This window comes from Chiloscyllium punctatum, chromosome 36, assembly GCF_047496795.1.
Source record: "Chiloscyllium punctatum isolate Juve2018m chromosome 36, sChiPun1.3, whole genome shotgun sequence".
Lineage (NCBI taxonomy): Eukaryota > Metazoa > Chordata > Chondrichthyes > Orectolobiformes > Hemiscylliidae > Chiloscyllium > Chiloscyllium punctatum.
The window spans coordinates 31,860,696-31,976,427 of record NC_092774.1 but is presented as its reverse complement, the minus strand read 5'-3'; the positions used below and the strand labels follow the sequence as shown (position 1 = coordinate 31,976,427).

Here is a 115,732-nt window from a genome sequence, read left to right as displayed (position 1 = left end):
GGGATGCAATGTCCCCAAGTGTAATATTCGGTGCTCTTCGTTCTTCTGGTGCTGAGCTTCGCTGGAACACAACAGCAAACCTGAGACAGAGATGTTGGACAGGGAACAGGGTGGGGTGTGGAATTGGCAGGCAACTGGAAGCTCAGGGTCTTTTTTGCAGGCAGAACGTAGATGTTCTGTGCAGCAGTCACCCAGTTTACGGTTCGTTTTCCCCAATGTAGATGAGCCCATATTGTGAGCAGCAAATGCAGTAGACTGGGTTGTGGGTAGTGCAGATAAAGTGCCACTTCACCTGGAAGGTAAGTTTGGCCCCTTGGATAGCGAGGAGGGAATAGGTAAATGGGCTGGTGTCACACATTCGGCACTTGCAGGGGAAAGTGCAATTCAACCTGCAAGTTTACTTTGAGAAAATCCTGGACTTGAACTCCCAAGTCTCTTTGCATTTCGGATTTCTGCATTTTCTCCCCATAATCTTCTGTTCAAACATTGACTATCTATGTCAGGGCAGCACCAGTGATTTCCTGACATATGGATTGTATTTGGGGATATCAAGGAACGTCAGGAACTGTGAGTATCTCAGGAGCAATCGTTATTCCTGGGGGAGGCAGAGAGGAATGTGGTGTGGTCCTGTAAACTCCAGAACTTTGATAACTTCATGAGTCAGCAATAACTCCTTCTGGACCAAGAAACGAAAGGGCCAATGAGAAACTGCTACAAGGGAGTTCACAAATAACATACATTAATTATCACTGGGCAGGAGGAGGCAAAACAATGAGCTGTTCCTTTGGACAGATGAGATAATGGTGTTTAATAACTGTGTGACAGGAGGACAATTAATTCTGCCTGTAGAAGGAATGCCTTGGCGTAAAGGGGTTAATTGCAGGACAGGCTGTTTCAAACAGGTGGAAAACCCTCAAGGATAAGAAGGCAAGCTACAGACCTGAGGTCTCCAGAAGTGTGGGGAGGTGGTGTCAAAATCTAAAGCCTAGCACACTCACGCAGCATTACTCTGCTTCTGGGCTCTCAGCAGCTGGATTCTGCATCAGTTTAATGTAGGTCCTATATCTCTGACAACATCGGTACACAAGGCAGTGAAGAGAGGTTTCAGCACACTGACATTCATTGGTTAGGGAATTGAGTATAGATGTTGGCAAGTTATGTTGTAGTTATACAGGACGTTGATGAGGCCGTACCTGGAATATTGTGATCAGTTTTGGTCCCCTTGGTGTTCTGACTTCTGACTTCTTCAACTCTGGGTTTGTGTTGAACTTGATGGGATACTTTGTCCAACTCAGCATGTTTAAACAGTATCTCTCAGAGGGATTCATCTGAAACTTTTCAGGAGGTGAGCTCAACAAGATTGAACTATTCAAAGTTACTTGGACTCTATTTTAAACTTACATCAGTACTAGTAGTCAGAGACACACACAGCATGGAAACAGACCCTTCGGTCCAACTTATCCATGCTGACCTGATATCCTAAATTAATCTACTCCCATTTGACAACACCTGACCCATATCCTGTGGCAGCTCATTTCATTTATATACCACCCTCTGCATGAAGAAGTTGTCCCTTTTTATATATTTTGCCTCTTACCCTAAACCTATGCCCTCGAGTTCTGGACTCCCCCATCCCAGGGAAAAGACCTTGTCTATTACCCTGTCCATGCCCCTCATGATTTTGTAACCTCAATTAGATCACTCCGCTGCCTCGATGCTCCAGTGAAAACAGCCCCAGCCTATTCAGCCTCTCCCTGTAGCTCAAATCCTCCCACCCCCAGCAACATTTCCGTAAATCGTTTCTCACAGAGAAGTCAACGTTTCAGTCCTGAAGAAGGGTTAATACCCAAAACGCTGACTACTCCACACCCTGGTGCTGCCTGGCTTGCTGGCTCCCAACCTCCTGCTTGCCTACCTCGGGTTGCAATATGTAGTGGCTTAGTGGTTACACCTGCAGCCTCACAGCGCCAGGGAACCAGGTTTGATTCCAGCCTTGGGTGGTTGTCTGTGAGGAGTTTGCACATTATCCCAGTGTCTGCGAGGGTTTTCTCTGGATGATCCTGTTTTCTTCCATAAACCAAAGATGTGCAGGTCATGTGGATGGGCCATGCTTAATTGCCCATAGAGTTAGGTACATTAGTCAGAGGGAAATGGGTCTGGATGGGTTACTCTTCGGAGGGTTTGATGTGGACTTGTTGGGATGAATGGCCTGTTTCCACACTGTAGCTAATCTCATCTGCACTACTTTTGTCTCTAACTAATGGCAGAGTAGACTCGTCTGGCCCATTGGTCTAACATCTGCTCTGATGGTCTTGCGGTCTTAGGTTTCTCTGGATCATTTCATTGGCAATGTGCAGTCCCTGGCTCAATGAGCAGCAGTGTCCACTGAAAGCAAAGCTCATAGGATCGTAGAACTCCTACAATGTGGAAAAACAGGTCCTTCAGCCGAACACATTTGCACTGATCTTCCGAAGACTAACCAACTCAGATCCATTTTCCTACCCTTCATAAATTGCACACAGACCCCCAAGGGTGGAATTATTCCTGAGTTCCTGGTGCCATGAGGCAGCAGTGCTAACCCTGAGCTACCATGGGGTTGGGTTTGTGGGGTGTGGGGGGGGCAATTGCATTCCAGCAGAAACAATAACAGCCCAACTACTCTCCCACTGCACCCACTGTCAGAACTGGCAGCAGATTCAGTCCTGGGGGGTGACCGAAGGCAGCGTCACCGGTGGGATCTGATTGCTTGGAGCGCTGGTGCCCCCGCTGGTGCTTCCGCAAGTTGCAGGAAAACATTAACCTCTTCCCACACTCGGGCCAGCTGAAGGGTCCCTCCCCAGTGTGGACACACTGGTGCTTCAGCAGGGCGGAGGAATTGCTGAAGGCCTTCCCGCACTCAGGGCAGCAGAATGGCCTTCCATCCCCCACCCGTGTGGACCAGCTGTTGCTTCAGCAGTGTGGAGGAGCGGGTAAAGCACTTCCCACACTCGGACAGGAGAACGTCTTCTCCCCGGTGTGAACGGACTGGTACCTCAGCAGGGCTGAGGAATTGCTGAAGGCCTTCCAGCACTTCGGGCAACTGAACGACATCTCCCCCATGTGGACCCACCAATGGTAGATTCACTTAGATATAACTGCGTCACTTTACATATTAAGATATCCCTTTGAATGTGCCCACATCCCTTTGAAGTGTAATCTCGTCCATTTAAACCTCTTTATTTGCAGAAATACCCATTAAAATGTCCATGTCCATTTAAAATGCAGATTGCCCCCTTTAGATATGACGCTGTTCCGTTAGATGTCGGAATATCTGTTTAAATTGAGCCGTGAGCTTTCCCAATGTAGACAGGGCTCCTCGAAATGTGGCAGTGTCCCCCCCTGCAGCTGCAGAGTGAGACAGGAGAGTTTGTTTTTGTGAATGAGCAGTTGTAGCGCGAGGTGGCTGTTACTTGGTGACGGTGAGGCTCCCCCGGCCCCGCCCATCCCCCTAAGCTGACGTCACGCGGGGGTGAAGGCGGTTGGGAGGAGAAGTCGCTCGAGCGGGGAAGGGGCGGCCGTTAGGAAAATGGCGCCGTGCGGCCCGGGGCAGACACCCGTCACTGGGCACCGCCGCCTTCCTGGCGCAGCTGCTGTGTCACGGCCACACCGCCCGGCTGTACAGCAGGCAGGAGCCGGTGACCATTCTGGAGGCGGATGGGGTTAAGGGCCTGTTTGGGAACCCGTCGGCCGCCTGGGTGGTGGAGTTCTACTGGTCGTGGGGCGGCCCCTGTGTCAACTCTGGGGCCACCTGGAAGGTACTGGGCCCGGGAGGTGAAAGGTGAGGCAGGTTGGGGGGGGGACGGAGGGGAAGGAATGTGGGGCCTGTCCTGTCATAGTCACATTTTACACTCACTTTCCATCTGATTTTACTGGGGCTTGTGCTTCTTGTGCTTTTTACCTTCACTTTTTTATTAATCCTTATGCTTTTTGCCCTCTCTGTTACTCGTGCAATTCCTTAGACTAGTGTGTAAATACTAGTGAAGGAGATTATGCACCAGCATATGTTCCTCAGTCATTGAAGGGATAGGACCTGTGGAGAATGGTTAGTAAAGCATGTGGTGAGCTAAGCCTTGTTAACATGGATATAGTTTGTTGTTTGTCAAATTATACTTTTTATTATTTAGAGTCATCAGAGATGTACAGCACAGAAACAGACACCTTTGGTCCAACCCGTCCATGCTGACCAGATATTCTAAATTAATCTCATCCCATTTGCCAGCACTTGGCTCATATTCCTCAACCCTTCCCATTCATCTACCCATCCAGATGCCTTTTTAAGTGCTGTAATTGTACCAGCCTCCACCACTTCCTCTGGCAGCCTGTTCCATACACACACCACCCCACCCTCTGCATGGAATTGTTGCCCCTTAAGTACCTTTTATATCTTTCCGCTCTCACCCGAAACCTATGCCCTCTAGTTCTGAACTTCACCCCTACACTGGGGAAAAGTCAAAAATGTTGAGCAGCCAGACAAGATGGAAAAGCAATAAAATATTATGCCGTATGGGGAAAACAATTGTGGCTCTACCCTTTTATTTTCTCCTATTGGCATTTGGACACTTAATCTGTTAATAATACCAGCAGCGCCACTGAGCATATTGTGTGCGTTCCTGTGTCAAGAAGCACGGCACATGTTCACCAGTGTCACCAAAACATTGCACATGTTCCTCACTGTCGGCAGAAAAAGTGTGAGACCTTCTTTTGATTGACCAAGAGTACGACACTCTCATTTCTCATCCCCTTTTCCATTTATTTTTCATTGTGAGGTTCGATTGTTGACTTGCTGCAACTGAAAGGAAAGGGAGTGAATCCAGGGAGGGGACAGACTTGGGAAAAGTTGGGCCAGGTCTGTGACTCAATTGGCAAAATAGACATGCAGGAGGCTGAAAGAACGCAGCAAGCCAGGCAGCATCAGGAGGTCAAGTCAATGTTTTGGGTGTCACCCTTGTTGAGGACTGGGGATGGGTGTAGGGAGAGCTGCAGAACAAGGATGAACTGGGGGCAGGGTGGTGAATTGGGGATAGGTGGGGACAGGTAGAGGGTACAAACTGGTTGGTCACTGGTAGGAAGGAATCTGGTTGGTGGTGGCGGGGAGGGGCTAGGAAGGAATTGAAGGGGTGGCAAGGGAGGTTATTTGAAATTGGTGAACTCCAAATTGAGTCCACCAGGCTGTAGGCTGCCCAGGTGGAAGATGTGGTGTTCCTCCAATTTGCGGTTTGGATCATTGTGGTAATAGAGGAGGCCAAAGATGGTCATGTCAGAAATGGAGTGGGAAGGGGAATTAAAATGGGTGGCGACTGGGAGGTATGGTCAGCCTCTGCGGCCCCGGCTGCGGACTGTTCCCCAAGTTTATGCTCAGTTTCCCCAGTGTAGCAAAGACCACAATTGGCAAACACGTGGCCAAACTGAAGTTGGAGCTTTTGCTGTGTAAAAAAAAAAGCAGAAAGGAGGTGCATTGTTTAAATGTTGATGCACTGTTTTGGGATATGGAGAATGTGAGGACAGCAGTTGCTGGAGATCAGAGTTGAAAAGTGTGGTGCTGGAAAAGCACAGCAGGTCAGACTGCATTCCAGGAGCAGGAGAGTTGACATTTCAGGCATGAACCCTTCATCAGGAATGACGTGTGGATGTACAAAGTGGCCTCAGCATCCTTCCTCACCAGTCAATGCCAGTTGTCAGGTGCAGTGAGCAATGAGTAGTGCAAGTGGTATATTAGCAAGAGGAATGGAGTTCAGAAGTGGGGATTTCTTCCTGTAGTTAAGGGGTCATTGAATATATTCAAGGCTAAGTTCATGTGATTTTTCAACAACAAAGAATGTTGTTTCTGGAGGGAAGGTGAGAAAATGTCTGGACATTCATTCCACACACAAACCACTCTGTTTTTAAAAAAAAAATGCTGCTCCTCAAGTCTTTTTAAAATCTTTCTCCTCTCACCTTCAAAATTTGCTGCCTAATCTTAAAAACGCCACCCAAGGGCAATGACACCTGTGATTCACCTCCTCTGTCCCCCTCATGATTTTATACAACCTCTGTAGGGTTATGTCTCAACCTTCTGTGCTCCAGTGAGATAAGTCACAGTCTAACTACCAAGATGTAGGTAGATTAATACCCAGTTATGTGTTCAATGCTGGTGCAGGCTTGAGAGACCAAATGGTCTACTTCTGCTCCCAATTCTGACACTCTGTGCCCAGGACAGCAAAAGACCATCAGAAATAGGTGCCGAAATTAGGCTGTTCAGCCCAGCAGGTCTGTTCATCCCACACAATTGTGGCTGATAAGTTTCTCAATCCCATTCTTTCACTTTCTCACTGTAACCCTCAATCCCCTTGATACTCAAGAACCTCAGTCTTAAATACCCTCAGTGACCTGGCCTCCATAGCTGTTGATGGTAATGAATTCCATAGATTCACCACTGTCTGGCTGAAGACGTTTCTCCGTCTCTGCATTCTAAAAGGTCTTTCCTTTACTCTAAGGCTGTGCCCTCAGCTCCTTGTCTCTCCTACCAATGGAAACATCTTCCCAATGTACACTTGTCCTGGCTGGTCAGTATTTTAACCCTTCAGAATGAGGTACAGCAGGGGTTCGGTTCAGCAAAGTGAAAACAGAGGGGGAGTGTGTGGTATGGAGATTTTCAGCTTCTAGGGAATGAGAGAGCAAAGAGAGTTTGCTATAAATTAGAATTTTTGGGATGGGCAACAAGCTGAGGAGTGTCAGATAGAATTTACTTTAGAGAAATGAGGTATTGCATTTTGGTTGAGCAATCCAGGCAGGACTGACAGTTAAGGGGAGTGTTGCTGAACAAAGAGACCTTGGAGTCGCAGGTAGATAGACTAGTGAAGAAGGTGTTTGGTATGATTTCCTTTATTGGTCAGAGCATTGAATAAAGGAGTTGTGAGGTCATATTGTGGCTGAATGTTGGTTAGGGCATTTTTGGAATACTACGTTAAGTTTTGCTCCCCCTGATATAGGATAGAACTTATGAAACTTTGAAAGGGGTCGTGAGAATGTTTGTAAGGAAAACTTGTCCTTAAGCATTTAGACTAAAATGTAATGTTGAATTATAGAACACGTTTTCTCCACACTAGAAAATAGACAGGCAGGGAGGGTAAGGCAATTAAGAACATTTGCCTTAACATCATTGAATTTGTATAAACACGATATTGAGTGATCACATTCACAGCTGTTCCTTTGTGAAATGAATGTGTTTGATTCTGACCTCAAAATGAAACTCTGTATCAATTACTTCTCTCCCGAATTATTGCCTTTCATTGTTATCTGTCTAGTTCAGAACATGCAGTGCTTTTGTAAAAAAAATTCATCTTAAGAAAGCTTGTTTGCGACAGCACTGCCTTTGTAAAAAAAACTTGTGTATAAAGATAGTATACAGAGTAGCCCGCCATGCTCTTGGAAGAAGAGCGATTGCTACTCTTCTGGGTTAATAGAATCCAGTTAGCTTGTCTTATAGGTATCAGTGTTATGTTGTAACGGTGATGGTATTAATGAAGGGGATAATTTAAAATTAAACTAAAGTGTCTGTAAGAGTTTTATTTTTATTCCAGACTTCCAAAGAGTACGATCTCCGGGAATGAACCAAGATAGGCTGACAGGTCTGAGTCCACAAGGGACTCCTTGGACTGTCTCAATTTGGCGCTGCAAGCAGGGTTCCAACAAGGGCTACATTTGAGTGAAATTGGAAAAGAGGAGTTCCATCGAAGGGTTGGACTCAAGACCAATGGGCCCATAAGGTAAAGTTGTATCTTGATTACTCTCTGTCTACATCTGTGTGGTGTTTCCCCCGTTTCACTCTCTCGGTGCCCTGACGGAACCCTAAATGAAATCGTTTAAATAGGACTTAAAAATAGAAACTGTCAGGATTTTACAATGTTGAGAATGTTTTGCAGAAATCTTTAGTCTTGTTGTTCATTGTCGGGTTGTTGATTCGTGAAAGTTTTAAGGCGAGATTATCTTCTCTGTTATATCTGTTCAACTTGGCTTGTCTTGGTTTGCTGTTTTGGCTTGTTTGTTAGTTATGGTTTTGTTCTGTTGGGTGTTCTTCGTTTATGTAATATAGAGGGTGGATGCTGCTTTTGTCATGTATATATAAAAAAAAGCTGACCAGTGATACAATTCTTGCATACTTGGTTAAGCAACTATGTGCCACATCCAGGATTTATGAGACATCTGGAATGTGAGTGCCTCATTTCTCTTAAAATGATCATGTGTATGTACAAGAAAGCACCCATGTGAGACAGACAGAGACTCAGCACTGATTCCCTGCAGCTTGCAGAAAGTTTAATCCTGTGAGATTTGGTTTGGATGCACATTTGCTTGTTGACGAATGAATGCTTGTGTTTGTATTTTGTGGGGTTGGAGCCCTTGTTGATCAGTAGTTTTGTGAAGATTTAAAGTAGGTAGGATAACTGAGTGTGCTCCTAGATAAGATTGAAGACAAATGTCCCCTAACAGAAATAATAAGTCTGTATTATTAATTATGAGAAACAATTGAGGAGAATATCAGCTGCAGATGCTCAACAGAATAAGTATTGGTCTCTAGGACGCGCACATGATTTAACTCTATTCACTAAAAGTGAACAAGGGATTTGGGAAAAAAGAGAGGGAAGTAAGCAGAAAGAAGTCTGATCAGAGTGGAAAAGGGTAGCTCGGGAAAAAATGGGAAAAATCATCATGGAGATAAAACTGTATTAAAAGGGGAGTTAGTCCATTAACTGAGGAAGGATGTGAACTAAATTGGACAGAACTAAAACATAAATGTGAAGCACATGATTTAGAAGCAGAATTGGAATAGGCAAGGGAGAAAATTTTTTAAAACGCCAAGATTCAGAATCTACGTTGAAACGTCAAGGGCACCAAAGGAAAAGGAAACTGGTGAATAAACAACAGACTGCAATTGCAGCTGCACAGGACGAAGCTGACAAGGACTGTTCCTTATACCCCACCCTCCCCTCTTCCAAAGACCCATTACTAAAGAATCCTGATCTGTTCATAGATGGTGGGTGGGATACTGATTCGGAGGAGGAAATATTTTATGCCTCTAATCCTGTCAGCTGACCACCTCCGGTTCCCTGCCTGAACCCCCCACCCCCCTTACTCTGATGACGAACGTGCCAAGGCTCTTGCCCTTCCCCCAGTTGTTCTGCCGAATAAGAATTCTGCTTACCACAAACCCGGTGCCTACTATACTAGGAGTCAATTAAAATTAAAATCTGGAAGAAACACTGATGAGACTCCTTTTGATTTCCACTGCCCTAAAACTAATAAGTCTCAAAGACACCGATGATTTGCAATCAAAGTCTCGGGACCTTAATATCAGACCTTGCAGTCACCATGATGTGGGAGGGCAAAAAAGAAATTTCCCGAATAGAAGAGGTTCCTAACCCACAGGCTCTGAATCTGGAACAAGCCCAATTTATGGATCTTTATCAACCATGGAAACCTCATGACTCTCAAGCATTATCAATAAGGCTGCAGATTATGGAAGGAATCCTGAGGGATCTGTTAATTACATTAATAGGACCAAGACCATTTCTAACGCTGCCTCCCAAGACCTAATTCACCTCAGAATGCAGCTTTTCGCCTGAAAAATGGGGCGAGTTCTGAGAAATTTTACACGGTAATAATCATACCCAGCCTGTAGTCCGGCACCCGGCTGAAACTATCAGATTGGATTATTACCTGTCTCCACCAAGCAGTGCATCGTGTAGTTGATGTGGGTAAAGTCTTAACATGTAAACCCAGCTCGGGCGAAGAGGCTGAGGAGTTCCTTACCCGTTTTAAGGAATGCTATGGCGCTTCCTCTGATGACACTAACTACCTACAAGGGTGATCATCCCAATTTAATGCCATATGTATGACTCTTACCTGATCAGGTACAGAAAGCTATTAAAACCCACAATATCCACTGGCAACATGCTGAGGTTGCACAATTTAGCCGAGAGGTTTGTTACTTCTGAGAACTAAAGGATCCCAAGAGTAAGGCTACCATCGGCATGATCAAGACAGAACTTGTCCAAACTACGGTGGCTAATGTTCAACCCAGGATTCAAAGTAGACCTTTCCGTCTGCAAGGTCAGTCAAGCTAGCAAGTGAAACCCTCATACTATCGTCCAGTATGGCAGGACAGTAGAAATGGTACTGTGTATTCACAACATCCCAATGGACCTTGTGGTCCTCCTATGTATCCTTCCCCAACAATCCATAATACCCCTATACATCCTCTCATTACTCTTCACTGCCTCCCCCACCCCCGAGAGTCCCCCAACAACTACACCTTTGTTTCAATTGCAGTGAACTAGGACATTGGTCCAAGAACTGCCCTTTCCATAGCAGTCCCTGGTTCATCACCGCAGTAAAAACAACAGACAATCTCCTGGTCTCCCTCCCCAGTAACCTCAGCAGGTTGCCCCTTTTACGACACAAAACCCTTGTCAAAACTGACTCCCGGATATAAGGCAGCTTCCTGTTTTGAATTTTCCCATACTTACCGCTAGCCCAGAGGATGGACCTATGCTAATTCTTAACCGTAATGGCCACGATATTGAATTTATGTTTGACGCAGGAGCCACTGTTTCATCACTTCCCGTCCATCTTGCTAATGCTTTTGATTTTCAAATCTTGGACGATGATGAAATCCTGCAATGTTTTGATGGTTCCTCTAATACACGTGCATACGTTGTCCCTCTGACAGTGGTGTGGAAAAATTGTGTCACGCTCCCTTTTTGCTTTGTTGTTACTAATGGATTACGTATCCCTCTACTTGCTAGAGATCTCCTCTGTCCTCTAAATATTACTATTAAATGTCATGATAATGGTATCCTGATTCAGGATCCACCTCATTTTGTTCAATGCATCAACACCAAAGCAAAGCCGCCTCGATGGTGGTCATTTGATTTGGATCCTTATGCTTTCGATTGTATTTTACATAATGTCCCTCACCCCCACATTACTTTAGCTTGTGACTCATCCAGGAATGATCTCAGGCTTGAACACATACTATAATCCCTGACTGGGCACTACTCCGCACGCTTGGGTGATTGGTGAGATCAGATCACCAGCTGGTGGCGTTCTTTTCGTGTCAGTTCCTCTTCATAGCTGGAAAACTGGCCCTCTCGTTTTCCCCTGTGCCACCACTCACTTGAACCCAGAACATAAAGACTAAGAAGTAGGTTTTGACGCTAAGACTCTTTTTTTGACCATGCTGATCAAACTTGCCATGAAATTCAGCTGCTCACTGAGATATCAATCCTATTTTGTGCACAGCCTTAGTCGATTCATGGCAGCCTTCATCATTATCATGCCCACCCTCACCTGCAGGACATAGTATATCCTGGAGTCTGGGTGGACTCTAAAACACAAGTCGGCCTTGCTAAGGTCCCACCCATCTCCATTCTGATCAAACCTAATTCTGTCCTCCTGTCTATACTTCAATACCCCCTGAAACCAGAAGGTGAAGCTGGCATTCAACCTGTCATTGATTCATTTCTACAGCAAGGCCTTCTAGTCCCATGCCATTCTTCTGTCAATACACCTACCTTTCCAATCCCTAAACCGGGATATCCTGAATGTTGTTCATGACCTTCGTGAAGTAAATTAAAATCATTTGAGGCTCAATCCTCCAGTTGTCAGTCCTGCTACTGTCCTTAGCCAAGTTCCAGTTGATGCCAAACTCTTCACTATCGTTGACCTCCAACATGCATTCTTTTGTCTTCCTTTGCATCCAGATAGTCCATTACACTTTTGCCTTCTTTTAAGGGCCACCAATATATGTGGACTTGCCTACCTCAAGGGTTTATCCAGTCGCCGACACCTTTTCAGAGACTCTTCACACCCAGCTTGAATTATTTGAATTTCCTGGAGACACTACCCTAGATCAATACATCGATGACCTCCTCGCTAGCCCTGACAAAAGTGTCCAATCACACTGACTCCACTACCTTTCTCAACCATCCACATCAATGTGGCTATATTGTACCCCCCCCAGCAAAGTTAACTTCTTTCTGATTAGTCTTAAGTTCCTAGGTACTCTCATTTCTGAATTCGATCGATGCTTGACACCTGACCGTATTGATCCTATTCTTTGTATTGCCCCTCCAAGCACTCCTAAACAGATACGGTAGTTTCTTGACCTCATCAATTATTGCCGACAATGGATTCCTAATTGTGCCCTTCTGACCCAAACATGATCTCCCCTGTCCTCATCTAATGAGCCTCAACGGTATGAACTCACCCCATAACAACTACATGTCTTTACGAAGCTTAAAACTACCCTCTCTTCAGCACCCACGCTAGGCCGACGTTTGTATGACTGCCACTTTCATCTTTATGTTGCCATCCTTGATACCTGTGCTTCAGCTGTTCTCAACCAGCAACATGGCTCCTCTTGGCTCCCTATTGCCTATTTTTCTACTAAGCTTGACCCCGTTGCTCGAGGTATGCCTTCCTGCACCCAGATTCTCTCTGCCATCCATACTATGGTAGTGGCTGCCTCTAATATAACTTTACATCAAAATGTAGAAGTCTGTACCTCGCATTCTGCAGTATTCTTGCTGATTTCTAAATATACTGAACACCTTGTTATGGTTCGTCTCAGTCGCTGTGAGATTTCATTACTTCTGAATCCATTTCTCTCCTGAAAGTACTGCTCGAACATTAACCCCCTACATTCCTGCAGGAAGAACCGCTTGAACTGCCTGATCCTCACCATGATTGTGTTCTCAGAAATGAACTTGTTTCTAAACCATGTCCTGATCTTACGGACGACACAGATGTGATCAACAAAACGGGTCAAGATGCAGGGAAGATACCTGCCCAACTGTCGTCTGATTCATATGGATGGAAGTTTACTTGTTGGCTATGATCGCTGTGTGGATGGATCGTGTGGATTGTACTGATAGTCCTTGGTCTCATCCTAGGAATATACACTGTCGTCCGCTTATGCGTGAAATGGACTGTACATTGTTTTTCACCTAAGCCAAAGAAGAGTCTGCTTAAATGACCCTTGTCTACCCCTCTACCTCCATGCCTGAACTTCCATGCTGAAATCCAGTATCTTTCAGACTCTGCCCCTCTGGATGATGACCTGGCAGAGGAGGCACTTGACTTATTTGAAAATACAAATTGACTGAATGGACTAATGATAGTTATAAGCCAAGTAGTTGTCATGAAATAACAAAAGGAGGGAATAAGAAAGTCTATAGCCATAAAACTTGTCTTTAAACATTTAAACTAAAATATAATGTTGAATTATAGAGCACATTTGCTGCACACTAGAAAATAGACAGGCAGGGAGGCTTGGTAAAAGGGGAGAACTCAAGGTATGCAGAAGATAACCAAGTGATAACAGGATACCCTAAGGCAATTAAGTACATTTGCCTTAACAGTGAATCTGTGAAAACAGGACACAGTGACAACATTCATGGCTGTTCCCTTGTGAAATTAATGACAGCGTTTGATTTTGACCCCAAAATGAAACTTGGTACTGTCAAAAGCCTTGTATTTGACAGTCAGGTCCTGTTAATTATAATAGATTCTTATCACCCTTTGCAAGCTAGACAAACAGAGGGAAAAACATCTTTGCTGTTACAAGTCCCTGACTTGAGAGTTCAAATGGACGAGAGAGAGAGAAACCATTATAGTGCTGGGGCTCCCGAAGCTATTAAAAAATTACCTGCTTTGGATTGAACATAATTGCATTTTTGACACTTTATGATGGTATTGAGTAGCCATTACCGGTTATTAAATATGAACTCTGTAAAAGGTAATGTTGACGAAGCTTTAATTTACTTGCTGTTCTTGCAGACCACTCTACAGACCTTTCAGACTACCCCACTGTCAATTCCAACTAATCAGATCTTATGTCTTATTTGAATCACAACCCTGAAAAGAGAGCATGTTTAATTCAAAGACTAATGAATCAGTTTAAATGCAACCTTTTGGTAACATCTCAGCCTCAGGTACAGTATGATTCAGTGCCGAAAAAGCAGGAGTCTGCTCCTAGCTTAGAAATTATTCTCGGCCTAACATTGAAGAGATTCAGGCACAATGTGTCAGGAAGCCATTTTATGGTCAAAAGTTTGCCCTCCTGCTAAGAAGCCGTTTTGGAAAACAGTTGTATCTGACTTGTGACCTGTGCAAGGTTAGGAACTCTCCAATTAGCTCAGACTGGTACCTCTTTATGTTAGGAGTTTATCTCGCTAGCAGGCACCTAACCCGGCTGGATATGTTTTTCCCACCTGATGAATGGCTTAGGGCCTGTAGGAGTGATTAGTCAAGCGTTCGGAGACCTGTCAATTAACTTTTCTTCCTTACGAATTAAGAACATGCAATGTTTTTGTAAACCTTTGTGAAAAGGAAACCGCTTTGTAGCAATACATCAGAGTAACCTGCCAGGGTACTTGAAGAGTTAGGTCCCCTACTCTCCTAGGTTACTAGAACCTAGCTAGTTTAGCTTATCGGTATCAGTGGAGCTATTGGTAAATAAAGGGGTTCACGAAAATTAAACTAAACTGCCTGTAAGAGGATTTTCTTTTATTCCAGACTCTCAGAGTACGAACTCCGGGGCGAATCGTGAGAGACTGCAGGTCTGACTCCACAAAGGATTCCCTGGCCGTCTCAAATCCCTACTTTAACACTCCAACTCATCCATGTTGACCAGTTAGCCTAAACAGTCTAGTCCCATTTGCTAGCACTCGGCCCATACCCCTCTAAACCCTTCCATCCAGATTCCATTCAAATGTTGTAATTATACCAGCTTTCCTCAAGCAGCTAATTCCATACCCACACCACCCTTTGCGTGAAAAAGTTGTCCCTTAAGTCCCTTTTATTTCTTTGCCCTCTCACCCTAAATATATGCCATCAAGTTCTAGACTCCCCCCAACTCAGGGAAAAGACCTTGTCTGTTTATCCTATCAATGTCCCTCATGATTTTATAAACCTCTATAAGGTCACCTCTCAGCCTCCAACCCTCCAGGGAAGACAGCACCAACCTATTCAGCTTCTCCCAATAGCTCAAATCCTCCAACCCTGGCAACGTCCTTCTAAATCTTTTCTGAACCCGTTCAGGTTTAGCAACAAACTTCTGACAGGAAGGAGACCAGACCTGCACATAATATTCCAAAAGTGGTCTTACCAAAGCCCTGTACAGCTGCAACATCACCTCCCAACTTCAATACTTGATACTCTGACCAATAAAGGAAAGCATTCCAAACGCCGCCTTCGTTATCCTATCTATCTGTGACTCCACTTTCAAGGAGCTCTGAACCTGCACTCCAAGGTCTCTTTGTTCAGCAACACTCCCTTGGATCTTACCATTAAGTGTATAAGTCCTCCTCTGATATGCTTTTCCAAAATGCAGTGCCTCATATGTATCTAAATTAAACTCCACCCTGTTATCCTCTGAGCTAAGCATCTTCACTGTCCACTACACTTCTAATTTTGGTGTCATCTGCAAACTTAGTAACTATACCTCATTTATTGACATCCACAGCATTTATATCAATGATGAAAAGTAGCGGACCCAGCACCCATACTTGTGGTATACTACTGATCACAGGCCTCCAGTCTGAAAAGCAACTCTCCACCACCACCAACCTGTGAGCTGGTTCCGCATCCAAATGGCTAGTTCTCCCTGTATTCCGTGGTACTAACCTTGCGAACCTGTCTCTCTTGGGGAATCTTGTCAAACACCATACTAAAGTCTATATAGTACCCTGGCACGTAGGCCGTCAGGCCCAGGGGACTTGTCTGCCCTCAATCCTAATAGTTTGCTGTGTACCTTTTCCCTCTCAACGTTGATTGTTTAAGTTCTATCCTTTCTATCACCTCTGACTTACCCGTTCCAATAGGAATGGCACTATTGTCCTCCAGCTTGAAAACTGAGGAAAAGGATTGACTTAGCATCTCTGCCATTTCAGTGTTCCTCCTATTAACTCACCGATTTCATCTTCCATGGGGCCTTAGCGACTCTGTTCCCTTTTGCATACCAACAGAAGCTTTTGCTATTCTTTTTGATATTTTGCGCTCGGTTTCTTTCGTAATTTATCTTTATTCATTTTTTTTAGTATCCCTTCGTTTATGTTTGCAAGTTTTCCAATGTTTTAGCCTTCGAGGTCTGGAATAACATTTCGGAAAAGACTGAAATTTTTTTTTAAAACTACGTCGTTAAAACTTAAAAGAAAAACCTACCTTTCAGGTGGCTGGTGAGGGGAGCAGGGAACACATTCGCCCCGCCCCCATTGTCTCCGATTGGTTGGATGCCTCGTCGTACCGCGCCCACTACACGCGGGGTGACGTCACGGTCTGGTCACCCAGCCCCTTATGAGCTGGCGCATGTGCAGTGTAGGCCATGTAGTGGGACAATGACAGTGTTACTGAGTGTGGGAGAGGAATGGCGCCGGTGGCTTAAGGAACAAGAACAGGACCCGCTGGAAAAGCTGAGCAGCCCTGGCTGCATGTGTCAAGAGAATCCGAGGAAACGTTACGGGTCCAGTGATCCTCCTTCAGAACAGAAACCGGTTTCGGAAACATCCCAGAGAGGTCGCCAGGCCTGAGCGCCCGGGGAGAGGAGACAGTGAGTACCTACTTCGACACTGTCCTATTCCCCCTAGTCCAGGAACTCCCCACATACGTTCGAGACACCACCCACACCCTCCACCTCCTCCAAGACTTCTGCTTCCCCAGCCCCCAACGCCTCATCTTCACCATGGATACCCAATCCCTCTACACCTCCATCCGCCATGACCAGGACCTCCAAGCCCTCCATTTCTTCCTCTCCCGACGTCCCCAACAGTACCCTTCCACCGACACACGCATTCATCTGGCTGAACTTGTCCTCACCCTTAACAATTTCTCCTTCGAATCCTCCCACTTCCTCCAGACCAAAGGGACAACCATGGGCACCCATGTAGGCCCCAGCTATGCCTGTCTCTTTATTGGCTACGTAGAATAGTCCATCTTCAGTAATTAAACCGGCACCACTCCCCACCTCTTCCTCTGCTACATTCATGACTGCATTGGTGCTATCTTGTGCTCCTGTGAGGAGGTTGAGCAAACTTCACCGACACATTCCACCCTGACCTTAAATTTACCTGGACCATCTGACACCTCTCTCCCCTTCCTGGACCCCTCCATCTCCATTAATAACGACCGCCTTGACACTGGCATTTTATAAACCCACTGACTCCCACAGCTACCAGGATTACACCTCTTCCCACCCTACCTCCTGCAAAAATGCCATCCCGTATTCCCAATTCCTTCGCCTCTGCCGTATCTGCTCCCAGGAGGATCAGTTCCACCACAGAACACACCAGATGGCCTCCCTCTTCAGATACCACAATTTCCCTTCCCACGTGGTTAAAGATGCCCTCCAACCTATCTTGTCCACATCCCGCACCTCCGCCCTCAGACCCAACCCCTCCAACCGTAACAAGATCAGAACATCCCTGGTGCTCACCTTCCACCCTACCAACCTTCGCACGAACCAAATCATCCGCTGACATTTCCGCCACCTCCAAACAGACCCCACCACCAGGGATATATTTCCCTCCCCATCCCTTTCCACCTTCCGCAAAGACCGTTCCCTCTGTGACTACCTGGTCAGGTCCATGCCCCCCTACAACCCACCGTCCCACCCTGGCACCTTCTCCCGCCACTGCAGGAATTGCAAAACCTGCGCCCACACCTCCTCCCTCACCTTCATCCAAGGCCCTAAACGAGCCTTCCACACCCATCAAAGTTTTAGCTGCCCATCCGCCAATATCATTGTATTGTTTCCATTGCTCCAAATGCGGTCTCCTGTCCATTGGGGAGACTGGACGCCTCCTAGCAGAACGCTTTAGGGAACACCTCTGGGACACCTACACCAATCAACCACACCGCCCTGTGGCTCAACATTTCAACTCCCCCTCCCACTCTGCCGAGGCCATGGAGGTCCTGGGCCTCCTTCACCGCTGCTTCCTCACCACCAGACGCCTGGAGGAAGAACACCTCATCTTCCGCCTCAGAACACTTCAACCCCAGGGCATTAATGTGGACTTCAACAATTTCCTAATTTCCCCTTCCCCCACCTCACCTCAGTTCCAAACTTCCAGCTCAGCACTGTCCCCATGACTTGTCCTACCTGCCTATCTTCTTTTCCGCCTATCTTCTTTTCCACCTATCCACTCCACCACCTCTCCCCCCATACCTATCACCTTCTTCCCACCCCCACTCACCTATTGTACTCTCTGCTACTTTCTCCCCATCCCACCCTCCTCACATCTATCTCTCCACACTGTAGGTACCCTGTTTCTATTCCTGATGAAGGGCTTTTGCCCAAAATGTCGATTTTACTGCTCCTCGGATGCTGCCTGAACTGCTGTGCTTTTCCAGCACCAGTCTAATCTAGACTGGTTACCAGCATCTGCAGTCATTGTTTTTACAGAGAGGAGACAGTGAAACAGGGGAGGATTGGAAACCGTGGGAGTTGGGAGGAGGGAGACTGGGGAGTTTATAAACTCCAAGGGGAGGCCTGAGGCCGCGCATAAAAGCTCCACAGGCCCAGTGTTTACTTTGTTTGGGAAGGACCTCTGGGGGCAACCGGTCGCCATATTCGTGAGGGCAAGACGCATGTTGTCTTGGGGCGGGGAGCGCGCGCATCCATCTTGGTGAGGGCACCATCAACTGTCATTTCTGGGTGAGAATTCCAACTTTGTGGCAGCCTTTGTATCAACTAGAATTTTCTCATTCTGGATGTAAGTTTGCTCCCTGAGCTGGAAGGTCATTTTCAGATGTTTCATCACCATACTAGGTAACATTATCAGTGAGTCGAGTGAAGCGCTGGTATTATGTCCTGCTTTATATTTATGTCTTTTGGTTTCTTAGGGTGGGTGATATCATTTCCGTTCTTTTTCTCAGAGCATGGTAGATGGGGTCCAAATCAATAGATTTCCAGTTGGAATGACATGTTCCAAGGAATTCTTGTGTGTGTTTCTGGTTGGCTTATAGGACAGTGGCTTGTCATAGGATGGATGTATGGTCCCAGTCAACATGGTATCCTCCTTTGTCTGTGTGTAAAGATACTAGTGGTAGTGGATCATGTATTTTTGTGGCTAGTTGATGTTCATATATCCTGGTGGCTAGTTTTATACCTGTTTGTCAGATGTAGTGTTTGTTACAGTCATAGAATCCCTATGTGTGGAAATATGCCCTTCGGGCCAACAGCTCCATACTGACCCTTTAGAGAGTATGCCAGCCAAGCCCATTCCTCTACAATTACGCCTGACTTATGTACCACTATGGGCAATTTTAGCATGGCCAATTCACTCAATTCACTTAGCCTGTGTATCTTTGGATTGTGGGAGGAAACCGGAGCATCCGGAGGAAACCAACACAGACACTGGGAGATTGTGCACACTCCATACAGACAGTCGCCCCAGGATGGGATTGAACCCGGGTCCCTGGTGCTGTGAGGCAGCAGTGCTAACCACTGAGCCACCGTGCCGCCCCCTTATATTTCAACAGTCTTTCAACTTTAAACACATTCATCACAGTCTTCCCAGAAGATTAGACTGTTCTCTCTCATTAGAGATGGCTGGTGGTGGTTTATCTTGAGGGTCACCACACCTCAGCTGAGGGGAAAGGCCGAGAAGGAGATCCTCACATTTCTCCAACTTGGGTGATACATAATGTGAAGCACCTTGGTATACTCTTGTTGAAATGTTATCATCAGTATTAGCTGTTGTTGTTGCTGTCATTTATTGGCAAGACTCATGTCAAGTGAAACAATTTCAGCAAGAAATTGGCATCTGGCAGAGCTCCCCCACCCAATGCCAAAAAAGTGAATGTTTTTATTGGTGAAAAAAAATTGGCAAAGAAAAAAAAATTAAAGTGTCATGTACCTTTAGAAAGAGTGGAAGGGTTGATTTTTCAAAATAAATGAAGACAACATTTCTGAAGTGGAGCAACAAACTAAATTAACAACGCAGTTTCTTTTCACATAACTGCACGACTGCAAATGTCTGTATTATGGGAAAATGTTATGTACTAAAATATGTTCTTATTTTGTAAAGAGTCAGGTCAATAGGTTTAATTTTGTCAACAGTGATCAATAAGATCTTGGTTTTATACAGCATCTATGTGAGATACACTGGTAATTAATATTTGATCGAGTAAGTCTCCACTGACCACCACAAGAACAAAGTTTTTCCCTGTCTGAACTGTCAGAAAAGATGTGCTTTCTTCACAAATTTTGACTTCTTGATGTGTTTGTATGTCTTGCAATATTTGATTTTAAAATATGTAATTTACAGTGAAAATGAATTGTTTGTGCTTTTTAATGTTGATTTTAAGGTACGCTGATAAGAAACTATGTATGCATTTAGGCCGTCTAAAAATAGAATGCTTTTCATACTGTGCAAACAAAACACAATTTGGGAAGTGATGGTTGTTCCCTATCTCAAAGCCAATATCAATAATACCTGTGGGGTCAACACATGCAACCACTTCCTTTCACTTTTTTTGGAAATCATTGGGAATTTAACACATTACACTACTGCAGCAGAATCTGAGCACGTTACATCGGGCTTCCCATCAGGATGCTGTAACAAACCTCAACCTAATTTGGGGTGTTGGGGAAAGTGCAAAATAAATGAATCACTAGTATATACCCTGTGGTTAAAGAGCGCTACAACAGTATTGTGCAGACATGTCAGCTGTCATGGTGAGACCTAACTTGACTCTGCGACACCTTGATTGGCTTGAGTTGTCGCTGACTGCATGTAAAATGAAACATTATGGAGTAAAGACATTTTTGCGACTGAAAATGTTTTATTTGGCCTTCAGCAGTCACACCTACACTTTTACCATATATTTTGCTGCTTATTTTGATTTAACTTGATGATATGTAACCTCAGTTGCTAAACAACTCTCAGTGGAGCCTCAAGCGTTATTTGAGATCCAACACAAAAGCCAACTTCTTCCAAATACAAAATGTTGCTGAGTACAAAGAAAAATCACATAAAAGCTTTTATCAACTCCCAGATCGATTTACCGCAAGAAATAGCAGTATTGGCCATTCTGCTCCACCATTCAGTGAGATCATATCTGATCTGATAACCCTCAATTCTATTTTCCTGTCTTTTCCCCAAAACCCTTGATTTTCCTTTGACACCTTCAATTTTTCAGAAGTTTAACTTATCTAGAACTTTGAAGACTGAGACACTTGGACACACAATACCAACATCAATCCTTGTTAATTGTCCTTGCTTCTGTACCATAGAAAATTGTTTTCTGGATCCTTGTTTGAGTCTACAAACTGCTCAATAAGCTCAAACAACCCTCTTCTGCTCTTCTAATGAGCCAATATCTCTGACAACTCCATTTCAATAAAACTGAAAAAGCTTCTATCACTTTTGGTTGTAGACAATAGGGCCAGGATTAAAGATGATTCTCATTTTCCTAAATACTTGGAATAGGTTCAATTGATTTTAAACAAACAAGTTTTGACACATGTTCGGGTTCGTTTGAGAAGTTTGGCAGAATTGTTTTTCTCAGATGGGACAATGAAACTTTTTTAGATTCTTTCCACTATTGGAGGTCGACCTCCAGTTCTTTTTCTTAGCACATTATAATGATCTTCTGAACTAGTTTTATTTCATTATATCCATCCCTTCAAACAAACCAATTCTTCCCATAAATAAATTCATCCATCTCCAGCACATTCTAGGTGATATTTTTCCTTAAATTCCATTAAAATGTCCTATCTCTTTCCTTAAATCTATGTCCCCTAGTTGCTGAAGCCGTCCACCAAGGGGAAAAGTTTCTTCCTATCTAGATCCTAAGTGTCTTATTTGTACACTCCAAACAGGTCCTCACCCAGCTTTCTCTGCAAGGAAAATACCTTCAGCCGATCTAATCACTCTCATAGCTGAAACCCACCAACATGCACCACCCTGAGTTAGTATTCCCTTCTGCACCCTTTCTAGTGCCATCACATCCTGCTAATAATGTGACGACCAGATCCACTACTCCAGCTGTGGCCCAACTAATGTCTTGTACAGTTCCATCACGATCTCCTGGCTCTCGTGTTCAATGCATTAACTATTAAGGGCAAGTATTTCATATGCCGCCTTAATCATTTCATCCACATGTCCCGTTGCCTTCAAGAATCTATGAACACATATACCTTACTCTGATCTTCAGTACATTCTCAGTTCTTGTGATTTAACATGTTGATCCTCCTGAAATGTATCATCTCAATCTTTTCAGGATTGAACTCCATCTGTCATTGTTCTGCTCATCTGACCAACCCATCTTTATTATCCTGTAGTCTAAAACTTTCCTCCTTGCCATATATTAGTGTGGGTTCTGAATTTCTTTTGGGCCTGATTTATTTAGGTTGCATTGTGTTTATTTTGTGGGCATATTTTTAGAATATTGGGAGGATACTTTGATCCAGCATCTGTTTATACCCAAAGAAGAAACTCAAACCAGATTTTTTTTTTATCCAATGTTTTCCCTGGTAACATTTTCACAATGACTTCAATTTCTGCAACACCCTTAGCTTAACTTAAACTATCTTCAAATCAAGACATTACTGAATGGAGATCATAACTTCTTGTACTATTAAATCTGTCTCAAGCAATGCTGCAAATTAGGTAACCTTGCATTATTATTTTGTAACCTTGCTCAACCTTTTCTAAAAAGTGACTGGATGAAGATTGAAGTTGACTGAACTGCTTTCTTCATTTTATAAAAAAAAGTAAATGTTCCAGCATATGCAATCTTTTTCTTTCTCTAAAATAGGTCATGAGGTGAAAGGGAATAATGGACAAAGCAATGAAAACAATGCTGACTCTAATTCAGCAAGTATGTTCTTTTTCAATAAGTTTAATTCAATATTTACATTAAAGTTATGTGAGTGACACAAATAACAATACTTTAAGGCTGTTACTTAAGTTTAGAAATTCAATCACACTCTGTGTAGATGGCTTAAAATCATTATATCAAAAGCTTAAAGCGCTTGAATAAAACATGAAACCTCAGTTATGTTTATTTCCCCAAACTGGGTTATCAAGTAAAAGGGAAGTATAATTGGAGATTTGATGACAGCGGGCAAAATGGCAACGCTAATTTCGCAAGTATGCAAGGTTTAAGCTTAAAATGCATGGCAGGTTTATTTATCCAAGAAATAAACACCTTTACTCTCTCTAATATTAGCTCCAATTATCAATATTTGATATGAAATTAGAAGATCTAGCTTGAGAAATCTACAACATATTGCCACACGCTTGCCATAAATACGACAGGAACACAGTAAAAGTAGTGAAAATTAAGTCAGATCTTTGTGGTTACAGATCCATAAGATACAGAAGCAGAATCAGTCCATTCGACTTGTTGAGTCTGCTCCACGATTCGATCATGGCCAATGTTTCTCAATCCCATTCTCCTGCCTCCTCCCTGTAACCCTTGATTCCCTTACTAATCAAGAGGCTATCTTTATCTGTTTTAAAAGCACTCAGTTACTTGCCTCATTTCAGTGGCAATGAGTTCCACAGAGTCACCTCTTTCTGACTGAAAAAAATCTTTATCTCATCCCAGCATTTCTTGCTACAGAGAACTATGAGGGCAGAGTCCATGTCTATACTTCCTTGCATGGTAATTTGTAAATAACATTTGTTTTTTCAGGTTCATTAGCTGCTGCTTAAGTGTGTTGGTAGGTTTGTGGGCTACCATGATGCTGAGAGGTTTGAGTTGTCTGGACATCATTTCACAGATGTCTTTGATGTAAGGTAATGTGGCTCGGGTTTCTGCACGTGTGTCTGCTTGTTTGAGTTTGTTGTTGAGAAATCAACAGACAGGGTTTATTGGGTACCCGTTCTTCTTGAATATGTCGTATAAGTATTTATCTTCTGCTCTTTGTAGTTCCTGGGTGGTGCACTGTGTAGTGGCTCATTGCAATAGTGTCCTGATGCAGATTTGTTTGGGATGATTTGCTTCTGCATTAGGTACTTGGGTCTGTGTGTGTTGTTTTCCTGTAGATATTAGTCTGAAGTTCCCTATTGACTGTTTGCTCTACTGACATCTTGGAATTGCACTTTGTTGTTGTTCTCCTCTTTTGTGAATTTTATGCCAGTAAGGATATTGTTGATGGTGTTGTAGGTTTCCCCAAATGTGTTTCATTTTGTGATGACAAAGGTGTCATCACTGTTGCGGACCCAAAGTTTGGGTTGGAGCGTTGGGAGGGCTGTTTGTTCGAGTCTCTGCATTATTGTTTCTGCTAGGATCCTTGATATTGGTGGTTTCATGGGTGTTCTGTTGATTTGTTTGTAGGGCTTGTTATTGAATGTGAAGTGGGTGATAAGATACGGGTCCACAAGCTTGACAATGTTATCTTTGCTGATGAAGTTGGTGCTGTTTGGTGTTTGTGTCTTTGGTAGTTCTTGTAGTGTAGTCGGTGTGTCTTTGGCCACGTTGATGTTAATGGATGTGAACGGGGCTGTTATGTCAAAGGACAGCATTACTTCATCCTCTTCTATCTTGGTGTCTTTGGTGTTCAGGAATTCTTGGGTGGAGTGAATGGAGTGGCATGAATCTTCTACTCAGTGTTTTAGTCTTCAGTGGAGTTCTTTGACTACTCTGTATACTGGTGTTCCAGGTAGTGAGACTATGGGCCTGAGGGGTGCTCCTGGTTTGAAGAGGAAGGGCACAACAACAAAGTGCCATTCCTAGATGTCACAGTAGAGTGAACAGTCAATGGGGAACTTCAAACTAGTGTCTACAAGAAACAATACACACAAACCAAATACCTAACTACAGAAGCAATCATCACAACACCCACAAACGAAGCTGCATCAGGAGTTTATTTAGTGAGCCATCACCCTTTGCAGCCCAGAGGAACTGCGAAGAGCAGAAAAGAAATACGTATATGTACTCAAGAAGTACGGATCCCCAATAAACCCAGTCTGCCAATTTCTCATTGATGCTTCCAAGCTGACCCTCAAATTTGGTTTGTCCCTGCATTCTTTCCTGGTTGTCTTTTGTGGGTTTTGAAAACTTTTTCCCAATCCTCTGACTGAGGATAAGAGTTGGGAAGTTGCGTTGTGGCTGATAGGACATTGGGTAGACCACTTTTGGAATATTGTGTGCAGTTCTGGTCTCCCTCCTATCAGAATCTTGTTGTGAAACATGAAAGGGTTCAGAACACATTTAAAAGGATGTTGCCAGGGTTTGAGCTGAATGGGCTGGGCTGTTTTTCCTCGTGCACCAGAGGCTGAGGGGTGACTGAGAGTCATTAAGAAAATCATGAGAGGCATGGATAGGGTAAATAGACAAGGACATTTCCCTGGGGTGAGGGAGTCCAGAACTAGAGGGTAATAGGTTTAGGGTGGAGGAGGGCAAGATTTAAAAGAGTCTTAAGGAGTAACCTTTTCATGCAGAGGGTGGTGTGTGTAAGGAATGAGCTGCCAGAGGAAGTGGTGGTTGTTGATACAGCTATGACATTTAAAAGGCACCTGGATAGGTATATGAATAGGAAAGGTTTAGAGGGATATGGGCCAAGTGCTGGCAAATGGGACTAGATTAGGCTAGGATATCTGGTTGGCCCGAAGGGGCTGTTTCTGTGCTGTAGATCTAACTCTGGCTTGCCACTATCGTTTGCCATGTCTGTGTGTTCAGTTTCTCTCTGGTTGTCTGTGTCAATGCCTTGATGTCTCATTCCACCCACCACATATCACCACCACCCCCACCCACCATAGGGACGATAACCAATTCATGTCTGTTTATTTATCAAGAAGCTGTATTGCAGGTTCAACCTGAATTTACACTTCTTTTGCTCCCAAAATCAGACTTGCTCACTCTCAGCAATATCCCAATATCCTGAAAGATATTAACTTTCACATGGTGTTATCCAAAATTCGAAGATGTCAGTCCTGACGTTTTTGCTTTTTCTGTCCCTGTAAGATCCTGTATCAGCACCTTCAGGACAATTCGTTTGAGTGGAGTGAGAATAGAGAGAGAGAGAGAGAGAGTGGGATGCTTTCAATTTTGTGGAACAGCATAAGAAAAAAATGTTCTGCAGAAGCTGGAGTAGCTTGTTCTGAATTTCTACCCTGGACTGACCATGATGACTTTTGTAATCTCTTTTTCCAGAGTATTTGAAGATCTGAAGACTGAAGTTTAAAAATCAACAGATGAAGGGCCTATGCCTGAATCATCGATTCTCCTGCACTTTGGAAGCTGTCTGACCTGCCATGCTGTTCCAACACCTCACTTTTCAACTCCTCTCCAGTGTCTGCAGTCCCCACTTTCACATCAATGTCTGACAGTCACTCAATCCATCGGGACCTCAACGATTTTCAACTATGATTCTGTGAGAAGGAGCAAAACATTTTGGTTCCTGTTTCAGACCATTTTCAGCATTAGTGGGACTGAATGAGAGTCTCTTCTGTTACAGCGCACTGTGTGTAAAGCCTGAAACAGTTATACGGCCAGGAAAGAGGAATTTACTGTGGGCAGGGGCCGTACACGCGGCTGTAGCTGCGGCCATGGTGAAACCAGAGGAATCCCACACCGTGGAGAAACCGTGGAAGTGTTGTGACTGCGGGAGAGGCTTCCATGCACCATCTGTCCTGGAGATTCATCGGCGAAGTCACACTGGGGAAAGGCCATTCTCCTGCCCCGAGTGCGGGAAAGGCTTTACCTGCTCCTCCCACCTGCTGGACCACCGCCGAGTCCACACCAGAGAGAAGCCATTCTCCTGCCCTGAGTGTGGGAAGGGCTTCACCTACTCCTCCCACCTGCTGGCCCACCAGCGCGTCCACGCCGGGGAGAGGCCCTTCCCCTGCTCAGAGTGTGGGAAGGCCTTCAGCAAATCCTCGGACCTGCTGAAGCACCAACGGGTCCACAGAGGGGAGAGGCCATTCAGCTGCCCTGAGTGCAGGAAGGCCTTCAGTGATTCCTCTACCCTGCAGAGACACCAGTGGGTCCACACCGGGGAAAGGCCGTTCTCCTGCCCTGAGTGCAGGAAGGGCTTTACCCGCTCTTCTGCTCTGCTGACCCATCTGCGGGTCCACACGGGTGAGAAGCCCTTCAGCTGCCCCGAGTGTGGGATGGCCTTCAGCAGGTCTTCCCACCTGCTGAGGCACCAGCGGGTCCACACTGGGGAGAGGCCATTCTCCTGCCTCCAGTGTGGAAAGTGCTTTACCCAGCCCTCCAACCTGCTGACCCACCAGCGGATCCACACCTGTGAGAAACCGTTCTCCTGCCCCAAGTGCGGGAAGGGCTTTGCTGTTTCCTCTAACCTCGTGGCCCACCTGCGGGTCCACACAGGGGAGAGGCCATTCAGTTGTCCAGAGTGCAGGAAGGCCTTCAGCAATTCCTCTGCCCTGCTTAGGCACCAGCGCGTCCACACCGGAGAGAAGCCGTTCTCCTGCCCCGAGTGCGGGAAAGGCTTTACCCGCTCCTCCACACTGATGACCCACCGGCGGGTCCACACGGGGGAGAGGCCATTCAGCTGCCCCGAGTGCAGGAAGGACTTCAGTGATTCCTCTGCCCTGCTGAAGCACCAGCGAGTCCACACTGGGGAGAGGCCCTTCAGCTGCCCTGAGTGCGGGAAGGGGTTTACATTTTCCCGCAACTTGCGGAAGCACCAGCGGGGGCACCAGCGCTCACAACAATCAGATTCTGCCGCTGATGCTGCCATGATTCCTCCCCAGGACTGATTCTCCTGACAGTGGGTGCAGTGTGAGAGTTGGTGCACTCTTTGTTTTCCGTTGGACTGCAACCCCACGGTGGCTCAGGGGTGGCATGGTGACTCAGTGATTAGCACTGCTGCCTCATGACACCAGGAGCCAAGGATCAATTCCACCCTTGGGGTGACTGTCTGTGGAGTTTGTGGAGGGGAGGAGAATGGATGAGATAAGAAACCGCTGCCTTTCTTGAGACAAGTCTCCCGGAGAGAACTTGCTGACTGATTTGATTGTCTGATCTATTGATCCTCACAGTGCCCCATTGCCCTCTGTTATCTGGAGGAGGTCCACACAGATGTACCAAAGCCCCTCTTTGGACTGTGGAAGGAAACCTGTGCAGACAGGAAAAACATGCAAACTCCACACAGACACCGTTAACTGAGGCTGGAATTGAACCTGGGTCCCTTGCGCTGTGAGGTAGCAATGCTAAGCAGTGTGCCACCCCAATATGTTATAAAATTGGAATAAACACACTAAATTGGAAATGTGACCATACCAAGAACTTCCTGTAAATGTTTGGAAACAAAAGTCCAGCGGAATTGTCTTTGGGGCGGATCCAAAACTTACTTCGTTAATGTTGAAAATACTTTGACCTCTGGAACTGTCTGCCAGAGAGTGTGTTGGAGTCAGATTCGATTATGGCGTTCAAAATAGAGGTGGATCATTAAACTGAAAAGGAAAGCAATTGCAGTGTTCAGTGAAGATTAGTGCAAGGTACTGTAGTGGACGTCAGAATGAGTTTCCTGGTTGGGGCTGTTCCTGTTACCATTTCAGGTTGCTAACTTTTCATTAGTATCCTGCACATGTTGGGAATCTTTCTCCTCTCTAGTATCTACTTGAGTGACTAGTGATAAATCTAGTTTATTAATTGTTCCTATGATATCTCATGAGAGGGTTTATGATATTCACAGTGCTGTATAAATTGTTGTGGGTCACAATGTTTTTCCTCCACTTGGACACAAACTGTTCACCTTAAATATTTGTTTTTTAAATGATGGAAATAAAATTAATGTTTGGAAAACACAACTTGCTGTGTGGTAAGATCATCAGAAATAGGAATGGGAGTAAGTAATTGACCGTTGAGATGCTTTGTCTTTCATTTATCTAAATTCTCTTTCCTGTACTTGTTTTCTCATGACTTCATCTGCTGAAGTGACTACACTCCAAAAGCTTGTGATTTCAACATAAGAGCATAAGAACTCGGAGCAAGAGTCGGCCTTCCGGCCCTTAAAATCATGACTAATCTTTTCGTGGACTATGCTCCACTTACCTGCGTTTTCACCATATCCCTTACGTTTTTGAAAAATAAAAGAATTATCTTCTCGTGGTTACTGAAGTAGTGTCAAATACTTCCCTGGGCAAGGAATTCCACAGATTGACAACCCTCCCGTGAAGAAGTTTCTTCCCCGTTCAGTTTTAAACCTGCTACCTCTAATCTTTGAGGCCATGCGCCCTTATCCTAGTCTCACCTACCAGTAGAAAATCCTATTTCTATTTCTTTCATAATTTAATATATTTCTCTAAGATCCCATCCAAACACACCTGCTGGACTATAAACCTGGTGTCATGTGACTTATGACTACAAAATTTGTTATTACGCATCCTCATAGCTGTGGGATTTCAGGACTCGAAGGTAGGGACAGTACCACTGCGCCTTAAAAAAAACTTCTGCAGCAAATAGACCCTCTTCTATTGAATGAATGGGGAGAGGTTTCTTCTCAACATGGGATACAAATATTATAACCTCGGAGCCCATTACATTAAATTGAGCCCTCTTCGGTTGAATGAGTGGATGTGGAGATGCCACAGTTGAATTGGTTGATCACGTTAAAAATCGTGAATATGTGACACTACCACTTTAGCGCCGGAGCCCGTTGCAGTAAACTGGGTCATCTGCTGTTCAATGAATGAATGGGAATGAAAAGGGCGGATACACTGACGTAATTGTGAAATTCCCCACCAATCCCAAAGCTTGTGGTCGGTACCGACTAATCAGAGAGAGATATTGCAGAGGGTGGGGCCAACACGACCAGCAAAGCCGGCCGCCATTGGTCAGGTGGAGTAAGGTGCACTCTGATTGGAGGGAGCGTGGATGACGCGCTCCAGTGAAGGAGGAGACGGAATGAAGAAGAAAAACAAAGATGGCGGCGCGAGGCTGCGGTTTTCTCATCGACACAGCGGGCGGTTTCTGACGGACGGACGGACGGACGGACGGAGGGAGGGGGAGGTGACGGTTACCGGGTGAACGAGAAAACAAATTAAAAATGTCGGCGGTGGAGGAGAGAGAGCCGGCGCCCGCGGCTTCTTCGGCGGCGGCCGGAGCCCAGGAGCTCAACAACCCCCCGGAGCTGGAGGAAGGTCCGAGCTCCAAGAAGCGGGGGGTCCGGCTGGAGGCTGGATTTGCTCAAGGCTTGTATCTATTAACTTATTTAAATGGTACCTACTGTATGGGGCTATGGTTTACATTAAAACCGGAGGATCATGTCAGAGTGTTTGTTTATATTTAGCAGTTGTAGTTGGTAAAATACACTCCCTGGAGGAGCACCTTCTATGATGCTGCATTTCTTACCTTCTGCCCTTCCCCCATTTGTTATCTCACATCTCGATTTTACATTTTATTTGGTCAAATTTAATTTTATATTAATGAGACTTGGTATTGACTGTGTATTAATTTGTTTGTTGGATTATTGTAAGAAAAAAATAATGGTGTCATGTCATTTCTGATGTCAGAGTTTGACATCGAATGTGCAGATGTGAATATCAGTAAGTTGTGAAAATAAATCAAGAACTTGTGGTTCTAACAAAAAAGCAGTTCACTGATTGTGAGAAACAAAGCTCACACACCTCAATAATTGCAGTCCGAGACAAAATCTGAATCAGCAGTGTCCTTTAGTTTACACTTGCAAGTGGGTGAGATGTCCAGTGCCTATAAGGCAGAGGACATACACACACCAAGTTCAATTCATACATAATATTTATATGATTTGATGTCTTTTGCTTTACATCGCTCCTCCCCTGCTTACATCATCCACTTCCCTAAGACCGGCCCCCATTACCCCTGTTTATCTCTTGCCTTATCCGGCCTTGTCTGTGACAAAATGCTTATTCCTGGCCTCACAAGGCTGTTTGACCTCATCCTGCTGTAGGTCATTGTTGGGCATATTCTTTCTTCATCATTATCTCCCCCCTTCATCTGTGCCTTTCCCGAGGCTGTTCTGATCCCTATGACCCTTTTAATTGGGGTTTGTTTCTGTGTTTTTGTAAAAGTGGGAAGCAGATGTTTATACCTACTTTTTGTACAGGCATATCTAGCTTAACTTCATCCCCTCACAACATCTTATCTATTTGCCCGTAATGTCTACCTTCTGACATACAGGTTTAGCTAATACAAAAACAATTATATATTTCCTCCACATCGTTTCCATTCTTGTTGACTCAGCTCGTGGCTAAAACAATTACACACTGCTGTGAGTTCATTTTACTTTGTAAAATGAAATTGCAGAAATGCAGAAGTAACATTAATTTACCTATATCCCATAGTTTGTTTATATTTAACAGTTGTAGTTGGTAAAATACACTCCCTGGAGGAGCACCTTCTATGATGCTGCATTTCTTGCATTCTGCCCTTCCCCCATTTGTTATCTCACATCTTGATTTTACATTTTATTTGGTCAAATTTAATTTCAGATTAATGATACTTGGTATTCACTGTGTTATTAATTTGTTTGTTGGATTATTGTAAGAAAAAAATAATGGTGTCATGTCATTTCTGATGTCAGAGTTTGACATTAAATGTGCAGATGTGAATATCAGTAAGTTGTGAAAATAAATCAAGAACTTGTGGTTCTAACAAAAAAGCAGTTCACTGATATTAATGGCATTGTCTCATTTGAGGATGATGACTTGAGTCTGACGAACAAACCGTTTCATGTAGTCACCCAATTTAATTAAAATTTTCTTTAACTTAATTAAAGTTAAATTTGTTTAATTTAACAAATTTGTTTATACAATTTGTACAATTTGTTTATAAGATTTATTTATACGTCCATTGCTCTCGATGTGGTCTCTGCCACATTCGGGAGACTGGACGCCAATTTGCAGAACATTTCAGGGAACAGCTGTGGGACGCCAAAACTAAACGACCCCACCGCCTTGTGGCTGAACGCTTTAACTCCCCCTCCCAATCCATCAAGGACATGCAAGTATTCTGCTGCCTCCCCCTCCAAGCTCTAGCTACCTGACGCTTGTAGGAAGAACACCTCGTCTTCTGCCTTGGGACGCACTAACTGCATAGGATCAATGTAGATTTCACCAGTTTCCTTATTTCCCCTCCCCTCCACCCACCCCCACACCACACACCTTGTCCCAGATCCAGAGTTGAAAAATGTGGTGCTGGAAAAATGCCTAGAGGCCATACTTCTAGGAATTCCCTGGCTGTTCTCTGGCATGGCACTCATCCACAGATTCTATCAACAAACACATTGACCTGGACCCAATATGGCCACTGCAGCGGACAGTTAGAACTGACAACCGGAAGCGGCAGAGACAAACCACTATAAATGCCGGAGGAAACAATACAGAAGCACTTCACAGGAGGCTCCCAAGCACTGAGGATATCACCTAGACAGGGGATGAAACGTCTGCAACACAAATTCCCAGCTCGGCGAACAGAACCACAACAATGAGCACCCGAGCTACAAATCTTCTCACAAACTTTGAATTGAGCATAGGAGTTGGGACATCCTGTTGCAACTGTCACACATGTCACACAACACAAGGCATGGTCCTTCTCTGACTGACCATCCCTTTGAATATCAGGGGGAAGACACCCCTTTAATTGTAACATTCAGGAAAGATGCCTTACTTCAACAAAGATGTGCTGTGCTCACAAATGTTTGGACAGAGGAAGGGAATTGCAGTCTGGGGTGAAGCTCAATCTTCATTCAGAGAGAGAGGAGCAGCAGTAGCTTCAGAAGCTCATGGTCCAACTTGTGCATTCAGACAATAGGGGGGCTATTCTGGGCAAAATCTGGGAGTGAAGCAATGTCTCCCCCTTTCCATTCCTTATCCTGGGAGGGAGAGAGAAGGGGGGAAGCACTGTTCACTTGCAGCAACTGGAGGCAGAAATATGAATCCAAGCAGGGAGCAGACTCTGCAAAAGTCAGCTTCAGTCGGCTTCTTCTGGAATATTGTGTCCAATTCTGGTCTTCCCTCCTATCAGAAGGAGGTTGTGAAACTTGAAAGGATTCAGAAAAGATTCACAAGGCTATTGCCAGGGTAGGAGGGTTTGAACCACAAGGAGAGGCTGAATAAGATGGGGCTGTTTTCCCTAGAGCATCGCAGGTTGAGTGTGTGTTTTTTAAAGAGGTTTATAAAAACTTGGGTGTGGATGAGGTGCATAGACAAGGTCTTTTCCCTGGGATAGGGGGAGTGCAGAATTAGAGGGCATATGTTTAGGGCGAGAGGGGAAAAATTTAAAAGGGACCTTGCAGTCAACCTTTTTTTGCAGAGGGTGATGAGTGTATGGAATGAGCTGCCAGAGGAAGTGGTGAAGGCATCTGGATGGGTATATGAAAAGGAAGGGTTTAGAGGGATATGGACCAAGTGATGGCAAATGGAACTAGACTAATTTTGGATATCTGGTCGGCGTGGACAAGTTAGATTGAAGGATCTGTGTCTGTGCTTTATGTCTCTGACTCTATGACTGGTGAAAAGCGTTGGCATTCGTCGAAACATTTATGCAACAGAAAATTATAAGAGGGTAAAGATAAGCCTCACGATCCATGAATCCTGGTTGTATGGATGTCTTTCCAGTAATAGAGTCAGTATGGCATGGAAGAAGTCCAAAAGACAGCTTCTTTTACAAAAAGTCACACTTCAAACTTAAATCTGAGTCTTCTGGAAATGTAAGACAACAGTGCGTTAATATAAGACAGATAAGTCTGGGGTATATGTTACGTATTTGATGGAATGTTTATGGCTCTAAAATCCTGATTTGCAGTTGTTTCTGGGCTCATAATATTGTACTGCAGAATATTGTATATCTTCAGTAAGAACGTCAATACCACACGATAGATGTTCATTCAGCAACTTGAGTGAACTCTTCATGGAGTATGCAATCCACCACATTACCCTGCTGTATTCATTTACATATAGATCAGCACAAAGATCTTGGGTATTAAGAGAGGAAAGAATGTTCCACAGAAACTAGAATTGTGTGTTTTGACTTTCTATTGTGGACTGACAGAGATGACCTTTGCAATCTCTTTCCACAGGAATATTACAAGAGAAGAATTTGGAGGCAGAAATCTCAGACCAAACATCACATCGAAGTCTGACAGTCGATTGATTCACCAGGACTTGGATATTGATGGCCTTGAAAACAAAGGGGAGAAGGTCTGCCTGCTTTGTTAGGTTTTAAGCGTCAGTGTGACTGGAAACTCAGAGTCTCACACACCCACACACCAGAGCAGTGACTGGAACATGCTATACAGACTGAATGAGAGTCCTCCAATAATCAGAGGGTTCACCAGTAACACCACACACATGCTGTAAGCGTGAGCGAGTTTCAACTGATTGTTGAACCTGGAGAAGTGCGAGGACACCCGCACCATGGAGAAATCATGAAAATGCGGGGAATGTAGGAACGGTTTCCCTTCCTCGCCTGCCCGATATTCATCAGCATTTATACACCAGGCAGCGGCCATTCACCTGCATTCAGCACGGGAAAGGCTTCACTCAGTCTCATCACCTCTTGGTCCACACCGGGGAGAAACTGCTCATCTGCCCTGTATGCTGAAGCAGATGTAGGACATTTTTTATCCTGGATGGAGCATTCTGCAGGTATACCTGAAATAGATACATTTGTCTCTATCCCATTGAGTCTCCAGCACAGAACCAGGCCAAGCTGCTCAATTGGTCTCTGTGTTTATTCTCCACCTGAGCCTCCATCCACCCCTCTTCATTGCCCCCCATCTTCCCTCCATCAGCATAAAGGTATCCCCCACTTTTTCAAAGTTCGCTTTACACTACTTCACTTTTACAAAAGACCTACATTAATACCTGCTCCCACAAACCGAAAGAAATCTGAAGAGGATTGTCGCTTTTACAAAGAAAGGCATAATACAAATTAATTCATGGTAATTGCTTCTTCGATTTAGGCCATTTCGGCTTATGAAAGGAACACTTTACTTTCAAATAGTGGGGGAAAGCTGTATCAATACAATACAGCACAGTCTCAGGCCTGTCTCACTTGGTTTCGGCACACACACACCCTCAAGCCTGTGCTAATTCTTAATCCTTACTTAGACCTGCTATTTATTGCCCATGTGTGGTTTCTGTTCCTCTGTTCACCTCCCGTTCATGTGTTTATCAAGATACACCTTAAACATTGTTAAGGTGCCTGCTTCCACTACCTGCACTGGCAGTGCGTTCCAGGAACCCCCACCACCCCTCTGTGTGATTTCCCCACCCCCACCACCTCTCCCCCAAACAGTCCCCTGCTCACCTTGAACCTGTGCCCTCTTTTAGTTGACCTTTCCACTTTGGAGGGGAAAAAAACACCTCTGACTATCACAGAATCCCTCCAGCGTGGAAACAGTCCATTCAGCCCAACAAGTCAATACCGGCCCTCTAAAGATTAACACATAGAGACCCGTTCCCTTACCCCATTAGCTACATTTACTCCTGACTAATGCACCGAACTTACACATCCCTGAACAATGGGGCAATTTACACACAGACAATCCAACTTAACCTGCCTCTCCCTGGACACTATGGGTAACATAGCATCGCTAATCCACCCTAACCTATACATGTTTGGATTGTAGGAGGAAGCCAGAGCAGCCAGAGGAAGCCCACGCAGACACGGGAGGTGGGGTGCAGGGATAATCTGCCAACTCCACACAGCTAGTTGCCTGACACTAAAATCTAACGCAGGTCCCTGGCACTATGAGGTGTCAGTGCGAACCGCTGAGCTACCCTGCCACCCCTGTCCAGCCAATCTGTGTCTCTCATCATTTTGTCGAGGTCTCTTTTCAGCCTCTGTTTTTCCAAAGAAAACAATCCAGGTTTATGCCTCCTCTGCTCATAACGAGAGCCCTCCAGACTGGGCAATGTCCTGGTGAACCTTGTCTGTATCCTCAGCCAGAGCACCCACATCCTTCCAGTAGCACAGTGACCAGAACTGCACACAATATTCCGAATGTGGCCAGAATAAACAGCTGTAATGTAACTCTTACATTCAAGGAAGCGTGCTGTGTACCTTCTTGACCACCGTGCCCACCTGCATTACCACTTCCACGGATCTATATGCCCAGACCCCTCTATGCCAGTGCTCCTATGTGTTCTGCCATTTATCATACAATTCTTATATTTCCTTCATCTCTATCGAGCTTCACCTTAACTGTCTTTCTCTCTTCATCTCTTTTCCCCCCTCCCACATCAGCATACCATAAGACCATAGGAGCAGAAATTAGGCCATTCAGCCCATTGAGTCTACTTCACCATTCAATCATGGCTGATACGTTTCTCAACCCCATTCTCCCCGAACTCCTTGATCCCCTTGATACTCAAGAGCCTAGCTATCTCAGTCTTAAGTATACTCAGTAACTTGGCCTCCGCAGCTTTCTGTGGCAGTGAATTTCATAGATTCACCATACTCTGGCTGAAGAAGTTTCTCTCCCCTCTGTTCTAAAGGGTCTTCCCTTGACAGGAAAGCTGAGCCCTCAGGTTCTAGTTTGTCCTACCAATGGAAACATCTTCCCAACATCCACACCGTTCATTATTCTGTAGGTTTCAATTAGATCCCACCCCACCCCCAATCCTTCTGAACTCCATGAAGTTTAAACCTAGAGTCCTCTAATGTTCTTATGTTAAATTTTTCATTCCTGGACCATTCTTTTGAACCACCTCTGAACACGTTCCAGGGCCAGTACATCCTTCCTGAGATATGGGGCCCAAATCTACATACAGTACTCCAATTGTGGCCTGACCGGAGACTTACAGAGCCTCAGAAGTACATTCCTGCTTTTATATTCAAGTCTGATCAAAATAAATGCCTTCATTGCATTTGCCTTCCTAACCAATGACTCAACCTGCAAGTTTACCTTGAGAATCCTGGAGTAGAACTCCATAGTCTGTTTGCACATCAGATTTCTGAATTTTCTCCCCATAATCCTTCTGTTCCAGAGTAGCAGCAGAGATGTCCAGACACCTCGATTGTTTTCAGGGATACCAAGGGATCTTGGGAATTGCCACTATCGCAAGAGGAGGCAGAGGGGAATGTGGTGTGGTCCTTTAAACTGCAGAACTTTCCAAACTCCCTGAGTCAGCAGGAACTCTTTCTGGACCAAGAAACAAAAGGGCCACTGAGAAACTGCTACATCAGAAGACCTCAGAGGCACAAATTAGGCCATTCAGCTCATTGAATGGTGGAGCTGACTTAACCATTCTTAAGTATCAAGGGTTACGGGGAGAATTGGGTTGAGGAACGTATCAGCAATGATTGAATAGTGGAGCAGACTGAATGGCCTAATTTCTGCTAGTTAACCATCCCTGGGAAGAAGGACGCAAAACAACAAACTGTTTCCTGGGACAGATGAGCTAAGTGTTTAATAACCTCATGACAAAAGGACAATTAAGTTTGTCTGTGGAAGGAAGGCCCTGACGTAAAAGGGTTTTTTGCAGGAAAGGCTGTATCAAACAAAGCACTAAACCTCGAGGATAAGAAGGTAAGCTACAGACCAGAGATCTCCAGAAGTGTGGGGAGGTGGTGTTAGAATCGAAAGAAACATCACATCACAGATTTGAAAGTGAGGAATCTCCACCAGAATTCAACCTCAGAATGATGTAGCAGCAGTACTTGGAAGAAGAATGCTGCATTGAATCCCTGGACACTTCCAGAGACATAAACTGTTGGTGGAAACTCAGTTAAATTCAGCCATCAATTGGGAGATAGCCAAGTTGTGAGTGAGGTTGAACTTGGTTACTTGAGTTTTATTTGTGTTGTTACATACAATAAAGTGTAAATCATTGTTTCAGCAGTTAATTGTGTGCAGTTTCTGAGTTAAGAGCCAAATTAAGGTGATTCACCCACAACCACAGTGAGAGGCTGCGATTCATGTTGACTCCATTGCATTCAGCAGTACATCACGTCAATACTCTTATAAAGCGAAGGCTGACAGCACCGCCTTTCTCAAACAGAAACACCCAGAGGACCGTGTCACCTAATAATCTGTAAAATTAGCATGAAAAGTGGTGTAACCTGCTCTAGTGATAAGAATAAATCCCCAACACTTTAAAATCAACAATCAGCAATTTATTTATCCAACTATCACGGTGAACAAATGAACAAAACGATTAACAAACTGGATACAGGCCAGGAGCAGATGGGTGGCACTAGTTTAGTTGGGGATCATGGACTGGTTGGTCTGAAGGGTCTGTTTCCAGGCTGCATGACTCCATAGCACGGAATGAATGGGGATCCATCCCAAAGATGATAAAGGTTTCAAGCACCACCTTAGGCAAATGTGTGGACTCCCTCCAGATAACTGAGGGCAGTGGGGCACTGTGAGGGTCAGTAGATCAGTCAGCCAGCCAGTTCTCTCCAGGAGACTTGTCTCAAGAAAGGAAGTGGTTTCCTGTCCCATCAGCCAGATTATCCAGTTTGGATAATATTTGGTCCTCTTTCTCCAACAAAATATGTAGTCAGGGCAGTGTCTATAACAAATATGTTATTCAACTTGGAAGAGTGCTGAAGACATATACAAGGATGTTGCCAGGACTCAAGGGTCTGTGTAAAAGGGAGAGGTTGGACAAGCTAAGATATTTTTATTTAGAGCATTAGAGACTGAGAAAGGCCCTTAGAGAAATGAAGAGATCGTGAGAGGGTGAATGCACTCAGACTTTTACCCCAGGGTTGGGGATGTGAGGGCTAGAGGGCATCAGTTTAAGGTTAGAGGAAAAAGAATAAAAGGGAACGTGAGGGGCAACTTTATTTATGCAGATGGTGGTAGACATATGGAATAAGATGCCAGCGGAAGTGGTTGAGGTGGGTACATTAACAACATTTAAAAGGCATTGGACAAATACATGGATAGGAAAGGTATGGAAGGAAATGGGCCAAGTGCAGGGAAATGGGCTTAGTGTTGATGGACAGTTTGGTCAGTATGGACAATGTTGGACCGAAGGGCCTGTCTCCTGCTGTGGGACTCTATGATTCGTGTCTCTTTGTCAGTCCGACAGTTTTGAGTTTCCAAATGAACATCTCACTAAATCAGGCCGAATAAAATCCAATCTCATTCGTCAACTCTGATGCAGAGGTGCTGGTGTTGAATTGGGGAGGACAAGGTCAGAAGTCACATGGCACCAGATGAAGTGATGAAGGAGCAGCACTCATGAAAGAGCAATGCTCCTAAAGCTTGTGATTTCAAATAAACTTGTTGCACTGTGACATGGTGCCATGTGACTTCCAACTTCTTCAACCCTGGGTTTGTCTCAAACTTGATGGGATACTTTGTCCAACTCGGCATATTTTATCAGTATCGCTTGAAGGAAATCTTTTTTTTAAGATTAGATTCCCTACAGTATGGAAACAGTTCCTTTGGCCCAACAAGTTCACACTGGCCCTCGCAGAGTAACCCAGCCAGACCCATTCCCTTATCCCTATTCCTCTACATTTACCCCAACTAATGCACCATACCTACACATCCCTGAACACTATGGGACAATTTAGATGGGCCAATCCAAACTAACCTGCACACCTTTAGATCGGGGAAGGAAACCGGAGCACTCAGAGGTAACCCATACAGATGTGGGGGGGGCATCGTGAAAGCTACACACAGACTGTCATCCAGAGGGTGGATTTGAACCCAGGTCAGCATCGTGAGGCAATGGTACTAACCACTGAGTCACCATGCCACCCCTGAGCCACATAGGTGGGCTTGCGGGGGGTGGGGGGGGGGGGGGGGAAGGAGGGGGGGGATGGTGAGTCCAGCACAAAACAAAAAAACCCACTACACCCACTGTCAGAATAGGCAGGAGGTTCAGCCCTGTGGGTGACCCACTGCAGCGTCACTGGTGGAATCTGATTGTTGGATGCACTGGTGCCCCCGCTGGTGCCTCTGCAAGTTGCAGGACAATGTGAACCTCCGCCCACAGTCGGGGCAGGCAAACGGCTTCTCCCCGGTGTGGACCCATTGGTGGGCCAGCAGTTTGGAGGAGCGGGTGAACCCCTTCCCACACTCGGGGCAGCTGAATGGCCTTTCCCTGGTGTGGACCCGCTGGTGGGACAACAGGTCAGAGGAATTGCTGAAGGCCTTACCACACTCAGGGCAGGCGAATGGCCTCTCCCCTGTGTGGATTCGCCGGTGTCTCAGCAGGTCGGAGGAATTGCTGAAGGCCTTCCCGCACTCTGGGCAGCTGAAGGGCCTCTCCCCCGTGTGGACCCGCTGATGGGCCAGCAGGTTGGAGGATTTACTGAAGGCCTTCCCACACTCTGGGCAGCTGAAGGGCCTCTCCCCCGTGTGGACCTGCTGATGGGCCAGCAGGTTGGAGGAATTGCTGAAGGCCTTCCCACACTCTGGGCAGCTGAAGGGCCTCTCCCCCGTGTGGACCCGCCGGTGCCTCAGCAGGTTGGAGGAGTCGCTGAAGGCCTTCCCGCATTCGGGGCAGCTGAATGGCCTCTCCCCCGTGTGGACTCGCCGGTGCTTCAGCAGGTCGGAGGAATTGCTGAAGGCTTTCCCGCACTCGTGGCAACTGAAGAGCCTCTCCCCTGTGTGGAATTGCTGGTGGGTCTGGAGGTTGTCCACCCAAGTGAACCCTTTCCCGCAAACGGAGCAGTAAGACGTCCTCTCACCAGTGTGTATATGCTGGTGGGCCAGCAGGACACAAGAGCAGGTAAAGCCCTTTGCCCGCTCGGGGCTGGAGAACGGCCTCTTCCCAGTGTGATTGCACTGATGAGCCGCCAGGACAGATGGGACACGGAAGCCCTTCCCACAGTCGCCACACTTCCATGGTTTCTCAACAGGTTGTGTTTCCTCGGGTTTCTCCATGGCCGAAGCTTCACCTGCACACACACGTGTACAACCCCGCCATGAATTCTTCTTTCCAGGCAGCAGAGTTGTTTCAGGCTCCACACCCAGTGCGCTGCAACAGTAGGGTCTTTCAACCAGTGCCCCCGTACTCAAACAGGAACCAAAAAGAAAGCTTTGCTCCTTCTCACAGAATCATAGTTGAAAATTGTTGCGGTCCTGATGGATTGAGTAACTGTCAGACACTGACGTGAAAGTGAGGACTGGAGACGCTGGAGAGTCAGAGTCAAAAACTGCGTCGCTGGAAAAGTGCAGCACGGCAAGCAGCATCAGAGAAGCAGGAGAATCAACATTTTGGCCATGAGCCCTTTATCTGTTGACTTTGAAACTTCTGTCTTCAGATAGTCTGTAAGAAAAGATTACAAAAGTCATCACTGCCAGTCCGGTTAAGAATGAGATATCAAGGCATTGACACTGACACCAGAGAGAAACTGTACATCTAGATGTGGCAAATGTTAGTGGCAAGCCAGAGTGATAGAGATATTAGGCACAGAAACAGACCCTTCGGTCTAATTCATCCATGCCAACTAGATAACCTAACCTCATCTCGGCCGATTTGCCAGCATTTGGCCCACATCGTCTAAACCCTTCCTAATCGTATACCCATCCAGATGCCTTTTAATGTCATAATTGTACCAGCACCCACCACTTCCTCTGACAGCTCTTTCCTTAAACACGCCACTTTCTGCATGAAAAACTTATCCCTTAGGTTCCTTTGTTAAGTTCTTTTGCTTGAGCTTCTTACACTGCAATACGCCAACTTCTGTGAACAACCAAACTTTATTAAGTACAGTACAAGCTGTGGAGAAACTCTTAACACTCTTCGCAATGGTACACAACAGTACCAAAAAACAAACCCCTTAAACAAAGTAAAACTGAAACAGAGGCTTACAGTTGAAGTTAGAAGGCCAGAAGGAGACAGTGTTAGCAGCCTTTCTCCACACAGACCACTGCTTAACTCACCCAAACGAGACTTCAGCTTTCAGGACTGACCACTCCCCTTTCATTGTACAGGTCACTTCTAAAACAAAAACTTGGGCCTCAAGTCTCATCTGTTCACATATAACCAAAAATGCCTCCCAATACCGTTTTTCATCTCTGTACTAAACCAGTCGCTTCGGAGCCCGGATCGTTTTAATCACCCCTCTGATTATAAAAACTAAGGACACAGCATCCTTGAGAAGGACCAGCTTTTAGTAAAAGGACCAGCTTTGTGACAGAGGGATATAGGCCAAACACTGGCAGGTGGGATTAGATTAGTTTGAGAACACAGCATGGAGTAGTTGGACTGAAGGGACTGTTTCTGTGCTGTTTGACTCGGTAACTGTTCTGCAATGGTCTGAAAACCATTTTCTTGCCTTCCCCCATAAACAACCACTTCTTTGTTGATCCAAAATCAGATGAACTCCGCCTTGAATATATTCAATGATCCCATAACTGCAGGAAGACATCCCCACTTCTGGACTCAATTCCTCTTGCTAACATAACACCTGCTTTGCTCATTGCTTGCTGCTCCTACCTATCTGACAACTGGCATTGACTGGTATGGAAGGACACTGAGGCCCCTTTATACACATTTATGATGAAGGGCTCGTGCCTGTAACGCGGACTCTCCGGCTCCTCGGATGCTACCTCATCTGCTGTGCGTTTCGAGCACCACACTTTTTGACTCTGATCTCCAACATTTGCAGTCCTCATTTTCTCCACATCCCAATATATCACCATTTAAACAATGCATCTCCTTTCTTCTGTTTACCCCCCAACAGGGAATGCTATCACTTCACATCGTGGTACTGCATTTTCCATGAGTTTGCCAACTGAGACACAGACTTGGCCCAACTTTTCCAGAATCTGTCCCCTCCATAAATTGAGATTGAGAGAGAGAGAGAGAGACACACACAATAGGGGTGTCTCTGATTAGCAGGAGGACCACGCTCCTTCCGGTCCTCCAGGGCTTTCTATTGGCCCAACGCGCAGGTTTTGCTGACACCGGCGAACATGCGCAGTGTGTGTTGTCACCGAGGAGCATGCGCAAGATGCTGTGTGAAGTTGCTGGTGTTACTGACAGGATTTGTGCCCAAATGACAATCGGAGACAAGAAAGGCTGGAGTCACATTTTATATTTATCCTGCGGCTCGACATTTTATTCCTTTTGCATTTTATTTGACTACTCATCTTTTCCTCAGGATAGGGGACTCCCAAACTGGAGGGCATAGGTTGAAGGTGAGAGGGGAAAGATTTAAAAGGGACCTAAGGAGTAGAAAAAAAGTGTGAAAGTTAATTCCCCTCAAGAAGTGCCCTCTCCAAACCTGCACATCTTTGGATTGTGGGAAGAAACCGGAGCACCCAAAGGAATCCCACACAGAGAAGGTGCAAACTCCATTCACGCAGTTGCCAGAGACTGAGATCAAACCCAGGTCCCTAGCGCTATAAGGCAGCAGTGCCAGCCACTGAGCCTGTTCAGAAAAAGCAGCAATTGATTTATATTAGGGTGAGAGGGGAAAGGATTAAAAGGGACCTAAAGGGCAACTATTTCACGCAGCGGGTGGTGCGTGGATTGAATGAGCTCCCAGCAGAAGTGGTGGAGGCTGGTACAATTACAATATTCAAAAGGCATCTGGATGGGTATATTAGATTACTTACAGTGTGGAAACAGGCCCTTCGGCCCAACAAGTCCACACCGACCCATTCCCCTACACCTAACACTACGGGCAATTTAGCATGGCCAATTCACCTGACCTTCATATTTTTGGACTGTGGGAGGAAACCGGAGCACCCGGAGGAAACCCACGCAGACACAGGGAGAATGTGCAAACTCCACACAGTCAGTTGCCTTAGGCAGGAATTGAACCCGGGTCTCTGGCGCTGTGAGACAACAGTGCTAACGACTATGCCACTGTGCCATCCACGGCAGGAAGGTTTGGACAGGAAGGTTTGGAGGGATATTGGCCAAGAGCTGGCAAATGGGCCTAGATTAATTTAGGATATCCGATTGGCATGGAACAAACAGTTTGTTTCCATGCTCCACTACTCTATGACTCTATTTCTACATAGTCAGAAATGTTATGACATGGACTGCACCCCCCACTAATTTAAACCCATAAAAGATTTACCCCATGTGGTATTGTGAAAATTCAAGAGGTAAGGAACTGTTTCTAAAAGTCACTATTTAAAGTTTTATTTAATGATCTAGCACACTAACTTGCAAGTGTTTAAATCTGCTGGGATTTTTAATACCCCCAAATCTATTCAAATCTGTCTAAACCAGTTCAAATCTCTGACAAAAGCCCCCAAATTTTACAACACTGGGTGCAACCTTCCCCACCTAATTTAAACCAGTAACACAGAGAAGGTTTAATCCATGCAGTAATCTGTGAAAATTCAAGAACGAAGAAACTATTCCCAAAGGTCAGTATTTAAAGTAAAAATTAACAACTTTATTTATTAATGTCTAACGGAGAATAATTAATTAACAACTATTTACAACTCCTTTCTCTAACCTGTCTTCTAACTTCCCCTGTATGATACCAGTCCAATAAAAACCCCTGATTAAGATTTACCGAAAGATTCAAACTTCAAAACCAGCCAGCTGTTAAATCTTCTCTTTGTATCTTCTTCTGTAGATTTGCTCTCCAGGTCGGTGTCGATGTTTTTTCTCTGTGCAGACTCCTTGTCTGGACAGGTACCTCTCAGAGTTCTGACTAGCAGCCTACATTTGTTGGTCTTTTGCCAGTTCTCCTGTAACTGTTCAACTGTATTTTTTGATTTTGTACTCCAAAGCATCAAATCATTTCATTGGTGTTAATATTAGATTAGATTAAATTCCCTACAGTGTGGCACCAGGCCCTTCGGCCCAACCAGTCCACACCGACCCTCCGAAGAGTAACCCACCCAGACCCATTTCCCTCTGACGAATGCACCGAACATTACGTGTAATATAGCATAGCCACTTCACCTGACCTGCACATCTTTGAACTGTGGGAGGAAATTGGAGCACCCAGAGGAAACCCATGCAGACACGGGGAGAATGTGCAAACTCCACACAGTCACCCAAGGCTGGAATCGACCCTGGTGGTGTGAGGCAACAGTGCTAACCAATATTCTCAAAATACTAAATTCAAACTTGATTGAAATTCAGTATTTTAGGGCAAGATCTAAATCGATTGGCCAAAATTGAGTATGTTTTTGTCTCCAGGCAACCCAGCTACCTAGCTGTTCCACCAAATGTTAAATTATTACCTTGTTCAGAACGCTTGGTGCTATGTCAGGTGGTTCTGCTCACTTTTCAACTCTCTTGCACGTAGAATACACCAATACACCTTCTAACAGAACCAATTATTCAAGACTAGGAATCGGCCATTCACCCCTAACAGGCGAAAGTGAGTACTGCACATGCTGAAGATTAGAGTCAAGAATGTGGTGCTGGAAAAGCACAGCAGGTCAGGCAACATCCAAGGAGCAGGAAAATTGACATTGCGGGCAAATTGACATTTCGGGCAAAAGCTCATTTACCCCGAACAGCCTGTCCACAACTGCACATAGTTCAAAGCAAGTTTGAGAAAGATGGCTGCAGCTTTGTCTTAATATACAATTGAACATGCGTTCAAACTTTAATGCTGTTTCTGAATATATTATTTTAGCTATAATCAATTTGAAAGATCAACCATTTCTCATGCCCTCCTATCTCCCAGGCAGTGTAATCACCAACCATTCTCTCTCTCTCTTCTGAGATGAGCTTGATACAGCGATCAAAGAGAGCTCGAGGCATGAGAAAGTTTAGTGGGAGTTGGAAGAGATACAGAATGGACAGGGTGACAGAGTGTGGGGGCCATTGAGAGACTGGGGGGAACAGAGGGTGGTGGGGGCAGAAAAGAAAGACTCGGGGGTCAAAGGGTGGAGGAGGAGAATGAGGGGGAGAGAGAGAAAATGGGGGGCAGAGAGTTGCGGGGCGAGAGAGAATGGATGGGGACAGTGGGTGGGGAGAGAGACAGCAGAATTCCCACCTTCCCCAGGACTGGGGCAGTGTCCCATGAACTGGAACCTACTCCTCCCACAGCAGTCATTTCTCAATCCACATATGGCTAAAGCAGGAGAATTATATAATCCCTGCAGGCCATTTCACCTATCAAATTCACACCGACCTTCCACACAGCATCCCACCCAGACTTATCAACTTACCCTACAGCCCTGCAGTTCCCCATGGTTAACCCACTCTAACCTGCACATCCCTGGACACTTTAGCACAGCCGATCCATCCGAAACCGCAGATCCTTGGACTGAGAGAGGAAACCAAAGCACCCAGAGGTAACCCACGCTGACAGAAGGGGGAGAACATACCAAAGCTCACACAGACAGTCACGAGAAGGTGGAATCAAATCGCTTCTAACAATTCTCCCACACCTGCAAAACCCTGAGCACTATGGGTAGTTTAGCAGGGCCAATCCACCCTAACCTGGGCAAAGATAAAAATCACATGACGCCAATCCAACAGGTTTATTTGGAAGCACTAGCTTTCGGAGCACTGCTCCTTCATCAGGTGGTTGTGGAGTATAAGATCATAAGACACTGAGTTTACAGCAAAACATTACAGAGTCATGCCACTGAAATGATACATTGAAGAAACCTGGATTGTAAAGTCTTTCATCTTTTAGAATGAGTTGCTGGTGTCATTAATATGTAAACCCCAGAACTTCTTATAAGACACCTACTCGAGATAACTTAAGGTTTTATTAGAAAAGATGACAACTCAGCTCAGACAATGCATGAAAGGTGTGAGGCCAGAGTCTGTCTGTATCCCAGTTTTTGAGTCAGACTGGTTCTATATCCAAAGTGGAATTTATAAAATATTCTATGTATTGTCTGCCTGCAGATTGTGCATTTTTTGAGCAAAATGGAATGTATCTGCAAATACAAATTCACCCCATAGACCTTGGTGTGTGTGAACACACACACACACGAGAGAGAAAAAGTCTAGTTCCATACTGTATATCTCTAGGTCTATTGCATAACAGATGCTTTATTTCTGTTGATGTAAATATTGTTATAAATCATAGCTGGGTACTAATACTTAGATGTAAGGGAGAGACAATTCTTCAATTAGGGCACTATAAGATTCTTGGCAGACCCCTATTTCTAGTTTACTTGCCAATGAACAGACACAAGCACCTATTTAATTCTAACTTTTCATCTTTTTTGTTATATTTTCTGGTATGATACTCTGTGTCTGGATGGTTGACAGGCTGGGAGATTGTGGGTTGGACTTTGACTGAATGATTTATTGTTCCGGAAGGTGTCAAAGGAGGTTAAAGCTTCAGCAGAAATGAAGCAGAGCTGAGAACGGACAACAACTGTGTGGGAACAGGGAGATCAATAGAGGACAAAGAAACCAGGACCTGAAATCCGAGCTGACACCAGACGACCCTGTGATCAGTGCTTTGATTAGCAGTGTCAACCCTCTACCTTTACCTAGCTTCCCATTCGACTTGAATGCCACAAATCCCCTCAATATTTAGGATCCAATCCTTGTCATCCTGAAGTCATGTCTCTGTAAGGAGTCCCAGATCAAAATCATTCTCTTCAATGTGTGCAGTCAATTCATTCACTTTTGTTACGTTGCAGCACTGTTACGACACGGGGTAACCCCCTCTGCTAAATTAGACCATCAACACAGAAATTATTCACCCCATGCAGTAATATAAATATTTAAAGTAAAAATTAACAACTTTACTCTTTATGTCCAACACAGAGTGTTAAAACTCACAAAAATGCCTGGTTTTATACTCCAAAACATCGGATCATTTTATTGGTGTTAATATTATCAAAATACTTAATTCAAACTTGATTGGACTTTGGTATTTTGGTGCAAAATTTAAACTGATTGGCCAAATTTGAATTAGTTTGTGCCTCATGGCAACCCAGTTGCTCTATTTGTGTTGACCGAATAATACAATCTCATCTTGTTTAGAACACTTTGTTCTGCTCGCTTTTTTAACTCTCTTAAAGGTACAGTACCTCTACCCCTTCAAAACAAGCACACATTCAGATACTGACCTTTTAGTTTTATTGTTTGTAATCTTTTGAATCCAGTTTTAATTGCTGGTACGTTTATTCTCGTTGTTCCTTTCTATTGTTCTCTGACGTCCAATTTCCACATTACTACATTGATCACCTGCCTTGATTTGGATTGGCCATACTAAATTGCCCATAGTGGCCAGGGATGTACAGGTTAGGTGGGTTAGCCAATGGGAAATGCAGGGTTATAGTTTTGTAGTAATAGAAGCAGGAGTAGGCCATTTGATCTATCCATCATCTCAGCTCTTCTTACTTGCATTATCCTGAACCCCTGATTCCCTAAGGGGTGAGGGTGGGAGGGGTGTATGAGCAGGATGCTCTTCGGAGGGGTCAGAATGGATTTGATGGGCTGAATAGCCTGCTTCCACACTGTCGGGCTTCTATGATTTACCGCAGTTCACAGCTCAGATCACAGCTCCCGGAATCTCCCACCTTCTACAAATCGAAAGACAAATCCCACCCTGCCCTCTCATTTGTATGTTATCTAAATGCTTAATCGTTTCTAGTGAACACAGCCCACACCTCCCTCTGCTGCCAGTAACCTGTACAATGCTGATGAAACAATGCCGATGAAACAATGCCATTCCTGCAGTACTGAAAACCGTAAGGCTTCTAACAATACCAGTTACACACAGCTCCTTCTGATGGACGGCATTGGAAATACAATGTTGGAGGCTGGCCGAAATGAGCAGTTTAACTCAAAAATCCACCTAACCCTTCACTGGGCACCCCAATCAGCACACTGTCCTTCCTGCTGGGAAGCCTTAAAGCACTTCACCCCCACAGTGCAATGAATTCCCACTTTCCACCAAAATCCTAAACGTGCTCACGTACTCAGTTGCTGTCTCACCAATGAAATACTTCATTGTCACTTCTTCTGCTTCCAGTAAAGGCAAAACATCTTTGAAAGCTGCTCTGAAAGTCCAGTCTTCACAACACTTCTGCTTTCATGCAAGATGATTAAAGTCATACAGTACAGAAACACAGCCTTCGGTCCAACTCATCCATGCCGACCAGATATCCTAAACTCATCTAATCCCATTTGCCAGCATTTGGCCTGTATCCCTCTAAATCCTTCTTATTCATTTACCCATCCAGATGCCTTTTAAATGTTGTAATTGTAGCAGCCTCCACCACATCCTCTGGCAGCTCATTCCAAACATGCACAACCCTCTGTGTGAAAAAGTTGCCCCTCAGGTCCATTTTAAATCTTTCCCCTTTCACGGTGAAACCTATGCCCTCTAGGTTTGGAGTCGCCTACCATGGGGAAAAGATTTTGGCTATCCAACTTATCTATACCCCTTATAAACTTTTGTAAGGTCACCCATCAGCCTCCAATGCTCCAGGGAAATTATCCCTGGCGTATTCAGCATTTTCCTATCGCTCAAACCCTCCAACTCTGCCTACATCTTTGTAAATCTTTTCTGAACCCTTTTAAGTTTCACAACATTCTTCCAGAGGAGGGCAACTGGAATTGCACACAGTTTTCCAAAAGTGGCCTAACATGACCTCCCAACCCCTGTACTCAATGCTCTGACCAATAAAGGAAAGTGTACCAAATGCGTTTTTCACAATCCTGTCTCTCTGCAATTCCACTTTCAAGGAATTATGAACCTGCAAGGACACTTTGTTTCGCAACACTCCCCATTAACTATGTAAGTCGTGCCCTGATTTGCCTTACAAAACGTAACACCTCACATTTAGCTAAATTAACTAATTTTGCCATTCCTGGGCCCATCAGCCCATTCGATCAATTCTAATTTATATTGAACTTCGTTTCCTCTCTCATCCCCTAAAAGCTGATAATCTCCATCCCACACACACTTCCTCCATTCTGACTTTGCAGAACCTAATTCCTGCTGTAACTCATCCTGAAGGGTGTGGTTCATGCTGATTAACAGGCCCACACTCGGGGAGGGGTGAGATCTAATTCAAGCAGACAGAATTCTGAACGGCCTGGACAGAGTGCACATGGCGAAGATGTTCCTATTGGTAGAAGAGTCTAGGACCTGAGGGCACAGCATCAGAGTAAAAGGAATATCTTTTAGAACAAAGATAAGACGAAACATTTTCAGCCGGTGAGTGGTGAATATGTGGAATTCATTGCTACAGAAGGCTGTGGAGGCCAGGTCACTGAGTAGATTTAACATGGAGATAGATAGGTTCTTGAATATCAAGGGGATTGAGGGTTACAGGGAGAAAGTGGGAGAATGGGATTGAGAAACTTATCAGCCAGAACGTAATAGTGGAGCAACCCTGATGGGCTGAGAGGCCTAATTTCTGCTCCTGTGGTTTATGGTCTCTTGCTGTCCTGGACTAGGAGTGTTCAAACTGGGGGCAGGAATAGGCCATTGAGCCTGTCGAGCTTGCGCCAGCATAGAACAGATCATAAGTAGATAGGAGTATACCGACGTAAAAGGTAAAAACAAGGACTTCAGATGCTGGAACCAGAGTCTAGATTAGAGTGGTGCTGGAAAAGCACAGCAGGTCAGGCAGCTCCTCGGATGCTGCCTGACCTGCCATGAATATACCTACATTCAGGTTAATAAGCTGGAATTTTTTCCACTGGAGCAGAGGAGGATTATAAAATCGTGAGGGGTATAGATGAGGTGAACGGCCAAAATCCTTTCTCTAGGCTGAGGGTTCAAGACTATGGAGCAAATTTTGAAAGAGAGAGAGGAGAAAGATTTTAAAAGGACATGACGGTCGCCGTCGCCATTCCCAGCCCCCCCCCCCCCCCCGAGAGTGGTTTGCGTGTGGAATGAATTTCCAGACAAAGGGGTGGATGCAGATACAGTTAGAACATTTAAAAGACATTTGGATTAGTACATGAATGATGAAGTTTAATTTAAATTAAGTGTGAAGTGCTGGATTTTGGAAAAACAAATCAAAGCAGGACATATACACTTTATGGTAAGGTTCTGGAGAGTGTTGCTGAACAAAGAGACCTTGGAGTGCAGGTTCATAGTTCCTTGAAGGTAGAGTCCCAGGTAGATAGGATAGTGAAGGCAGCATTTGGTATGCTTTCCTTTATCGGTTACAGCACTGAGTAAAGGAGTTGGGAGGTAGGTGATGTTGCAGCTCTACAGGACATTGGTGAGGCCACATTTGGAATATTGCGTGCAACTCTGGTCTCCTGCCCATCAGAAGGACGGTGTGAAACTTGAAAGGGTTCAGAAAAGATTTACCAGCATGTTGCCAGATTTGAAAAAATTAGCTCTCGGGAAAGGCTGAATAGGCTGGGGCTGTTTTCCCTGGAGCGTCGGAGGCTGAGGCTGAGGTTTATAAAATCATGAGAGGCATGGATAGAGTAAATAGACAAAGTCTTCTCCTGGGGTGGGGGAGTGCAGAACTAAAGGTTTTGGGCGAACTGGGAGAGACATAAAAGAGATCTAAGGGAAGCCTTTTCACACAGTAGTGCATGTATGAAATGACCAGCCAGAGGAAGTGGTGGAGACTGGTATAATTACAGAATTTAAAAGGCATTTGGATTGGTCTATAATAGAAGGGGTTCGAGGGATATGGGCCCAGGGCTGGCAAATAGACTAGATTAGGATAACTGGTAGGCATGGACAAATTGGACCGAAGGGTCTGTTTCAGTGCTGTACATCTCTAGGACTCCAATATATAAGGTTCAAAGGGATATAGGTTAAACACAGGCAGGTGGGTCCAATTTAGTTTGAGAACATAGTCAGCATGGACTAGTTGGAGTGAAGGGTCTGTTTCTATAACTGATCTGGATTGGTCTTGCCTTCCCCCATAACCATCACATCTTTGTTGTTCAAAAATCAGATGAACTCAACTTTGGATATATTCAATTACGCCCAAACTGCAGGAAGGCGTCCCCACTTCTGAACTCAATTCCTCTTGCTAATATACCACTTGCCTTACTCACTACTTGCTTCACCTGTCTGACAACTTGCACTGACTGGATTAGAAGGACGCAGAGGCCCCTTTGTTCATCCACACATCATTACTGATGAAAGGCTCGAGCCTGAAATGTCAATTCTCCTGTATTTGCCATTGAAAAAATACCTGAACTAACTTTCCAAGAGTCTGTCCTCTCCCTGGATTCACTCCGTTTCCCTTCAGTTCCTGCAAGTCAACAGCTCAACCCCAGAATAGAAACGGGGTTGAGAAAAGAGTGTGTTGTACTCACAGATGTTGGACAGAGGAAGGAAGTTGCAGTCTGGCGTGAAGCTCAATCTTCATTCAGAGAGAGAGGAGCAGCAGCAGCAATTTCAGAAGTTCATGGTCCTACTTCCGCATCCAGACGATGGGTTTGCTGTGATTGGCAGGAGGACCAGTCTCCATCCGGTCCTCCAGAGCTTCTCATTGGTCCATCAAAACAAGGTCACGGAGTGTTTCCCCTTGTTGCGTGAGCATGCGTAGTGCTTTGCTGACACCGTAACACATGCGCAGTGCGTTACTGACACCCAGTAGCATGCGCAGTATGGAAATGTTGGCATTACTGACAGATTTTCAAAGTTAAAAATCACACAATGCCACGTTGTTGCCCAACAGGTTTATTTGGAATCACTAGTTTTCGAAGCGCTGCTTCTTCATCGGTTGGTTGTGGAGCAGAATCATAACACACAGACTTTATAGCAACAGGATTGCAGTGTCATGGAATCGAATATCAAACAACTTTAGCTGACCTCTACCATCTTTTAGAACGACCATGTTAGTTTTGATTCCTTCACATGTAAATTCTAGAACTTTTCAAAAGTTACGTTCTCAAAATAGCTTTTAACAATAGGTGTCATCTCAATCAGATAATGCATTGAAGGTGTTAAGTTAAAGTCTGTCTGTGTCCCAATGTTAGGTCAGACGGATTCTATTTCTATCGTGGTATTACAGAATCTTACGTGTCTGAGCTTTTGAGCAAAATACAATGCGATTCTGCAAGTACAAATTCAACCCACAAACTTTTATGTGTGTGAGTGTGTGCAGGAGAAACCAAGTGATCGTGTGTGTGAGAGAGAGTGTAATGGGGTACAAGTCTGTGAGAGGGTGTGTGTGTGAGAGAGAGCATTTGAGAGAGCGCATGTGTATGAGAGAGAGTCTGTGTGAGTGTGTTGGTTTGGAGGAGCACGTATTTGTCTAAATGCATGCTTGTGTGTGTGTGAGAGACAGAGAGAGACAGACAGAGAGAGAGAGAGAGAGAGAGAGAGAGAGAATGTATATTATAGTGGGGTCACCTGTAGTGTGACATGAACACAAGGTCCTGGTTGAGGCCACCTCCATGGGTATTGAACTTGGCTATCAGCCTCTGCCCAGCCACTTTCCGTTGTTGCCTATCCTGAAGTCTACCTTGAAGGATGGTCATTCGAAGGTCCAAGGCTGAATGTCCCGGACCGCTGTAGTGTTCCCCGACTGTGAGGGAACACTCCTCGCTGGTGATTGTTGTGCAGTGTCCATTCATCTGTTGCTGTAGCCTCTGCTCGGTCTCGCCAATATACCAAGAGTCAGGGCATCATTGCCTGCAGTGTATGAGATAAAACAATGTTGGTTGAGTCACATGAGTACCTGCTACACTCATGGTGGGTGCTGTCCCCACGTGTAATGGTGGTAATCGTGTCAACACTCTGATACGTCTTTCATCATCTGCCGTGACAGAGTTGTTTCGTCTTGTCCTGAAGGCCAGGCAGTTTTCTGAGAACAATCTGTTTAAAGTTTGGCGGTTGTTTGAAGGCGAGAAGTGGAGGCGTGGGGAAGGTCTTGGCGAGGTGCTCATCCTCATCAATAATGTGTTGCAGGCTGTGAAGAACATGGCGTTGTGTTTCGGCTCCTGAGAAGTACTGGGCAACAAATGGTACCATTTTGGTTGCAGCTCGTGTCTGTCTCCCAAAGGAAGTCATTACAGTTTCTTGCTGTGACACATTGGAACTGGCAGTTGATGAGTTGAACATTGTACCCCGTTCTTATGAGAGCATGCTTGTGTACTTCCAAGTGTCTGTCACGTTCTTCCTCACCTGAACAGATCCTATGTCTGTGAAGGGCTTGTCCAGAGGGGGTGGCTGTTTTAATATGTTTCACTAGAGAAGTGTAGCACTGTCAGGTTATCCGTGGGTTTGTGGTACAGAGAAGTGCTGAGATATCCATCCTTGATAGAGCTGCATGTGTTCAAAAATGAGACAGATACTAAAGAGTATTGTTGTTTCAGTGACTGCTCACCATGGGTCCAGAGGAAGAAATGTCATCAACATATCTGGTGTATAGTGTTGGTTGGAGGTCCTGTGCAGAAAAGAAGCCTTGTTCTAACCTCTGCGTGAAAATGTTGGCATACTGGGGTGTAAATTTGGTCCCCATGGCTGTTCTATGTGTCTGGATGAAGAACTGGTTGCCAAAGGTGAAAATGTTGTGGTTGAGAATGAAGCGGATGAGTTGTGGGACAGTGCTCAGAGATTGGCAGTTGTTGGTATTGAGTACTGAAGCTGTTACCGTGATGCCATCGTCATGAGGAATGCTGGTGTAAAGTACTGACACATCCACGGATTCAACTAGTCCGTGGATGCTGAGCTTCTGGAAGGATTGGATCAGAAGTCTTGATGAATGCTGTCAGTTCACGGTTGTGCTCTTTGGTCAGATCAGCTGGTAGTTGCCTATCGTGTTCCTGGTCAGTTGTTTGTACACTTCCTTGCAGAATTCCATTTATTCCGAATTACTCAAAAACTGCATAAATCCATGTAAGATTCTGTAGCTCCCACTTTAGAAATAGAATCAGTCTGACCTAACATTGGGACACAGACAGACTTTAATGTCTCACCTTCAATCCATTATCAGAGCTGAGATGACAACTATTGTTAAAAGCTATCCTGAGAATGTAAGTTTAAAAAAGTTCTGGGATTTACAAATGAAGGAACCAAAACTAACATGGTCATCCAAGATGCAAGCTCACCTGCACACTTTAGCACAGCTGATCCACCCTAAAGTGCAGATCTTTGGACTGTGGGAGGAAGCCAGAACACCCAGAGGTAACCAACACAGACACAAGGGGGAGAACATGCGAAACTTCACACAGACAGTCACCCAAGGGTGGAATCAAACACAGGCTCCCGGCGTTATTAAGCAGCATTGCTAACCACTGAGCCACCATCCCACCCAGTGCTTTGAGGTACTGCTTTGTCTTTGCAGATTTTAACTTCTCATGCAGCCTCAGCAGAGGCTGTGTCCTGCTGACGTTGTTGGACCACACCCATTGCACTTCCCTTTCCCACTTCTGCAGCCCAGAGCACAGCGGTTCTTGAATCCTGGCATTCTGTGCCATCTGTGCTTCTGCTGCCAACTGCAGAGAACGGAGTCAATCCCGGTCACTATTGTGTCCCTTATCTCCCCCTCCCTAACGTTGTTCTTGCTCCCATCACCCCACAGTTAGCTCCTCTCCCCTGCAGCCTTCTCTCAGATCCCCTTTACCTGCCTGACCCAGGCTCACACCCTCCTGACCCTGTCCACAGATCCCATCAGAAGGCTCTGTCCGGAGGGAAAGACCATCTCCCGGAATAAAAAGCATCTGATTAACTTTCCTCCTTGCCCTCCCAGCGTGTCAGCAACCTGGCTTCCAGCTCCACCTCTCTGAGCCGAAGGTCCTCCAAGTTGTGTTTGCCCTCGATCACATCATCCAGAGCCTTCCACCTTTTGCAAATCGAAAGACAAGTCTCACCCTGCCCTCTCCCGTGTCTATTGTGTAACTGCTTAATCATTTCTAGTGGCCGAGCAGAGACTGATAGCCAAGTTTGGAACCCATGAGGATGGCCTCCACCAGGACCTTGGGTTCATGTTACATTACAGGTGACCCCACTACACTGGACACATTCTGTCTCTCTGTCTCTCACACACAGTCATACATTCTCACATACTCACGCAGGCACTCTCTCAGATATATGCGCTCTCTCAGATGCATACACATGTACCCACCCACACTCTCACCCACACACACATCCTCTCACAGACTTATCCTGTGCACTCTCACTTTGAGCAAAAATAGAATGTATCTTCAAACATAATTCTGAAAATGCAAATTCACCCCATAGTCTTATCTATGTGTGCGTGCATGAGAGTGAGTGACTGTGTGCATACACTTGAGTCTGGCTGCGAGAGTGTGTGTTTGCATGTGTGCATGCTTGGTAAAGTCAGAGTCCGACGGTAGGTTCAGGTAACTTTTGTTGGGACCCAACTTTGTTGCAGCTTCAGATCGTCCCAGCAAAAAGGTGCACAAAAAGTAGCTTTTTTATAAACACACACACACACACACACACACACTCCCCTGCATCCCACTTTCTTCACTATTGGTCAGCTGAATTGTCCCTTTGTAATTCGATCCTTGGTGCAGCCTTAGCCTGGAGGAAGTATTGCTTCACTCAGCAATTGCAACCCATAGTCTGTATGCAAGTAAGATTCTCCCCGTGCATTTGCAGAGGGGCTGTCAAGAGTCAACCACACTGCTGTGGGTCTGGAGTCACATTTAGGCCAGACCAGGGAAAGGATGCAGCTGGGACGACTGAGTGAATCCTTTCCCACAACGGCAGTTTCCTTCCCTCAAGCATGAGTGAATCAGATTGGGGTGTTTGTTCCCCGAAGATCATAATGAGATTCTGAACTCCAGATTTCTGACTGAACTCCAAATCCGCCATCTGTTTTGGTGAGATTCAAACCCAGGAGTCCCCAGAACTGGGTTATTAATGCAGTCGATAATGGCACTCGGCCAAAGCTCCTTCAATCCCCCTGCGATGGTAGGTGAACTCACTGATGTCTCTGCAGGTGGGAGGAGTGGGTGAAGCCCTTCCCGCACAGAGAGCAAGTGAACAGTTTCTTAAATCCTCCAAGCTGAGTAAGTGGTGTGAAGTACTGTATTTTTCACAGTCACTGCACTGAATCTCCCTCATTCGGGTGTATCAGTATTCTTCCTGCCACACCAGTGTCCAAGCAGACAAAAGCAAACATTTCTTCTCGACTGGAATGGCTGCTGATATTCAAGTCCCAATGAATCAAGTGGCTCTGTCAGAAGCTGATGTATCTTTTGGTTTCAGATTTCTTTCCCCATGTCTTCCTGCAAAAGAAATCACGAAATAAGTCACGGTCAGTACAGTCAAATGAACATAACATCGGTGACAATTCCTTAGATTGCCAGATACCTGCTGATCATATATTATCCATGACACAGAAACCTGAAAGCCCTCATTCAGCAAGGTTGCATTAGGTATATAAAGAGGAAAACTTCATTCAGGTGACAATGACCTGGAACAACCTTCCTACAAAGGTGCTGGAAATGGAGCTGAATCAAGGATATGAAAATGAAATGTCAAGGCTGCTTCAGGAAAGAAAGCCAGTAAAGTTGCTGAAAGACTTCCTGCTGACCTGTTAAATAAAAATGAATACAAGAAATATAGGATGTAATTCCATTACTATATTAGAAGGTGAAAAATCATAGCCATGCAGCGTGTACAACAGTGAATATCAGATATACACCATATGAAGCAATCATAAAATCCCTGCAGTGCAGAAAGAGGCCATTTGGCCCATCGAACCTACTCCGCCATTCTTTAAGGTCATGGCTGATCTATCCATCATCTCAGCTCCTCTTACCTGCATTATCCTGACTACCCTAAATTCACCTACCATCCAAAATCCCATCGAACTGTGTCTTGAATATGCCTGCTTCTATTGCTTCATTGGGCAAAGAATTCTACAGATTCACCACTCTCCAGGAAACGTAGTCCCTCCTCCTCTGCCTTAAACCTACCCCTAATTCTTTTACCTAGTCTAACCCACCAGCAGAAACGACGAGATAGGGTGGGTCTGGGTGGCATGCTGTTCGTTGGTCATTGTGGACTTGATGGGTTGAATGGCCTCCTTCCACACTGTAGGGCTTCTATGATTTACTGCAGTTGTGTTTGCCCAGAACCACAGCTCCCACAACCTCCCAACTTCTGCAAATTGAAAGACAAGTCCCACTCTGCCCTCTCATATATGTGTTATCTAACTGCTTCATCGCTTCCAGTGAATAGAACCCACACCTCCCGCTGCTGCCAGTGACCTTTACAATGCTGATACAACAATGCAATACCTGCAGTACTGAAAATCGTAAGACTTCTGATGATACCAGTTACTGATTCACCGCTCCTTCGAACAGCATTGGAAGTACATTGTTGGGGGCTGAAAGAAATGAGCAGTTTAAAACAAAAACCCACCTAACCCTTCACTAGGCTTCCTGCTCAGAACACTTTACTTAAAACACTTCAACCCCACATTGCAACAAATTCCTGTTTGGTGTTCAGAATTTGAAATGACACAGCAATCCTGCAGAAAGTATTTTGTTACAAGGGCGTCTTTTTTTATTGCAGGAAATGGACAAAAACAGCAAGTCCTGTGTTTCTACTTCACCAGTTCATTACCATCTGAGGGAAGAGGTTTCACACTTGAGATCAGAACACAGCGACAGAAGAGGACAAGACAACTCAGAGCTCTACAAGGGTGACAGTGCAACTGTGTAAATCTGACCCTAACCACTCTGCACGAAAACGTTCTTCATAATGTCATTTTTATTTCCTTTCCTCAAGACTCTGCCTACTTGTTAGCGATCCTTTCAGGCGTGGTACCATTTTCACTATATTATTTTCTCTGTCTGGACCCCTCATGTCTTGGAAAACGTCAACTGGGCCAGATTTCAAACTTCTGTTCTCCAAGGAGAACTGTCCCAACTTTCCAATCTGCCTTCATTATTGACATTCCTCATACACGGCACAATTCACGACAACCTGTTCAGCGCTGTCTCCAATCACTTCAATTTCCCGCTTCCTGAAATTTCATTCTCATATTTAAGCAATAACGCAGCTGGAGAATTCATTCAGACTCGGATTGTGTGGGCGAACAATCTGCAAGACTTATTCTAACTTTGAACAAGTGTTGCGCTTCGCTGTGTTCGCTGCAATGGTAGCTCAGCCCCATCCCCTACTTCTGGCAATCCGATCTCGTTTAACGAAGATGCTTATGTGGAAAAGTGATCTAGCACTTTTGCACTTCTGCTGTCTCCCTCTCTCTGAATCCCTTGGGTGAGAGGTGTCATTTTCACTAAAAAGGCCCTGAACTTGCGGTTGCCTGATACTTTAACACACCACCCTGTTCCCTGGCCAACATCTCCGTCTCAGGCTTGAAGCAGTGTTCCAGCTCCAGATGAAACAATAACACCTCATTTTCCACTTGGAGACCTTACATCCCTCCGGTCCCAGAGCCAGGCAGTGGGACGGCATAAACACGTAGCATCATTCTCGTGCAGACAGAAGCCGTTCAGCCCATCGACTCCACGGCGATTGTCTGTCACTTGTCTCTCTCTCTCTCTGAGGTTATTCCCAATCGGTGTATCCGTCCTAATAGTGGGGGACGATGTCTGAGTCGTGATGCGGTTTCTGACATGCTTGTCTTTCACGTCTGAACCAGGGTGGCGAATTACTGCAGGGAATGGACGAAACCGCAAGGCACGGGTTTCAACTTTACCAGCTCATTAGCATCGGAGAGAACTGGTTTTGCGATTCAGTTCAGAGGAAACCGACCAAGAACAGAATATCACCGAGACTTCTAAAACCAAGCCGCTTGAATGGAGTGGATTTGGCGAGTGCATCGATGCGGACATGCCATTTGGACACTCAGCAAGAAGATGCAAAGGCAGTTTCCAGAAGAAAGCAGATCAAGGTGAGAGTGAACGATAGCAGAGGATGGTTTCGATCCATGACCTCTGGGTTACGGGCCCAGAACGCTCCCGCTGCGCCACTCTGCTGCCGCTTGAGGAGCTTGTTGCACAGAACACTTCAGGTTTTCGTCTGGCACGCAGCAGGCACCTTCGAGCCTGATGTCGAAGACCTCCACTGCTGTCGTGTGAAATGCTGTTTCGCAGACGTATGGAGGCTGTGTCAATATAAACACGATCTCCAGCGTTTTCATTTCTCTGTTTTCTTCCTCATTCGTACTCCAGGCAGCCCACGCTCGTTTCACGAAGGTGCTTTTTGAGAAAGTTTATCAGGCAATTTTGCACAAGTCAAGTTAAAAAACGCGGGGCTCGTCTGGGATTTGAACCCGGGACCTCTCGCAAGTCAGCGCAGTAACAGACCCAAAGCGAGAATCATACGCCTAGACCAACGAGCCAGAAAGCACGCACGCAGGTGATGCCCCAGACCTCTTGAGCGACCTGAGACATGCTCAGTATGAAATACATTTGAGATTGCTCTCAGAATTGCAAGCGGCAAAGACTTTCCCGAACAGCTGCTTCTCATCCAGTCTCCCTGCTGCTATTTCATTCCACCGCATTCGCTGCTCACAGTGTCGTTTCCTCAACGTAGCATGAAGCATAAACTGGGTGACTGCTTCGCAGAACATCCCGCTTCTGCCCGCAGAAACTAAAGGCCCTGACCTTGCGGTTGCCTGCCACTTTAACACATCACCCTGTTCCCTGGCCAACATCCCTGTCTCAGGCTTGCAGCAGTGTTCTAGCTCCAGATGAAAGAACAACATCTCATTTTCCACTTGGAGCCCTTCCAGCCCTCCGGTCTTCAATATCGAGTTCTATAACTATAGGGCCTGAACTCCCCCATGTCCTTGACCCCTACCACACAAAAGACTCCTGTTTATCACCTCGTCTGCTTTTAAACATGACGTATTGTTAGCCACTAACAGTCTCCATTAACAGTTATTCGCCCTCTCACGCGGATCGTTATTCACTCCTACGTCCTTCATATTGTTCTTTCTCTGAGCTGGCTGCAAACACAGCAATGAATATTGGCGACTCTAAGCCAGCTGAAACTTGCTCAGTGTGAAGTACATTCCACATTGCTGCAAGAATTGCAAGCAGCAAAGCCTTTCCAGAATATCTGCTTGTCATTCTGTCCCTGGGGGGGCTGATGTTTGTCTCATCCCCAGGAACTGGACTATCTCCACTGGCGGATAATTAAACCATTTTATTTCTACTTGCACGTTGTTCTGGGGGGAGGGTGGTGGGGGAATGTAGGGTTGGGGGAGGGTAAGAGTCCATTCGCTCTTCTGCTCTCTCTCCCCCTCTCTCTCTCTCTCTCTGAAACTCTTGGGGTGAGAGGTGTCAGTTACATTAATGCGGTGAACATGAACAACTTTGATTGTGAACTTTCTCCAAAGGTCTGTTATCGGAGAGACAGAAGGATGCTGTGCTGGCAGGACAGAGAGAAATGAATACCGAGGACTCTTCGCCCAGGTAAATTCACATTGTTGTGCAGCCTGCTTGGTGTTCAGAAATCGTCTTCACGCAGCAATCTTACGGAAAGTCTATTGCAAAGCGGGCATCGCTTTCTTTGCTGCGACCGCGCAGCAGTTAACATCTGAGCCCCAAGTGTCCCAGATGAAGAGAATCCGTGTGAAACCTTCACTCACTGAGAGTCATCCCCACCGCCCTGAGCTGAGGGACTGCAGGCAGTCCAACACGGAAGGGACGGTTAAAAATGAACCATTTTTGCTCCCTCAGCCTGTCTGTCCCAGAGACAGGCAGTGGGACGGCATAAACACGTCGCATCATTCTCGTGCAGACAGATGCCATTCAGCCCATGGATTCCTCGGCGACTGTCTGTCAATTGTCCCTCCCTCTCTCTGAGGTTATTCACAATCGGTGGTATCCGTCCGAATAGTGGGGGACGATATCTGAGTCGTGATGCGGTTTCTGACATGCTCGTCATTCACGTCTGAACCAGGGTGGCGAATGACTGCAGGGAATGGCCGAAACCGCAAGGCATGGGTTTCAACTTTACCAGCTCAATAGCATCGGAGAGAACTGGTTTTGCGATTCAGTTCAGAGGAAACCGACCAAGAACAGAATATCACTGAGACCTCTAAAACAACATCTCTTTAATGGAGAGGGCGTCGACACGAACACGCCATTTGGACACGCGGCAAGCAGATGCGAATGAAGCTGGCTGAAGAAAGCAGATCAAGGTGACAGTGAACGATAGCAGAGGATGGTTTCGATCCATCGACCTCTGGGTTATGGGCCCAGCACGCTCCCGCTGCGCCACTCTGCTGCCGCGTGAGGAAGCGCGTTGCACAGAACACTTCAGGTTTTTGTCTGGCACGCGGCAGGCACCTTCGAGCCTGATGTCAAAGACCTCCACTGCTGTCGTGTGATATGCTGTTTCGCAGACGTATGGAGGCTGTGTAAATATAAACCGGATTCTGGATTAGTGGTGCTGGAAGAGCACAGCAGTTCAGGCAGCATCCAAGTAGCTTGTTGAACACGATCTCCAGCGTTTTCATTTCTCTGTTTTCTTCCTCATTCGTACTCCAGGCAGCCCACGCTCGTTTCACGAAGGTGCTTTTTGAGAAAGTTAATCAGGCAATTTTGCACAAGTCAAGTTAAAAAATGCGGGCTCGTCTGGGATTTGAACCCGGGACCTCTCGCAAGTCAGCGCAGTAACAGACCCTAAGCGAGAATCATACGCCTAGACCAACGAGCCAGAAAGCACGCCCGCAGGTAATGCCCCAGACCTCTTGAGCGACCTGAGACATGCTCAGTATGAAATACATTTGAGATTGCTCTCAGAATTGCAAGCGGCAAAGACTTTCCCGAACAGCTGCTTCTCATCCAGTCTCCCTGCTGCTATTTCATTCCACTGCATTCTCTGCTCACAGTGCCGTTTCCCCAACGTAGCATGAAGCATAAACTAGGTGACTGCTTCGCAGAACATCCCGCTTCTGCCCGCAGAAACTCAAGGCCCTGACCTTGCGGTTGCCTGCCACTTTAACACATCACCCTGTTCCCTGGCCAACATCCCTGTCTCAGGCTTGCAGCAGTGTTCTAGCTCCAGATGAAAGAACAACATCTCATTTTCCACTTGGAGACCTTCCAGCCCTCCGGTCTTCAATATCGAGTTCTATAACTATAGGGCCTGAACTCTCCCATGTCCTTGACCCCTACCACACGAAAGACTCCTGTTTATCACCTCGTCTGCTTTTAAACATGACGTATTGTTAGCCACTAACAGTCTCCATTAACAGCTATTCGCCCTCTCACGCGGATCGTTATTCACTCCTACGTCCTTCATATTGTTCTTTCTCTGAGCTGGCGGCAAACACAGCAATGAACATTGGAGACTCTGAGCCAGCTGAAACTTGCTCAGTGTGAAGTACATTCCACATTGCTGCAAGAATTGCAAGCAGCAAAGCGTTTCTAGAACATCTGCTTGTCATTCTGTCGCCGGGGGGCTGATGTTTGTCTCATCCCCAGGAACTGGACTATCTCCACTGGCGGATAATTAAACTATTTTATTTCTACTTGCACGTTGTTCTGGGGGGAGGGTGGTGGGGGAATGTATTGTTGGGGGAGGGTAAGAGTCCATTCGCTCTTCTGCTCCCTCTCCCTCTTTCTCTCTCTCTCTCTCTCTGAAACTCTTGGGGTGAGAGGTGTCAGTTACATTAATGCGGGGAACATGAACAACTTTGATTGTGAACTTTCTCCAAAGGTCTGTTATCGGAGAGACAGAAAGATGCTGTGCTGGCAGGACAGAGAGAAATGAACACCGAGGACTCTTCGCCCAGGTAAATTCACATTGTTGTGCAGCCTGCTTGGTGTTCAGAAATCGTCTTCACGCAGCAATCTTACGGAAAGTCTATTGCAAAGTGGGCATCGCTTTCTTTGCTGCGACCGCGCAGCAGTTAACATCTGAGCCCCAAGTGTCCCAGATGAAGAGAATCCGAGTGAAACCTTCACTCACTGAGAGTCATCCCCACGGCCCTGAGCTGAGGGACTGCAGGCAGTCCAACACGGAAGGGACGGTTAAAAATCACACGTCGCATCATTCTCGCACAGACAGAAGCCATTCAGCCCATGGATTCCACGGCGACTGTCTGTCACTTGTCTCTCTCTGAGGTTATTCACAATCGGTGGTATCCGTCCTAATAGTGGGGGACGATGTCTGAGTTTCAACTTTACCAGCTCATTAGCATCGTGGAGAACCGGTTTTGCGATTCAGTTCAGAGGAAACCGGCCAAGAACAGAATACCACTGAGACCTCTAAAACCCATGCCGTTTGAATGGAGTGGATCGATATGAACATATTGGCAAGTAGATGCAAAGGCAGCTTGCTGAAGAAAACAGATCAAGGTGACAGTGAACGATAGCAGAGGATGGTTTCGATCCATCGACCTCTGGGTTATGGGCCCAGCACGCTCCCGCTGCGCCACTCTGCTGCCGCTTGCGGAGCTCGTTGCACAGAACAAGGAAGTGGATGGTTATAGGGGAGGCAAGAAAATGGGTTTAATACCAGTATAGAACAGTTAGACAGTCAGACAGTGCAGAAACAGACTGTTCTGTCCAATTAGTCCATGCTGACTATGTTCTCAAACTAAACTAGTTGCACCTGCCAGTGTTTGGCCCATATCCCTCTGAACCATTCCTATTCATGTGCTGATCCAAATGCTTTTTAACCCTTTTTAACTGGACATACATCAACCACTTGAACTGAATGGAATGTATTTATTTTCACATGTACTGAAGCACAGTGAAAAGCATTGTCTTGTGATCAAAAAGGCAGATCACAAAGTTGTGTAGCATAGATAATAAATAATTCTTAGACAGTGGCAAAAACAAAAACAAAGGTTCAGGCAAATGCTGAGAGTTTGAGAGTCCATTCAGTGTTCTAACAATAGTAGGGTACAAACTGTTACAAAACTGACTGGTGCGTGTGTTCAGGCTTCCGTACCTTCTCCCCGATGGTAGAGGTTGTCGACAAACATTGCCAGAGTGGGATGGATCTTTAAGAATGCTGGCGGCCTTCCGTTGACAGCAGGCCTGGTAGATGGATTCTATAGATGGCAGGTTGGCCTTTGTGATTGTCTGGGCTGAGTTCACCACTCTCTGTAACCGTCTCCAATCTTGAATGGTACAGTTGCCATACCAGGTAGTGATACATCCAAGACACTTGTTGTGGATGACCACTCCCAGGAGCTTGACACTCTCCTCTTATTCCACCTCTGTGCTGTTAATGTGTGTGGGTGCATGAGTAACATCCCGTCAAAAGTCAATAACGAGTTTCTTGGTTTTGCTAGCATTGAGCTCTAGTTTTTTTTCAGTGCATCATTTTCCCAGGTCTTCCATCTCCCGTCTGCAGTCTGTTTTGATGCCATCTGAGATTCGACCGACTATGGTGGTGCCAATGAACTTGGAAATGGCATTAGTCTGGTTTTTAGTGACACAGTCATGGTATATAGTGAGTACAGTAGGGGGCTGAGTACGCACCCCTGGAGGGCTCCAGTGTTAAGTGTTAGTGAGGATCAAATGTTGTCCCCAGTCTTCACTGATTGTGGCCTGTGGGCCAGGAAACTGAGGATCCAGTTGCAGAGAGTGGGGCTTAGTCCGAGATCACTAAGTTTAGTAATGAGTCTCGAGGGGTTAATAGTATTAAAGGCTGAACTGTAGTCAATAAGTAGGATTCTTACGTATCTGCTCTTGGTGTCAAGATGTTCTAGGGAGGAAGGAAGGGCAAATGAAATGGCTTCTGACGTGGATCCCAATTTGCCAATAGGCAAGTTGGAGTGGGGCAAGAGTACTGGGGAGGCTGGAGTTGATTAATGTCATGACCAGCCTTTCAAAGCAATTCATGATCACTAAAGTTAGGGCAACTGGGCGGTAGTCATTGAAACGTGCTGCATGAGTCTTCTGAGGCACAGGGATGATGTTGGCCTTCTTGAAACAGGCAGGGACAATGGCCTGCTAGCAGGGAGAGGTTGAAGATGTGCGAGAAGACCTCTGCCAGTTGATCTGCACATGCTCTGATGCACGGCCTGGTCCGACGTCTGGTTCCACCGCTTTCCTTGGATTCACACGAAGGAAAACTGATCTGACTCTGGGATTTCTCTGGACATTCATTCCACACACAAACTACTCTCTTAAAAAAGGGTGCTTCTGATGTCTTTTTAAAATCTTTCTCCTCTCACCTTGAAAATTTTGCTCCCTAATCTTGAAACACACATCTGAAGGAAAGGACTTCTCTATCGTGCGTAATTTTATAATCCTCTGTAAGGTCACATTACAGATAGCTAAAATCCTCCAAACCCGGCAACATCTAGTAAGGTGGGGGTGGGTGGGTGGGCTGGGGTTGCTGGGACCCAGAGAAACAGTGAGGAAAGAGATCAATCTGTGTCTGGTCCAGTTGGGAAACGGACTGAGTCAAACAATCAGAGCAGGAAGGAACAAAGCAGAGAACAAGGTAGGACTGGTAAATTAAACTGCATTTATTTCAATTGCAAGAGGCTAAACAGGAAAGGTAGATGATGGTTAGGAACTTGGGGCTAAGATATCATGGCAGCTACAGAAACATGGCTCAAGGATGGGCAGGACTGGCAGCTTAATGTTCCAAAACACACATGGTATTGGAAGGATAGAAAGGGGGGCAGGACAGAAGGGAGAGTGGCTTTTTTGATAAGGGATATATTACTGTGCTTAGTGAGGATATTCCTGGGAATACATGCAGGAAGCTTATTTGTGTGGAACTGAGAAATAAGAAAGGGATGATCACCTTATTGGAATTTTATTATAGACCCCCCAATAGTCAGAGGGAAATTGAGAAACAAATTTGTAAGGAGATTTCAGTTATCTGTAATAATAATAGGGTAGTTATGGTCAAGGATTTTAACTTTCCAAACATAGACTGGTACTGCCATAGTGTTAAGATTTTGATGGAGAAGAATTTAAATGTCGACAAGAAAATTTTCTGATTCAGTAAGTGGATGTTTGACTAGTGAAGGAACAAAACGTGACCTCCTGGGAATTAAGGCAGGCAGGTGACTGAGCTGTCAGTGGAGGAGCACTTTGGGGCCAGTGACCATAATTCTATGGGCTATAAAAGAGTGATGATAAATTGTAGACCAGATCTAAATGGGAGGATGGCTAACTTTGATGGTATTAGGCAAGATCTTTCAAAAGCTAACTGGGGGCAGATGTTCGCAGGTAAAGGGATGGCTAGAAAATGGGAAGCCTTCTAAAATAAGAAACTGAGAGACCAAAGACAGTATATTCCTGTTAGAGTGAAAGGGGAGGCTGGTAGGTGTTGTGAATGCTGAATGACGAGAGAAATTGAACTTTTATCTCAGAAAAAGAAGGAAGCATATGACAAGTATAGACAGGAAAGATCGAGTGAATACTGACAGTATATAGGCAGTTGGAGTATACCTAAGAGTAAACTCAAGAGGGCAAAAAGGGAACATGAGATAGCTTCGACAAGTAGAGTTAAGGAGAATCGAAAGGGTTTTTATAAATAGGAGAAAAGGATAACTAGGAAGAGAATAGGGCCCCTCAAAGATTAGCAAGACAGCCTATGTGTTGAGCCACAGAAGAATGGGGGAGATAATAAACAAGTATTTTGCATCAGTGTTTACTGTGGAGAGGGACATGGAAGATTTGGAATTTGGGGAAAAAGATTATGATATCTTGAAAAATGTAAAAATGTCCATACTACAAAGAAGGTGGTGCTGGATGTCTTGAAACGCATGCAAGTGGATAAATCCCCAGGATCTGATCAGGTGTACCCAAGAACTCTGTGAGAAGCTAGAGAAGTGATTGTTGGGTCCCTTGCTGAGGTATTTGTATCATCGATAGTCACACGTGAGGTTGCGAAAGACTTGTGGTACCAGTATTTAAGAAAGGTGGTAAGGAAAAGCCAGGGAACTATCAACCAATGAGCCTGACATTGCCGGTGGGCAAACTGTTGGAGGTAATCCTGACGGACAGGATTTACATGTAAGGACTGATTAGGAATAGTCAGCATGGCTTTGTGCGTGAGAAATCATGTCTCTCTAACTTTATTGAGGTTTTTGAAGAAGTAACAAGGGATTGACGAGGGCAGAGCAGTAGACATGATCTCCATGGACTTCAGAAAAGCGTTCAACAAGGTTCCTCATGAGAGACTGGTTAGCAAGGTTAGATCTCGAGAAATACAGGGAGAACTAGCCATTTGGATACAATCTGGCTTGACGGTAGAAGACAGAGGGTGGTGGTGGTGGAGGGTTGATTTTCAGACTGGAGGCCTGTGACCAGTGTTGTACCACAAAGATTGGTGCTGGTTCCACTACTTTTCATCTTGTATATGAATGATTTGGCTGTGAGCATCAGAGGAAGAGTTAGTAAGATTGCAGATGACAGCAAAATTGGAGGTGTTGTGAAGAGCAAATAAGGTTACCTCAGATCACAACGGGATCTTGATCCGATGGGCCAATGGGCTAAGGAGTGGCAGATGGAGTTTAATTTAGATTAATATGAGGTGCTGCATTTTTGGAAAAGCCACTCAGGTCAGGTCCGAGGGAATATTGCTGAACAAAGAAACCTTGGAGTGCATGTTCATAGCTCCTTAACAGTAGAGTCGCAGGTAGATAGAACAGAGAGGAAGGCATTTCGTATGCCTTCCTTTATCGGTCAGAGCATAGAGTACAGAAATTGAGAGGTCATGTTGCAGCTGTACAGAACACTGGTTAGGCCATTTTTGGAATATTGTGTGCAATTCTGGTCTCCTTCCTAACAGGAGGATGCTGTGAAACTTGAAAGGGTTAAGAAAAGATTGACAAGGATGTTTCCGGGTTTGGAGGATTTCAGCTATCTGGAGAGTCAGAATAGACTGGGGCTGTTTTCCAGAAGCATTAGAGGCTTGGGGGGAGGGGGTGTGGGGGGGTGGGGGGGGGGGGTGATCTTCCAGATGTTGATTCTATCCATAATCCTCATGATTTTATAAACATACAAGGTCTTCTCCCTGGTTTGTAGTGTCCAGACCTAGAGGGCATAGGTTTACAGTGAGAGGGGAAAGACTTTAAAAGGGACCTCCGGGGCAAATGTTTCATGCAGAGGGTGGTGCAGAAAGGAATGAATGTCAGAGTAAGTGATGAAGGATGGTACAATTACAGCATTTAAAAGGCATCTGGATGAGTATATGATTAGGAAGGTTTTCGTGGGATATTGGCCAAGTCCTGGCAAATGGGAGGAGATTAGGTTAGGATAACTGGTCGGCATGGATGGGTTGGACAAAAGCGTCTGTTTCTCTGCTGCATATCTCTACGATTTTACTTCAGGACTCTGAAATGGTTCGTGAAAACCACCTCCACGATCTGCCCAGTTTTAACACTACAATACACAGGAGCAGAATGAGGCCATTTGGCCCACTGAGTCTGCTCCACCAGTCAATCATGGCCGATATGTTTCTCAACCCCATTCTGTTGCCTTCCCTCGTAATCCTTGATCCCCTTACTAATCAAGGACCTGTCTATCCCTGTCTTAAATGCCCTCAATGACTTGGCCTCCACAGCGCTCTGCAGCGATGAGATCCACAGATTCACCATCCTCTGGCTGAAGAAATTCCTCCTCCTCTCAGTTCTGAAGAACATTCCTTCACCCTGAGCCTGTGTCCTCTGGTCCTCGTTTCACCTACTGGTGGAAACATCTTCCCCCACATCCACTGTATCCAGTCAGAGTCACACAGCACGGAAACAGATCCTTCGGTCCAACCAGTCTATGTTGACCATAATCCTAAACTAAACTATTCCCATCTACCTGTGCTTGTCCCAATATCCCGCGAAACATTTCTTATTCATGTACTTATCCAAACGTCATTTAAATGCTGTGACTAAGCGCATCTACCACTTCCTCTGAAAATTCATTCCACACGTGAAGCCCTCTGTGTAAAAATGTTGCCCTTATTTTGTTTTTAAATCTTTCTGTTCTCACCTGAAAAATATGACGGCTAGTCTTGAAATCCCTCATTCCAGGGAAACGACCCCTGACATTCATCTTCTCTGTATCCATCAGGATTTTATAAATCTCTATGAAGAGTCATCCGAACCTGAAATGTTAGCTTGCTCTCTCTATTTGGACGCTGCCTGACCAGCTGCCTGACCTGGGTTCAATTCCGACCTCAGGCAACTGTCTGTGTGGAGTTTGCACATTCTCCCTGTGTTTGTGTGGGTTTCCTCCAGGTGCTCCGGCTTCCTCCCACAATCCAAACGATGTGCAGGTTAGGTGAATTGGCCATGCTAAATTGCCCTCAGTGTTCGGTGTAGGGGAATGGGTCTGGGTGGGTTGTTCTTCAGAGGGTCGGTGTGGATTTGTTGGGCTGAAGGGCCTGTTTCCACACTGTAGGGAATCTAAACCTAAACATTCAATGCTTTGGCATCAACCACTTCCTGTAACAGAGAATTCTACAGGTTCGCCACTCTCTGACTGAAGAAATATCTGTGGGTGGCATGGTGGCACAGTGGTTAGCACTGCTGCCTCACAGCGCCAGAGACCCGGGTTCAATTCCCGCCTCAGACGACTGATTGTGTGGAGTTTGCACGTTCTCCCAGTGTCTGCGTGGGTCCCCTCCGGGTGCTCCGGTTTCCTCCCACAGTCCAAAGATGTGTAGGTCAGGTGAATTCGTCATGCTAAATTGCCTGTAGTGTTGAGGTAGGGGTAGGGGTGGGCTACGCTTCGGCGGGGCGGTGTGGACTTGTTGGGCCGAAGGGCCTGTTTCCACACTGTAAGTAATCTAATCCAATCTGTGATCTCCAGCATTTGTCATTTTCAGGACGGATTCCAGCATCTGTCGCAATGCGCTCCGAAATGTTGGCTACCTCTTCCCAGATCCTTCGAGACTCGACCTTACTCAACAATTCACTCTGCGGTACAGTCAATACAGTTCCACATTGCATCTCTTTCAGCACACATGGGCGGCACGGTGGCTCAGTAGTTAGCACTGCTGCCTCACAGCACCAGGGACAAGGATTTGATTCCAGCTTCAGGTGACTGTCTGTGTGGAGTTTGCACATTGTCCCCCCCGTAGCTGTGTGGGTTTCATCCAGGTGCTCCGGTTTCCTCCCACAGTCCAAAGATGTGCAGGTTAGGGTGAAAATGGCCATGCTAAATTGCCCCATAGTGTTCAGGGATGTGTGGGTTAGGTATATTCGTCGGAACTAAATGGAGAGTGATAGGAGTAGGGAAATTGGTGTGGGTGGGTTACTCTTCGGAGTGTTGGTATGTACTTGTTGAGCCAAATGGCCTCTTTCCGCACTGTAGGGATTCTAAGTGGCGATCGCCCAGGTCTTTGCATTTCCCAGAGGGGAAGTGGGGACCGGCTGAAAGCTCAGTGAGCGTGAAGCGAAAATTAAACCTAGTGCTTTGCTTGAGCTCAAGCTGAGTGACTTGGTGGCGGGACTGGAAAAGGAAGGTATGGTATCTCAGTGGTTAGTGCTGCTGCCTCACGGTACCAGGGACCCAGGTACAATTCCAGCCTCGGGGCCGTTGTCTGTGTGGTTATTGCACATTCTCCAACTGGTATTTGTGGCGGATTTCTTCCAGTTCACCTGTTTCTTCTCACTATCCAAAGATGTGCAGGTTTGGGTGAATTAGCCATGTTAAATTGTCCATAGTGTCCAGGATATGTAGGTTAGATGCATTAATCAGGTGTAAATGTAGAGCAATCGGAGTAGGGTAATGGTGCTTTCAACTTCATGGTATTACAAAAGAAAAGAATGTTCCGCATAAAGTAGAATTGCTTGTTCTGAATTTCTACCCTGACCGCCAGTGATGACTTTCATAATCTTTTTTTCAAGTGCATTTGAAGATCTGAAGACTGAAGTTTCAAATTCAACAGACGAAGGGCTTATGCCCGAAACAGCAACTCTCCTGCTCCTTGGATGCTGCCTGACCTGCTGTGTATTTCCAGCACCACACATTTTGACTGACTCTCCAGTGTCGGCAGTCCTCATTTTCACATCAATGAAAGACAGTCAATCAATCCATTGGGACTGTAATGATTTTCTGTGCGAAGGAGCAAAACTCTTTGGTTTCTGTTTCAGTACATTTTCAGCATCAGTGGAGCTGGATGAGAGACGCTCCTGTGGCAGCGCATTGAGTATACAGCCTGTAACAATTATACAGCCTGGAAAGAGGGATTCACGGCAGGGAGGGGCTGTACATGTATTTGTGTGCAGCTGAAGCTTTGTCCATGGAGAAACCAGAGGAATCTCGCCCCATGGAGAAACCGTGGAAGTGTGGTGACTGCGGGAAAGGCTTCAGTGTCCCATCTGCCCTGTAAATTCATCAGCGCAGTCACACCAGGGAGAGACCATTCTCCTGCCCAGAGTGCGGAAACAGCTTCCCCCACTCCTCCCACTAACGTGCACACCAGTATGTCCACACCGGGGAGAGGCCCTTCCACGCTATGATTGTGGGAAAGCCTTCAGCAAATCCTCTGACCTACTGAGGCACCAATGGGTCCACACAGGCAAGAAGCCCTTCCACTGCCCCGAATGCAGAAAGGGCTACAGCAGTTCCTCCCCCCTGCTGATACACCAGCGGGTCCACACCGTGGAGAAGGCGTTCTCCTGCCCAGAGAGCGAGAAACGCTTTAATCGCTCCTGCCACCTACTGACCCACTGGCGGGTCCACACGGGAGTGTAGCCGTTCTATTGCCCTGAGTGCAGGAAGGGCTTCAGCAATTCTTCTGCTCTGCTGACCCACCGCCGGTTCCATACAGGGGAAAGGCCATTCAGCTGCCCTGAGTGTGGCAAGAGGTTCACATTTTCCAGCAAATTGCGAAGGCACCAGCGGGGGCACCAGTGCTCCCAACAATCGGATACCGCCAGTGACGCTACTGTGGACTAAAACTTCTGCCCAGTTCTGACAATGGGTGCAGTGGGAAAGTTGGTGGGCTTTTTAAATTTCTGGACTGCACACCGCCTCGCACCCCCAACTGCAACCCCACAGTGGCTCAGGGCGGCATGGTGGCTCAGTGGTTAGCACAGCTGCCTCATAGAGCCATGGACCGAGTTTGATTCTACTCTTGGGGTGACTGCCTGTGGTGAGTTTGTACGTTCTCCTGCCGTGTCTGCGTGGGTTTCCTCAAGGTGCTCCGGTTTGTTCCCACAATACAAAGATGTACAAGTTAGGGTGAGTTAGCCTCGCTAAATTGTCCATACTGTTCAGGGATGTGCAAATGTGGTGCATTAGTCAGGGGTAAATGTAGACTGGTCAAGAGTGTGGTGCTGGAAAAACACAGCAGGTCAGGCAGTATCTGAGGCGCAGGGCAATCGACGTTTTGGGCATAAGTCCTTCCTCAGGAATGATGCCTGAAACATTGATTCTCCTGCTCTTGCTGCTGCGTGATCTGCTGGGCTTTTCCAGCACCACACTCTCGACTGTGATCTCCAGCATCTGCAGTCCTCACTTTCTCCAAGTAAATGTAAAGTAATCGGGTTAAGAGAATGTGTCTGGGTGGGTAACTCGACGGAGGGTTGGTGTTGCCTTGTTGGGCCAAAGGGCCTGTTTACAATCTGTAGGGATTCTGTGATTCCATAAACTTTGCTTCCAGTGGGCGACACTACTCTGAGTCCGGGACTGCACGTTCCCATTGAAACAATCCGCAGAAAGCTAAGACCACTGGAGCAGACATTAGGCTATTCAGCCCATTGAGTCTGCTCCGCCATTTGTTAGAAACAAAACAAAAATTGCGGTTGCTGGAATCCAAAGTAGGCAAGCAGGAGGCTGGGAGAACGCAGCAAGCCAGGTAGCATTGAGAGGTGAAGTTAGCATTTCAGGTATTAACCCTCCTTCAGGACTGAAGAAGGGTTCTTCCCAAAACACTGACTTCTGTATCAGAAGCAATTTACCAGGATGTTGCCGGGGGTTGGAGGGTTTGAGCTGCAGGGAGAGGCTATTTGGCTGGGTGAGAGATTTAAAAGGGATGTAAGGGGCAATGTTTTCCCTCAGAGGGTAGTGCGTGTATGGAATGAGTTTCCAGAGAAAGTGGAGGCTGGTACAATTATACCACTGAGAAGACATCTGGTTTCGGACATGAATAGGAAGGGTTTAGAAGGATATGGGCCAAATACTGACAAATGGGACCAAATTAATTTAGGAGGTCTTGTCAGCATCGATGAGTTGGACCAAAGGGTCTGTTTCCGTGCTGTATATCTCAATGTCTACCTGTCCTTATGTAAGTTTTAAAATGGAGCCCAAGTAACTTTGAATAGCTCAGTCTTGTTGAACTCACCTCTTGAAAGGTTTCAAATGAATCCCTCCAAGTGATACTGTTTAAAAATGCCGTGTTGGACAAAATATCCCATTAAGTTCGACACAAACCCACAGCTGAAGACATTAGAAGTCACACAACACCAGGTTACAGACCAACAGGTTTATTTGAAATCACAAGCTTTAGGAGCATTGCTCCTTCTTCAATGCTGCTGCTTCATCACTTCACCGACAAAGGAGCAGTGCTCTGAAATCTCGTGAGTTCAGATAAACCTGTTGGACTCTAACCTTGTGCCAATTGACTTCTGCCCTTGTCCAGCCCAATCCAACACCAGCACTTCCACATCAGAGTTGACTCATGAGATCAGATTTTATTCAGTGTGATTAAGTGAGATGCTCATCTGAAAACTCAAAACTGTTGGAGCGACAGACAAACACGAGTCAGTGCTACAGTATGGAAACAGGCCCATTGGCCCAAACTGGTCCATGCCGACCAAAATGTCCATCCACAGTAACCCCATTTCCTTGCACTTGGCCACTATCCTTCTAAGTCTTTCCTCTCCGTGTATTTGACCAAATGTATTTTAAATGTTCTTAATGTACCTACCTCAACCACTTCCACTGGCAGCTCATTCCACACACAAACCACACTCTGAAAAAATATGTGGGCCAAACATTTTACAATCTCTCCCCTCTCCCCGTACAAATGTGCCCCCACTCACCATACAAATGTGTCCCCAGTCGTGAAATTCCCCCATACTTGGGAAGAGACAACAATCCTTAACCCTATCTATAACCCTCTCGGTTTTATAAACTTCGCCTCTCATCCTCCTCTGCTCCAGGGGGAAAACATCCCAGCCTTAATTCTAATTTGTTAATAATGGCGCAGTGATGATTTCCGCAGTGTGTGTGTCAAGGATCTCTCATTTCTAAGCCAATGCAGTGCCTCTTAAGTTTACCTGACCTTAAAACGAATGGTACCCCATTCCTTTAAAATAGCTATGGATTCTGTGCAAAGTCAGTCCTCATTGGAAAACAGCCAATTGTGTCTTAAATCCCATAGGCTGCTTCTGACCAGGTGTGTATGCTCTGTTTTGAGATGTAGGAGTAAAACTTCACTGTAAAAGATTAATGCAGCCTTTATTTATGACTCATTATTAAACACACTTTCTCCATTTACAGCTGTAATTGAGAAGCTTCTCTGAATTAGTCGACATGTTTGTAACAAGTTGTGAAACATGAAAGCGTTCTGAAAAGACTTACAAATATACTACCAGGGTTGGTGGGTTTGAGCTACTGCAAGAGGCTGAAATAGACTGGGGCTATTTTCCCTGGAGGGTCAGAGGCTGAGGGGTGACGTTACAGACAGTTTTCCGGTCGAAGCAATCGAGAAAAAAAAGATCTCAAACCTTTGTTGCCTTTGCCAATACTTGTTGGCCATTAGTGAAGTCCCTTAGCCCAAACGAATCAGACCCTCTGCCTTTTACAACCCCTGTTGGGAAAGAAAATCAAGAACGACATAATCTTCTGAAAGGAGTAACATCATCACAACAGAAAGCACACAAGCTGAAACATTTCTATCAAAAGTTCGTACAGTTAGCGGGCCAAGATAATGACATTTCAATTTCGACAATTAATTTAAATCAGGTCCTTTGACTACCAGAACCTATTAAATCTAAACCTGACAACAGAGGACCAATCCTATTGTAAAAACTCAATATCGCATCAAGGACAGAGCCCCAGAGCTAACTCCCCATTGCTAGAGCTAAGAGTCTTTAGATTAGATTCCTTACAGTGTGGAAACAGGCCCTTCGGCCCAACAAGTCCACACCGCACCCACCGAAGCGCAACCCACCCATATCCCTACACTTACCCCTTACCTAACACTACGGGCAATTTAGCATGGCCAATTCACCTGACCTGCACATCTTTGGAGTGTGGGAGGAAACCGGAGCACCCGGAGGAAACCCACGCAGACACGGGGAGAACGTGCAAACTCCACACAGAGACGGGAATTGAACCCAGATCTCTGGCGCTGTGAGGCAGCGTGCCACCGTGCTGCCCACCGTGTCTAGTCCTCAGCACTCGACAGCGAAATCCGCCCTGACAGTCATCTGTGAATGAGTCAGCATCATTTACAAAAAAACCAGAAGGGCAGGAATTGGAGGAGACATTCCTGACAAAAGATTCAATAGAAGGATGAATAGAATATCCTGGAAGACATGTAACCTGGCTGTAATCTGAGAAACTAAATTCTATTTCTTGTTATATTAGTGGGTCTTGTATTTATTGGAACAGCAAGAATCCTGTTTTATGCCAGAATTGTCAGTAGTTCGAAGGGATTTATTTGGTTTGTTAATAGTTTAGTTCAGTTGTTCTCCATTCAAATTGGATACGTAAATTACTTTTCCTTGATTTTAAAGTGACAGGGATTTATTTTTGTTTTTAAGACTAGAGCAGATGACACCACTTTCCACACTAATTTTATAGATTATAGGGCAATGCACTCCTCTTTTGGTGTTTCGGTTTGAGATCTCAGAGAGGGAAGGGGATTCAGCATTCGCTTTATAACAGTATTGATGTGCCGTCCTGCTGAATGCAAAGGAGTCATTATTAATCCAGCCTCTCACTCTGGTTGTGGGTGAATCGCTTTAATTTGAATACTGACTCAAACTGCACAGACAACCAACTGTTGAAACAATGATTTACACTTTATTGTAGGTAGCAACCGAAAAATAAAATCCCTCAAGTGAGCAAGTTCAGCCTCTCTCTCCCCACGAACCTCCCCCACCCCCCCTCCCCACCCCCCGCCAACCCAACCCCGCCATCTTGGCTATCACCCAAGTGATGGTGGAATTTAACATTGTTTCCACCAACAGTGCCCATCTCTGGAACTTTACAGGGGTTTGATGCAGTGTTGTTCTTCCAAGTACTGCTGCTAAACCATTCTGGAGTTGATTTCTGGTGGAGTTCCCTCACTTTCAAATTTGTGGTGTCACGTTTCTTTAGATTCTGACACCACCTCCCCACAATTCTGGAGACCTCAGGTCTGTAGCTTACCTTCTTATCCTTGAGGGGTTTCCACCTGTTTGAAACAGCCTGTCCTGTGATTAACCCGTTTACGACAAGGCCTTCCTTCTACAGGCAGAATTAATTGTCCTTTTGCCACACAGTTATTAAACACCATTATCTCATCTGTCCAAAGAAACAGCTCATTGTTTTGCCTCCTCCTTCCCAGCGATAGTTAATGTATGTTATTTGTTAACTCCTTTGTAGCAGTTTCTCATAGGCCCTTTCGTTTCTTGGTTCAGAAAGATTTATTGCTGCCTCATGAAGTTATCAAAGTTCTGGAGTTTACAGGACCACACCACATTCCTCTCTGCCTCCTCCAGGAATAATGATTGCTCCTGAGATACTCGCAATTCCTGACATTACTTGGTATCCCCAAATACAATCCATATGTCAGGAAATCACTGGTGCTGCCCTGACACCAGACAGTCACTGATGGAACAGAAGGATTTGGGAAGAAAATTCAGAAATCCGAAATGCAAAGAGATTTGAGAGTTCAAGTCTAGGATTTTCTCAAAGTAAACTTTCCCCTGCAACTGCTGAATGTGTGACACCAGCCCATTTACCTGCTCCCTCCTCGCTATCCAAGGGGCCAAACTTACCTTCCAGGTGAAGCGGCACTTTACCTGAACTACCCACAACCCAGTCTACTGCATTTGCTGCTCACAATGTGGCCTCATCTACATTGGGTAAAACGAAGCATAAACTGGGTGACTGCTGCACAGAACATCTACGTTCTGCCGGCAAAAAAGACCCTGAGCTTCCAGTTGCCTGCCAATTCCACACCCCACCCTGTTCCCGGGCCAACATCTCTGTCTCAGGTTTGCTGTATTGTCCCAGCGAAGCTCAGCACTAGCAGAACGAAAAGCACCGAATATTACACTTGTGGACCATACATCCCTCCGGTACCAATACCGAACTCAGTACTTCTAGGGCCTGAACTCCATAGTATCCCCATCCCTTCCACACAGACCAAGCCTTGTTATCACATAGTCTGTCATTCCACACTACTTAACCACGAACAGTGTCCATTAACAGTTATTCACCCTCCCACACAGATCGTTATCAACACCTTTTTCTGTCCAACAGATCTTCCTTCGCTTTGGGCTCTGTCCTGATCTCCGCCTTCCTCCCACAATATCTCCTGAATATAAACCGACATGTTCCCAATCACCATCTGTTCTGTGGAAGGGTCACCGGCAACTCCTGTTTTTTGTTTCTGATATACAGCATCTGCAATTCTTTCAGATTTTTATTGAGAGAGAGTTGGAAATTGTTTCGAGAGACAGAAAGAGAGGGGGGAGAAACAGAACAGACCTAAACGTAAAATCATTGTAATGCGATCACTTCCCTTAAGCATGAATAGAGGTTATCCGCTGCTCGTGAGCTTGTGGCGCAACCGGAGCGCGTCTGATTCCAGATCAGAAGGTTGCGTGTTCAAATCACGTCAGGCTCACTGCAATCAACTTCTTACATTTCACATCAAGAAAGGAGCACGTTCACTCCGTATATCTGTTCAGCCAAATCTTCTTTGCGGAAACTTTCGATCACCCGTGAATCTTTGCTGTCAGTTTGATTTGTGAACACTGTGTCAGAGAGGTGGTGTGCCCATTGTTTGGGTAAATGCTCAGCTCCCCGCAATGTGAGAAGTAAAACGCAAACTGTTCATCACGGGATTTAAACAAAGTTGGTGACCGTGGGGTGTGAATAACATCATACTGATATTTTTACAACATAATCTAGAGATTGCCATCTAGGTTTTAGTCACATCAAACTGCCACACAATGATGTTATGACCTCAGTAAACAATAATAACGTGAAGATCGCTGGGATAATGTTCTACATCCGACTGCAATATAAACACAGATCAGTGTTTCCAGTTTTGGTGGAACAAAAGACATCGTATTGGTAGATAATTACAGTTAGTGCAAACACAGCTAGCCATCGATAAATATTAATTCTGTTCACTTCAATGGCCAAATTTCAATTCAGAAACCAAGTGCACTCGGCTGCTTGTAACATAGACAACATGACAAAATGGCTCATAGGAGGAGAAATGGGACATTGAGGAGAGGTGAAATGTTTGCTTTAGTCACCTCCACAATTGTTAGAAAAACAGGTTGAAAGGATTCTTAAAAGGTGTCTGAAGTAGTGGTGTAGCATAACACTTCAGACAGCGCAAAGTGGAAGACCACTTTCTAGTGGAAGAAAAAGACATTCCTTATTTCTGAAAGAACTGGGAAACAGAAGAGGGGATGAAATCTGACTTGGGAGCTATTTCCTATTTGTTGAGGATGTTGCTTCATCACAGTCTTGGTTTAGAGCATAAGCTCTTCATCAGGAATAAAGGGTGGCCTAAGGGGGCTGAGAGATAAATGGGAAGGAAGTGGGGCTGGAGGGAAGGCAGCTGGGAGTGCAATAGGTAGATGGAGGTAGGGATTGATGGTGATAGGTCAGAGATGAGGGTGGAGTAAATAGGTGAGAAGCAAGGTGGACAGGTATGACAGGTCAAGAGGTTGGTGTCTAATTGGAAGGTTGGATCTGGGACAAGGTGGGGGAGAGGAAATAAGGAAACTGATGAAAACTGCATTGATACCATGTAGTTGGAGGGTCCTAAAGCAGAAGTTGAGGTGTTTTTCCTACAAGTGTCGGGTAGCAAGAGGTTGGCAGTGGAGGAGGCCCAGGACTTGCATGTCCTTGGTGGAATGGGAGGGGGAGTTAAAGTGGTAAAAACAATGACTGCAGATGCTGAAAACCAAATACTGGAATAGTGGTGCTGGAAGAGCACAGCAGTTCAGACAGCATCCAACGAGCAGCGAAATCGACGTTTCGGGCAAAAGCCCTTCATCAGGAATAAGGCAGTGAGCCTGAAGCGTGGAGAGATAAGCAAGAGGAGGGTGGGATAAAGTGTTCAGCCACAGGGCGGTGTGTCGGTTAGAATTGGAGTCCAAGAGTTGTTCCCTGAAATATTCGGTTAGTTGGCATCCAGTTTCCCCAGTGTGGTTGAGACCATATTGCGAGCAATGTACATAATCTTATAAATAGATTGCATAAGTCTTAGCCTGCCAGAATTATTTTCTTTTATTAAATTAAAGAAAATTTTTATTCAATTGGATGACTGCATGAAACGGTTTGTTGGTCAGATTTGAATCATCACTCCCAAATGAGACGATGCCATGAATATCAGTGAACTGCTCTTTTTGTTAAAAACCACAAGTTCTTGATTTATTTTCACAACTTACTGGTATTCACACCTGCACATTCATTGTCAAACTCTGACATCAGAAATTAAATTACAGCATTAATTTTGACTTGAAATATTCGAACAAACAAATTAATAGCACACAGTGAATTGCAAGTCTGATTAATATGAAATTAAATTTGACTAAAAAAATATAAAATCAAATGGGAGATAAGAAATGGGGGAAGGGCAGAAGGCGAGAAATGCAGCATCATAGAAAGTGCTCCCCCAGAGTGTGCATTTTACCAACTACCACTGCTAAACATAAACACTCTGATATGATCCTTCGGTTTTAATGTAAACCATAGCCCCATACAGTAGGTACCATTTAAATGAGTTAAAAATACAAGCATTGAGCAAATCCAGCTTCCAGCCTTACCCACCCCCCCCCCCCCCCCCCCCTCGCTTCTTGGAGCTTGGACCATCCTCCAGCGCCGGGGGGTTGTTGAACTCCTGGGCTCCAGCGGCCACGCCTCCACTGAAGAAACTTTGGGAAACAGATGCCAAGGCAAGATGCAGAACAGAGAACCTTTGTATATGAAAGCAGCTTACAGAGATATTTAGCAATAGAATCACATGGTTTTTACCCATCGTCCCCTTGGTTATCTACCCAGCACACTCACGCAGCACTACTCTACTTCTGTGCTCCCAGCAGCTGGATCGTGGATCAGTTTAAAGTAGGTCCTATATCTCTGATTACATCGGTACACAAGGCAGTGAAGAAAGGTTTCAGCACACTGGCCTTCATCAGTTAGGGAATTGAGTATAGATGTTGGCAAGTTATGTTGTAGTTATATAGGACGTTGATGAGGCCGCACCTGGAATATTGTGATCAGTTTTGGTCCCCTTGGTGTTCTGACCTCTGACTTCTTCAACTCTGGGTTTGTGTTTAACTTGATGGGATACTTTGTCCAACTGAGCATGTTTAAACAGTATCTCTCAGAGGGATTCATCTGAAACTTTTCAGGAGGTGAGTTCAACAAGATTGAACTATTCAAAGTTACTTGGACCCTATTTTAATGTTACATCAGGACCAGTAGTCAGAGACACGTACAGCATGGAAACAGACCCTTCGGTCCAACTTGTCCATGCTGACCTGATATCCTATATTAATCTAGTCCCATTTGACAGCACCTGACCCATATACTCTGGCAGCTCATTTCATACATATACCACCCTCTGCATGAAGAAGTTGTCCTTTTAATTTGTTTCGCCTCTTACCCTAAACTTATGCCCTCTAGTTCTGGACTCCCCTACCCAAGGAAAGGACATTGTCTATTACACTGTCAATGCCCCTCATGATTTTATAACCGCTATTAGGTCACTTCTCTGCCTCCGATGCTCCAGTGAAAACAACCCCATGCTATTCAGCCGCTCCCTGAAGCTCAAACCCTCCAAGCCCCAGCAACATTCCTGTAAATCGTTTCCCACAGAGAAGTCAACGTTTCAATCATGAAGAAGGGTTAATACCCAAAACGCTGACTTCTCCACATCCTGGTGCTGCCTGGCTTGCTGTATTCTCCCAACCCCCGGCTTGCCAACTTCGGGTTGCAATATGTAGTGGCTCAGTGATTACCACTGCAGCCTCACAGTGCCGGGGACCCAGATTTGATTCCAGCCTTGGGTGGCTGTCTGTGAGGAATTTGCACTTTCCCCCAATGTCTGAGTGAGTTTTCTCTGGGTGGTCCTGTTTTCTTCGATAAACCAAAGATGTGCAGGTCATGTGGATGGGCCATGCTGAATTGCCCATAGAGTTAGGTACATTAGTCAGAGGGAAATGGGTCTGGATGGGTTACACTTCGGAGGGTCGGTGTGGACTTGTTGGGACAAATGGCCTGTTTCCACACTGTAGCTAATCTCATCCAATACTTTTGTTACTAACGAATGGCAGAGTAGGCCAAACTTCTTCTCCGATGGTCTTGCGATCTTAGGTTTCTCTGGTTCATTTCATTGGCAATGTGCAGTCCCGGGCTCAATGAGCAACAGTGTCCACTGAAGGCAAAGCTCATAGAATTATAGAACCCCCACAATGTGGAAACAGGTCCTTCAGTCGAACACATCTGCACTGATCTTCCGAAAACTAACCCACTCAGATTCATTTTCCTACCCTCCATAACTTGCACACAGACTCCCAATGGTGGAATTATTCCTGGGTTCCTGGTGCCATGAGGCAGCAGTGCTAATCGTGAGCCATCATGGAGTTGTGATTGTGGGGTGTCAGGAAGGCAATTGCAGTCCAACAGAAGACTAAAACAGCCCACCTACTCTCCCACTGCACCCACTGTCAGAACTGGCAGGAGGTTCAGACCTGGGAGGTGACTGAAGGCATCATCACTGGTAGGATCTGATTGCTGGGAGCGCTGGTGCCCCCGCTGGTGCTTCCGCAAGTTGTAGGAAAACATGAACCTCTTCCCACACTCGGTCCAGCTGGAGGGCATCTCCCAGGTGTGGGCACATTGGTGCTTCAGTAGGGCAAAGGAATTGCTGAAGGCTTTCCCACACTTAGGGCAGCAGAATGGCCTCCCCTCCTCCGCCACTCTCCCCCCCCCCCAAAACCCCCGTGTGGTCCAGCTGGTGATTCAGCAGTGTGGAGGAGCGGGTAAAGACCTTCCCACATTCGGGGCAGGAGAACGGCTTCTCCCCGGTGTGGATAGACTGGTGCCTCAGCAGGGCCGAGGAATTGCTGAAGGCCTTCCTGCACATAGGGCAACTGAACGACCTCTCTACCATTTGGACACACCAATGGGCCAGTACGTCGGAGGAAAGAGCAATGCCCCTCCTGCAGTTGGGGCAGAAGAACGGCCTCTCAGTGTGGACCCACTGGTGTCTCAACAGGTGGGAAGAACTGCTGAAGGCCATCTCGCACTTGGGGCCGGAGAACAGCCTTCCCCGGTGTGGACCAACTGGTGCGTCAGCAGGGCAGAGGAATCACTGAAGGCCTTCCCACACTCAGGGCAGCAGAAGGGCCTCTTGCCCTCTGTGGGCCCATTGGTGCTTCAGAACCTTCTCAAATTTCACAATATCCTTATGATTGGAGGTACACCAGAATTGCACACAATATTCTAAAAGTGGTCTCACCAATGTCCTGTACAGCCACAACATAACTTCCCAACTCCAATTCAGGCAGCATCCAAGCAGCTTCGAAATCGATGTTTCGGGCAAAAGCCCTTCGTCAGGAATAAAGGCAGTGAGCCTGAAGCATGGAGACATAAGCTTATCTCTCCATGCTTCAGGCTCACTGCCTTTATTCCTGACGAAGGGCTTTTGCCTGAAACGTCGATTTCGAAGCTACTTGGATGCTGCCTGAACTGCTGTGCTCTTCCAGCACCACTAATCCAGCATCTGGTTTCCAGCATCTGCAGTCATTGTTTTGACCTTCCCAACTCCAATACCCAGTCAGAGGATTGGGAACGCTTTCAAAACCCACAAAAAACAAACAGGAAAGAAAGGAGGGACAAACCGAATTTTTGAGAGTGAGCTTGGAAGCATCACTGAGAAATCGGCGGAATGGGTTTATTGGGGACGCGTTCTCCTTAAATACACTATATACGTATTTCTCTTGTGGTCTTCGTAGTTTCTCTGTGCTGCAGTGTGTAGTGGCTCGTTGAAATAATGTCCTGATGCAGCTTCGTTTGTGGTTGTTGGGATGATTGCTTCTGTGGTTAAGTATTTGGTTTGTGTATGTTGTTTTTCTGTAGATGCTAGTTTGAAGTTCCCCATTGACTGTTCGCTCTACTGTGACATCTAAGAATGCAGTTTATTGTTGTTCTCCTCTTTTTCAAACTAGGAGCCCCCCTCAGGCCATAGTCTCACGACTTGGAACACCAATATACAGACTAGTCAAAGGCCTCCACTGAGGACTAAAACACCAAGTCGAAGATTCATGCCACTCCATTTACTCCATCCAAGAATTCCTGAACACCAAAGACACGAAGATAGAAGAGGATGGAATAATGTTGTCCTTTGACATAACAGCCCTGTTCACATCCATTAACATCAACGTGGCCAAAGAAAACTGAAGACACTACTCGAAGAACTAAAGACGAAAACACAGAACCAACTTCAGCAGCAAAGATAACACTGTCAACCTCGTGGAACTGTGCCTTACCACCCACTTCATATTCAGTAACAAGCCCTACAAACAAATCAACGAAACGCCCATGAAACACTTCTGTCATCAAAAAATGAAACAAATTAGAGGAAACGTACAACACCATCTACAATCTCCTTACTGGCATAAAATTCACAAAAGAGGAGAACAACAACAAAGTGCCATTTCTAGATGTCACAGTCGACCGAACAATCAATGATAAATTCAAAACAGCCTCTACAGGAAAACAGCACACGTGAACCAAGTACTTAGCGACAGAAGTAATCATCCCGACACATAGAAACAAATCTGAACGAGGGCACTATTTCAACGAAACACGACACAGTGCAGCACCCAGTGACTACGAAGACCAAATAGTAACTGCACAGCGCTTTTAAGGAGAATGGATAGCCAAGCAACACACTGAAAAATGCTTCCCTGACCGGGAATTGAACCCGGGCCGCAGCGGTGAAAGCGCCGAATCCTAACCACTAGACCACCAGAGAGACACAGGCAAAGTTTGACAGCTCTCCTGAAAATTGCTTCCCTGCCCGGAAGTCGAACCCGGGTCACGAAGTTCGAAGGCGAAGACAAATGTCATTTCGTGTATCCATTGCTCCCGATGCGGTCTCTTCTTCATTGGGGAGACTGGAGCCCCGCCGCAGAGTCAAGTCACAGCGTTTGAGGGAACATCTCCAGGACACCCGCAACAATCAACCCCAGCGCCCTGTGGCCCAACATTTCAACCTCCCCTCCCACTCTGCCAGGGACATGCATGTCCTGGGCCTCCTCCATCGCCCCTCCCTCCCCACCCGATGTCTGGGGGAAGAACGTCCCAACTTCTGCCTGGGATACATTCATCCCCAGAGCAACAATGTGGTCTGCACCAGTTTCCTCATTTCCCCTCCCCCCACCTTACCTCAGTTCCAACCTTCCAGCTCAGCGCTGTCCTCATGACCTCGCCGACCTGCCAATCTCCCTCCCCACCTATCCGCTCCACCCTCCTCTCTGATCTGTCACCTCCATCCCCACCCCCATTCACCTATTGTACTTTTTGCTACCTTCAGCCCAGCACACCCCACCCCCAATTTATCTCTCCACTCTGGAGGGGTCCTGCCTCTATTCCTGATGAAGGGCTTTTGCCCGAAACATCGATTTTCCTGCTCCTCGCAAGCTGTCTGACCTGCTGTGCTTTTCCAGCACCACTCTGATCTAAACTCTGGTTTCCAGCATCTGCAGTCCTCATTTTTGCCTAACCAATAAACCCAGTGTGCCGATTTCACATCAACAAACTGACACAAGCAGACACAACGTCTACAGAAACCCTAGCCACATTACTTTACATTAAAGACATCTGGGAAATGATGTCCGGACAACTCAACCCTCTCAGCATCATGGTAGCCCACAAACCTCCCAACACACTTAAACAGCGGCTAATGAACCTGAAATACCCGATACAAACAACCAGCAAACGAATGTAATTTACAAAATACCATACAAGGAAATATATACATGAACTCTGCTGGACAGTTCTCTGTGGCAAGAAATGCTGGGATGAGAAAAGGAAGTTTTTTTTAGCCAAAACGAATCGGCACTGACTGGACAGCCATTTAAAATCAACGCTGTCTGCCCAGGATGGAAGATCCGAAGGGATGAACAGTTTTCTTATTTCCTGAAGATTTACAAAGCTGAGACCGGGTTTTGGTGTTTGTTCCCTTTCCACTCCCAGGAGCCGCAGTGGTTGGGGCGGTGAGTTGGGAAAAGTGAAATGTGCCCGTGAGCAGCGTGTGGGACTATTTCAGCTTCCCCTCCTCCGACAGCGCTATGACGTGACTCTCATGTTCTCAGGGACACTCACTGACGCGACACAGTGAAAAGAGTCTCGTTCCCGCAGATCAGGAATTCAAACCGTATGCCGGCTTCAGGACAATGAGAAAGATTAATTGGGGTGTGTGAAGAAGCTGTGAGCTGCATTTCAAACAGGTAGGTGGAGTCAGATGCGTCATCCATTGCGCCCCGGCCCTGTGCGGACCTGACACCGCCATGCTGCAGAGTTCTGACGTTAACGCGGACATGCGCAGCAATGGGAACATTCACAATGCGAACAACCAAAGATAATCATCACCACTGCTTCCCTTCCATAGTCCCAACTTTGTGAAGCAGTATCTTTCACTGGCAAATAAAACACCTTTGTCCTCAGGTGCCTGCTTAACTTCGATCACGACTTCACACCTCACACTGTTCTCTCTCATTTCCAAACTCTTGGCTCATCGCCTCAATAGCAGCTCTGTGGGTATCTGCTTGTTCCACCCTGACGGGCAGTGGGCTACAAATTCCCGACTAGTCCCAATGTGATTGAAATATTTCAACTCCTCCACTGATTTGCATCTTTAACAAATACCGTGGAGCAATCTCCCTTTCTTTTTGACGACGTTTCTCAACTGTAGTCGGCAGGGTTCACACCTGCGTGGGGGAACCGCAATGGATTTCATGTCCATTGCATTCACTACTCGGCCCATCAATACAGAACCATACTGACAGCTTCATTTCCCAGGTCTCTCTGCCTGTGGAGCTGCGAAAGAGTGAATCATTGCAGAGTTTGTTTGAATCCAATCACTTCACAGGTTTTGAAAGGGGTAAATATCTGCAAATGGCGAGTCAGCGTGTTTCACGAAAGATGAAATGGACGTTCAGTTAAAAACAAAAACAGAAATTGCAGGAGCAACTCAGCAGGTCAGGCAGCATCAGTGGAAAGAGAATCAGAGACAACATTTCAGAACTCGTTTTGTTTCTCATCCAGGTACAGCTGAACCTGCTGAGTTTCTCCAGCAGTTTCGCTTTCTGTCTCGGATTCTCAACATCCGCAGTCCTTGACATTAGAATTTCAATCATTTCAGAAACCCCTTTGTGCTGCCTCAGTGGAGAAGATTTCCGTTTGGGAAACATTTTCCTGAAACCATTAAAAACGTGCACTTTCGCAGCCAAAAAAGCGATAGGAAAAGGAACAGAAAACACTGCGTCCCGGGGTCGTCTCGAACCACCAACCTTGCGGTTAACAGCCGAACGCGCTGACCAATTGCGCCACAGAGACCGGGCCAAACACCAGCCGCACAGTGTCTTTGAGGAACCTACTAATCAATTCATAATTCAACCCGCCCCGCCCAAAAATTACCATTGTCCTATATCAGTTTTACTTTTCCATAATAAAGCCTTGGACATTCATTGTGGCGACATGGGGACAGGCTGATCCCACCATCTGCAGGCACATCCATGTCACGAGGAACGAGCTGTCCTACACCGGGGCCATCGCCCTCCGAGCCTTTCAGTGTTTTGCTTCTTCCCGCATTTTCTCATTGGCCCCGAGCCGAGAATGGATTTGAATTCCTGATGTGCAGAGAATTCTTTCAATGTCTCGGGTCAGTTCATGTCCCGAGAATATCAGAGTCAATATCCCGGCCTCTTAAACAAGGGGACGGTGTCTGGACTATCTCTGCTCAGTCGAACAGTTCATCCTTCATTCTCCTCTAATTCCACTTCCCAAAGAGTTTCGAAAGATTCACAAAGCTGGAGACTGGGATTCCTGTTTTACTTCCAGAACATTTTTCCACCTGCAAACTGACGATATTTTGCCAAAACCTTTTCCCCATTGTAACATTTGCATCATGTCCAGGGATGAGCAATTTCCATTTTGTGGAGACATTCCCAAGTTTGGGAATGTTCTCTTTGGAGCAAAGAAGGTTAACTGGAGATTTCCAGGGTCTGTTGGCAATGATGGGAGAAGACGTGGTGGGAATGGGCAGGTTAATGATCAGAAGAACCTCTTGCCACTGACTAGGGTCAGTTACCAGAGGACAGGGATTGAAGTTCTTTAATGGAAAGCAGCATTTGTGAAGAACAAACACAGCGAATACTGCAGAAAGGCAACGGGTCGGGCAGCATCTGTGGAAAGGTAAACAGAGCCGGCGTTTTGAGTGTGCTACGGTTTTTGTTCAGAACTCAGTCTTTTGCCTCTTCCCGAAGTTGGTCCAGGTCTGTGTCTCAATTGGCAAACACATGGCAAGTGCAGTGCCGCAATGTGAAATTATAGCCTTTGCTGTTTAAAAAATAGCAGTGCATTGTTTAAATGGTGATATATTGGAATGTGGAGAAAGTGAGGACGAGAGGTGAAAGTCGAAAAATGTGGCACTGGAAAAGCACAACAGGTCAGGCAGCATCTGAGGAACAGGACAGTGAACGTTTCGGGCACAAGCCCTTCATCAGGAATGATGTATGGATGTACTAAGGGGTCTCAGAGTCCCTCCACACCAGTAAATGCCAGTTGTCGGGCAGATGCAGCAGGCAATGGGCAAGGCAAGTGGTATATTACGAAGAGGAATTGAGTTCAGAAGTGGGGTCATTGAACATATTCAAGGCGAAGTTCATCTGAGTTTTGAACAACAAAGAAGTGGATGGTTATGGGGGGAGGTAAGAAAATGGTTTTAAGACCAGTACAGGTCAGTCACCGAGTCAGACAGCACTGAACAGACCCTTTATCCAACTAGTCCGTGCTGAGTATGTTCTCAAACTAAACTCGTCGCACCTACCAGTGTTTGGCCCATAACCCTTCCAACCTTTCGTATTCATGTACTTATCCAAATGTCTTTTGAACGTCGTAACTGTACGTGTATAAAATCATGAGGGGCATAGAGAGGATTAATAAACAAAGTCTTTTCCTGGGGTGGGTGAGTGCAGAACGAGAGGACATGGGTTTCGCGTTAGAGGGAAAAGATGCAAAAGAGATCCACGGGGCCACTTTTTCACGCAGAGGATGGTACATTTATTGAATGATCTGCCAGAGGAAGTGGTGAAGGCTAGTCCGATTGCAACATTTAAAAGGCATTTGGGTAGGTGTATGAATAGGAAGGGTTTGGAGGGATATGGGGCCGTGTGCTGTCAGGTGGGACTAGATTGGGTTGGGATAGTTGGTCGGCATGGACAAGTTGGACCAAACAGTCTGTTTCTGTGCTGTACATCTCGATCTCATTGTTAAACATACTCAGTGACCTGGCCTCCACAGTTTTCTGTGACAATGAATTCCATAGATTCACCACTCATTGGCGAAAAAAATTTCTCCTAATCTCCATTCTCCCTTTATGCTGAGGCTATGCCCATGCGTATTAGTCTCTCCTCCCAATGAAATATCTTCCCAATGTCCATTCTGTCCAGGCCGTTCAATGTTCTGTACGTTTCAGTTAGATCCCCCTTGAATGTGGGCCTGTTAAACAGCATGAACCAAACCCTTCAGGATGAGGACATCCGTGATTAGATTCAACAAAGTGAGAATGGAGGGTGAGAGTGTGGGATGGAGATTTTCAGCTTTTAGGGAATAAGGTTGGAAAGAAAGTTTAATATACATTATAATTGATCAGATGAGCCGATGGGCCAAGGAGTAGTGGATGGAGATTAATTTCGACAAATATGAGCTGTTGCATTTTGATGAGGCAACTCAGGGCAGGGCTGATGTGGTTAATGGTAAATTAATGGAATATTGTGCTCAAGGAAGCAGTAGAGGCAGCTTCAGTTTGACACTGTTGGATGGGTTTTTTGCGTGGTAAGGGAATTAAGGGAAGTTGGGATAATGCAATTAGAAGGAGTTGAGACGATTGATCGATCCACCATCATTTTAATGAATGGCGGAGCAAGGTCGATGGGCCAAATGGGCTACTCCTTCTATTACTTTGAAACGATTACCCTGCGTTTCACATGGCCTCCCCACCTAACCTGCACGTCCCTGGACACTGGGCAATTTAGCATGGCCAATCCAAATCAAGGCCTTTGAGCAATGTAGTGATGTGGAAACCAAACACCAGAGAATGAGAGAAAGGGACAAGGAGAATAAATGTACTAGCAATCAAAACTGGATTCTAACCATCACAATAAATAAAACTAAAAGCTCAGTATGTGAATGTATGCTGCATTGTAACAAAAAATAAAACTAAAAGCTGCATTGTAAAAAAAGCGAATTAATTGACTGCACACATTGAAGAGAATAATTATGATCTGAGACTCCTTACAGAGATATGGCTTCAGAATGACAAGGATTGGATCCAGAACTTTGAGGGGATACGTGGCATTCAAGTCGAGTGAGAGGCTCAGTAAAGGTAGAGGGTGGGCACTGCTAATCAAAGCACTGATAACATGGCAGTCTGGTGTCAGCTCGGATTTCTGGTCCTGATTTCTCTCTCCTCTGATTAAATGTTGTCTGTTCTCAGCTGTGCTCGATTTGTGTTGAAGCTTTGACCCCCTTTTACACCTTCTGGAGCAATAAAATATTCTGAGCCTCCTGGAAATGACACCTTATCTATACCCCTCCTGATTTTAAAAATCTCTACAAAGTTATCTGTCAACTTGCGCGGCTCCGTTGGAAAAAATGTACCAGCTTCTTAATTCAAACCCTCCATTCCCAGCAACACGCTGGTAAAGTAGGGAATAGGGAATTACATCAAATCACATAAATGTACTGTCTGAAACAATCTCGCTGTGTTCTGGCCTGAGATATTGTGAGTCCCTGGTGTAAGTAATTACGAATGCAATTATTTTGGTCACAGTATTGGACAATCATTTTGCAACAAAGTGATAGAACATAGAACATAGAACAATACAGCACAGAACAGGCCCTTCGGCCCACGATGTTGTGCCGAACTTCTATCCTAGATTAAGCACCCATCCATGTACCTATCCAAATGCCGCTTAAAGGTCGCCAATGATTCTGACTCTACCCCCCCCGTTCAGCGCATTCCATGCCCCCACCACTCTCTGGGTAAAGAACCCACCCCTGACATCTCCCCTATACCTTCCACCCTTCACCTTAAATTTATGTCCCCTTGTAACACTCTGTTGTACCCGGGGAAAAAGTTTCTGACTGTCTACTCTATCTATTCCTCTGATCATCTTATAAACCTCTATCAAGTCACCCCTCATCCTTCGCCGTTCCAACGAGAAAAGGCCGAGAACTCTCAACCTATCCTTGTACGACCTACTCTCCATTCCAGGCAACATCCTGGTAAATCTTCTCTGCACCCTCTCCAAAGCTTCCACATCTTTCCTAAAGTGAGGCGACCAGAACTGCACACAGTACTCCAACTGTGGCCTAACCAAAGTCCTGTACAGCTGCAACATCACTTCACGACTCTTGAATTCAATCCCTCTGCTAATGAACGATAATACTCCATAGGCCTTCTTACAAACTCTATCCACCTGAGTGGCAACCTTCAAAGATCTATGTACATAGACCCCAAGATCCCTCTGTTCCTCCACCTGACTATGAACCCTACCATTAACCCTGTATTCCGCATTCTTATTTGTTCTTCCAAAATGGACAACCTCACACTTGGCAGGGTTGAACTCCATCTGCCACTCCTCAGCCCAGCTCTGCATCATATCTAAGTCCCTCTGCAGCCGACAACAGCCCTCCTCACTGTCCACAACTCCACCTATTTTCGTATCATCTGCAAATTTACTGACCCACCCTTCGACTCCCTCATCTAAGTCATTAATAAAAATTACAAACAGCAGAGGACCCAGAACTGATCCCTGCGGAACTTCACTTGTAACTGGGCTCCAGGCTGAATATTTACCATCTACCACCACTCTCTGCCTTCGACCGGTTAGCCAGTTTTCTATCCAATTGGCCAAATTTCCCTCTATCCCATGCCTCCTGACTTTCCACATTAGCCTACCATGGGGAACCTTATCAAATGCCTTACTAATATCCATGTACACTACATCCACTGCTCTACCCTCATCCACATGCTTGGTCACCTCTTCGAAGAATTCAATAAGACTTGTAAGGCAAGACCTACCCTTCACAAATCCGTGCTGGATAAGGAGGTAGTGGTCATTTCTAGGGAAAGTGAACAGTTTGTAGATCAGGGAGATGAAGTTCCAGACACTTGGGAAGGGCAAGAAATGAATTTGATAAATACGACAAAGAACTGTGGATGCTGGAAATCTGAAACAAAAACTGAGAACACTGGAAAAACTCAGCAGGACTGGAAGCATCTGTGGAGAGAAAGCAGAGTTAAAATTTCGAGTCCTGCAACTCCTCTTCGGGATTCTGAAATAGTTTGTGAGAACCCCTTAAGTCATCTGCCCAGCTTTAAGACCATAATACACAGGAGCAGGATGAGGCCATTTGGCTCATCGAGTCTGCTCCCCCAGTCGATCATGGCTGATATGTTTCTCCATCCCATTCTGCTGCCTTCTCCTCATCACCCTTGACCCCTTACTAATCAAGAACCTATCTCTGTCTGAAATGCCCTCAATGACTTGTCATCCTCAACCCTTCTCCTAGTGGAAACATCATCTCCACGTCCACACTAACCAGTCATAGAGTAGCACAGCCTGCTTGACCCACTGTGATCTCCAGCATTTGTTAATTTCAGCAAGGATTCCAGCATCTACAACAACGTGCTTCTAAATTTTGTACCCAGTTGTTTAGCTCTCCCTGGATCCCGTGAGATTTAACCTTACTCAACAATCCACTGTGCGGTACAATTAACAAAGTTCCCAGCCCCCACCTCTTTCTGCACACTTACGCAGTGCGATGGATCAGTGGTTAGCACTGCTGCCTTACAGCGCCAGGGATTCGCTTTCGATTCCAGCCTTGGGGCGACTGTTTGTGTGGAGTTTGCACATTCTCCCTGCCGTGTCTGCTGGGTTTCCTCCGGGTGCTCTGATTTCCTCCCAAAATCTAATGATGTGCAGTTTCGGGAGAATAGGCCATACTAAATGGGCCCATAGTGTGCAGTAAGTGTCGTGGCATGGGATAGGGGAAAGTGTCTGCATGGGTTACGCTTTGGATGGTCGGTGCGGACTTGTTGGGCTGAATGGCGTGTTTCCACATTGCAGGAATTCTACGTGGCATTCCCCCAACTCCAGAGTCTCAGCACTCTTGGATTTTCCCATGGACAGTGTGGGGGAGGAAAACAATGTTTTACACGGGAGTAAGGATCCGTGAGTGTGAAGCTAGAAGTAAACACAGTGCATTGCTTGAGCTGTTTTCCCCCGTATACCAGAGGCTGAGGGGGTAATCTTACAAACGTTTATAGAATCATGAGAGGAATGGATAGGGTAAATAGACAAGGTCATTTCCCTGGGATGGGAGAAGTCCAGAACAGGACGATATTATGTTTGGGGTGAGGGAGGCAAGTGTGAATTATCTGCTGGAGGAAGTGGTGGATGTAGCTCCAATTATAACATTTAAAAGGCTTCTGGATGGGTATATGAATAGGAAGAGTTCAGAGGGATATGGCCAAGTGCTGGTAAAAGAGACGAGATTAATTTAAGCTATCTGGTCGGCACGGATGAGTTGGACTGAAGGACCTGTTTCTGTGCGGTGAATCTCCATGACTCTGGTTTGCCCGTAATGTTTGCCATGTCTGTATATTCAGTTTCTGTCCGTTGTCGGTGACAATGCCTTGATATCTCATTTCCTCCATCTCCCCACTTCCACTCCCCAGATGTTAACCACTTCGTATCTGGTTGTTTCTCAAGAAGCTGCATTGAAGGTTCATCCTGAATTGACACTTTTGTTTGCTACCCAAAATCAGACTTACTCACTCCTAGATGTCGTGAAAGATACTAACTCTCAGGTGGAAGTATCCAAAGTTCAGAGATGTGTGTCTTGATGATTTCACTTTTCGGTCTCTGCAAAATCCTGAATCAGTACCATCGGGAGGATTAGTTTGAGCGGAGTGAGAATAGAGGGGTGAGAGGGGGTGGGATGGTTCTTTCAATTTTGTAGAAAAAGAAAAGAATGTTCTGCAGAAAGTAGAATTGCTTGTTTGGAATTTATAACCTGGGCTGACAGTGATGACTTTTGTAATCTCTTTTTACAGATTATTTGAAGATCTGAAGACGGACGTTTCAATATCAATAGATGAAGAGCTTTGCCTGAAACATTGACTCTGCTGCTCCTCAGATGCTGTCTGATCTGCTGTGCTTTGACTCTGACTCTCGTGCATTTGCAGTCCTCAATTTCACGTCAATGTCTGGCAGTCACTGAATCCATCGGGACTATAACAATTTTCGACTATGATTCTGTGAGAAGGAACCAAGCTTTTTGGTTCCTCTTTCAGTACGTTTTCAGCATCAGTGAGACTGGAAGAGAGATCTGACTGTTGCAGGACTCTGATTGTGGAGCCAGTAAAAGTTATACAGACTGGGAGTAGGGATTCACGGCAGGGAGGTGCTGTACACGCGTTTGTGTGCAGCTGAAGCTTCGGTCATAGAGAAACCCAAGGAATCCCGTCCCGTGGAGAAACCATGAAAATGTGGCGACTGTGGGAAAGGCTTCCGTTTCCCATCTGACCTGGAGACTCATGGGCACAGTAACACCGGGGTGAGACTGTTCTCCTGCCCTGAGTGCGGGAAGACCTTCAGGGGTTCCTACTTTCTGCAGGGGCACCAGGGGGTCCACACATATGAGCGGCCATTCTCCTGCCTCAAGTGTGGGAAGGGCTTTACCCAGGCATCCCACCTTCGGGTCCATACGGGGGAGAGGCCCTTCCCCTGCCCAGAGGGCGGGAAGTCCTTCAGCAATTCTTCCCACCTGCTGAGGCACAGGTGGGGCCATACCGGGGAGAGGCCGTTCACCTGCCCCAAGTGGAAGCGGAGGTTCTCATCATTCTGCACCTTGCAGAAGCACCAGCGGGCACACCAGTGCACCCAACAATGTGATTCTGCTGGTGAAGCTGCTGTGGGTCACTGAGAGGACTGAACCCCTGCACATTCTGACAGTGCTTATAATGGGAGAGTTGGTCGGTTTTTTTTTGTTCTATGCCGTCGTGCTCCCCCACCCCTGCAACTTTGCTTCCATTCGGCACTGCTGCTCGTTGAGACCAGGAGCTGTTATCTCTAGATTCTACTGTCCAGTTAAAGAATTGTTGGCACTTTCTGTGAATGAGTCCCAGCCTGTAAGAAATGGCTGAATACTGGGGTGTCTATTCACATTCAGCAGTGACTTTTAAATTAGATTTACAGTTACGTGTCTGTGAAACAGTTATCGTCCAAAAATTGCACAAAGGCTTGGCAATCCATTGTTGGAAACTGTTTGGTTGAATTGGTAAGTTTTAAAAAAAATTCTTTCTTAATTTGCCGCTGAAGTCTCTGTCTCTGAGATGGTGGGGGACTTGATGAAAGGGTTTAAATCATTGCTATTAATTAGATTATCTTCTTTAACTTTGCCCTAGAAAATTTGCCACATTTATAATTGTTGGTTTTTGTTTAAATTATAATGTTGATGTGCAAGATCTGTTCTTCATCAAGTCTGGTTCGGAACAGTTGAGACATTGAGGGACATTGCATGTTTTAATTTCACTCTGTTGTGAATCTAGTGACAGTGACATTCATTTGTATTGGGTTGCTTACCCTTAGTTGTTGTGTCTTCCACCCCAACTATTCACTATGGTAGTGAGTTCCACAGTCTCACCACACTCTGAGGTTTTTCATGAAATCCTTAGTAGAGAATTGTAAGGGAAAATGTTGACAAGGGCAGAATATAGGGTCTTAACTGCAAAAGCCAGGAAGACATTCGACAAAGTAAAACCATGACAATGTCGGGATAAAACAGGAACTTTGACAGCAATGAAGAGGTCAAGTAAATGGTCGTGACAAATAGAAAAAGTACTCTGCAGATATTGGATATAGTAATTAAGCAAGTTTCTAGATGCTGTAGTTGGTTGAATGCGATAATAAGAGATGAAATAACCAAAACCACTCATGTAAATTGATGTCGGTAACCATAAAGCAAGTGCATACTATTGATTGATATAGGCCAATTGCGTGCAAGTAGGTCATTCAGCCCATCGAGTCAACATTGACTGACCGTCCCACCCAGACCCAGTTCGTTACCCTATCCCTGTAACCCTGCATCTCCCATGGTCAGTCAACCCTCACCTGCACACTCTTTGGACTGTGGGAGAAGGTCAGAGCACCAGAGGAAACCCACGCAGACACAAGGGGAGAATGTACAAACTCCACACAGACAGTCGGCCCGAGGGTGGGATCAAACCCAGGTCACTGATGCCGTGAGGCAGCAACGCTAACCACCGTGAAACCACCACATGCTGCTCTCTAAAGAAGTGAATTTCAAAGACTTGAGAACACTTGTGAGAAAAACAAAACTCTCCTATCTTAAATGAGAGACTAGTCTCTGGCAAGAATTGAGTTGACATTACATTTACATTAAGTCCTCTCCAGATGTTATACAGCTCCATCGGATCATCTGTTTCTTCTAAACTCAAAGACACAAGCCCAGCCTGACATCCCATTGTCCCCCATTATTAGTTGAGTAAATGAGCGACCCTCGACCTCACTGGCATGACAAACGATGCCCTCAATCCAAGTTGACCTTAACTGTCCAACCTCTTGACCCCCACACCACAATGTGGTCAGCCGCAACTCAGCCCTGAACGAGAGCAGAGAAACTGAATAGACAGCAGTGAGGTGGACATTGCATTCCCAGAGAATATTGTTAAAGTGTGTAATTTGTTCAGCTTACAATCGGATCACTGCAGGGACTATGTCTCCTGTCATTTAAATGTCTTTGATCCCAATAACAGTCTAGTTTTGTTGTACATTGTGTGTGTTTTATCTGTGTGTCACGACATGATTTTCTGTTGCTGTCATTCCCATTAGGATGTGTGAATTCAGTACCAGATAATAGTCTCAGTTCTGAATTTTCCTTGAGGATTGGTGTAGAGCGGAATAAGAGTCAGTCAGAATGGAAGAAGCTCTACTGTTCATTTAAACCTTTGCTGTCCTTCTCCTGGGACTGTATGAATGGGAAAGTGTAGAGGTAGTTTTACTCTGTATCTAACCCAATGCAGTCTCTGTCTTGGCAGTGTTTGTTGGGGACAGTGTTGAGGTAGCTTCACTTGCAATTGAGGAGTAGAGGAAGCGTTATTCTGATTGTCATCCCATGCTGTCCTTGTCCTGGGAGATTTAGATGGCATCTATAATTGAAGTGAATGCAGACTTGGCTGTGGGAGTGGAGCGTACTTCTACCTGAGCACACCCATCTTTGAGATTGCTGTGCTGATCAAGACAATCTCAGACACCTTCATGCACTTTTCCAACCAACCACAGGGTGGTTAAGGATGGGTATAAATGCTGGCATTGCCAGCGATGCCCACACCCCATGCATGAATAAATACTTTCTGTTTAAAAGTTACATTCACGTTCCAAACCCTCTAATGTATGATGACTTACATGGAAAATCCTTGTGTGTTTGGAATTTCATTTTAAAACATAGGAATGTGTCAACCATGTAGATTTATAACAAGAACAACAAATGGAGAATTTAACAGGTCATGAACAGGACCAGAATGCTGAGTCAGCCTGACCCCCATGGCTGGGAGAGTTCTCCCAGATGTTGAAGTTACACCAGTACCTTTTACTCTTGCAGCTTCCCCAAAAGTTTGTCCCTGATGTAAGATCATTCAATGACCCGAAGTACGAACTGTTTTTATCTCCATAGCTGGTGCCAGACTTGCTGAGTAATTCCAGCCCTTTTGCTCTACCCTTTTATGGGATTTGAGCTTCCCTAGGTCAGTGTAATGATGAACTGCAGATGATGGAGATCTGAAACACAAAATTGCGTCAAAAGCTGGAGAAACTCAATTGGACTGGCAGCACATGTGGAGAGAAAAGCAGAGTTAGCATTTCAAGTGCTGTGACCCTTCTTCACAACTGTTCTGGACTCAGGCCAGGATATTGTCTTTGTTTCTTTCTCTCTCTCTCACCGTTGTTTCCCATTCTTTGCTATTTTGTGTTTGCTGTTCACGTCTTTGTCCTCTGATGTTTGGGAAATTGAACCTGTTTAAAAGATTGCCCTGAACTTGCCCCTTTGACCAAGTCTTTGGTCACCTGTCCTAATCTGTGCTCCGGTCTTGTGATTTTTAATTGAATTTTTATGTTCATGTGAAGCACTTTGACATAGTAAACTGTACCACAGATATTATTTGAATGTAGCTTGTGTCCCTATCTTAATACCCGAAAGTACAGGGTCATATTTTAAATGTAGAAGACAAAAATGAGGATGATTTCTTTTCTTTCTGAGGGTTGTGTGTCTTCTCCAAAAGGCAGTGGATTCAAAATCTTTAAAGCAGAGGTAGATAGGTTCTTGATAACTAAGTGGGTGAAAGATTGTCGGGGATGTGTTGGAATGTAGAGTTGAGGTTGAATTCACATCAGCCATGATATTATTGAATGTTGCAGCAGGCTCGAAGTGCCGAGTGGCCTACTCCGCCCATTATATGTTTGTATCAAGCAGTCTGTGTCTCCCCTCTTATAGCTATGAACTGGGTAATTCCTTTCCAATATTGCCCCTTGTCGACAGTTAGTTGAACACCAGATGGCCCCCTATTGGGAGCAGGCACATTGCAGCAGTTGCAGTGTTTCTTGTTTTAATTTTGTTGCTTCTTACTCAGTGATGCTGAGAATCTTCGAAATAAAAACCAAAACACTTCTATTATTATCGCACCAATGGAAGTGTTGGTTTGTATGTATCATTGTTGAATTAGCCATTCCCATCTTTTCCAGAATTCTGTGTTTAAAGCCCTCGAGTCTGGTTTCTACCCCTGAAACAGTTCTTATCAAGGTCATATTTGACATCCTTTGTAACAATGACAGGGCTAAACATTCCCTCATCGACCTGCGGACAGCCTTGATCAGAGTTAATGACAGTACTGACCCTCTCCAACATCACTCTATCCTCTGGGAGAGTCTGCTTTTAGCGTCTTCCGTTCTTATTTGTTTAACCGTAGCTGCTGGCGTTGGCATCTATACTGATGATATCCAACTGTGCCTGAACACCACTTCTCTCTCGACTCCTCTGTCATTCATAATTTACCAATAATTTCATCTGAATGCCTGCCCAATTTCCAGCATTGCATGACATAAACATTCCCTTAGTTAAATATTGTGAAGTGTGAAGCCATTGTTTTAGTCCACAAGTTCGACCTGAGCCCCCGTCCCCCACCCCACCCCCCACCACCCCCACCCCAGTAACTTTGTTGAGAGCCTTCATGTCACTTTAAAACTAGGATCGATAGATTCGTGAAGAGTCGGGGGATGAACAGTTACAGGAAAAGGGCAGGAAAGTGAATGTGGGGAATGCCAGATCACCCAGAATCCTACTGAAGGGAGAAGCAGGCTCAAGGGGCTGAATGGCATATTCCTGTTCCTATTTCTTACCGTTCCCGAGCCCTTACCTCTGTGACAGGACACTGACTTCAGTGTGTGCCATTACTGAGAGTGTTGATGTTCCCTTGTGTAATATCAACAACTTAGCAACTGCTGAAACCTCTTGCTCCTTGATTACCTCTAAACAGAATAAGCCAATGTGTTCAGGGGAGGTGATGGCCGACTTTATTGTCACCAGACTATTCACCCAGGTAATGTTCCGGGGACTTGGTTTCAAAACCTGCCAAGGCAGATGGTGGAATCTGAATTCAATATAAATCTGGAATTAAGAGTCTAATGATGAAATCGTTGTGGTTTGTTGTAAGAACGTATCTGGTTTCCTGCTGTCCGAACCTGGTCTGATCTACATGTGATTCAGATCCACTGTCAGCTGGTTGAATCTTCACTGCACTTTCAATCAAAACCTCCACGATAACCTCCCTACTTTCATACCCCATTTAAAGGCCAATCTCCCTTTTGCCTTCCCTATTAGTCACTGTTCTCCCAGAAGAAGGATTGTGGGTCAGAGTAAAGTAGATCCTATATCTCTGATTACATCGCTACACAAGGCAGTGAAGAAAGGTTTCAGCACACTAACCTTCATCAGTTCGGGAATTGAGTACAGATGTTGGCAAGTTATGTTGTAGTTATACAGGACGTTGATGAGGCTGCACCTGGAATTTTGTGATCAGTTTTGGTCCCCTCGATGTTCTGACTTCTGACTTCTTCAACTCTGGGTTTGTGTTGAACTTGATGGGATACTTTGTCCAACTCAGCATGTTTACACAGGGATTCATTTGAAACTTTTGAGGAGGTGAGCACAACAAGATTGAACTATTCAAAGTTACTTGGACTTTATTTTAAACTTACATCAGGACTAGTAGTCAGAGACACATACAGCATGGAAACAGACCCTTTGGTCCAACTTGTCCATGCTGACCTGATATCCTAAACTACTCTAGTCCCATTTGACAACACCTGGTTCATATCCTCTGGCGCCTCATTTCATATAAGTACCACCCTCTGCATGAAGAAGTTGTCCCTTTAATATATTTCGCCTCTCACCCTAAACCTATGCCCTCTAGTTCTGGAATCCCCCATCCCAGGGAAAAGACCTTGTCTATTACCCTGTCCATGCCCCTCATGATTTTGTAACCTCCATTAGGTCGCACCTCTGCCTCTGATTCTGCAGTGAAAACAGTCCCAACCTATTCAGCCACTCAGTGTAGCTCAAACCCTCCAACCCCCAGCATCATTCCCGTAAAACGTTCCTCGTAGAGCAGTCAACGTTTCAGTCCTGAAGAAGGGTTAATACCCAAAACGCTGACTACTCCACATCCTGGTGCTGCCTGGCTTTCTGTATTCTCCGATCCTCCTGCTTGCCTACTTCGGGTTGCAACATGAAGTTGCTCAGTGTTTACCACTGCAGCCTCACAATGCCGGGGACCCAGGTTTGATTCCAGCCTTGGGTGACTGTCTGTGAGGAGTTTGCACATTCTCCCAGTGTCTGCGTGGGTTTTCTCTGGGTGATCCTGTTTTCTTCTATCGTCCAAAGTTGTGCAGGTCATGTGGATTGGCGATGCTTAATTGCTCATAGAGTTAGGTACATTAGTCAGAGGGAAATGGATCTGGATGGGTTACTCTTCGGACGGTCGGTGTGGACTTGTTGGGACAAATGGCCTGTTTCCACACTGTAGCTAATCTCATATACACTACTTTTGTCACTAACGAATGGCAGAGTCGATTTGACGGGCCGAATGGCCTAACTTCTGCTCCGATGGTCTTGCAGTCGTAGGTTTCTCTGGATCATTTCATTTGGCAATGTGCAGTCCCTGGCTCAATGAGCAGCATTTTCAATGAAACCAAAGCTCATATGATGGTTGAACTCCTACAGTGTGGAAACAGGTTCTTCAGCCCAACACATCTGCACTGATTGTCCGAAGAGTAACCTACTCAGATCCATTTTCCTACTCTCCATAAATTGCACACAGACCCCCAAGGGTGGAAGTATTCCTGGGTTCCTGGTGCCGTGAGGCAGCAGTGCAAACCCTGAGCCACCATGAGGTTGTGGTTGTGGGGGGTGGGGGAGGCAATTGCAGTCCAGCAGAAAACAAAAACAGCCCACCTACTCTCCCACTGCACTCACTGTCAGAACTGGCAGGAGGTTCAGTCCTTGTGGCGACTCAAGGCAGCGTCACTGGTGGGATCTGATTGCTGGGAGCGCTGGTGCCCCCGCTGGTGCTTCCGCAAGTTGCAGGAAAACATGGTCCTCCTCACACACTCGGGCCAGCAGAAGGGCATCTCCCCGGTGTGGACACACTGGTGCTTCAGCAGGGCAAAGGAATTGCTGAAGGACTTCCCGCACTCAGGGCAGCAGAAAGGCCTCTGCCTCCGCCCCCCATCCCCCCATGTGGACCAGCTGGTGCTTCAGCAGTGTGGAGGAGCGGGTAAAGCCCTTCCCACATTCAGGCAAGAGAACGGTTTCTCCCCGGTGTGGACGGACTGGTGAGTCAGCAGGGCTGAGAAATTGATGAAGGCCTTCCTGCACTTAGGGCAACTGAACGACCTTTCCCCCATGTGGATCCACCAATGGGCCAGCAGGTCGGAAGAAAGAGCAAAGCCCTTCCTGCACTCGGGGCAGAAGAAAGGCCTCTCCCCGGTGTGGACCAACTGGTGTGTCAGCAGGGAAGAGGAATCACTGAAGGCCTTCCCGCACTCAGGGCAACAAAAAGGCCTCTTCCTCTCTGTGGAGACATTGGTGCTTCAGAACCATTTCAAATTTCACAATATGCTTCTGATAGAAGGGAGACCAGAATTGCACACAATATTCCATAAGTGGTCTAACCAATGTCCTGTGCAACCACAGCAAAACCTCCCAAGTCCAATACTCAGTCAAACCCACAAAAAACAAACAGGAAAGAATGGAGGGATAAACCGAATTTTTGAGAGTCAGCTTGGAAGCATCAATGAGAAATCGGCAGACTGGGTTTATTCAGTACCCGTTCTCTTTAAATACCCTATATATGTATTTCTCTTGTGCTCTTCGTAGTTTCTCTGTGCTGCAGTGTGTAGTGGCTCGTTGAAATAATGTCCTGATGCAATTTCGTTTGTGGGTGTTGGGATGATTGCTTCTGTGGTTAAGTATTTGGTTTGTGTGTGTTGTTTTCCTATAGATGCTAGTTTGAAGTTCCCCATTGACTGTTCGCTCTACTGTGACATCTAGGAATGGCACTTTGTTGTTGTTCTCCTCCCCTTCAAACCAGGAGCCCCCCTTAGGCCATAGTCTCACGACTTGGAACACCAATATACAGACTAGTCAAAGGCCTCCACTGAGGACTAAAACACCAAGTCGAAGATTCACGCTACTCCATTTACTCCATCCAAAACTTCCTGAACACCAAAGACACTAAGATAGAAGAGGATGGAATAATGATGTCCTTTGATACAACAGCCCTGTTCACATCCAGTTACATCAACGTGGCCAAAGAAAACTGAAGACACTATTCGAACAACCAAAGACACAAACACAGCCTCAAATTCATCAGCAACGATAACGCTGTCAACCTCATGGAACTGTGCCTTACCACCCACTTCATATTCAGTAACAAGCCCTACAAACAAATCAACGAAATATCCATGAAATCACCAGCATCAGGATTCCTAGCAGAAGCAATAATGCAGAGACTCGAACAAACAGCCCTTCCAACGATCCAACCCAAACTTTGAGTCCGCTAAAGCGATGACATTTTTGTCATCAAAAAATGAAACAAATTAGAGGAAACCTACAACACCATCAACATTATCCTTACTGGCATAAAATTCACAACAGAGGAGAACAACAACAAAGTGCCATTTCGAGATGTCACAGGAGAGCGAACAGTCAATGGTAAATTCAAAACAGCGTCTACAGGAAAACAACGCACGCGAACCAAGGACATGACTACGGCAGCAATCATCCCAACACATACAAATCAATCTGAATCAGGACACTATTTCAACGAGCCACGACACACTGCAGCACCCAGGAACTACGAAGATCAATAAATAACTGTACAGCGCATTTCCTATAAACCCACAGAAAACCGCTTCGCTGACCAAGAATCGAACCCGGGGTGCGGTGTTGAGAGCGCCGAATCCTAACCACTAGACCACCAGGGAGATGCAGACATGCCTTGATGGCTCTACTGAAATTTTGTTCCCTGCCCGGAAATCGAATCCAGGCCACAATGGTTGGAAAGCTTTCACCTGTGTATCCAACAATGTCATTTCTTGTAACCATTGCTCACGATGGGGTCTCCTCTACATTGGGGAGACTGAAGACTCCTCACAGAGTCAAGTCACAACGCTTGAGGGAACATCTCCAGGACACCCGCACCAATCAACCCCATCGCCCTGTGGCCCAACATTTCAACACCCCCTCCCACACTGTCGAGGACATGTAGGTCCTGGGCCTCTTCCATCGCGGCTCCCTCCCTACTCGATGCCTGGAGGATGGACGGCTCATCTTCCGCTTTGGGTAGATTCAACCGCAGGCTATCAATTTGGACTTCAGCAGTTTCCTCATTTCCCCTCCTCCCACCTTATTTCAGTTCAAACCTTCCAGCTCAGCGCTGTCGTCATGGCTTGTCTCACCTGCTAATCTCCCTTGCTACCTATCCGCTCCACACTCCTCTATGACCTGTCACCTCCATCCCCACCCCGTATTTCACTCTTTGCTACCTTCGGCCCAGCACACCCCACCCCCAATTTATCTCTTTACCCTGGAGGCGCCCTGCCTTTATTCCTGATGAAGGGCTTTTGCCCGAAACGTCGATTTTCCTGCTCCTCGCAAGCTGTCTGACCTGCTGTGCTTTTCTAGCACCACTCTGATCTAAACTCTGGTTTCCAGGCTCTGCAGTCCTCACTTTTGCCTACCCAATAAACCCAGTGTGCCGATTTCACATCAACAAACTGACACAAGCAGACACAACGTCTGCAGAAACCTTAGCCACATTACTTTACATTAAAGACATCTGGGAAATGATGTCCAGACAACTCAACCCTCACAGCATCATGGTGGCCCACACACCTACCATCACACTTAAACAGCTGCTAATGATCCTGAAATATCCTATACAAACAACCAGAAAAGTTTGTTATTTACAAAATACCATACAAGGAAACATATACATGAATTCTGCCACACAGTTCTCTGTGGCAAGAAATGCAGGGATGAAATAAGGAAGATTTTTTCAGCCAAAACGATTCGGCACAGACTGGACAGCCATTTAAAATCAACACTGTCTGCCCAGGATGGAAGATTCAAAGGGATGTACAGTTTTCTTATTTCCTGGAGATTTACAAAGCTGAGACTGGGTTTTGGCGTTTGTTCCCTTTCCACTCCCAAGAGCCGCAGTGGTTGGGGCGGTGAGTTGGGGAAAGTGAAATGTGCCCGTGAGCAGCGTGTGGGGCTATTTCAGCTTCCTCTCCTCTGACAGCGCTGTGACTTGACTCTGATGTTCTCAGGGACATTTACTGACACGAGACAGTGAAAAGATTCTCATTCCTGCAGAGTAGGAATTGTACCCATACGCCGGTTTCAGGACAATGAGAAAGATTAATTGGGGTGTGTGAAGAAGCTGTGAGCTGCATTTGAAACAAGTAAGTGGAGTCAGATGCGTCCACCATTGCGACCCGGCCCTGTGCGGACCTGACGCCGCCATGCTGCGTCATCCATTGTGCCCATGGTCCAGAGAGTACCGAACGCCACCATGCTCTGACGTTAACACGGACATGCGCAGCAATTGGAACATTCACAAGGTGAACAACCAAAGATAATCACCGTCACTGATTCCCTTCCACAGGCCCAAAATTGTGAAGCAGTATCTTTCACTGGCAAAGGAAACACCCTTGTCCTCAGGTGCCTGCTTCATTTCGATCACGATTTCTGCGGATATCTGCTTGTTCCATCCTGACAGACAGTGGGTTGCCGATTCTCACCGTTACCAATGTGAGTGAAATATTTCCCAACTCCACTGATTTGAATCTTAAATAAGAAACCGGGGAACAGTCTCCCTTTGTTTTTGACGACATTTCTCAACTGTAGTCGGCAAGGGTCACGCCTGCGTGGGGAAACCGCAATGGATTTCAAGTCCATCAAATTAACCACTCGGTCCACCAGTACAGAACCACACTGACAGCTTCATTTCCCAGGTCTCTCTGCTTGTGGAGCTTAGAAAGAATAAATCACTGCTGAGTTTTTTGAGTCCAAACACTTCACAGGTTTCGATAGGGTTAAATATTTGAACTTGGCGAGTCGAGGTGTTTCATCCCGAAAGATGATATAGACTTTCAGTTAAAACAAAAACTGAAACTGCAGGAGCAACTCAGCAGGTCAGGTAGCATCTGTGCAAAGAGAAGAAGAGACAAGATTTCATAACTTCTTCTGAACTTTGCCTTCTCCCACAGGCTGAGTTTCTTCAGCAGGTTCTCTTTCTGTCTCGGATTCTCAGTATCCGCAGCCCTTGACGTTGGACATTGAATCAGTTCAGAAACCCCTTTGTGTTTCCTCAGTGGAGACGATTTCCGTTTGGGAAACATTTTCCTGACCCAATTAAATACACGCTACTTTGCAGCTAAGAAAGCGGTAGGAGTGAAATCACCTTGGGTGGTTTCAAAACACCAACCTTGCAGTTAATAGCCAAGTGCGCTGACAAAATGCGCCACAACAACAGGCATTTGGGTGGCCTCCACAATCTCTTCGAGGAAGCTAGTACTGAATTAATGCATAATTCAGTTTGCCCCGCCATCAGTTTTATTTTTCCATGATAAAGCCTGGGACATACATTGTGGAGACATCGGGACAGTCTGATCCCACCCTCTGCAGGCACATCCATGTCACTAGGAACGAGTTCTCCGACACTGGGGCCATCGCCTTCGAGCCTTTCAGTGTTTTGCCTGTTCCCGAGCTTTCTGATTGGCCCGGAGCCGAGAAGAGGTTTGAATGCCTGATGTGCAGGAACTGTAATTTCGCTGAAATTTCAAAACTTTCAACGTTCAAACTTTAACAACGTCCTCATTGAAATAATTTGCAAAAACCTGGAAGAAATTCTTCCAAACTTACCTGGATCATTTCGGTTTGGAGGATCTTGATCTTAAATTAGAACGAGGCTGTTGAATGTGGAGATGGGTTCCCCACGTTAACTGAAAGTGGTTGGCCAATGCTTCCCGATGCAGGGCTGCCTGACCCACCGGGCGGTCTCTTTCCTAAACTGTTCCCGGCGCTTCCGGCCGCACCGTGAAGACATAAGGCAAGCCCCCAGCGATGGCCTGCAGCTGTTGTGACTCAATAATGATGCTGGCCCCGGAACATGAATACAAATCAGTTCATGGGTCACGTGGTACTGAATCATTCAACGGAACGTTCTTCAAACTTCAGGTATTTATATGTGGGAGGAGGTGAATGGGCAGGTGTTACACCTCGGGTCCACTCTTTCTTCACTTTCATCATCTCCCATAGTCCCAACAGTCCCAAGATTCCATCTCCCATTGTCCCAAGGCACTTTCCCCTGTAACCGCCAAATGTGTAACACTTGCCCATTTATCTGCCCCCTCTTGAATAACCAAGGACTCAAACATACCTGTCAGGTGAAGCAGCACTTTACCTGCACTTTTGCCACAACCTCGTCTACTGCATTCACTGCTCGCACAGTTTCGTTTCTCCAATGTACCATGAAGCATAAACTGGGTGACTCTTTGCAGAACGTTTTGGATCTGTCCGCAAAAAAGGTCCTGACCTTCCGGATGCCTGCCACTTTAACACATCACCGTGTTCCCTGACCAACATCTCTGTCTCAGGTTTGCAGCAGTGTTCCAGCTCCAGGTGGAAGAGGAACACCTCATTTTCCACTTGGAGCCCCTACTGCCCTCCGGTCTTCAATATCAAGTTCCATAACTATAGGGCCTGAACTCCCCCATGTCCTTGACCTCTACCACACGCACACACACACACACGACTCCGCGTTATCATAGACTGCTATGACACACTACTTATTGTTAGCCACTAACAATCTCCATTAACAGTTGTTCACCCTCCCAAGCAGATCGTTATTCACTCCTAAGTCCTTCCTATTGGTCTCTCTCTGAGCTGGCGGCAAACAGAGCAAAGTACACTGGAGACTCTGAGGCAGCTGAAACTTGCTCAGTGTGAAATACATTCCACATTGCTCCAAGAATTGCAAGCAGCAAAGAGTTTCCAGAACATTTGCTTGTCATTCTGTCCCCGGAGCACTGATGTTTGTCTCATCCCCAGGAACTGGGCGATCTCTACTGGCGGATAATTAAACCATTTTGTTTCTACTTGCACGTTGTTGTGGGGGGAGGGCAGAGTCCATTCGCTCTTCTGCTATCTCTCTCTCTCTCTCTCTCGCTGAAAGCCTTGGGGTGAGAGGTGTCAGTTACATTAATACGGGGATTATGAACAGCTTTGATTGTGAACTTGCTCCAAAGGTCTGTTTTCGGAGAGATAGAAAGATGCTGTGCTGGACGAGAGAATGGTTTCTCAGCTGGGTTATGGTCCCAACACGCACCCGTTGTGCCATTCTCCTGCATTGTACGGCAGCTATTCCAGATAAGTATTCAGCTTTTCATTTGGCATCTGGCATGCACGTTTGAGAATGACGTCAGAAGAGGTTCCCTGATATCGTGTCATATGCTGTTGTGGAGACGTATCGCCGATGTTGAAAAATAAACTATCTAAATTCCCACATTCTGTTTTTTGATCTGTGATTTCACTCAGAATCAAAAATGTTCAAAACTCGCAAAGTTCAAACTTTAACAAAGTGCTCATAGAAATAATTAGCGAACATCGAGAAGAAATTCTTCCAAACTTACCTGGGGAATTTCGCTTTGCCGGGTTTTGAACTTTAAGTGGAACGAAGGTAAGTTTGCCTCGAGGCTGTTTAATGTGGAGATGTGTTCTCCATGTAAACTGGTCGTAGTTGACCATCCCAGTGCTTCCCGATGCAGGGCTGCCTGACCCCCAGGGAGGTTTACTTGTAGCAACTGGAGTGAATCCAGAGAGGGAGAAGACTCTGCAAAGGTGCTCAAATACTTTTTTCTCTCTTATCGGTATTTTCCTTGTGTATTCCCTCAGTTTGTCACGTATGCAGTTTGCACCCTGGAAAAGGATTACTTCTTTTCTCATGTTCACAATTAAAAGTGTAGTATCTCATAGAAATGAGCCGCATTGAAAGGAATGTCATATTGATATATATATATATATATATATATGTACACGCATCTCGGTTAAATTAGATTCTCTACAGTGTGGAAACAGGCCCTTCAGCCCAGCTCGTCCACGCCAACTCTGCGAAGGATAACCCACCATTTCTTTCTGTCTAATGCACCTAACACTGTGGGCAATTTAGCATGGCCAATTCACCTGACCTGTGGGAGGAAACCGGAGCACCCGGAAAAAACCCACGCAGGCACAGGGAGAATGTTCAAACTCCACACAGACAGTTGTCAGAGGCTGGAGCCCAACCTGGGACCCCGGTGCTGCGAGGTAGCAGCGCTAACCACTAAGCCACCGTAAACTGCTTCAAACGCATTGCTTCATATGGTGAATATCTGATATTGTTGGCTGTTGTAAAAGTTTCTTTGCAATTATTATTCACGTTCTAATGTAGTAATGGAGTTACGTCCTTTTTCATCATATTGATTTAATCCGATGACATGAAGTCATTTAGCAAGTTTACTGGCTTTCTTTTCTCACGCAGCCTTGACATTTCATTTTCATATCCTTGATTCAGTTCCATTTCCACCATCTTTGTAGGCAGTTTATTCCATGTTATGAAGTTTCCCTCTAAACACACCTAAGCCTATTTTAATGCATGAGGGTTTTAAGGTTTCTGTGTGCCGGGTAATATGTGATCAGCAGGCATCTGGCAATTTACAGGAATTGCCACCTTTGTTATGTTCATTTAACTGTGCTGACAGTGATCACTTTTTTTGTGATTAATTTTGCAGGAAGATGTGCAGAAAGAAATCTGAAAGCAAATGATCCATCAACTTCTGACAGAGCCACGTGATTCATTGGGACTTGAATATCAGCAGCCATTCCAATCGAAAAGAAATGTTTGCTTTAGTCTGCTTGAGAGACTTTGGACACTGGTGTGGCAGGAAGAATACTGAGACACCGAGTGAGGGAGATTCAGTGTGCTGACTGGGAAAAGTGCTTCAAACCATTTACTCAGCTTGGGGAATTAAAATCACACCCATCAGGGTGGGAAAGAATATATCCCCGCTCTGTTTTTAATTTCAAACCCAGAGCAACACAAGGAAAGCTCCACCCAATGGGGAAACCGTGGAAATGTGGGGACTGTGGGAAAGGATTCCCTTCCCCATCCGTGTTGGCAACCCACAGACGCATTCGCAGTCGCGTGAGGCCGTTCACCTGCTCAGTGTGCAGGAAGGGGTTCAGTCAGAGAGAAGTCATTCACGTGCCCCATGTGCAGGGAGAGTTCACTCAGTCAGCTGCACTGCTGACCTACCAGTGGGTCCACACTGGAGAGAGACCATTCACCTGCTGTAAGTTCCAAAAGGGTTTCACCTGCTCCTCCCACCTGAGGAGGCACCATCGAGTTCACCTGCCAGCGCAAGGGGATTGAAGGAGCGATGACCGAGTGCGACGATCAACCCAGCACTGGGGCGTCCCAGGTTCGAATCCTACTGCGATAGATTGCAGAATTGGAGTTCGCTCAGTAATCTGGACTTCATAACCTTAGGATGAAACCACTTTTAGGGGGAAAAAACACCATCTGATTCACTCATGTCCTTTTTAGTGAAGGAAACTGCCGTTGCGGGAAAGGGTTCACTCAGTCATCCCAGCTGCATGTTTTACCCGGCTGGACCAGGGATCCAGTTACAAACGGACAACTCAGCTGACCAACAAAGAAAGTGGGGTGGGGGAGTGGATGCATTTTGAGCTGGAGGTGTTTTCTTTAAAAACTTCTTTTTGTATGCCTTTTTCCTGGGGAAATCTGAAGCTGTAACAAAATAGGGTCGTAGTAAAGTTTACCTGAACTTACCACCCGGCTTAGACTCTGTGAGGTCCAACAGATTTTTGTTTTAAAGCTGCTCATTTCTTTCAGCCTCCAGCACTAATGTCATGTCTCAGAAGGACCAGTGAATGAGTAGCTAATATTGTTACAAATTGTATATTTTTTCAGGACTTCAGGTACATTGTTTCATTGGACTTGCAAAGTTTACTGGCAACAGTGGGAGGTGTGGGCTGTATTCACTGGAAACAAAGTTTTAAAATCTCACAAACACCAGGGTATATTCTAACAGGTTAATTTGGAAGCACTAGGTTTCGAAGTGCTGCTCCTTCTTCAGGTAGCTGTGGAGTAGGATCACAAGACACAGAATATATCGCAAAAACATTATAGTGTCATTCAACATAAGTGACGTATTGAAGAATCCTAGATTGCTGTTAAATCTTTCATCTTTTAAAATGGGCTGCAGATTTCGGTTCATTAATATGTACATTCCAGAACTTCTTTTAAGTCACATTCTCCAGGAAACTTGATGTTTTATAAAAGGAGGTAACACCTCACATCAAACAACGCTTGAAAGCTGTGAGGTGAGAGTCTGTCTGTATCCCAATCTTGAGCCAGACTGGTTCTATTTCCAAATATATAAACCTGCAAATGCAAATTCACCCCAAATGTGTGAGTGCATGCATGAGAGAGAGAGTGTGTATGTGCGTGTGCAGGCTGGGTAAAGTGTGTGTGTGATGGAGTGTAATCATGTGCGTAGATGTATGCGCGGGTGTGAGTGGGGGCGTATTAGTGTGTGTCTGAGAGAGAGCATGTCTATCGGAAAGGCTCTGCACGAGCGTGTGAGTATGTAATAGTGTGTGTGAGAGTGAGAGAGTGAGAGAGAGAGAGCGTAACAGTGAAGAGGGGTTACCTGTCATGTGACATGAACCCAAGGTCGCGATTGAGGCCATCCTCCTGGTTTCCGAACTTGGCTATCAGCCTTTGCTGGGCCACTAGAAATGATTAAGCAGTTACACAACACACATTGGAGAGGGCAGGGTGGGAATTGTCTTTCGATTTGCAGAAGGTGGGACGTTCTGGGTGCTGGAAACGAAGGAATACACATACTGGAGGACCTTCGGCACAGAGAGATGGAGCTGGAAGCCAGGCTGCAGACACGTTGGGGGATTCACTGTGGAAACAGGCCGTTTGGCCCACCAAGTTCACACTGACCCTCCGAAGAACATACCCCCACCCCCGACCCACCCGATAACCCCACAGCTAATCCCTGAATTTAGAACGCCCAATCCACTCTAGCCTGCACATCTTTGGAACATGGGAGAAAACCCGAGCACCCAGAGGAAACCGACGTGGACAGGGGGTGGGGGAAGGGTAGGAAAGTGCAAAATCCACACAGTCACTGTGATGGTAGGATTGAACCCAGGTCCCTGGCGCTGCGAGGAATCCCCTCTCCAGCTCTCGGCAATCGATTGGCTTCTCCCCAATCCTGGTGACACTGCAATCAGTTTGAGAAATTCAATTTGCTTCCACAGAGTTTCCACGGGGCAGGGGTCGTTGTTATTCGGCAGATTCAACGATCCAATGAAGGGCTCGTCTAAAGCGAGAACACTGGTCCACATTTCGCTGAAAAATTAAAGTTCTCTCCGCAATTCGAACCCTTGAGTACTCCCACGCAGGCTGCGTGTATTCACGGGGATTCTCAATGCATGTTGATATTTGAAATCATTTCCTACAGACAAACATTTCCCCTCCTGGATTCAAACACTGCTGATATTCTGGCCCTGACTAAATTTCTTGTCCATGCCTGAAAAGCAAATCCCCCTCTGCTAATAACTTGAGAAAACAGATCACTGCTGTCAGTGCAGGGCAGAAAATAGGATGAGAGAATTTTGGTTTGCACAGAACAGCCTTCTCATTCTTCTACCCGAAATCTCTGTCTCTCAATTCCTAAACCTTTCAATGTATTCCAACCCAAATTCATCCTTCCATCCTCCTGCCTTTGCCCAGCTCCCCTCTCCTGAAAATGCTGACCCTCTGTTCAGTTTCTCAGCCACATCTCGCCATCCTTAGTATATAGCCCACGTCTTTGTTTAGATTTTAAAACAGAAAGGCAGTGGTTTGCTGATGCCAGGATGTGCGGGTGACTGCACTCACACAGTGTTCCAGACTCGTCTCTCGTGTCATTCAGAAAAGTCTGCACTGCACATGTGCAGAGAAGGGGATGCTGGGAGTGGGTGGGATGCATTCTCTCCTCCCCATCCAATCATCCCCACAGCGTCCCATGTCCATTCCCTCACCGCCACCCATAGCATCCCCTGTCCATTCTCTCTCTCTACCCTAACCTACCAGTCCCTTCTCTCTCTCTCCCACACATGCCACTCTCCCCACCTCGTCCATTCTATCTCTGCACCCTCTGCCCTCTGTCCAGTCCCTCATCTACCCTCTGTCCCCATCCATTCCCTTTATCGCTCCACCCTCTGCCTTCCCCAATCCAGTCCCTTCCCTTACACTCATTTTCTCTCACCTCCCACACGCTGCCCCCATCCATTCCTTCTCTCCCCCACCTTCTCCCGCCATTCCTTGTTGCTCTCTTTCTCCACCCTCTACCCCGTCCATTCTCACCCCAACCTTTGCCCCGTCCAATCTCTCCCCACCCATTGACCCCATCCATTCTCTCCCCACCGACTGCCCCGTCCATTCTCTCCCCACCACAGGCCCCCGTCCAATCTCTCCCCACCCACTGGCCCGTCCATTCTCTCCCCACCCATTGCACCCGTCCATTTTCTCCCCACCCACTGCCCCGTCCAATCTCTCCCCACCCACTGCCCCGTCCATTCTCTCCCCACCACAGTCCCCCGTCCATTCTCTCCCCACCCACTGCCCCGTCCATTCTCTCCCCCCACACTCTGCAACCAATTTCTTTCACTTCACACTTTGCAACTCCGCATTCTCTCTCTCCTCCCCAATCCTCTTCACCACATTCTCTCTGTCTGCTCCCACCCTGTGTACCCCCATGCATTCTCTACCCCCGATGCTCTACTCTCCTGCCCATTTTCTCTCTTTCTCTTCCCCAGTCTCTGGGCCCCGGTTAAATCTCACTCTGAGTACCCTCCACCGTCCTTTCTAGTGCCTCGAGCCCTCTTTGATCGCTGTATCAAACCCTTCTAATGATAGAGAGAGAATGGATGGCGATGGCGACCTGGGCTGGGGGTGTGGAATGGAGGCGTGAGAAATGGCTGACCTTTAACATTGAGAATAGCTAAAATGATGTATTCAGAAACATCAGTAATGTCTGCAAGCATATTCTAATGTTTAAAAAAAAGCTGCAGACATCTTTCTGAAACTTGCATTGAAATCTGCGCAGTTCGGCCACAATTGAGGACAGCTGGTAAACTTGGAATGACCTATTCCTAGCCTTGTGAAATTGGTTCAGAATATGTAGAAATACAGTCATAGAGTTGCAGAGAACAGAAACAAACCTTTCAGTCCACGCCGACAACATTTCCTAAATTAACCTAGTGATCCATTTGCCAGCATTTGGCCCATATCTCTCTCAGCCCTTCCTATTCATACCTCCATCCAGATGCCTTTTAAATGTTGTAATTCTACCAGCCTCGACCACTGCTTCTGGCAGCTTATTCCAAACACATGCCACGCTCTGCGTGAAAAAGTTCCCCCGTTCGGTCCCTTTTAACCCTTTTCCCTCTCAGCCTAAACCCCTCTAGTTTGGGACTTCCTCCACCCTGGGGAATAGATAGACAAACGTTGAGCTGCCACACAATATCATAGAGTCACAGAGATGTCCAGCATGGAAACAGACCCTTCGATCCAACCCGTCCATGCCGACCAGATATCCCACCCCAATCCAATCCCACCTGCCAGCACCCAGCCCATATACCTCCAAACCCTTCCTATTCATATAGCCATCCAAAAACCTCTTAAATGTGGCAATTGTACCAGCCTCCACCGTTTCCTCTGGCAGCTCATTCCATACACGTACCACCATCTGCGTGATTCAGTTGCTCCTTCGGTTTCATTTCTATCTTTCCCCTCTCGCCCTAAACCTATGCCCTCTAGTTCTGGACTCCCCGATCCCAGAGAAAAACCTTTGCCTATTTATTCTATCCATGCCCCTCATAATTTTGTAAACCTCTATAAGGTCACCCCTCAGCCTCTGATGCGCCAAGGAAAACAGACCCAGCCTGTTCAGCCTCTACCTCTCGCTCAGATCCTCCAACACTGGCAACATCCTTGTAAATCTTTCTGAACCCTTTCAAGTTTCACAACATCTTTCCGATAGGAAGGAGACCAGAATTGCACGCAATATTCCAACAGTGGCCTAACCAATGTCCAGTCCAGCCGCACCATGACCGCCCAAATGCTGTACTCAATACACTGACCAATAAAGGAAAGCATACCAAACGCCTTCTTCACTATCCTATCTATCTGCGACTCAAATGTTAAGGAGCTATGAACCTGCACTCCAAGGTCTCTTTGTTCAGCAACACTCCCTAGTACCTTACGATTAATTGTATAAGTCCTGCTAAGATTTGCTTTCCCAAAATGCAGCACCTCACATTTATCTGAATTAAACTCCATCTGCCACTTCTCAGCTCCTTGGCCCATCTGGTCCAGATCCTGTTGTAATCTGAGGTAACCCTCTTTGCTGTCCACTACACCTCCAATTTTGGTGTCATCTGAAAACTTACTAACAGTACTTGTTATGTAAATGACAAAAAGTAGAGGGCCCAGCACTGATCCTTGTGGCACTCCACTGGTCACAGGCCTCCAGCCGGAAAAACAGCCCTCCACCACCACCCTCTGCCTTCTACCTTTGAGCCAGTTCTGTATCCAAATGGCTAGTTCTCCCTGAGATCTAACCTTGCTAATCAATCTCCCATGGGGAACCTTGTCGAACGCCTTACTGAAGTCCATATAGATCACATCTACTGCTCTGCCCTCATCAGTCTTCTTTGTCACTTCTTCAAAAATGTCAATCAAGTTTGTGAGACATGAATTCCTATGCACAAAGCCATGTTGACTATCCCGAATCAGTCCTTGCCTTTCCAAATACATGTACATCCTGCCCCTCAGGATTCCCTCCAACAACTTGGCCACCACCGTGGTC

General features: G+C 45.8%; 2 protein-coding genes and 1 non-coding gene across 14 annotated transcripts; 1 reads left to right on the top strand and 2 right to left on the bottom strand.

Annotated features, from left to right (window-relative positions):
- Positions 1 to 3,009: 3,009 nt before the first annotated feature.
- Positions 3,010 to 37,822, top strand: LOC140460336 (uncharacterized). 10 transcript variants are annotated; one of them, XM_072554812.1, is made up of 5 exons: positions 3,010 to 3,114; positions 7,599 to 7,784; positions 16,247 to 16,624; positions 22,837 to 22,899; positions 26,182 to 28,805. In XM_072554812.1, the coding sequence occupies exon 5, from the start codon at positions 26,577 to 26,579 to the stop codon at positions 27,750 to 27,752; it is 1,176 nt and encodes a 391-aa protein (XP_072410913.1). In that variant the 5' UTR covers positions 3,010 to 3,114; positions 7,599 to 7,784; positions 16,247 to 16,624; positions 22,837 to 22,899; positions 26,182 to 26,576; the 3' UTR covers positions 27,753 to 28,805. The 10 variants fall into 10 exon arrangements, 7 of the variants coding, with proteins under 7 accessions (XP_072410913.1, XP_072410914.1, XP_072410912.1 ...); XR_011953994.1 differs by lacking the exons at positions 3,010 to 3,114; positions 22,837 to 22,899; positions 26,182 to 28,805 and adding exons at positions 3,513 to 3,817; positions 34,055 to 34,622; positions 36,969 to 37,822; XM_072554813.1 differs by lacking the exon at positions 3,010 to 3,114 and adding an exon at positions 3,525 to 3,674.
- A 1,928-nt stretch (positions 37,823 to 39,750) lies between these two features.
- On the bottom strand, positions 39,751 to 52,290 carry LOC140460338 (uncharacterized). 3 transcript variants are annotated; one of them, XM_072554816.1, is made up of 2 exons: positions 52,101 to 52,290; positions 39,751 to 41,216 (listed from the first exon to the last, which is right to left on the bottom strand). In XM_072554816.1, the coding sequence occupies exon 2, from the start codon at positions 40,829 to 40,831 to the stop codon at positions 39,824 to 39,826; it is 1,008 nt and encodes a 335-aa protein (XP_072410917.1). In that variant the 5' UTR covers positions 40,832 to 41,216; positions 52,101 to 52,290; the 3' UTR covers positions 39,751 to 39,823. The 3 variants fall into 3 exon arrangements, with proteins under 3 accessions (XP_072410917.1, XP_072410918.1, XP_072410920.1); XM_072554817.1 differs by lacking the exon at positions 52,101 to 52,290 and adding an exon at positions 42,468 to 42,740; XM_072554819.1 differs by lacking the exon at positions 52,101 to 52,290 and adding an exon at positions 41,834 to 42,009.
- Positions 52,291 to 84,771: 32,481 nt separating this feature from the next.
- trnae-uuc (transfer RNA glutamic acid (anticodon UUC)) lies at positions 84,772 to 84,843 on the bottom strand. The gene has a single exon. It is a non-coding gene; the product is annotated as a tRNA-Glu (tRNA).
- Positions 84,844 to 115,732: the final 30,889 nt, after the last annotated feature.

Coding starts and splice junctions, on each gene's coding strand:
- LOC140460338 (XM_072554816.1), bottom strand. CDS start 40,831: ATGGAGAAACCCGAGGAAACACAACCTGTTGAGAAACCATGGAAGTGT.
- LOC140460336 (XM_072554812.1), top strand. CDS start 26,577: ATGGTGAAACCAGAGGAATCCCACACCGTGGAGAAACCGTGGAAGTGT.